Source organism: Anser cygnoides, chromosome 1 (assembly GCF_040182565.1).
Source record: "Anser cygnoides isolate HZ-2024a breed goose chromosome 1, Taihu_goose_T2T_genome, whole genome shotgun sequence".
Classification (NCBI taxonomy): domain Eukaryota; kingdom Metazoa; phylum Chordata; class Aves; order Anseriformes; family Anatidae; genus Anser; species Anser cygnoides.
In genome coordinates this window covers 98,833,154-98,975,310 of record NC_089873.1, presented here as the reverse complement: position 1 = coordinate 98,975,310, position 142,157 = coordinate 98,833,154, and the positions used below count along the sequence as shown (strand labels likewise).

Below are 142,157 nucleotides of genomic sequence, written 5' to 3'. Positions count from 1 at the left end.
TCAATACTCTGGTGTTTCAGCAAACTTGTGACACTTCCCTTCCCTGGATCTCCTTGCAAAGAGGCAGGATGTTATACTAGACCCAAGGGGATACTTAAATAATAGCAGGACAGAGCAGGCATCTCTCTGCTCTTCAGAGTGACTCCTGTTGTGTGTTTTATGATGTTTATGCAAGTTTAAGTCAGTTTTAAAAGTCTATGGCTCTTTGACCACCCACTTGCCTGCATTTTAATGTAACCTCCTTCCTGATGTCTACTCATATGTCCAAACACCAATAGCTTTTTAAGGTGGGAACAGTTTTTCTTCAATGGCTCATATAGCACATGTTTTTCCCATTAGCAAGCAACTGTGCTATTCTATGTGTTTATTCACCTCTACTTCCTGTTTTATAGCAGGAGATACACTGAGTGAAGGGAAGGAGGAAGGACAGAGGTCACCTCCTGTTCTCACAACTCCCTAAACCTCATATGGAGCCTAGCTCCTAGCTCATAAGAAGAATTTTTAAATGTTGGACCAGGTGATTCCAAATAAGACATTTCCCTTAAAGGCTTGTCAGTTTTTAGTGACGTTTTCATAGCCAGGGTAAGCTGGGTGTAGTACTCCCTTAGCTACATTACCTACATTTTCACACCTGCAAACTGTACTAGGTACCTGTCCACCTTCATAATACTGGCTCAGTGTAGCCCCATGTTCCTCCATCTCTTGCCACTTTAATGGCTGGCAATGAACAAGAGGTTAATTTTGGTCTCAAAGTAGGTAACAACACACAAAAAGCAAGTGGTTCCATCTTATAGTTCTAGTTTCTTCCCTAGTATTACTTCCCTGCAGTTAATGAAATGACTCCAGAAGTTTCTCCCATCTTCTGCACTGACAGAAAGCTCACCCCAGACTCCTGGATGAATATGACATGGAGGTGGCCTTCTGAAAGCTGGAAGGCAGCTAGTTCTGTGGTAAAAAAGAGTGAGCTCTTCCCACCAGGGAAAGGAGCTGCATAGGGAATTGGTATGACATCCTTGAGGGAAAAAAGATCCATTCCATTCGTTCACACCAGGCATTTCTAAAACAGACCTAGCACTGCAGTGTCTGCAGTAAGCTTCTGATCTTGAATTATGAGTACAGAAATCTGAGATTGCCTTGCCCAACTTCTGCTGTTCTGCAGTGACATTCCAGCCCATCACCTTTCCCCAGGAGAGGATGGTAGGTGGCTGTTCATCAGACAACGTCACTTCGACAAGTCAGTTTCCCTTTTCATTTGTGATATGTTGAAGTATGGCCAAGAACTTTTGATGATATTGCTACATCAATGTTGTCCATGACGGTAGTGCCCAAAAGGTAATTCAGCCACAGATATTGAAGCCTGACCTTAACAGCATGTTTCTTCTTTTTCTTCTGCATTTCTTCTGGCTATAAGAATGGTCAGGAGAAACTTTCCCTTGAATACAACCTGAAGGCATGTCAGACAGGGTATGATCAGTTTGCCCTGGTATATTCCCTTCCTAAGCACTCCCATAGTCCCCAGTCTTCAGACTGAGTTCTCTTCTAAGCTAAGCTCTTTATTAGAGTTTACCTAGAGGTTAATTTTTTCCATTTCAGACATGCAGTTCTCTGAATATTTGCTGCTGCCTACTTCAAGTTTCACACAATTGTGAAACTTCAAAATCAGTGACATTAAACTAGCTTAAAATTGGTGTTATGTAGCCGTGATTCATACCCAGTGAGTCACAATGAAATGTCTCATGCTATAAGTGGCAGGCCATTGAAGAGCTATCCTTCTTAAGCTCTCCACCTAAGAAGCAGAGCAGAGACAGGGTGAACTTTTCAAAAGACCTTTAATCAGCAATTACAAGACTTTTTTATTTTTTTTAATTGCTTAGAGGCACTACACTGGCAACTTTAGTATTGCCTGGGCACCTCAGTTCTTTTAAGTTCCATACAGAGATGGCAGAAAAAGAATCCGGCCTTTTGATCCATGACACCTATCTCAAGGTGAGTACAATCTCTTTCTGATTGGCCCCATGGCATCTAAGATTCACAACAGAAATGCTCTGTGCACCACAAGACCATGCTATTCGTAAGCCAAACTGGATGTCATGCTTCTGCATCGGTTCATGGATCAACAACAATCCTCATCCGTGAAAATACTGTGCTTGCTCACTGTCCGTCTTGAACTACAGAGTAAGCACCCTTGGGAACTACAAACTATTTCCAGCCTCCCCACCTTCCACTCTGTGACTTACCCTTATCCATTGGAAACACAAAGCAATGCACAGGTGTGGGCAAAAAAAAAAACCAACACAACACAAAACACCCTTTTTAAAAGAATGTACGTCAGTTCATTCTCCCTTGTGCAGAAGAGAAAACAAACAGCAGATGTTAGTCACGTTGCTTAGCACACTACTGGAGGGCATTCAAATATACAGTGACTAGCATGCCACAAGGACTTATATGGAATAGTTTCGGTTACACACAATGAACTGTTAATTCCTTCGAAGCACCCAAGGCAAGAAATTTAATGACAGTTTAATGCCATGGTGATAAATGTCCACTTATGAGGAAGAAACAAGGATCCAAAGGTTTGGGAAAGAATTTATGGAAAAGGGACAGTCACTCTGGAATTAATGCTGTAATAAATGTTTCCATTTTAAATCTAACTTTTCTCCTTGTCTTCAACACACAAAAGGAAAATTTTGGCCCTGAGATCGCTGAAGAACACTGCGTAGGGCCTTTCTTGCAAAACTCCCAGCACCTATAGGAGGAATACTTTCCAGCTCTTTTCAATTTGTCTGAAAGAGAAATTAAGGAACTTTCCTTGCATAACACTCTTGATGCTGACATGAAGTTGAGGGCACACACCTATGGCCTGATAATGTCACAACTCACAAGTTTTTCATAAGTAAAACAGAATAACAAAATACAAATGATAGAAACCTAGGAAATTCACAGCTATGGCTGTACCCAAAAGTACCTTAATTCTGTTCTACAATAAAATTCAAAGACATGCCAACCCCTCTGTCTCTCGGAAAATGTGCTGACAAGCGAGCACAAAGATCAGAAAGCCTCAGCCAGTATCTTCATGTGATGTTGATTATCTTCCACTCATTTCCTGTTTCACAGAGGTGTTTTAGCACTTCCCTTACAAATTCTTGATCAAAAATACATAAACCTGAAAAGCAATCCAATTCATCTAGTTGCTGAAAATAAGCAGGTCTTTCAAAAGCACTTCAGTGCTTCAGTGGGACCTAGACACCTAAGACCACATCATAACTCTTACAAAACCCATGAAGAGCTATCTAATCTTTAGCTATCTTTGGGATCATAGCACCTTGAAAATCTGTGTGCTCTGTGAATGACAGAGGTGCTTCCTGCCTTTAACCTGGAAACACAGGAGTTAACTCATCTTTTCTGAATCTTAGATAGAAAGGCATCTCTTCACAGATGCAGAATTTGTATGCCAAATACTTGCCTCTGTTATTCCCAAACTTTTTGGGCCCAGGGTCTGCTGTGGAGTATCACACAACCTAATCATCAGACTTTTAGCTGCAAATAAATAGATGGAAGATAAGTTTCTGTGGTGCTCTCTTCATAGCCAGAGACAGACATTTGGGAACTTGCTACTATCCATCATGAAATTAGAGCACTTGCCTAAAAAAGAGAAAAGTCTGTAGTGACAAAAATCTTTCTGGCACCTACTACACATACACATGAAATGATGCCAAAATAACAGTATGGTTTATTGCACATTTTCAATAATCTTCAGACAAGAGACAAGAAATACAAACGTCCTTTGGAGGGTGAAAACAGACACTTGGAAAGTATGAAAATGAGCATTGCAAGTGTTTTGAGAATTAAAAGCAGTTCAAATGACATGTTTGCAAAGTGTATCTTAACTCTGAATTTCCTGTGCTACCAGTGCATGTCTTTGATTTGTTTAGTTTTATTCACCTCTCACATTCCCGAGTGACAGTGCCTTCTGAAGCCACAGAGCGTGTAGGCAACTGTTGCTTTACTGTTCTTTTAATCAAAACACACACTGTACTTGCAATGACACAGGCAGGGCAACACCAAAAAGCAGAGTGATCTGAACCCAGCAGGGATAGTTAAGAGTGAGACAGCTGCTGACAGTGTGTGGAAGCAACAAAGAGATGGCTCCTTGTGTCAGAGGAGCTTTGGGGCAGCAGAGGAGCTTTGGGGCACCACTGGCTGAGCCTCTCCCAGTGTGAACTTCAAAGTGTTAGATGGACATTGGTGATACTGCATAGTTTGAGACAGTAAGCCACCAATGCAGCATGAAACATTGAGGACTGTGGGTTGTCCAGGGCTACTTTTTAATTCTACTTGCTTTTGCACTTGTATCGTCTGTGCTGTGAGGTTTCCCTGCACAGAAAAGTCGAATCTAGTGGTGGCCTACATGTGGGAGTCGTGGATTTGTATAGACCATACATAGACCAGGAGAGCAGCCTTTTCAAAATGTGCCATATGTGCATGCAGGTTCATGCACTCTTTCAGATTTGAGTTTGTGTGTCCATAAAGACACTAGATTGCAGGATTTATATTAAAGGGGAAGCGCAAGCACATGAAAAATCAAGAAACAGAGATACCAGCAGACATTTCCAAAGTTACTTCCACCGGTTGCGAAAGCAGGATGCTGCGAAGGCCATGTGCAACATCACAATAGCAAGGTCAGTAGGGGCCAAAAGGAGTGCACAGGACTTGTTCCAGAAACTCCTCTCTATCTTTGCTCTCATCCAATATTGCCTCCATTTCTGCCTGCCGGGCATTTATCATAGACTGCACCTGGGCAAAAGGAAATGGAAAAGAGTCATTTGGGAACCTATTTCCCTGCCAACAGTGCCCAGAATCAATCTTACCACCCCTCTGCAGGTTCTGCACATATCCCATACAGGATGAACCCAGCAGCAAATCACAAAAATGTTGCTTCCCCTTACTGACTAGATGGCAGGGAGGGAAAGAACCCTCTCCCTTTCTGCTCATTTTCCTCTGAGCTACTCCTTTTTCCAAAGAGCTCCCAATGCTTCTAACTCTAACTTCTAATGCACTCCCAGTATATTATTCTCTCAACAGACTGAATTTTCTGTTTTAAAATCATCCAGGATCAGCAGAGGCAGCTCACTTGAATATGGGTACCTGGCAGGAAAAGTGTTTGCTCCCAGTATGGAACAGAGGGAGCTACAGACAGGTCACAGGGACACAAATCAGCCCCAACTTTCTCCCCAGGCTTCCCTTACCTGTCAGATAATGGTTCTTTGGGGCACATCCACCCCATTCTCTCCCTCACATCATGCTCTTTCACACACCCACCCTCCTGTACCTCTCTTCCCTCTCCCTTAAGAGCACATGTGAGCACTTGCACCACGGGCATTCTGCTCCTGCCCTGTCCTCCCCCTCTTCCCATCTGAGCAGGCACAAAGTGAGAGAAAGAGTCATGAGTTCACCATGTTTCCAGCATGCTCAGCAAAGCTGGCTTTCCGTTGTGGATCTAACAGGCAGTCCCTGCTGAGCAACTACAAGACACCATACCTGCAGCAACATGAACTGCAAAGGGTCATCAGGCTTCTCATACACCAGTTTTTCTGTGATCTCCTAAGACACAGACAGACAGAAGGAAAGAAGTATTGATCCTTGGGAAGACATGTGGCTGCACTTTCTTCTCCAACACTAGCTGCATTTTAAAAAGCAACCATCTCTTTCAATCCCTGAGGATGATCAAGTGTCCCTTTCTACTGCTTTTAAGTTTACACTGAAGAAAGCTCAGGACCAGGAGGGATATAGAGGAAGGGACAATTTGATCCAAGCTAATTTTAAGCCCAGCTTCACAAGCAAGTCTTTGGACAGAGAAGGGAAAGAGAAATATCACCTGAAATATCTGCAGAATATTATGTTTCTCCATGTAGTTAACAGAGACTTCATAGGGGTCTTCATACACCATTGGCTGCTCTGATATTTCACGTGTTGGTTTGACTACAGGTGCTGATGGCCCAGCCTGAGATGTTTTACCCCCAGACTGTGAGGGTTCAGGCAAGAATGTCTCAACTGCTGGGAAGTCTTTCAGTGATGGTGGGAATTCAACTATAGGTCTCTGGTCCTCTGATGGTTCAGCAACTGATGGTATGCTGGATTTCTTCACTTCATTTTCTGAATGGTCACTGGCATCTTGCTAAAATATTTGACAAAGAACAATGAATGTTTTAAATATGTAGCCCTGCAGACCAGATACATCAAATTACTTCATCCTTCTGAAAATATGCTGCAGCCCCTCTTAGAGCGAATGTTAGGGCTCTGAAAGCAACAGTAGGCTTAAATTTCTGTGATGGGTCTCCCCCACCGCCCCTGTCCATGAGCCCAGGAACACCATTTAAGCTCAGACCCAAACCTTCAGACCTCATCTGTGAGAACGTTGGGGAAGTTCCTGTGCCTGGTCCTTGCATACTGACTGGTTTTCCTTGGGGGACTCCAGATGTATGTTTCCGGCGGTTTTGTCTGTGTCCCTGTCTCCTGCGTGGAAGTCCCTGGTTGTGTCCCAGAGCAGCTCATTACGTTCCCTGTCTGGCACAGCTGGTGAGCCCTGTTACCAGCACCCTGCCCATGTGCTGTGTACCCATGCCCTCTTGCCTAAGGGTGAGGCTTGGCACAGCGAGGTTCATCCTCCTTGGCACAGCGCTGCTCTTTCTCCCCAGTGGCAAACAGCCAAAACCTGCGAGGGCTTCACCCACCTCCCAGCAGCTGCCTGGGCACCGCACCCTGCCCGTGCCCCACATCCCCCTTCACAGCCCCGTGACCGAGCTCAGGCACCATGAAATCACACCGACAGCACGAACACCCCGATGGAAAGGGCTGCTCTGCCCCGCACCGGGGGGAGATGCCCCTCCAGAGGCATCTGTCCCCTCCAGAGGGGACAGACGGGGGTCGGGAGGATGGCAGGGGCCACGGGATGGTCGGGATGAGGATCTGGGGATGGGGGGTGTCCGGTCCCGGGGCCTTTCTGCTGCCACTGCCCGTGCTCACCGGCTGCCAGCCCTCCATGGCGGGGAGAGAATGGGAGAGAATGCGAAAGTCGCTGGGGAGGTTGCCAGGGAAGCGAGGCCGCTGGGTCCCACCCCCTGGTCTCTAGGCGATGCTGCACGGCCATCTTAGGCTCGGGCGGAAGAGCTGAGGGAGGTGGGGTGGCCCTGGTCCTGGTCCTGGTCCTGGTCCTGGTCCTGGTCCTGGTCCTGGTCCTGGACCTGATCCTGATCCTGGCCCTGGCTCTGGCCCTGGCCCTGGTCCTGACCTCATCCTGGCCCTGGCTCTGGCCCTGGCCCTGGTCCAGGTCCTGGTCCTGGTGCACTGTGGAAGCAGGCATCTCTTGGCTGAGAGAGGGGACATGGCGAAGGGTTGCATGTCACTCTGCCTGCCACGGAGCAGGTGGGCTTTTGGTTTTCACTGTGAGCTTTGTGTATTCACTACAAATTCAGTGCCATTAACTTTTCTATTTTGACAAAACAGGCCCTGACGGTGCCTCTCTACTTTACCAAGCTCTGGCAGAGGAAGCAGCAAAGCACATGATAGCTATTTTTTCTTGCTGGCCCTACTAGTAAGTATCACTTTAGTGAGAAGGTCTGGAAGGGAAGGGCAGACCATGGCAGAGACATGCTCTACAAAGAGGGTCAAATGTAGAAGGATATGGCAAATATCTTGTTATAAGAAGCAGGGATGCAAGAGGTAGGGTAGTAGAGCGGTGAATGAAATGTGTGTGTGCATTCAAGTGAGAGGTACTTTCTCCTCTTGGTTTTACAGAAATCCTGACAGTGTGCTGTGTGATGAACTACCTCAGAAAAAAAAGCAAATAAACAGATTGCCAGTTTCCCCCAAAGAGGAGATGAAAGGAAAAAAAAGATAAAAGCAGTGCTGGGTTACCACAGTAACCAGTTTCTGAAATACTCTGGTTCATGCTCCAGTGTGACAAGAGCTGGGATTGAAACATGAGTGGCTGAAACTGCCATGGGCATTGAGGCGGGGAGAGTGAAAGGGGAACACAGGACTTCAAAAACTGTGCTAAACTAACAGATGTCACTTAGATTCAGAGCAGCTCACTTTGTGTGTATTTTTCAGGTTAAGCTGTTGACCTTTTACAAGAAACACTTTCCCCACTGCTCCCATACTAGGTTCATAACACCATTGTCCATGTCTGCTGGCATGCTGACTGCTCAGATCCTCTTGCACTGGAACGCAGCTGCCTGCTCTCAGAGGATGCCAGGTCATTGCTCAACTCCTTTGAGCCTGTCTTGCCTTTCCCAGTTGCCCACGTGACTGCTATAGTACTGGACAACATTGGACTGCCAAGTTTTTGAGTATGGATTCTTTTTTTTTTTTTTTTTTTTTTTGTGTGTGTGTGTGTGTGTGTTGGCTTAGGAAGATCTTGAAAGGTGATGGATAAAATTGTTGATGGGTCTTAGGCAGTTGGTTGTCTTCACATGATGGGAGAAAGCACTGTATACTGCCTGGTGTTAGGGATTGTCAGTCTTTGATTTCTGGACCCTGATATTTTTCATCCAGGAAATGTGGGCCCATGGAGCAGGCTTAAGTATCTAGACAGGATATTCACAAGTTTGTCGTGTGCACCCCTGAGAAATAATCAGTTTGTTTGGTTGGTAGTTTTCTGCAGTGATGTGTGTGTGTTTGCAAACCTTGTATCTGTGAAGAATTTTTTCTAGACAAGGTCTTCTTGCCAACTGGTCCAAGAAAGAAAAGTCCAGAAACCCAGAAACAGTTGAGGCATGAGTTAGGTGATCTTCCCTGCCCTGCAGCTAGATATGTGCTGTAATGCTCACAGAACTAGTTTATTGAGGGTCTGAAAGGAAAGCTGTAAAATGTTATATCCCTGTCATACTTCAGGGGGGCAGTGTTTGCTGTAGTAACTGCAATTGCAGTTTGAGCTGAAGTAGGCACCTGCTTTCAGTTGTGTGCTGAGCATCACAGTCTTGTTTTCTCCACAGCATGACTCCCTGCAGAACTTCTCCCATGGGTTTCTCCTCTCCATCCTTTACTGGACAGGACTGAGCAGTTCTCAGCTGCCTGCTGTCTTCAAATAGAGTCCTGCTGTGGGCAAATCTCAAGCCCCATGTCTTCCTTTCATCTGTGCCTCATTGGTAAACAGCATATCTTTCCATTTCCAACCCCACTGTCTACTGCAGGGAACTGGCTGCTGGGGGTGGAAAGCTAGGATTTTGTACAGGAAAGTAAGATGAATGACTCCATTAAATAAACATCACTGCTCTGCTTATTATTTCAAAAGAAGAGATTACAAAAAAACAGAAGATTCATTTTAAATACATTAAAATTCTGAGTAAAATAAAGCCTTAAATACAATGCTCATGTAACATAAATCATACAGCTTTTTTCTAACCCGGCACATGGAAAGCAAAACCGTATTATTATATCATTATTTATATGGCACCATATGCTAAGTCTGGAACTTAAAGACTTTCAAATAAATAAGAAAACACCAGCTGCAGATCAGCAATACGCTCTTTTATTGGGAGTCACTGCGTAACTGTGGCTATCATTCCTGCTGTTAAGTTAAAACTTAAATAAATTGTCAGAGAAATAAGATAGCCATTAGAGATTCAGTGTCTGTCTCCTGGGGACACTTTTTCTAACAGCTGTAACAAAGATCTGCTGCTGGTTTTGTCCTATCTGTGTAGTAACTCATTGCATTTGTCCCTGCAGTATCACAGTTGTTCAGTAGAGATGGTTGAGCTGTTCACTATAAATAATGTTGGTTAACAATGCGGCCCCTTTTGGGTTAATAAATTACAGTCAAACCACTCCTGAGCCCCTTTGATTGGTTTCTTGCAAGTCTGCAGTGAAGAGTTGGAACAAATCACTTTTCACAGTCTCTTCACTTTGAATATTTCTTCTTATTTTATTGTGCTGTAAATAAATAAATATATAACCCAAAGCCTGAAAATGCATGTCCTAAACTCCTGCCTCTTTATCCAGTACTTGACAATCATAATGGGATGCACAGGACGAAACGCATCAGAAAATTACATGGCTTTGCTTAAAGACACAGAGAACCCTGGCCAGTGCCAGGCTGTGGGATCTATCCCCCTCCTGGGTGTGAGAGCTGTTTTCTGGCAGACAGAGGTTGCTGGACAGGGCAGTGAGCTCACCTGCTATGCTATCTATGAGGTTGTTGCAACCCAGCCAATACCCGAGGCCATGGCCTCATGGTTCCCCATCCGCTGTGGCTCGGAGGCTCTCCGACCTGTGGTTTTGCACAGTTGCAGCAGGGCATAGTTAAAACCCTCCTGAGGTCTGGAGAGCAAAGGGCAGCATTGTGGCATGGACCAATCATTAAGAAAAGCAGGCTGCAGAGAGGGATGGGGTGGTGGCTGGAGTCTGCTTATCCACACACTGACCTAAGACTTGTCCCGCATGTTTGTAATTGCTCAGCCCTCTGTCCAGGGGACTGTTGAGAAATTAAGTTATTTACAAGCTGGGAGGAGAGTGGTTATAAATGCAGCAGGGCATCGTGGAGAAAGCTAGCTCCCAAATGAGGTGGGGAGGGCTGGGATGTGAGGGGAGAGAGGCAGGCAGGGGGTGCTGACTTACACCAACAGTCCTTGATGTGGGCCCTGAGCTGACAGCGATGCTGCGAGAGAGATTGCACCGAAGTGTCTGTTTCCATGCAGTGCCTCTGTTCGTGTGTGCGGGGACCAAGCCAGAGCACGCTGGCGAATCCAGCTCTTGCTGGGGCTCTGCCTGCATTTCCCAGCAGAGAGCAGCAGAGCCTCGTAGCTGCTTGCAAGGCCTCCGAGTGCATCCTCCAAGATTTCGTGCACTGCTTGCCTCCCCAGAACACAGCAGTAAAGCACTGAGCTCGCAGGCACGTCAGACCTGTCCGGAGCATTGGTGTGAACAAACAGAAAACACATGCCAGGAATCCCAAAAATTTGGTGCTTTCCTGAAAATTTTGGTGTTCACAGAGAACAGAGGAACCTTTCGTGAGGGGATGCTCTGCAGGTTGTCTTTGTACCCAGAGTCAAAAGGGGATACCTCAAGTATGGCTTCAGAAAGGAGACAGGTACCTGTAGCAGGTTAAGCAAACCCCTTTCACAGCTGATGGACATGGAATAAGTAACACCCTGAGGTCTTCTTCAGCTCCATCTTTGGCAGGGCAGGAAAGAAATGTGTTTGTAGGTTCTGTGTTTTGGAATATTTCTTTGGAAACCTGTTTACCATACTTTAGGTTTAACCTTTTCTATTAAAAATAAACCTTCATCTGTATCCTTCTTGTTCCCTCCTCCCTTTATAAAGTTATCACGAATGTTATTGGCAGTAAAAATGAATGAAAAATGTGAGACACTGCTTCTTTGCCAAGGTGTCAAAACTAATTAATCAGTGTCTAATTTAGACATCATTCTTGAAAAAAAAAACACAAGAATTTGGCCCTCTGTTTGGAAACTCACCTCCTGTTCCCTAGGGGAATGAAAGAAGCCAACTTCAGTATTATACTGGAAGTTCCTCAGTGATATTAACTGGGGCAGCTTCTGTCATTCTGTGATTGCCCCATGTCTAACTTCTGAAGCCTAAAGCTGTCAAGGTTTTATACTTCCCCATGGGAAATAATCATAGACCTTCTGGGATGCCAAATGCTTGTAAGAGAGAAGGCTTTAGTTTTGTCTCAGCATCACCTGGCACCAGAGGGAGCGGATGCTCTCTTCTGACTCATGTTTATGCTGAACTTTTATCCCACACTCTCCACATTAGCTGTGAATTCCCTGCAGGAAGGGAGAGTCGAGGCTTGATGTTCACCTGAGGGAGTGGTGTTTGTGGAGGATGGTGAGAATAAGAACAGCAATAGGATAGAGGGAAGGCACAGGTTTGCCTACAAATGCTGCCATATTCCTATGCTGTGACCCTGTCTTTCACCATGGGGCAAAGAGCCACCATGGTATTGGACAGACATGGTATGGGACAGGCTTTTGGGAGACAAATATGTCACACAGTGACAGTAAGACCGTGGATATCCCTGTCTTGAAAAGCCTGTAATCCCCGGAGAGTTGTGAGTGGCTTTTTGTGCTCCTCATAGTATAGAGTGCCCCCTCCCTCCTCTGATCTGCCTGTTCCCCTCTCCCAGCTTCCCCCCTGATTTGGCCTCTATGCCAAACTAATTTAAAATGTGATGCAAACCACCGCAGTCCTGGGGCCACTGAGCTGGTCTCCACAGCCTCCCACCACTCACCCCAGGTGGGATCTGTCCTTCTTTATGGATGCAAATGATGCTTCATCTCTGAATCGTAGCTGTACATGGGAAAGGTGCAATTAGCTGCTGCAAGGAGCTGGGCCCATCTGACTTGCCTTGTTTAACAGAGGCTTTAATTAAAGACCCCCTGATGCTAGAAAGTCACATTAATTATTCATCTGAAAACATTTACATAGAGTCCCCCGTTTCCCTTCTTCAATAAATTATCAACTTCACGTCTCCATAATTCATCGAAATGACTAAAAATACATTGTCTCAGCCTCCATCACCTCCCTCCTCACTCTGGCTTTGTCTGTTCCAACTGTGATGGCTTCAGTGTCTTAATGCGAAGTTCTCCTGCAGCTCTCATGTAAAAAAAAAGGGGATGGAGGAAAAGGGGGAGAGTGAGAGGGAAAGATTTGTCTCCCCACAGGAGTCATGGAGATGGCAGTACTTTATTTCTCTTTTTCTTTCCCACGGAACTAGCATGATACTGAGGTTTGCAGAAGCTCATTGACTATTTCTAGTGAGGAAAAAATCAACTGAGGGAGGAGAAAAGACGTTTCCAGGCCTGGATATAGATAGTTTCTGTGCTCAGCTGCAGATACTTTATGTGAACCAGAGCTCAGCACTTAATCTGACTGGATCCCCTCCATACCCCACCTCTAGATCAGGCTAACAGTCCCTGTCTGCCTGGTAAAGGGATGGTGCTTTACTAATTTTAAGCTGTTCTAATATAGCTGTTGTAAGGAGGAAAAAAGGCAGACAAACTTAGGCAGAGGGAGAAGTTCTGCAGCAGATCACAACCAAGATGTCACTGCAGGCACAACTGAAGGAAAATTCACTGCAAATAGTTTTCTTCAACACATTTCACTTTGTGATAAAGTGAACTGTCACATGAGAGAGGGAAAAAACAGTCCTCTGAGGGCTTGTTTACATGGGGAGTTAAGACAAATTAGTGTGAGGTGTGAGTTAATGCACAGAAGTTGAAGTGCATTAAACCCCTGTGTGGGTGCTCTAATGCAGGAGGAAAACAGCATCCGTTCACTATGGTGACAATTAAACAAAGCAAAGCAAGGTCACTTTATCCTCTAATGTCCACACAAGGTTTAACATGCTTTAATTCACGTGCATTCATTTCACATCTTTGGTTAATTTACCTTAACTTTCACGAATGTCCTAACCCACAGGGCCTGGACAAGTGTGTGCTCCACCTGGCTCTAAATAACTCCTGTTATTTCCAGAAACAGGAGTGGTCTGGTGCCTACAGAAGTCAGACCTGATTTCTGGGAGCAGAGGGAGTTGGTGGCTAGGAAGGAGTGATCTTCCAAAATAATGGGTGGACAGGGGCAGTATAAGTACCAGCAAGTTTCTCAAGACATGATAAAAGAGATTATTAAATGATAAATCAGGAAAAGAAAACACTGACTCTAAGACTGACTTTAACACTGACTTTAAAGACGACTTCAGTATTTTGAATAGGAAATAAAGAGGTTTTTGTGTAGAGACCAGAGCATGTGTAGGGTCTGAGACTAAGGCTGAAAATGGGGTTGAACTGCTAACAGAGTAATATGCTTATCCTAAGCATTATTCCATTTATTTCTGCCTTTGTTTCCCCATCCCATGCTCTTGTTGCTGTTCTAGTTGGGCTGTCTTGACCCAGCAGTGAATGATGGTGACAATACCCTTTTGGGCCATGAGAATGTATCCAAATCTTGGCACATCTTGTGTGATGGACTGGTAATTGTTGGCTTATCTCAACTGTTAATGATGTGCTTTAACACAGCCTTTATTTTTGGCCAGGCTGGAAACTAGCTGAACTAGTTGATGTAAGAAGTGCCAGCTGAGATGAGCAGTGCTACATTCTGCTTTGACTGCCTCTATAAAAACACAATTTAGATGGATACATGACAACTTTAACTTCCCTACTTGTCATGGGATAGGGATGGGGGTCGCTGAGATGTACATTAGACTACAATGTGTAGGTAACCCAACACTGCCTGTCCTTGGCACTGGAGTTTTTGGCAGTGCCTCCAGAAACCAAGCCAAGGAGCAAAGTTATGTTCTTCGCTGACATCTCCAGACAGCACTTGAGTTACTGTTTGTGAATTTGTGCTGTGTCTCACTGACCTGCTCAGGGAGAATAAACTAGCCACATCAGCCACATTTTTTCTTCTCAGCTGCTCCAGGGATTAAGGACCAAAGGCAGGAAGGGTGAAGCAGAACTTTCCGATGATGGTAAAGCCCTAAGTAAAGCTCTTGGGGGATTTCTTAAGCCCTTAAGGTTCTTTATTGGGAAGGGAGAACTTGTATTCAAATAAAAATAGTAATACAGCTTCCAGTGTTTGCTGACCCTATATACTGCTTTCTTGGAACTGAGAGACTAGAAACTCTTCCTGCATCCAGTTCCTGGAAGACAATCCACTGAGGTCTTTTAAAATCTGAAGATGCTAGCTCTGATTCAAACTGTTCCTCACAAATAGATGGTGTCTGGAAGGGCATAGGAGTGCAGTACAGCCATACTCTGCTCTTCACCAAAGATACATTCCTGAAAGGTGAGATGATTAACAGTTTAAGGTAGAACAAAACAGTTCTTCCTGTAGAATTAAAGTCCATGTGTGCAGAGGCATAGGGAATACACAAAATTAAATGTACAGGAGCAGTATTGATGGCATAGAGGACAGAGGGAGAAATAGGATTGTCAGATGGAGGGGATGCTGGCTCTTCAGAGGCTGACTTTTGGAAATGTGTAACTGTTTGGAAGATGTCAGCTGCTTCCTTCATGAATGGCATGGAATAGTACACTCTAGTTCATTAGCCCCAGCCCAAATCTTGAATTTGGTGTAGGTTTTAGCTTGGTGTGCTCTTAGCTCTGGGAGTGACCTCTTCCAAGCAACCATTTCCTTGGAGAGTGGAGATACTATTTCATAGCATCTGTTGGAAAAGAACACCAATAGAGGTCATTCTGTTAGCAATTATACCTCTAGAGGATGCTAAAGAGCACTGAATTCAAAGCTTGCTAGCATTCAAATGGAGTCAGATACTTAGGATTAAATTTGCTAAGATAAAAATATCATCTATTGCTTATCAATTAAATTCTATTTCAGACTGTGTTATTAAGGGATCTGAATTAACATGCTTTTGGACGTAAGTCAAACACATCTTTGCAAGCACTAGGAAAAAGCTCCCATCCTTCTCTTCCATCTAAGCAAATTGGATTTAAATTGTCCGCAGTGAAGTTTTTTTAGCACTTTATAGAGTCTATGGAGGACCCTTAAAAATAGTCCAGGCTGTGCCTTCCATCTAGATGTACATAAATATCAGTTGTCGGATATACCAGTCACAGTTTAGTCTTTGCTATTTAATTTGTATTGGCCTTAACGGGCTTCAGAGTGATAATTTTTGCTGTGTCTCCGGCAGGATAGGACAATATATAATTGGCTTAAACAGAAGGAAGATCAGTTTAGATATTGAGAAGTCTTTACTAATAGTACAGTAATGATAGATAAGAATAAATGGCTTGGGGTCTTCTGCCTCTAGAGGAGTTTGGGTGAAAATGGCAAAATGATCTTGTCTTCTCCTGGAGGGAGAGCACAGACAGTTCTTTGATGTTTCTTTCAACTTTATTTTCCATGATTCTGTATATGCCCACAAAGTTTTCTTGCCAAAAGTGGCAATAGCAGCATGTTCATTGCCACTGTGTTGCCATTGAAAATGCTGCCTCATCAGTGCCCCAAAGGAAGAACAGGCTGACCTAACAGCATGACAACGAGAGCACCCTTTCTTTCCAAGCTGGCAGAAGCAATCCATTTTGGAAGGTGTTGTACATCTCCCATAACCCGTGCTCCAGCTTCCTTGGTTGAGCCAAATTGTCTTCCCAGCTTGTTAAACTGGAAAAGTGTTACCACTGTAATTAAAGACATTAAAGCAATCAAAATGAGCATACAAGCATAATTAAGGCACTAGTGGTTTATGTCCCCTGCAGGCATTCTGTCAGAATAAATGACTTTTTGGTTTAATTTAAGCCTCTTCCAAAACATCACTAAGACTAAGAAGGAAAGGAATTTTTATTCATATATTCACTAGTAAAACTACATAGTTTTCGGTCTCATAACCTAGCTTATACTGGTAAAATTCTCCCACATAGACAAAAGCTGGAGGGTATTGCTGCATAAGAAGGATGTAGCTTTAAAATAGTAAGTTGGATCTGGAGGACAACAAGAACCAAATGGGAGCAAGAGAGAGTTCCCTGGCACTGGATCAAGCCCTTCATAAAAGAGAAATCAGTTGTGTTGCGCCGGCATAGGACACAGTGTCCTGAAAGTCTCTTCCCTCCCTCTGAAAGGAAGGTATACAGAATAATTAACAAGGTTGGAAGAGCGTGGGTCAGAAGGAAGAAGAGGAGAGGGAGGTCAGGAACATCTAGTGAGTACTGGGGATTTGCAACTCCTCTGTGTCTTTGTAAGACTGGAGTAGGGTTGCAGTATGGAGGAGGTCAAGTCCACTTGTAGAGCTCACTGGGTTAAACCTCAGGGAAGTAGATGTTTCACCTCCAGATAGGTTGGTGAGTTTATAGGTACATGGCTTGCAGCTTTGCTCATCTCTGGCCCTTTTTCAATAAACATCCAAGGTCTTTTAACAGCCATACCACTATGAATCCTATGTCGTGGCACTGAGACCAGACAGTGGCTGGCTGCAGATTGAAACCACCGCTGTGCTGACAGTTGGTACTGGGATGTGTACAGCACTGCAGATGGGGTTACCCCCAACAGTACTACACCCCCATTCTCAGAGCTACTATGGTGACCTCAAGGCAGGCTCATAGGGGCTGCCCTGGGCTGTTCAGCTCTGACATATTGAGGTTGAGCTGTCTTTATCTGAGGTTCATTCTAACCTTCCCACTGGTGGGGGGTTCAGAGTGTCTGCTGAGTATTCTGAGTGGTCTGGGAAGAAGAATGAAATCTGACTTTCTCCACAGGGATTTGAGGCTATGATATGTTCTCAGATATGCCTTCCTCAGAGCTAGTTTTCTGTGTTCTGTTGTAATGAGGCTCTTCAGTTTATCCTGTGATGAAATACCATGCAAAAACTCAATCCGACTGGTATAGTCCAGAAACATAAAGAGCCAGCTAATGGTGGTACAGCTTTGTGGACACTACAGCAATGTGGACACTTCCTTTGAGGACCTGCCTGTATAGCAGGACTAACAAGACCTCCTATTAGCACTGTAGAGTCACTGACCCACTCACAGCTATTCCAGACTCAGCTGTTTGCACACAAGCCAGAAGAATGTTGGCTCCACAGCTGGCACCTCCCACTGCCGGGGTCCTGACCTACTCATTTACTGTGATCTCCAAACCAAACTCAACAGACAAGCTCCTTCATGTGAACAACATGACAAGCCACAGGTACCACTGGGTACTGCTGCAGATTTCTGGTTCTGGTACTGCCTTCACAGATGAGAAGTGCCACCAGAATCTGAATGTCGCGGTGCTGGACACCTGTGAAGATATGGGCAGTCTAAGCCATGGTGGTAAGTATCAGACATAGACTCTGAGTTTTCATTGTAGTTCTACATGATGGAACTGAATCATGGTGAGAGTCAATAGGAGTACCTTTTGCCCCCAAAACTGACTCAGCAAGGGACTTGGGGATGCGAGGGTAATTTTTTGGCTCAGATTCTAGCATGCACATGAAGGTGAGAACTATGGAGATCATTACTGGCTCTAACTCTGTCTCGGATCTGCAGTCTTAGATGCAACTGGATCAAGCAGCTCCCTTACCCCTAATCCTTGCACTTTTATTGAGAATGCTTCTTTCCTGGTTGCTTGGCTTAGACCTGCTGCAGTTCCTGGCCAGGGAAGGAAACACAGGAGGACCCTTAAGGTGGGGAATCTCCTGCAGCACCTCTGCAGAGTTGTGTAAATACCAGTCTGCCACCTTGCTGCTTCTGTTTTTCTTCCCTGTCCCCTTTGAGTGTTACTGCAGCTGATGTGCCATCTGTACAGAACAGACTGCTGGCTCTTTCCCTCACCCCATGCCCTCTTCAGGGGCAAGGAGCTGGCGACTGGCTGTGACAGATGTGTGAAAGGACAAGGTGAACGTCACAGGCAGCACCAAGAAAATCCAGCCAAAACCCCACTCCATATGGGGAAACACAGTTCCAGCTGTTTGTCCTCTGGAGGAAGTAATCTCTGAAGCTGCTGCTACCCTGGCCCTGACACTAGGCAAACTCAGTCCCATCAGAGATGGTGAATAGGGGGAAAGCAGCAGGTAGCAGCATCACTCTGGTACAAGGAAGCTCGTGATGATGTCGCTCCCCATGATTATGCTGTTAACAGCCAGGCAGGGTGGAGTGTAATGAGCAAAGGTAGATGAGAAAAGGAAAACAGATGAGACAAATGATGTTTAAATGTGATGGCTCATTAAACAAAAGCTCTCTTCTATGTTTCTTTCCTCAGTAGCAACAGAAGGGACAATGGTCATAAGTAAGAGGCAACCCACTGACAATAGGAAGCATTTATAGAAAGTAATGCACTTAATTTAGCAGCTCCAGCACCAATGAGCAAAGATATTTTGCATCAAGTAACTCAAATAAAGGGTTTTGCAATGTTTTTGCATGAGGCAGAGAGCTCTTTTCTACCCAAAACCAAGTTGCTTCTCGCTGTTGGGTATGAAGGACCACTCCTGTTTTTCCCACAGATTTGAACCCCTGCTGCCTCCAGCAGATGTTTGGGAATGCAGAATTAAGGGCAGCACGGGCTGTGGGTCTCAAACTAATGCATCTGTGATCCTGTCTGGAATGGCTTGCTCAGAGGGCTTTGATCCTGACCAGATCCTGGAATGTTTACTGACCGGTCAGCTTTAATAGACTTTGAGAAGTTATCCCAATCAATCCTCTTCCAAAAGACAGGGTCTGTTTCACCATTGTCCATCCTGCCAGCTGCACAACCTGTTCTCAAAGCATCCAAGTGATGGAGTCTCTGCACCTCTGAGCAACTCTTCCAGTGTTCCATTGATATCATCCAGCTTGTCAGTGTATTGTCCTATACAGCCAGAAAATGGAGGACAGATTGTTTCCTCCCTCTTTGTTGAAGCCTTTGTATTGATTTTGTAATAGACTGCCTTTCAGCTTTCCAAAAACATGCATGAAAAGATCTCCACAGTGTTCATCTGTCTTACATGGCAAATGGCTACTTTGCATTTGTATAAATCATGTCACCAGGTGTGATCTTCTATCTGAAAAAGAAGATGCAGTCTATCATATTGAAGTTTCTATTGTGTTATTTATGAGAATGCTAAAGGCAATAGACAGTCTTCAGACATGAAATACCTGATCCTCCAAGAACTTCCACCAGTAAGTTCTTGAGCTGAGAAGCTGACCCAGCAATCCGGCAAGAGAGGAGGACAGGGCCCTGGAATTATCTGCCAATTCGGAATATGCCAGGAATGAGAAGGACAGAGTACACAATGACTTCAGATATTAGGACATCTTGGATGGCAAGAGAGATATGTCTTGACTGCTTTTTTCTTGTTGACCACACTTTTCTGCCTAATCAGAGATTACATTGCCTACAACTAATTTACCCCTTTGGCCATTTGGAAAGCTGCTAGCTCTCTCCAAAATAAATAAATAAATAATCTTAGCAGCAGGTTCAGATATATCAGATTTAAACACCCTATTCTTTGTCCTTTTTTTTTTTAAGGTCAGCCGCAAGGAACTAATACATATTCTAGGATTCCCATTGAGATGGGGGTGCACTACAGCCGTGGTGTAGGCCCTTTTGTCTGTTGTGTTGTGCACATGACTGTGCTGACATTGTAAACTACAGTAAAACAAGTAACTCTGTTCTCGCTGCTGCAACAGAAGGTCCTCTGTCTCCAAAGCATCATTTGATCCAAGAGGGATTGAACTGACTTGAAAGCAGCTTTCATCAACACCCTCTCTGTTCCAAGTGAGGAGCTTGCACCACTGGAACTGCCTATTCACAAAGCTCATGGGAAGACAGCCAGCAAAATACAGCTTCCATATGGAAAACACTTATTGGTTAAGAAGTGGCAACTCTGCGGACAGGAAAAATACTGCTGAGACAATTAATCTGCAGTGGGGAGTTTAAACCTGTAGTTTTTGTTTCTGTACCACTGTGTCTGATGTTTAGTGGATGTCAAAATCTTGCAGTTGAGCAATACCTCATTTTATGCCTACAAATCAATGATCTGATTGATTGCCCTCAGACTGATTTTTGTTCAGAATTGCTGAAGCCCCATTGCCTGGATGACAAGAGTCAGAGAAATTAAAGTCTCACTGATTATAATGTTTTAAAGCAACCTGAGTTTGCAAAGCAGTAGCCTACATATTTGATACCAGGTCAGGCTGTGTTTTCAGTTAACACTTTGAAGGCAGACACCTAATGTTAATCATTGCAACACACAAGGAATGCAGGTCATAATGATAAGGCAAGGACAGCTGGACAGAGAATGACTGAAGTGTTTCACCTTGGCCTCTGGCTGTGGGAGAATTTCCAAAACTTCAGGAGTTAGCTCCAAAACCCAACACTCAATGGTGGGTTTTTGGAACGTTATGAGGTTGCCCTCAGCACAGATCCAGTCAATGCAGGTAGTGGAGTCTGGAGAGAGATGTAAGTTTTTGCTGAAATAGACACAACTGGTCAGCCTAGTGGCTCTCCAGATTCCACCACCTGCATTGACTGGTTTTCATTGATTGTAAAGAGGTATTTGGCCCCTAGTTCATGTTCAGGTGCCTACAGCATAAACACCTACATCCCTCACTGGTTGTGTCTGCATACAGCTTAACTCGCTCCTGAGCTGCAAACCTCACCTTGGTGTGCTCCTTGTCAGTCAGCAACAGATAGCAAGCTCCTGTAAAAAGTTACCCGAGCATAATCTCAGATTCTTGGGGCACCAGCTAAATACTTAAGAGCAGTCCTTCCACTTTGTTTCACACCAGGAGGATGGAGAAAGTTTCTGGAAACTGAGTCCTGTGCTGCAATGTCTTCTGAATGATGTGTTCACAAAAAACATTCAGTCCCAGAAGCTAAGTATATGCAAATAAGTCCTTCTCTTAAACCTTTCACCCACCTTGCCTATCTTAAAAATGGCTTGTCAAGTTTTATTCTGATGCATTTCTTACAGCTTTCTTAATTCTTTCCAGGTGGCCTCTCTCCAGTTTCACATCTACCGATGACCACATTTTCTTCATGCATCTCTTGAAAGCAGCAACCACTGTAACTGTTCCAAAACACCTCCCCCTGTATAGATCCAGGGGGCTTCTGATAACAAACAACATTGTGATGCTCATTCATGTTATGCTGACATTTAAACCCACCGAGGGTGACCAGAACAAATGGGACCTGACTGTCTTCATAAATTTCCTCGACTGCCTGGTGGGAAGCAGAACATGCTCTTGCCAACGACCTCTGAGACAGCAGTATAAAAATAGCCTAACGCATTTAAAAAGCAACAAGAGGGGAAGGATGCATTTTATGTCAATTCAGTCAAAAAGTCCTCAGAATTAGTTGCCTGAAGTGTTTGGGAAAGCTGACAGAGTATAATAGCACAGAGACTATTTTCTTGCTTCTCAGCAAACACAGCATTAATCGTCTGGGCTTAATATAGCCTTCCACATGCCAACTGGGTGCAAAATTATGGCTAGTATTAGAAAACCACTTACCATGTGGACAGGCTTAAAGTGCAATAAGCTGGGGGGTGTGGATGCAGATGGAGTATGCCTAAGGATGTACAGTGACCTTGAGAATTGTATGCCATGTCTCTGGAGATATACTGCCTCTTCTTCATGGACCCTAACAGAGATGGAGCTCTTCATGAGTGCTGGGGCATGGAATGGACTTGGATTTGTAGTCAGGCTTGAATTTTGGGATCCTGGTGTAACTGGAGATGTCTGAGCACAAGAGATTTACTGGAATTTGTTTTATACACCATAGTATCTGAATGCATAATACATAGACCAATATACATCAGGATTATGCCAGGAAAGGAAATCCACAGATCTAGGTGTTTGCAACAACATTATGTATAGAAAAAAAAAAACAGACCTGTAAGAACTCTCTGTTCTCTTCCATACCCAGCCTGGTTTGGTTGGTGAACCTTCTGCCAAATAACTATTCTTATTTTGATAGAAATGGAGCAGAAATACGACTGAATATCTCATCTGAGACACTGTCTTAGCACTTGAAGGATGCAGAGTATTACAAATAAGGTCAAACCCTTTAACACCCTGTATTGTAACATCTGTACAACACAGGTTAGAGACTGTTGTTCCAGTATTACTACCTAGTAAAGTGGGCTCAATCACTCAGTGCTTATGTAACGCTCTTTTTTTCTGTACATGATTTTCATTTCAGTCCTGTTTTTCTCTCAATATTGTGTTGAAAGTTATTAATAAACAGCTTTGACAAATGACTTACAGGTTTTGCGGTGAATTCTTTGTCATTCTTTCTGTAGTTGGCCTCCTTGATTATTCATCGAACTCTCTCTGTGATCTCTGACAAGAGGATTAATTGTAAGAGCACAATAATAAATATACCATTGGTGAAGTCTTTTGGACAAAAGTAAATCTTTGCTAAAATTAGAATTCATTCAGCCTAGCATTTCCATGGTTATCCAGATACTGACATGCAATGACATCATGCAGAGTGTATCAAGAAGAAGGCTGTGATTCACAATTCAGGATTTTTGATAATCAACCAGCACTAGTATTTAGGTAATTATGTCTGTGCAGGATGTTATGACATGTCTATCTTACATGTATTGCTGGTTACTGAGACAGCTCCTTTTTATTACTAAAATATACCTTTCTTGCCTTAAAACATTATGACAATTGTGTGAATTTCTCTAATTACTGAGCCACTTGCTGCCTTGGTGAAAGTGACAAGGCTCAGCGTGTATGAATTAATACAGAACTGGAAGAACAGAGGAGACAGCCTATGGCTCCTTGCCTGAATTCCAGAAGGATGAAAGGTTTGGCAGCAGGGCTGGAATTGAGAGAAGAAAATAGAAAGAAGTGGAAGTGAGAACATCCTGGTCATTTCTAACGGTTTTCTTGCATCACTGGCCAAATAGTGTGAGATCACCAAGTGCCCTTTCTCCTGTTTCAACCCATGTTTCTGCAGGTGTAGCTGCACTCAGTGTCACCAAGACTTGCTAAGCTGAAAGGATGATCCAATACTCAATTTCTAGATAGGAATTGGGGCCTGAGTCATTTTCTTTGAGCAGGAAGATGGCCAGATACTTGGCCAGTGCTCAGTTGTTGTGGCTATGAGGAGGTATGAGCATCCTTTACCTCTGCACATGCTCTTGTGCACACCCCTCTCCTGGTCCCAGCTGGGAAGAGGAAAGGTGATTTGATGAAAAGTAGCTTACATCTTGTGTTAGTTGTTGGTTACATAGGGGACCTTCTTCCCTTCCCATCCTGACTGTGGGGAGCACAGCTGTGCTCTTCAGCTCTAGGTCACTCTTTGGGCCATGGGTGCTTGATGTCAAGGTCAAGTGCAGAAGCCTTGCTGGTGTTCACCTGCACACCACCAGCTAAATGCTGCTCACTGTGCTCCTTCCACTGGAAGATGACTCGCTGTTCCCACTGCCTTCTCCTTTTTCCCCTCCTCATGCCAGGAAAGACTCCTTGCCTTTTAGGTGGGGGCAGATCAAGGCAGATGTATGTTCTCCTTTGAGATTAGCCCACTGTTTGGCTTAATTAATCCTGACATGTTGCTGTTGCTATTACGGAAGAAATGTCAAGAGAAATTAGACCAGCTGGTAGCATGAAAATGGGGGAAGCCAGGGCTGAGCAGCACCTCACTTTCCCGGAGAAGTTTGGTTTGCCCTTCCAGCAGAGGTGGCAGGGGACTGAAACGCTGTGACCTGTGTCAGCTGGCCTTGGCACAGTCCCCTCACACCAAAATCCGTTGAGAGGACATCAAAGAGCCATTCCCCAAACAAGCATGGCTGGGAGTCTGGCCAGCAGCAACTGGCATGGCTGGGCTTTTGTGAGAACCAGGACAGTCCTGTGATTCAGCTTGGCTTAGGGTCCCTCTTCCCTGAAGCATGAGGCTGCAAGGAGCTCTGGGGTTTAGCTCAGCTCCTCTGGGAGGAGAGGAGCACTGCTCATTTGTTCCTTTATCTTCTCTTATTCCATCTATCAGCACCTTTAACTGCTGTTTCTCACTGCTTCCCTCACCTTTATATCTATTGACTTGAATGATTTCATACACCAATCAATTTTGCTGGATTTATCAGCAGCTTTCACACTTTTTGTTTTTTTAAAGCAAACAACCTTCATATTTTGAAGTTCCATTAGACCATTGAATTTGAGCTTTTTCCCCTCTGCGATGATCTGATTTAAAAAAAATGATAAGCTTGCATGATAGTACACAGTGCAGCTGCACAACACGGATATATTGTAAATATATATTTCCCCCTATATGAACATCTCCTCCTCTGTGCATTCCTGTGGGACATGCAGCTTGTAAGTCTGCAGATGCCATAAGCCTGGAGTAGAATTGCACTGATGGAGAACTGATTCTGACACTTAAAGACTGCCCATAGTTCAGCAGTGTATTTTCTTCTGCGTGTTTTGGGGATGCAAGCAAGTAAAATTTCTCTTTTGCTTGATGCATTGTGAAAAAAAAAAAAAAAAAAAAAAGGGAAAAAATAGGCTTCTTTGTTCTACCACAGACAGGCACTTACTTGCCAAAGGGATGTTACTCATATTTAAATGTTAAGAACAAGACCTTGCCATGGCACGGCATCTCTGGCTTGCCAAGCTCAGAAAGAAGTTTGGCTTTTAGTAATGTAGAAGGAATATATTTCTCCTGTTTTGAACCCACAGACTGCACATGCTGTTGCAGGCTTTTGAAGTCTCTGTCCTGCTGACTGCTCTGGGCTCAGTGAAGGAGTGCTTCACTGGGACTCCTTGAGGGAGAGGACCATGAGCTGCAATGCATCCCAGAAGCAGAAGAGAGACCAGGAACTCTAGGAGGAGGAAAAAGAAAGATCAATTTGTGAGGACTGTGCCACTTCACAGGGGATGAGAGCCTGTTTGCAGCAGAATTGCTGGCTTTGGTAGCTGTGACTGCAGTAGCTGCTCTACACTGTCAGGCCTCTTTGCTTTGTACCAGTGAGCTCCAGGCCCTGGGGCTTCTTTGGGGTTGATCTAGGCACAGGGCTACCCATGGCAGGAGATTGTTGGAGGCAGCTGGACAGTCATGGTCTCCTGCCCACTATACATATGTGTGCGGAGGAAAACTGGGCTATTTTTGGCCAAGAGTGGTCAGGGCAAAGCATGGTTCTCTGCTGAGCTGTCTGAGACCTGGTGGCAAATCTCTTCTCTCACTTTGGCCGTGATCAGAACTTTACTGCACACATCCAATGTGTAAGAAGGCAAAGGGAATGGGATATGGAGGCTATCAGAACCATGACTTGGACATCCCATATCCATTCATTTCCCTCTTACACTCTTCCAGAGGTGCTGCTCTGTTGAATGTCATCAGACTGCAGAAATCACTTGCAGCTGTCTGTCCTCTGGGTGACGAGTTTATAGAAAGAGGTCTGAACTAGGTGAGCATCATTGCTCAATGGATCCTGGAGAGGGAGATGGGGAGTGGGGACCCAGGGCACCAAGTGTCTTGCAGGGTTTGTGGTATGGGAGGTGGGAAGTTTTATTCAGAACAGTTGTATCTTGAAAAGACCCCATGTTCCTTCTACTCATGAATCCCTGCCTTGGTGATTTACTGAGTTTACTGAAGTGGTAAGTTAAGTTGTACCAGAATTATAACTAAAAGCATCGAAGCCCTTGTCAGGATTAGGTGGCTTGAATCCATGTTCAGCATGAATGCATAGCATATTATCAGCTGTAGCCTTTCAGTCCAACTGGGTCACAAATCAGGTGTGTTTCACTGACCGAAACTGCCTCTGACTATATGGGGTCTATGACAAATGAGAGCTGCCAGTTCAAGACATTTTAGTGCAACTGCACACAGAGCCCTTTAGAGCTCTTGAGACAGGCTCCATCTTGTGTATATGATCAGTTTTCACCTGAACAGGTGGGATGCAGAAATCCCTGGAACTCAGGAGCCCTTGTGTGTTCTCAGAGCTATCTCAGGGCTTCTCAGCCATGTCAGCAGGACTGACTGCTTCAGGGACAAAGGACTGAGACTAGTCCAGGACCCTCTGCAATAACTGCAGTTTGTGGGCCACTAGAAACATTCTTCTTCTCATGCCCTGTATGTCTACAAGTCCATGTCCTACGTGTCCTACAAGTACTCTACCTGCTTGAGCACAGCAGCCAGCCTGGCTTAATGATTTAGCTTTGATGAAGCAGGTGGTGGGGTCCTTGTCCCATACTTTGCTAGACCCTGTGGTCTAGCCTATTTTGCCCAAGAGCTGGGTGCTGCACATGGTGGAAGCCCTTATCCCTCCCTTCACTGCTGTTGGGTTGGGCACAGCAGGCCATTGCCACAAAGATGGTGCTTGTTGCGTTGGCTTCCAAATAGCTTTTGATCTGGGACTGATGCCAGCTGCCTTCACCCCAAGCCTCCACAGTGAGCAGAGGTTGCCGTGTTGATGGGAAAAACAGCTGCTTCAACACGCTGCCACTGCTGCTTTGTTGGGATTTACCAGCCCTGTCAATCTGCCAGGGAAACTGTGAGCCTTTTATTCCTGGGCCCAAGGTGTGCAAAACAATCCAGCTTAGCTCGTATCAACCATTTTGATGCTTTCAACTATTTTTTCCCCCATGATTTGAATTTGGGAAGGCTCCTGTGAACTGCTCTCCCAGCAGTCCTGCATATCCCTATGCTCCTGCATGGGGAACAAGAGCAAGGTGAAGTATATCTCCTTTTCCACTGGCACGGCTGAGTCTGAAAGAAGGCACCTCTCCATTGCCTGAGGCTGCTCTTACACACAGCCCTGCCCTGGATTAGTTAAAACAGCACAATCTCCTTCTCTCCTTCCTCCCTGAGCACTCTCATGTCTATTATAAGTGGCTTAGATCTGCTTTTAATTCATAATTTCCTTGCAGACTTAACTTGGATCATCATAAGTGGTTTCCAGTCCTTATAGAGTGCTAGCAAAGGAGGGGGGGCCTCCACTAAATGCATGTAACACCAGGACAATTTTATGGGTGGGCAAGCTGACTGGGAGCAAGGTGACTGGGAGCAAGTGAATATTCACAGATCTTAAAGTCAAAATAAATACAGTGTGGATAGCCTAAAAGCTTCAAACAGTGAATGCAATAGTAGGAACTGCTGTGAACGTCCATGAGCAAAGAAAGACAAAGTTTGTCCAAAAAATGGTACATTGGATTATTCACTCAGCTGCAGTTTCTCCTCTGGTAGATTTAGTTAGCAATAGCAGGAATGGGGGAAGGCAAAGCAAAAAGAACATTAGACAAGGCAATAGAAACCAAGCAATATTTAATGTTTCACCAATTGTTGCTTAATTATCAAATGTCTTCACTCAGGGTGGGAGGACATGGTCTTTGTGAGGTGTGGAGCCCTCTGGCAGGGAGAGCAACATGCGGATATATTCCTGAGACTTTCTACATTGGCTCTGAAGGGAGCTCTGAGGATTATTTTTCACTGTTGTACTGCTGGACCTCCTTGAAGGAAGAAGAGATGCTGCCCATTCACCGTGGGACTGGAAGGGAGTAGGAGTGGAAGGACCTGGATGGCTCAGGAGGGAAGATTTACTGGTGGTTCTCCTTCCCCTATGTCCATTAGCTCTTACAATAGAGCTGTAGAACTTAGTTATCATTAGTGTCTCAACAAATTATGATAAGATTTGGGGACCAGCTCCTCAGGGCGCTTTAGTAAATGTGGACATTATTAGACATCTTCCAGAAAGCCAGCAGAGTCTTTGTACATTTGCTTCAATGTTATTAATTTACAAGGGTTTCTTCAATTAGGAGAGTCCGTTAACTTGTAAAACTTTACTTATTTACACTGTCTCTTGGAGAGGGATTTTCTCAAAGTGTGATGATGATAAGCTTAGGCATTACAAATCCTCTTGCTGCTTTTGTCAACAGGCAGGCTGAGAGCATTAATCAAAGAGATGCACATTTGCACACTTCCTGGCAGTGGTTTTGCTCCAGGTCATCACCGCTGGGCACAGACCTGTGAGACACCAGTTTCACCCCCAGGTTTGGAGGGTTCTGCCCATGGACATCAGCCTATCCCAGGGCTGGATATCCCATCTGAAAGGCTGAAGAAAATCAGGATGTTTCTCATAAACCTCTTCTTCGGCAGTAGACAAGACAATGCTCTCTTTGCCTCAAAAGCGAAGTGCTCTCCCTAAAGTATTTGCTTCAGCTCAAGGCAATTTTCTTGCATCGTACACATCTCTGCTGCATGAAGCTTCAGCAGGGCAAGAAACGGGGTTGGTACTCAGTGTGCTCCAACTCATTTTCCAGCCAAGTGAAAAATTACAGTTCATGTTAGTCCTCTAGTGAAGGTAAATGGAGCACAGGGTGAGGTGGACTGGGAGTTTTGTGACCTCAAGGTTATCTTGATAATCTTAAGGGGGGGTCCAAAATGCTCCTTGCTTGCTGAGGAGCCTCCAAGGGATTTCAGTCCAAGCCAGTTATTCAGTTCTGTGTTATTTGCATGGCAAATGTGGTAGGTAAATGCTGCTTATCTGCTGCTCCTGTGAGGTGCTGGTATACCTCAGCGGTATGAGGAACTTGGCACAATTTCTGCCCTGCCCCAGCTGGGGTGTTATTCATCCCCAAGTGTGTCAGTGCTGCAAGTGAGATTTAAGAAATAGGAGTTTCTCATTCCTGCTAGTTACTGAGTTTTTGCCCTGGGTATATGGTGAATCCTCATCTTCCCGATCTGTACACACTGTTGGTGTGTGAGGCTTTAGCCCACCCAGCAGACTGGGACAAGTCCTGTTTCTATGGTGGATTCACCAAGGCAGTACTAGAGACATTGAACACATCCACTAGGTGGTTTAGGCAAGAAAGACACTGCCTCAGGTGGTGAAAAATAAAGATATCATCTAGTTTACCCAAACAGGCAGATATTAGAGACAAAGGTTTTGACACAGGTTGTGTAGAAATGAATTATTGCTCCTGTGTCCAGTGTCTGCCTACTTGGACTTTTTTTTGTTTGTGTGTGTGTGTGTGTGCATGTGTGTGTGTATTATTCAGAGCTTTATTTTTTGTATTGACGGTTGCATTCTTTGAAAGCTGCAGGGAAAAAACCCACTGCCTTCTTACCTAGCAGCTGCCGATAATGAAATCATATGCAACAGGTTCTCCCTTCACTAGGAGAGCTCCATGGTTTTACAAATGTCTCGTTAGTGTGTGGGTAGCCTTTGCTGCCTCGAAGAGTTTTGCTTCTTGAAGCAAATTGATTTCCCCTCAAAGTCAACATAAAAGCAAAGTTTTCCAGCCCTTCACCATAGCTGACTCTTCCACAGGTGTCTGTGCAAGATCTAATATATGTGTTAATGTGCATGCAAGGATGTTGCTAGGAAACTTGTGAGAGCTAAATGAGGAAATGCTGTTAATAGAGGCAGGCAACAGAGCCTCGAAAGTCTTCCTTTGCAGCTTTACTGATGGTTGCTATTATACAAACGGGGCCAACTGTGAAATTGGGTTGGGTCATCTCTGGTGTCAATGGATCTTGCTTAAATGGCAGCAAAAAAGCCTTAGTTTTGTTCCTGGGGTAGGGTCCTACTGTAGCTCCAGCCCAGAGAAGCTACCCAGCATCATCTGCTTTGGGAAGGTGTGGGCAAGGACTTTCTCTTTGGATTAGTTTGTGGGGTTTCTACTCTGCCTCATTTCACTGATCATATTTGGTGCTCCCTGGTGGGTGGCTGCAGATTTTTCTGAGCCCAAGACTGGGGTAGCATTTTCCCAATCAGCCTGAAAATACTGTGCAGTGCCTGGAGCACAAAGGTAAGTGACTTTCTGCCAGTGCCTTTGCATGTCTTAGTGTTCAATTCAGCTCAAATGTCGCCTTAAATAAGAGATTTTTCTCCCTTCTTCTAGGTGTAAGAATGCTGTAGAGCCCAAGAAGTGCCAATTTAGCAGGGAGTGCTTATACCTTCTCTGTGGAAGAGGCCAAAAAACTTGTCTCAGGTTGACTGAGGATATATTTAATACATGATCTTCCGAAGTTAAGTCTTCTTACCTTCCCTCCTAAAGGTACATCATTTCTGTAACTAGTCTTGTTCTTCCTTCTGCAATTATTGTCCTCAGGAAGCAACCCTGTTTCTTCTCACAATGGGTTCTGGAGAGCTGAGCTTGCCCTCTTTTGGAGAAACATGGAACCATGTCTGTTATGCACTTCCCAATCACTGTAAAAACTAGGACTGATAATTCTTATTCCCAATTGGATCTGCGACATTCTTTTACTTCAGCTTCTCTTCTACCTTCCTAAATGTGTAACACTTCTCTTCATGTCTGCATTTGTTGCATTTATTTATTTTTTTAGAAACTGGCCTCCCTGAAAAAACGCTCAAGTCAACTGAACTCCAGGAAAAAAAAGGGTTTCCTTTGGGAATAACCACTTGTTCTCTTAGCCAAGAGTGACCTGCTGATGCTTGGTCTCAGATGGAGAGGGAAAGTCATTTGTGCACTCTGATGGGATGCAGGCAAGTTGTGCACCCTATAAGCTTTTTTGTAATGAGTTGGGGTGGAGTTGTTCCTCATGAGTCCTGAAGTGTAACTCACTTACGTGACTCATCCTAAAGTAGCCCTGATGGCTCTTTACCCCATCACGTGCCAACTAACTGTTTTTGCAGGAAGAAAAAAAAAAAAAAAAGGAATATTTTAGCAATCTTAAAAGGCCTATTGGAACAATTCTCCACTCCCTTGCTCCCTAGTGTTCAAATCCAGATTTTTTTTTTTTAAATCTTAAATAAGGCTTTGTGTGCCCAAAAGATTGTGTGATTTTTCCATCTCTTAGCTGATCTAATAAAAAATAATTCCTTTCCCTACAAAATTTCTCATCTACAGCCTAAAGCCTTCACAACTACAATACTACCACTGTGAACACAGTTGCCTCCATTTCAATGAATCCAACTGTGGAGAACTCAAAGGGAAATTAGCTGTGCAACCATTTAAAAATGACTCAAATGCATTTCTATGCACAAAAATGTCATAGCATTAAAATCTTGAGTCTTTTCAAGACGTGTCCCCTTTGTGTGGCTGGGAATTGCCCTTCTCTAATAGCATTAACCTCCCGTTTCTGTCCCTTCATGACCATCAGGCATTAAAGATGAGAGAGTTTTTGTTGTACAGGGGTTTAATGCCTAGAAAAGCATCACTAACCCAAGGCTGAATCTGAATCTTGTCTGTCCTGAGTGGGGATGGTTTGGGGAGAAATGCCTTTGAAACTGATGAGTTATTTGTAACACTAGAATACATCTCAGTGAAGATGGATTAATGGGTAGAGTACAGCTGAACTGGTGAAAGGTACATGATTAATTCAGTTTTGACAGGACTGTATAATTTATAGCCTGGATAACACCTCCAATTAGGCATATCACATTCTTTATTTCTGTGGCTGTAAAGTCGAGGAATACTACACCTGAATTTCAGGCCCAGCATGCTTGGTGCTGCACAATCAGAAATAAAGGTACAATGAGAGAGAGAGCACCTGAGAAATGCTGAGACTATTCTGGAAAGCAGTGCTGCTCACTAGTGAAAAAGTGGACTATTGAAGCTTTCGTGCTTAATGAATTCATGACATAATTTGCTTAATAAATTCATGACATTTCCATAAATGCCTCAGTTTCTGTCTTTGTAGCCATTCCCTCCCCTCGTGGAGACCAAGCTTGGTTCCAGGAAAAATGAGCAGAGGAAGGCTTTTTAAGAGGACAGGAGGAGAATTGCAAAGGTTCATGTCCGGTGATGCTGTAGGTGATGTGATTTGGGGTGCCAGTGTTACCAGATGTTGAAGTTTTGCTTTGAGCAATATGTGTGTTTTTGCCTTCTGGTGGGCTGGAACTGTAACACAGGACTATGGAAAAGGTAAATTTGCCTGTAAAACAGTTTGTCCCAGTCAGAAACAGGTCACTGTGCCTCATTACAGGCATGACCGATGAGATGAGGAAAACTAGCTAGGCTGGAGCTCCTGGGTCCTGTGAGGGCATTAGCTGCCCTTGCCATGTTTCCACATCTAGCAGCCTAATTAAAGCATGCAGGGAAAGCAGGCTTAAACTAAACTTCTGTCCCTTTGCACTTGGGAGCAGGAACATCTTCCCCCCCTCAAAAAATAAAATAAAAAAATATATATTGCTAAGCGAATTTTAGTCAAAGCTGTCACTGCAATGAAGACCTCAGTGTTGTACCTGTCTGTCTGTAGGACTTGCAAGGCTGCTGTGGGAGCTCCACCGTGCACCTCCATGTCACGCCTTGGGGCTACTGTTCGCTGCACAGCTTGTACTCCCCGTGTTAGCGATTTAGGAAGTATCACTGCATAAATCATCATGCAGGGAAATAACTCCGCGTCTCTGCCAAGTGTCTGTTTTCCTGTAGTCTTCCCCAGTATTTCGGGTTGGATTGGTAATGAGCAGAGAAGACTGTAGTGCTATATTTGTGTGGAAGTGAGATGCCAGCTCCTTAAGGATTCGTTTATTGGGCTGCAGGCCAAGGCATATTCTGGGCCTTGGTTGCATGTTACTTGCTGCCTTTATTTAATTCACTGTGGAAGGTTTGAAAGTTTGACTCCAAAGACATGAATGCATCATTGCACAGTCCTCTGGTTTTACTAGCAACATGTGAGCAGTGAGGAATGGGGGTAAGAAGGAAAGAACTAACAGTCAGTGTTGTTTGGGTGAGAGGATCAAGGTCTGTTCTGTGGCCCTGCTATCCTTCTGGTACAGCTAAGACATGAACTGTGCTCCTGTCTTTTCACAATATTAGTGTCCAATTTATGAAACACTTCTGAAAAATCTGGTTTGTACCTTTTTGCCTTTGCCTTCCTAGAGAAAGCCAGCTGCCTTGTTCTTGTTCAGGAGAAGGATTCATCCTTGGAGATAACACCACCTTGAAACCATTATAGAACATAGTATCCCTGGTAACTGGAGCTGATAACATTTCTATACTCAGAAGAAATTTGTGGTATGTTAAACTGGGAGTTGAATGGGTGGGGGAGGATACTTCATAAAAAGCTGCCCTGAGCCTCTAGAGGCAGGCTCAGGAGTCAATGTGAGATGTCCAAATGCAACCTTTTGTAGAAGCATAAACCCAGTGCCCAGGCAGTAATGTCTGCATCATCTTTCAGTGTATGTCCAGGAAAGTCACTTAGACCTTGCCTGCCCTACGTACATCTTAATTTTTTTAAACTGTGTTAGTTCATATACCACACTGAGACAACTTTAGTTGGTTAGCATGCCCTGTATCGGTATAAACTTGCTCTGATTATCTGTTGAATAAAACAGATCGAATTTAAGTACTGTTGCAATGATAGAAAGGCTTTGATTCACTACCACATGCAAACACGGAGAAGGTGAGGGGCCTGGGCTTCTTCAGCCTGGAGAAGAACGGGGTCGGGGACCAAAGAGCCATCCTTCCATGCATCCGTGGAGGTCATCAAGAAGGTGGAGGAAGCTCTTTACTGAAGGTAATTAATGTCTAGAACAGGTTTCCCAGAGAGGTTGTGAAGTCTGTGTCCTTGGGGGTTTTGAAAAACTGATTGGTCAAAGCCCTGAGCAATCTAGTCTGAGATGAATATTGACTCTGCTGAAATTGTTAATTTGCTAATTATTTTTGAAGTAAGAAAGATTTTTAAAAAGTAACTTTATTTTTTTCTCAGTTTAGTCACCTTATAGGCAATATTTTATTTTTTTTTTAATTCAAAGCTTTAAGAAAAAAAAAACCTTTCAAATCTCTTCTTTATTTGAGAAGCACTAGGACTAGAATCACTCCACAAAAAGATGTAATATGAGTAAAAACACTTTTGCTAAAAATTCAGTTGAAGCACTTGCATCTGGCCTATGTAAAAGCTCCAGTTTTAGACGTATTTGGACACAGCGAATGATACTGGTAGCAGTAACTAGGACTTCTCAGATTTATTTCATATTCATTTTCCAGTTTCACCCCAAGGGGCTACTGGTAATGAGGCCCCCCATAGGTTGGTCCAGTGCATGCCTTTGAAGAACACACAGATGAAGAAAAAAGTGAATTTATTATTAAGGGCTTAATTTAGCTAAATAGAGTTGAATCTGTGCTACCAAACTGACAACTCCAATCTGTTTCCATAAAATCTGGAGAATTCCTTAGTTCTCCAGTTGTATGTGAAGGACTGTGTTCCCCCAGAAGAACATGCTGTCTCTGACCAGGACCCAACTGCTGCTACCTCGTATCTTTTGGGAGCTCCCAGTTTTCAAAAGGATAGTTTTGTTAGAGGTCATGTATGCCTTGCTCCTGATACAGCACAGAGAAATCCAGGCATGGTGTGATAACACAGACCTTGAAAGAGGGGGCAGAGAATGCAAAGCAGAGGAGAACAAGAAAGGGGTGATAAGATAGAGAGTGCAGGATAACACTGGACATCCCAGGCCTATGAGCAACTCACCAGAGATGAGACAATGAAACACGGACCTCAGAGCATGGCAAAAGCAGTTTTAAGGTTATCAAAAATAAAACAGAACAAAATCCAACATGTGTAAAACTCTCCATGTGTAGTAAATATGGATGCAGTGTGGACTTGCAGACCAAGGAAGAAGGAGTAAGGTGTAAAACATTGCTAGAAAATGTGTAAAAACATCTCCATATGGACCTTAGATGGAGGGGAAAGAACGTACTAGCATCGTAATCTGCCCTGCAAAAAGAAAGGGAGGGTGTTTGCCAGGAATATTGTGTAAAGTAAGTTTAAATGTATTATCACTTAAACTTTTTCCAGGTAATATTATTCCTTCTTTCCTTTTTTTTTTTTTCCTGCAATAATGAGATCTGGGCAAATAATATTTCTTTGATTAGACTGTTAAGATTTCAATTACACTGACAATAAATTATTGGATTTATATATGTCCCATTTCCATATTGTCTGTAATGAGAATTTGAATGCAAAAACGGCAGTCGGCAGGTGAATGATAGCTATGAAAAAAATAGAAAAGGAACAATGACTTGGAAGGGGTAAGAACTTCCTCTGTCTCTGCTTTGTGCCCTCTAGCATGCAGCTTGTTCTTCTGCCCTCCCAATGTGCAGTATCCCACTAGACCCTTTTTGTAGTACCCCACAAGATCCTTTTGGGATGTTTTCTGGGGAAACCAGCAAGTGAGAGATACCACAGACAGCAGCCAACTGCAAGTCAGATGGCACGAGGAAAGTATATGGGATGTAGTTTCCCCCAAAGGTGGGGGCAAGCAAACTTCTAAATTACTGTCTCTATTAGTCTGGCCCGGAGCTCAGGGCTCTATTTCCTGCATCTGTCCTTTTCCATCTTTTTTTTTTAATGTGAGGGGAACACTGTTAAGATCCCAGAGACTATCCTTCTGCATGCAGTGGCTGCGCTCAGTCTCTGCTGTGCTGGAATGCCAGCCCCAAAACCGAGAAATGCTTTTGCCAGTGTGACCCATTCTGTCTCAGACCATTTTGCAAAGATAAGCAAAAAGTGAGGCGAGTGGTGTAGTGGGTTTTGTGCTGCTGAGCGAGGCACCTCGCTGAGACCGCTGCTCTCATTTCTCATACTGTACCCGTATTGTTGTTGAAAGCATTCATTTCCATTCACCTTTAGGAGTTTAATTTGCATAATCATTTTTCTTGCGAGGCTTCAGAATTGGCTGATCTGGACTCTCCACTTCAAAATATCTTAACCGTGCTTTTCAATATGCACACAATGTGGTGAGATAGAACAAAAAGATCTTGTTGTGTTACCATAGAGACATCCAGGGCCTAAGAAGGGTTTCTGCTCAAAATCGGACTGTTAAAGGGACAAGGGGCTGTTAAAATTTGATGGAGGGTTTAATCCTTGACCGGGCACTAGTATAAATCAGTGCAGTCAGGATGAAATGAACTGGCAGTCCCCGTGTAGTGCTTTACAGACAGCACTCTTCAGTCCAGACTGGTCCAAAGGGGCTGTCATCTCAGTAGCTTCAGCAAAAAAAAAGGAGATTGGGGGGGGGGGGGGGGGGGGGGGAAAGGGCCAGGAAATTCACTTGAAAATGTTAAATCACTTTACGCTTTTCCTTCATTTCTCCCCTTCTTTTGATTTAAGTGCTAATTAAGAGACTTTCCCTTGCACTTAGACAACCAAACTTTGCTTTTTAAGCATACATTTTTTAAACAGTGCTAAATGAGTGCAGCAGTGAGGGAAGGTGCCAGGCTGACATCTCTGCTCTGGAGACCCAAGTCCTGCGTTCACAGATGAAGGCATAATAGCAGGACTTTAGCTGCATTCCTGCACTGACCTGGAGAAAACGTGCTTCAGACTGAGAGGACGCTACACTCTGTGAGCCTGCTGAGGTTTTCAGTGTTGGTGCTGTAATTGCCAGCTATAATGATGGTTTTGTGCAATGGAGGGAGAAGAAAACATCTCGCTATGTACATAAAGGGAAGTAAAAATTGGTTGGGAGTAGATTCAGCAACAAAACCTCCTAGCAGTTAACACTCTCTTTGCTTGGGACTAAAGTGTCTGAGCCATCCATCTGAGCACGAAAAGGGTGCTTACAAACCTTGCTTTAAACCAACTCATTTAAAAGTCCTAGTGCAATACAGGGAGGCAATGCTTTGTCCCGTGGTAGCTAAACAAGGTGGACCCGACATTATAATTCCTAAACTGGCATTTGAAAGAGCATTGGTGAACAAGTTTTGTAAATTCGCCTTCCATCTTTGTGTGGCTGTGCTGGGAGATGAAAATCTGCCTCGTGTTAGAGATGGAGCTATTGCTCTCCTCACTGAAAGCAGCTGTTGTTACAGGACCTTAGGAGACTTTTCTCCGGGTTCTGCTGAGGGCTGAGATGACCCCTTCCCACTGTCCTTAAGTCAGCCCTGACACTTCCTTCTCTGGCCCTGATGGACCCACCTGTTAGCAGTCAGCAGTTATGCCATGAGCACAGTAAAGTCTCTAAGGAAAGACAGTTCTGCTCTCCATCTCCCTTTGCCGTGAAACAAACCCTTCCCGGCCCGGGCTAATGTGAATTATGCACACCCTGCCCCGCATAACAGGCTTGTTGTGCCAAAGCAGTGCATTCAACAGAGCTAAATTCTTCCGCATCTAAGACACTCTTTACTCCTCAGGCACTGTGCACTCTGACAAATACAACGTGGCCCATGGCTAACACTAAGCAACGGCAGGCAACGCTGTCAATAATAGCTTGGAAATTTGCATTCCTCTCAGCAGTGATTTACAGGGTGGCTTAGACTCCTTCCAGAACAGGTGAAAGGAAGATTAGCTGGCATGGGTTCAGGGCAGCTTCCCTGCACCGCAGCAAACGTTGCTACAAGGAGAGGCTTCGTTAGTCTGCAGTGGAGCACAAGCAACTAGAGATGTTAGCTAACAGGTTGTGCAGAAGTGCAAGTGTCTGTTTTATCCTTACATTGTTTTATTCTTATGTTACTTCTAAACAGAAGGTTTCATTTGTTCCCATGTGTTTCCCTGGATTTTGGAGGGGTTGCCTTTGGGATGTGTCGAAGGACTGAGGCAGACCCTCAATCAAGATCCTAAGCACTTGTCACAGGGAAGCAATGACAGACAGGGGTGAAGTGCGTGCTTCCCAGAATTTATCAGGGACTTTGGTATGATGTTAATAAGTAGCATCATGCTTTATACACGGAAAAGTTCTTCTACCAGGGGAACGCTGCTCAAATTGACCTTTAGACCAATTAATACATAACCCCTTGTTGCTGCAGGGACCACCTAATCTATAGATACAATGCACTGTGGATACCAAATATCTGAGCTATCTCATACCTTGGTATAACAGGAATGTTTTGCTCAACTGCAAAGTAGTGTAGGCAATATTGGACTCCCTGAGCCAAGCAACCCTATTGAATCAAGAGAGGTGGTGAGGGTGCTACAGAGATATCTGCATTGCTCTGCAGTCTTGTCAAAGTCAACATTTGCAGGACATGGAAGTCTGCCCCGTGCTCTCCAGACAGTCCTGTACATACCTGTGTTTTTACAATTTCTTTGCATAACTCTGGCTTTTCTAGATGACTTGTGAAAGTGAATTCTAATCCAGTATGTTATTAAACATACAGTTTATTAAAGGCCCCATTAGCAATCCCAGGATTAAGAAAAGTGGCTGTAAGTTCATTGGCACAGGCATTTCAGCCTCTTGTTTCCCAGGTCTCTTCCTTCAGTTTTAGTCCCCATACAAGAAAAAGCAAGGAAGGGGCTGAAAATAAGTTTTGTATGGTTACTAGCTGTCAATGAACATCAAGCAGTTAAGAACTGTAGGAAGCAGCAATATCTTTTATTAGACCAGTGGATGCAATAGGGAAAAAACAGGTGAGTTTTCAGGCATGCAAACCCTTCTTCAGGTCAATGTGCCCAAAAGCGTGTTGCTATTTTCCAGCTACATCAGCCGGTCTAGTAAAAGTTATTGCTTCTCTGCAGAAGTTATTGCGGCTCACATATCTTGAGACCATCACAGCTACAGCAGCACTTCTACTCTGCAAGATTCTCTGAGACCCACTTTGTATCGCAACAGCAGGAGTACGTCCACATGAGTCCTAACTTTAGTGTATTTCTTCTCAGTTTCGCCATCTATTTATTTTCCGTCACAGCTGTGTGTAATAAATTCTTTCAGTAGTTCTGGAAAAAAAAATGGAAGAGTGATTGATTTTCATTTTCTGAGCTTTATGGGGTGTGCTACTTAGAAGACTTGTCATTACCACCATTTGCTGGTGTTTAGTGGAAGATTTAATTCACCTACTGTAATGATTTGGGGAAGTCTGTCGATGTACCATTTAGAAAGTTATTATGTAAATGGCAGTATTATGAAATGCTTTTATGAGGATGCAGAATCCACCATTTGTTAACAGGGGTTGCAGAATGTGTCTGACAAGGTACAACGGGCAGTTGTTAACCACAGCAAAAACAGCACACTCAAATAAATTATTTAATTGAAGCCTTGGAGAACAATTTGTTTCAAATATGTCTGCATGGACCAGGTTTGGAGGAGAAGGGCGAGAGGGAAATGAAGGATTTCAATATGCTGAATGACAAGCTTTAGCTTTGTAGGTGTATGCTGAAATGCAGGGGGTCTCCAGGCAGGGAGGGAGGAGATGATGTTGCAGATGAGGCTTACTTTTGCTATGGGAGCAGCCAGGGAAAACTCAGAAGATGTAGAAAAGACAGAGAGACTGGAAAAGACTCTGGCTGGACTCGAATCACGTTGGGATTCTGCAGGATGGTCAGAAACCTAAGTGGTGAGGGGAAGCAGATGCACTTATTGGCCATGATACTAAGGAAGAGCACCAAGAAGTTTGAAAGTACGCCTAAACCACCAGGTTTCCATGGACACATCTTCTTGTACCATCTGGCAGTCAAGGAGCATGGTAATTTGTCTGTTGTTTTGGGGCTGGTTTTACTCAGATATAACCAAGGTCTTGCTAGGCGGCTGACACACAAGCAGAGGTCATCACTGAGACAGGGATGAAGATAATGTGACTGTACCACAGCTGCAAATGGGCAGCTCTGGCCAGAAAGTCTTTGTTGTTGATGCAACAGACTCATGGTGCTTGGACTGGGCTGCGCCTGACTGTAGGCAGAGGACAAATGATGGCAAGCCAGTATGTACCTCCTGCTCCTGCTAATTCCAGTGCACAGGCTTTTGAGAAACAAACTTTTGTACTTGGGACAGTCGTATTTCAATGTAACTAACTCTGAGGCCAGGGGAAACAAAACCTGCAGGGACAGAGCAGTCGACAGGATTATTTCTGGTTTTTCTTCTGGTTAGTGACATCAGTCTTGTATAAACTCAGGTGTTCACCTAAATAAATCTAGGTTCTTGTTTTATTTTTTTTATTGAAAAGGTATGGAGATAGTTAATTGAGTGTATCTCTGAAGGTCTGTCATATTTCTTTTCAGATAGGATTAAAACAGTTCAATCTGCAAACTCCATTTCCTCTGTCAAAATGAGATAACCAATTCCACAGACTCTGAAGTTATTAATGATCAACTGAGTAAATTTTATCCATCTCTTTATAGCTTGGAAGGACACTTCACTGAAGCTGATTTTGATCAATTTATAAGCAATGTCACCTTCAATAAATTCCTATCTGACAATAGATAACCCAATAACAAGCTGGGAGACAGCAAAGGTGATGTAAGACTTGGCACCTAACAGAGATCTTGAACCTAACTATATCCCCACTGGGTTTTTGTGGGGCCATGTCAGAGGAAAAGAAAAAGAGGAGAAAAAAAAAAAAAGAAAGAAAAAAAGCTTCCTGGAAAAGAACTTCTTTTCAAATTTGTTTCAGGACAATGTTTTTCCCTGAGACATGAGAATTGCATTACTTATCATAATTCTTTCAAAAGAAAAGGCAGGTGGGAGTGGTTTCATTTGTCTCTCTGTGTCCTTGCCCAGCCTAGCATGTAAAGCCTTGGCAAATATCTTGGCCACTCAGTGTAAGGATCCCATGTCTGTTCTCATGAGTGATGTGGAACAACTGAGCCTTGTAGTGGTCACTGGCCAGCATCTGATGCTTGGGATATTGCAAACTTGTTTCCTCTGTCCACAAAGTGCTGTTCCATCTGTGCTGAGGAACTGGTCTACACTCACTGATGGGAAAACAGACTGCTGGAGCAGCAAATATGTCCACTCATAGCTCTAGCATCCAACCAGCTGGGGTATGTTGCACTCACTAAATAAATGGTTGGCATAAGCCTAATATTTTGGAGCAACTCAAGGGCAACCCAAGTAGAAATTCAAAGTTCCAGGAACAATTTCGCATTGCCCACGTCCTTCTGTACAATCTGCAGGCTATTTCTGGAAGTAGCGGCAAGGTGGAGAGAGGCCCAGGGTGAGAGGACTGACTGGTGCATCTGAAGACTATTATTCCCTGGGGCTGCTCCATCCTTCTGCAGCAGATGATTCTCTCAATTGCAGCAAGAAGCAGCTAAAGTCACTTGCTGTGTCACTGTGTTTTGCAGGTATGACATAGTATCTGTTGCGGTGACCAGCCCCTGAAGGTGATGAAAATACTCCCTGCTCCTACCAGCTTGAATCAGAAGGGAGTCATTTGAGTCCATTCTGGGCAGAAAAGCTTCCTCTGACCACCAGGCTCTTGATTAACATTATGTTCACTGTGCTCTTTAGGAAGTACATTAATTCAGCCACTGTGCAGGGTGAACTGATCTTGGCTGTTTACCTGCCAGCTGATGCACAGCAGGGTACAAGGAGCAGTCCAAGGCGAGCTGGGGTGGCATTTGCCAAATGCAGTGTGTCCTTATACTCAAAAACACACTTATTTCCATTAGGTCAAGAAAGCTTCCAAGTCTTGGCAGATCAGGAAAGCAGTGCGGCACTCCTAGGGAGAGTATGCAGTTTTTCCTCTTTTTGCTTGATTTATCTTTGCATCTTTTTGTGCGTTGAAGTTATCTGAAGGATTAAGTGTAGTAGCAAGCCACTGTGCCCAACGCACTGTGAGCTCTTTTCTTTTGATTTTGTTGAAGGATTATGTTTGACAAGAAGCCTTAATGGGCTCTCGTTGCAGTTAGGAGCACAGACATACCCCTTGCCTTCCTCCAGGTGGTTGCTGTATGTACCCACGAGCATGGCAGTCTCCTGGTGCCACTGCTGATCAATAAGAACAACATGTTCCTAAATGCTCTTTCTAGGTTAAAAACAGGTCAGCAGAAAGAAAACTAGTCTGAGGGACTCTGAGGAACCTTTAGGACCAGTATTGACAGAGAGCAGGGGAAACACCTGGGCTACAACTCTCCCTTTCATGCTCTTCCTGAGTGCTGTGCCTCAGCTGCTTGACCTTTGCCAAGAGCTGGCTTTTACATTGCTGCCTTAGTGGAGCAAAACTCTTTCTCAGCCCTCCTGCCCATGGCAGGGCTGCAGCAGAGGGCATTTTGCAAGGATGCTGAGCCTATGAAACTGTCCACATGGTCAGGTTCGATGCCTGAGGACACACAGCAGGCACCTGGCAGAGCTGAAAAGAGGCAGTGGTTCGATCTCCTGAGTCACCACGCAGTGCCTTCTCAATGCATGGTACCAGCCCTCGTTGCATGAAATCCCAGCACACATGGGAGTCAGCAGGGGCTTTGCTGTCTGCTGAGGACAGACAGTCAGCTGTTGTTTTTTTTTGCTCCGGGAACCAAGAAATTCAGTAAACCTGGGCTGCTGGAGTGACATTTTTACCTAGTCCTCTGGTAAAAGTGTGCCAAAGCTTGATGCTGGGCAAGGCGGAACTTAACCCAGGCCAGTTACATGGCAACCAGTTTCCCACTCATTTATTTCCACATCCACTGACTTCTATTTTTCCTGTTGCTTGAAGTCATTTCTGCTCTGCTACCCCTGGATGCTTTTGCTTGTTGTATTCACTCCCGGGTGCAGCTCTCCCCTTCTCGGTCAGAGTGCAGCCACATTAAAAAAAAAAAAAAAAAAAAAGTCAATGAAGCTTTGGGGGCAAATGAGGAGACAGAAACCTGGGCAGTAGGGTAGGCTGGACATGGGATTGCTTGTGGGGCCTCTGGCTGGGAAGGAGGTAGGGAGAAGCTGCACGAGGTGGACTTTGCAGCCCTGCAGGATGTAAAGGCTGCAGGATTATTCTTTGATGGGGTAGTGAAATGAAACAGTCATATGCTGTGCTGAATTCTTGGAGGATTTTCCTAACCACACTGCTGATTTTCGGAAAGCAAAACTAACATGGTGAGACTTGGACAGGGGGCTGGGCATGCACAAGAAGCTCATCTGTGCAAGCTCTCTGCCTTGATCCTTTCCCCGGATGACTGCCATAAATTTGTAAAGGGCTTCTTTCCTCCTTTCCCACCCTCTACGTGCACACTTGATGTCTTGGATGCTGGGTTTTGATTGACTGATTTTCCATGTAGCCTCGAGGACTGCAATTACTTAAGCTCGTGACCCTGGATGACACAGCTTCTTGGTGGTTCTTGTGTTACACAGTGTTGCTTGGCTTCAACTCTAACAGCTGCCTCATTCCTTTCGGAAATACCTTGGTCCCATTTTTAGGGGTTCTTGACGCTTGTGCCCCCCATTCTGTTGAGCACTGGAGTTGGGGTGCCCCACACCTTTAAACAAGCCAGCAGCATTCATGCTGGGTGTTGTGGAAGTGCCTGGTCCCACAAAGACCATTCCAAATCATCAGCTGCGTGCAGCCACACTCTTCTTCCATGCAGGTCCTGGGGAGGAGAAGCCCCAGCAATCACAGAATCATTAAGGTTGGAAAAGACTTCCAAAATCATCTGGTCCAACCATCCCTCTACTACCAATGTCACCCACTAAACCATGTCCCTAAGCACCAGGTCCAGCCTTTCCTTGAACACCCCCAGGGATGGTGACCCCACCACCTCGCTGGGCAACCGGTCCCAATGCCTGACTGCCCTTTCTGAGAAGAAATGTCTCCTCATTTCCAACCTAAACCTCCCCTGGCGCAACTTGAGGCCATTCCCTCTAGTCCTATCACTAGTTATCTGTGAGAAGAGGCCGATCCCCAGCTCCCCACACCTTCCTTTCAGGTAGTTGCAGAGAGCAACGAGGTCTCCCCTGAGCCTCCTCTTCCCCAGACCAAACACCCCCGGTTCCCTCCCCCAGGGGAGGGGGGATTCCCAAAACCCGTGGGTGTCCGGATCGGAGCCGGGGGGCTGCGGGATGCTCTGCGGGCGGCTCGGCACGGCTCGGCGGTGAGAGCCGCAGCCCCGGGCGGGTGCGGGGGCGTCGCGGGGCCGCCAGGCTGCGCTCTCGGGCCGGCCTGGCGCTGTCCCCGGGGCCGGGGCACGGCGGAGCCTGGGCGGCGAGCGGGGCGGTCCCGGGACGGCGGCGGCGAGCGGGCGGCGAGCGGGCGGGCGGCGGCGGCGGCGGCGGCTGCACCTGCGGCGGGGGGCGGCGGGGCTGGACGCCCACCCTGCCCGGAGGAGGGAGCCCCCGGCCCGGCCCGGCTCGGCCCGGCCCGGCCCGGCATGACGCGGCGGCGGCCCGGCGGCGGGCGGTGGGTGCCGGCAGCCCTGGCCGCGCTCCTGGCGCTGCGAGGTGAGTGAGTGCTGCTGCCCGCGGCACCGGGCGGGGGAGAGAGGCTCGGCACCGGCGGGGCTGCGGGAGGCTGCCCGGGAGCCGGGGGTGCCGGGGAGCCGGGGGTACCCGGAGCCCACGGGGGGCAGTTCGGGCGGCGGTCCCGCCGGGGATGCTCGGGACTGCGGCGAGGAGCGCGCTGCAGGCAGGCAGGCAAGGAAGGAGCGCTGCTGCTCCGCTCGCCTCCCCTGCACCATTTTTTAATTTATTTATTTTGCTAGCACGGTTGGTCATTTCTATTTTACCTGGCCGGGACACTTGCCCCAAAGTGTCTGGGCTTCGCAGAGGTTCACTTGGCAGGGCCTGGCCCGTTGCAAGCTCACCTGGGTGGGAAACTCCAGGCTATCCTCCAGGCCCCGAGGCAGCAGGGAACTTTCTGTGGAGATGTCAGTGGGAAGCCCCAGGGCCCCCCCCCTCTGGGGAACCGAGCACCCCTCAGGGCTGGGGACCCCCCCGAGGACCCCCCTCCAGCATCCACTGAGTCCTCCTCCCAAGTGCTCAGCTGGCTTCTTCAGCTCATCCCCATCTCTGGGGATGTGGAAAGACCCAGACCTCTCCATCCGCTCCCTCCCCTACAAGCCCTTGCAAAGCAAGGTGCATAGCCCGGTCCTCTGTGGGGAGAGGGAGAACATCGCGTATGAAGGATGTCACTCGCATCACTTGGTGCATCCCTGGAGAGCACCCAGAGGTGCTGCAGTGAGGGCGATGGAAGAACCTGCAAAGTGTAAAGCCTCCAGGCTCATCTGTTGATCAGATGGCAATGCCTTCTTTCAAGTAATGCCAAACTTTAGGGCAGGCCTACTCACTTATGTTTTACAGAGGTCTACGAAGTAATTTGCTTAAGGTCTGCTCATTCGTGCAGAGGTCTGCTAAGTAATTTGGTGGAACAGGGCACAGCTCCGCCGAGCCAGCTGGGTGCTGCCGGCCACCTCTGCGGCTGGCGAAGCGGGCACCCTGCTGCAAGGGATCCCCAGGAGAGCAAGAGGACAGCCAGGCATGACAGGATCTCCTGCAAGAGCACCAGAGATGTCTCAGCAAGGTCTGCATGAAACTTTCTGGAAGTCTGGATCGGGATGGAGCCTGCGGCTTCAGTAGCCGTGCCTGGCTCTGAGCGCCCTGCACAGAGGCGCAGCAGGCCATTCCCCTCCGGACAGGACCCACCAAGAAGCAAGCCTGGTGCTGGACAAGGTGGACTTTTCACAAATGCCTCAGCCCCAAAAGCTGGCACCCTGAGTCCCATCCTCTGAAACCATTTAGGAGTTGCATGCGTTAACTGGAAACTTCGCCTGCTGACTTTGAAGAGGAAAAAGGAGTTTATTAGCTTTTAATTGAAGCAAATAATCTCAGCTGTTTCACACTTCATGCTGCTTGATTACTTTTTATACTTTTCTAGGTTTGGAAAGTGTGTTCAGTGAGTTTCATTTTCAGGTCCTCAGTGCCACAGTTCTTTATTTGCAGACGTTGTAAAAGTGTAACTGCCTAAAAAGTTACTGTTCCTACTGCAGTTATAGGCATGTAAGCGATGCAGTGTTACTGTTGATGGGCTATAGCTGCAAAAAAAAAAATCAAAGAGTAACCAGATCCGAGGTTAAAACTACAGGGGCATTTGATTTTCTCTTTAGAAAAAAAGATTGACTCAATATTTGGTTTTCTTTTTTTGGTGGAGGGCATGTGGGGACAATGACAATAGAGACAACTAAGCATAGAAACACACCTTTCCATAAAATAGTTACTTGCAATAGTGTAATGATTTTTTCTTGCACTTCCCTTTAAGGCTTAAAATGACCTGAATGAACCACCTGTGTCTCAACTTCGTTTTTAACTTTTGCCTTAACAAAAGTCTTTAGAAGATGGTGGTGGATGAAAATAACTGTGGCACGTAGCTATTTCTGTATCACCCAGCATGTTACAAATATGGTCGTATTTTTTGTGGTTCTTGATTTTGAAAAGAAAATCATGATAAGGTAAGCAACAGACATACACTGTGCAAGCTCAAATAAAATTGTCAGAGTTTTTTCTAAACAACATTTGTGGAAGGCCAATATGTGTATTTCTGGTCTGAGTTGCAAAGTCTGGTTAGGAGGAGTGATTTTCCTTTTCGAGGCTCTAGATTGGTTTTGAGGATAGAGAAAAAAGGTATGATGGGATCATGTACAAAGTGATACCTATATGACAGGTGAAAGGTTTAAAAGTTAAAGGGTCAGGAACCAGAAGAGTGTATAATCAGAAGAAATACTCAATGCCAAACAAATGAAAAGTGGCTGGGAAAGAAGGTCCCTGGAGGTCATTTTGTCATTCTCACGCTTTATGCCTACAATAAAATACAGTCAGGCTTTGTTGATCAAGTATTATAGCCCCATTTTCTTATACTGTTTTGTAATTTGTAAAATAACAATGATTATTTTGAACTGGAGCTAGATGACTGCTTTCATTGGGCTTATAATATCCATCTTTAATGCTGCTGGGGCAGGGGCAGTGTCTTTATTTTCCCTCTAAAGCATTATTAACATAATAACTTTTGTGCAAATAATACTTTCCAAGCTCCCTAGGGAAGTTTATGGAAAGATAGGAGGGAATTCTGTTTAGAGCTTTGAAACCAAACCTGTGATTGCAAATCAATCCCACTACATCACCAGAAATAGCAAGCTGCAAATTTTCAGATGTGTTAGAAATCACACATCGGGTACAGCTAAACTGCAGAACCAACTTTTTTTTTTTTTTTTTTTTTTAAACTTCCTGGTGTTTAGATCCTATGACACCATATCGCAACAGGTTAGATGTCGGTGTGCTACAGTCTATTGCAGCTGGATCTTGCACATCAGTGTGTGTGTGTGTGTGTTTGAGCCCGGCAGCAATGCATCCATACAACAGCTGGTCTGCAGCTTTTCACACAGACTGGTCTTTCTAGTCCTCTTCTGAAGTCGACCTCCTGCCACATCGAGTTTATCACAGCTGAAGCTGTGCATTGAAGTTCTGGCTGTGCAGCACCCTATTGCTAGCCCACATATTTTTCCCAGCCCAGCGCCAGGTCCTCAGCCCCAGCAAGAGAGGACCGTGGCCGTCCCTTGCTCTTCCATGCTTATGCAGTTTTGGAACAGATTGCCATTTGTGTCAAGCTGTGTGGTTTTGTGACGTGTAGATAAATCGTTTTGCTCGCAACCTGACCTTGGTCCCCAGTGGTAGGCATAGATGCATTAAATACCTCTTGTGTCTCTAATGTAGGCATTATTTTACCTTTATTTTGGAAACTGATTTTTTTTTGTTATTATTATTATTATTTATTTATTTATTTATTTATTTATTTTTAATCTCTCTTCCTTCGGTATTGCCTAAAATGCAATTTTATTCTGTAAGATTCCGTTCTCTGAGGGATCTCAAAGTGTCTCAAGAACAGCTATATTTAGCTTCTCACCAGTATTATGGTTATACAAAGTATGGTATAAACAACTCGTTAAGAAACTTAGAAATCGTTTTTTTCTGCCTCCATTGGGCGGGAGTTTGTATTCGTTTGAGTTTGTATTGTGATACCAGCAATAGGCAAGGAGAAAGCGAGGCTCAGAGAGGCTTCGTGACCCACTGAAGGTCAGTGGATGCTGGTGGACTTGAGAGTCTTGATTCAAACTGTAACCACAGGAGAATGCTTAATTTTATGCAGCAGGTTAAGCACTGCTGTAATGGCACTCTTCAGGGATGTTCACTATTAAACTGTGGTGAGTCATCTATATTTAGCAGGATGCTACTATCATTGTGCTTTTTAAGTAAAGTGCTTTTAACACAGTTTATTTCAAGGAGAAGTGCATGCTCTGAAAGTCTGTTCTTTGTAGTTTTCTCCTTGTGGAGCACTAATGTTGCCTTCCCTTTGTAAATGTTCAGGGAGAAATTTACCTCCTGGTTGTTTAACAGACAGCAGTGTAACAAAGACAGTTCCCTTGTTAATACTACCTTGTGTTTGCACAGTCATTTATGAACATTAGCTAATTGAGAGTCCCCAAACTTACTTGTTAGTGCAGTCAGCTTGATTTATGGCTTGGAAAAGCTGAAGCGTACAGAGATGAAATGATTTGCTTGCTGTCTTGCAGGACATCTGCCCCTCTCTCTTTTAGAGAAGTCACAATTACAGGGCTCCTAGTCATATACCACCCCACTTTCCTCTCACAAATGTTTCACGCCTTAAGCATTAGAAAGAGAGAACACTATTACTAATTATGCACAGTAAACTGCATTTTCCCCTGTATCTGTTGTCATCTCTTTGGTTTTGGAGGTCATGTGCATCCATTCTGGCTTCTGCCTTCATTTTATTTATTTATTTATTTTGGTTTTGTTGCTTGAGCTGGGCTAAGGACAAATGATCTGTTTCATCAGGGTTGAGAGGTTCAACTTCATTTTGAATGGAAATAGAAATTAAATGCTTTGATGTTTTTGAAAGGAATTTTCTGAGAGGATTTAGAGAATTTTTGGATCAACCAATGCTCTGTTTCTCCATGGAACTGTATTATTATAATACACAAAAATACACTAAGCAAAAGGTATTTTGATGTGAAAAGTCATTTTTTTTTCACCCCAAAGAGACTTGAGGTGGATATTTATATATTTCTGACAACTTTTCCCCAATTTTCTTTTGAAACACCGTTTTGATTTTACAAAGCATCACAAGTCTGATAAGGTTTGGTTTAGTGGAAGTAAATACAGTAAAAGCTAAAGTTGCTCCTTTTTTTTTTTCATTTCTGCAGGACATTTAAAAACAACAGTGATGAAATCCAACCTGTAGTAATTGATGGTATTTATGCACGGTCCCTGCCCATTATTTTTGCCATTTTGGCACATGTATGCAATAATTGCACGCATCTACGTGGCCTTGCCTGTGTCCTTCTCTTATCCATCACACTGTAGGACACTATTTGCACCAAAAAAAGCAGAATATGAATATGAAATTAGACAATTTTTTATTTAAGAAATCCAGCCCCCTTGCTGATCAGGACAGGACTAGCAGATCACGGTCAGCCTCCTATTACTCGTGCATGCGTGGAGTCACAGTTCTCCTCCTGGCTGCACAGCAGCGCTTGTGCTTTTGCATATCTTCATGAAGTTATGTTCACGTGTAATTTCTGTATTAGCAGGATTGGATCACTTATTTAGGGATAAAAGCTTATGCATTTTTTTTCTCACATCTTCATGAGTCAACCCAGCTACAGGAACGTGAGCCAGATTGTATTTCACAAGCATCAGCAGCAGAAAGCCAAAGTCTGAACGCCACTCTGTTACATCCAGGCTTCACTTTTGCTCAAGATGCAGAAGCCAGAAATGTAATTTCTGGGGGTGAGCATTTACAATCTGTGGTACATTTCTGCAAGCAGCTCTAAGCAGCTGTGGGTCAGGTTGCACCTCTGGTCTGTGGGGCCGTGGCCTACAATGGATGCTTCCAAGAGGGATGCAGGACCCCCCCCGGCGAGCAGCTGGTACCAGGTGTGAATAAAATGCCCATCCCCTCTCCTGTCCCCCCTCCACATGCAAAACACACAACCCCAAACCTGCCCCCCTTACCAGGAGTGGGGTTGGGCCGGAGTAAGCGAGCCCCATCTTGCAGCCCCTGTGGCTGGTGTGGAGGCTGGTGTGGGGTCCCGCTGGGCTCCCAGACCTCAGCCACCCGAGGGGCATGGGCTGTGGGTGGGCGATTCAGATCCAGCTCTTCCCCTGCCTGGCAGATATTAGCGGCCTTTGCCAGGAGTAAGTGGGCTGGTACACTCTCTCTGCATGCCCACTGGGGAGATTACTTCCTAATCCTCATTAATTAGAAGTTGGCTAATGGCTGGGAGCATTAAGGTGTAGTGCTGCTGAGTGTTTTTCAATTCCTTTTTTTTTTTTTTTTTTTTTTTTTCCTCTCTTCATTCTACCTGACATACCTGTGGATGTTCCCGGTATCCTTAGAAGTGCTCAGGCCTCTGTGACTTTTCTGAGCTCTTGACTTTATTGATAACAAGTGCTAATCATTCCTGGTAGTTAATTGTGGGTTGTGCTTGGAATAAGCAGGGAAAAAAAAAAAAAAAAAAAAAAAAGAGAGAGAGAGAGAAAAAAAGAAAGAAAAGGAAAGGAAAATTGTATTTATTTCCTCATGCCTGGTCACATTCCCTGCTCCTCAGTTGTATTGTGCATCCTTTCATCTTTCTTTCAAAAATAAAAATGAGTAGAAGCACCTGTTTCACTTCTTCATACCCTTTTGATAATTTTTTTTTAATCTAACTTCTCTCCAGATTAAACTGTCCCTGTTTTAACAGTGCTAGACCAGTAAGTGTTATTTACTGCTGAATGATGAAACCTTTCTGTCCCTTCTGCGTTTCCAGGTGTGCCATCCAGAAGTAACCGCAGCAATTCCAGTTGAGGTTGCACTGCCAGTGTTCACGGAGGCATTTTAATGCTTCCAGCATCCTTTTCTGCCTCAGCCCTTAGCCATCCTACCGGCTTGCTTGCTTTTTGACCACCCTTGTCTGTTGAACAGATGTTTTCTCTGAGCCGTTCACAGTGATACCAAGATATTTTGCTCAAGTGATTACAGTTGAATTAGAGCCCCATGGTAGACGAGCAGTTCAGATTATTCTCCCAAGTTTCTATTACTGTCTGTTGGATAATGCTGAATTTCATCTGGCGCTACGTTGCCCACTTGCCTAGCTTTGTCGGATCTCATGGAAGTCTCTCCCAATCTTCTTTCATCTCAGCCAGCCCAAATCACTTTGCCAGCTCGCCGGCTCTCTTCCACATATTAAGGAATAGATTAAACCCACCCTGTAGGAGACCTGGGGGTAATCCCTTGTAATCGGGGACAGGGCAGGCGGGAGCCTGGCTCTGGGCGTTGGAGCAGCAGCTCAGTGCTTAGCCCCCCACCACCAGCCTGGGGGGCATGGGTGAAGAGGGGACAGGGCTGGCGCTGAGCCTGCCTCCTGCCCAGAGCAGTTTAGCAGTCATGCTTTGAAGGAACCAAGAATTATTCACTTAGTCCTGTGCTTTTCTTTCTGAAATGTCAGTAGGTTGAAGGGGTGCAAGTGCCTGCGCGTGGAGATTGAGCTGCTTCGGCTCCTGCTGTGTACTTTTAGGGGCTTTAGCCTCTAAGTGCCCTGGGACTGTCTGTTTCCTGTCCTACTGCTCTTTAAGACATTGCAAAATTGTGGCTTGCTGTGACATTTAGCTAATTCCTACACGTGTTGCTGAAGTCACTTTTTAGTGGTGTATTTCTTTGACTTTGTTTTTTCTTTGCTTTCCCCCTGCACTGTGCAGTAGATATCTGCTTCCTGATCAGTAAATTCAGAATTGCTGCAGTGAGATTTGGTCTTTAGGTAACTTTTCTCCCCCTTCAGCCATGGCTGTGTAGATGGGATCTGTGCATTGCTCACCTTGCAATTTAATGTCTCTGTCCTTTCGCCCAGGCGGTGACATTACTCTGTGATGAATTCTGCAGCTGCAGGACCGCAGACTATGAGACATGCTGGACATTTTAGCCATTGGCTAGCACAGCTATTTTGGCCATTTCCTGCACTGTATAAAGCAGTCGTTGCATCATGTCCTAGGGAACTGTGGCATCCCACCTGAAGTGCTGGGCTGTTTCCATAGCTGAGTGAGTGCTTGAGCTTTGCTGTCTGACGGGGTTTGACATCTCCATTGGTTGTGGAGCTGCTAGGCTGCACGCCCGCTTAGCTTTCTGGCCGTGTGTTGAGAGCTGGGAGAGGTTGTGAGGACCTTGGCTACTTGGCAGAGGGACAGCATAGCCCCAGTCTGTCTGCAGAACCGCCACGTCCTTGGCTTGTCAAGGGCAGCTCTTCCTCCTGCCCTGGACAGCTGGCGTGCCCCGGGCCCCTATTAAGGGGCTCATCCGCAGTCAGCGCCTTCCCCTCTCGTGCTGCCAATGCCTCGGATGCAAAGCGTGGGCTCGTGCCTCTCAGCTGCATGGCTGTGCTTTGCTTCGTCTTTGGGGAGAGCTCCGTGCTAGCTTGCTAACTTTTGCGCCTTTTTTTTTTTTTTTTTATAGTCTCATCTCTTCCTTCCACTCTTATCCCTATTCCTACTGGCTTTCATTTTTTTATTTTTTCCCTGTAAGACTGCATTTCAGCTGCCACACCGCCGGCATCTGTCCTTTTACCCACAAAACAGGTACAACACGGGCAGGCTTCCCCTAGCCTCCCCGCTCCCCATCCCTCTTGCACCCCCCTCGCTCCAGCCCCGAGCCGGAGCCAGAGGCAGCAGAGGGGGCTGCTGAAACTGAAGGGGGCTGCTGATCCCACCGTCCCTGTCGCACATAGCCCTTCCGGAGTCAGCAGTTCGTGGGACTAATTGACAGGAGGTGCCGGCCGGCGAGGTGCTGAGTCAGAGCGAGGTGCGCTTGCCAAGTCACTGCAGCAGAAGGAGCTCGCTCGCCTGGCGTGGAGGGAAGCCAATGGACGGTGGGTTTCCTGGCTGCCTCTTGGGCCTCTTTCTTCCCTTCCCCGAGGCTGCGATTCGGCAGCAGTGATGCTGTGCATGTAAGGGAAAAGCTAGGCACTGGTGGGGGGAAGCTCTTCCTTTTTTTTTTTTTCTTTTTTTTTTTCCTTTCCTTTTTCAGTGTTCTCACTGTGAGCACTGGGAACTGGGAGATGCGGGCTCTGTTCCCTCCTGCCTGGGTCTCTGCTGCCATTTTTCCATATTCTGTGCAATGCTGTGTGTTGGTGGAAAGGGTAGAAAGCACGTGTTGGGGGTCAGGGAACAGTGAGTGCTCCTGTTGACAGATGTCTCATGGGCTAGGAAAAGGCACGTGTGGCACCCTCAGCCACACAAGGGCGGCAGTATGGCAAGCGAAAATTGCTGCAGAAATGGTTGGAGAGGAGTTTTGTGCCGTCCTTCCTGAGAGCTGCTTCTGCTGCAGTGTCCTCCTGTTTGTCTGGGGAGGTTCAAGGGAAGCATTTGACATGCAGAAAAATGAGAGCATGTCCTGTAAGCATCCAGAACCTGATGGACCTCCAGATCAGGCTCGTGAGAGCTTTGCCATTTATTCCTGGGTTTTTCAAGCATGGCAAGAATTAGAGTTTATACCAAGGCCGAATCTGCCCCTGAGATCCGGCTCCTGGCCTATTCCTCACTGCAGGCTGACTTGGGATGTCTTTGTCCACCCCCCTCTGCAGCACAGGGTACCATTCTCCTGCCTCAGACAAAAGTCAGTAATTGTTTGCACAGTGATCTAAATATATGCATGCCTGGTGAATGCCGCCTTTGTAGGAAGGGTATATTATTTTTGCTTTGAATAACTACTTTGTAGAAGGATATGAAGAGCACGAAGAAGGAGGCCCACATATTTTTCCGAATCTTTCATAGCTGCATTGCATTCCACCCACCTATATTTTTAATGCTCTTCTTTGTATAACCTTCCTCTCTGCTGACTTAGACACTGTCTAGATCACCAGACACTCGGTGGGATAACTGAGGCACAGAGGTGGAAAGCGCCACGTAAACGGTCATGCAGGTCTCCTGTGGGTCAGATCCTGCATCTCCTGATGCTGGCCCCGTGCCTTCTTCATAGGAGCACGATGCCTTCCTGCTGATTTAGTCATTGGCAGAAGGACATGCACGGGATGTCCAGAGAGGTGGCCCTGGGGACTCTGGGGAGAGGACAGTTTAGCACACAGGCTTGGCTTGAGAGGCTCAGGATGGTGTGCTGCAGGACTGGCCTGCCTTGGCTTCGTATTACTGGGTGGGCTTCGCCATGAGTGGTGGAGGTGTGCTAGCCAGGGCTGTGCTGCAGACCAAAGAGTGGAGCTGGCCCTCTGGCATTTTGAAGGTTAACTGCATCGCTCAAGGGAACTGCAGTCTCCATCTGGCCAAATCCAGCCCTTCCTTCTTATCCACTCTCTACACATGATGTAGTTTCACTATGGAAATGGAAAAAAAAAATAAAGCTATGCCTGTTACAGCTGGGATTTTCTGAAATACCTATGGGAATCGAGCACGCAATTCCCTCAGGTTCCTTTTAAAAAGCCTCGCTGACATGAATTTGAGTTGGAAATGAGCCAGAAAAGGAAGCATCCCCATGATTTCTCATGTCAGCAGTGCCATAGTTATCCTCCCATTGTTTGATGTAGTGAGTACTATGGCAAAGCTTATTGAGGTTGTAAGGTCTGCGAGTCAAGAGATGGAGTCCTCAAGAAGTCCTCAACGTGAGTGGAGGCTGTGCCCTGGCCTCCCCTGCCCCTATGCTGAAGGTCTTTCAAAGCACCTCTTAGGAAATACCACGTGCTGTGGTATACCATGTGCAGGACTTGATAAAAACACCCCTGACATCCACTGGGCCAGGGCCTGAGCCCACTATGAGTCAGTGCAGGATGACGAAGTGGTGCAGGACCAACCTTGCTGGCATGTCAAAGGAGAAATCGCATGTGGATGACGAGATGTGATGCTTAACTGCAGCACATTGCCAGCAGCAGCGGTCGCGTTGGCTTCGGAGGCAATCAGGAGGTTATTTTGACAACCGTAGGAACCCTTTTTCACTCTCTTCCTCCATAGCCGAATAACCACAGTTTGCATCAGTTTTCCACAAACATTGAAATTTAATGACAATCATCGCCTGTTTAATTAAAGGTAAACAAATATGGTATTAAAGAAAAAAACCAAAACAACTGCTGAGAGACCAAACAAGTAGCAGAGTATGACTGTCACTTAGAACAAGTCGTGACAAAAACAAGATGAAAAAAATGTCTTCATCCTTGGCTATCAGTGGGAAACCCTCCTGGGTTTCTTTTTTGTGGCTGAAAATAATTGCAGGATGTATTTTATGCCTCTTGCTGGAATGCCTGCTACGATGCCTCATGGTTCGTGTCTCCATCCTCCATGTCAAATGAAAGGGATCTCTTGCCTTCATCTGGCAGACAGGGAAGCTCAGGCAGCACCTGTGAAGCCCAGTGATCTGCTCTCCACTGTGAATTTATGTGAAGTGGGCCCAGACAGTGGAAATCTCATGAAATTATCCAACTGTGCAAGGTTTCCACTAGTTTGGGTCTCTCAGAGGGCAGCTTGGATCTTTCTCTTGTACTTGAGGAGATATTCAGCCTTGGAGCTCAAGATCAAACCACAGTCTAAAATCAGACCAGGTCTCCTTAGCCCAGCTTTTAAAGCAAAAATGTATTACGCTCAAAGTACATTACAGACAAAAGGCTGTCTTAATGCAATAATATAACTGGACAGTCAAAATGAAGCAGCACTGGGAAATGCATAAGTTAACGATGCCTTGTTATGTATCCTGTATCTTTTATGGCATGAATTTTATAGTCTACGTGGTAGTAAGATTAGAGGTAGGTGAATAATTTATAGCCAATAATTTATTTAATGAATTCCTCTTCCATTTCTGTTTGCAAATTGTTTGTGAACATCCTGTGGTTTCTCCCCATTTTACTTATTTGAAATTACTTACTGAATAGCTTCTACAAATAATATTTGATGTTCCGCATACTCATGAGCAGAGTTTCTCCTGTTTTCTTTCAGGGCAGAGCAGTATTTCAGCTCCAGGTATGGTTGCTTGGCACTGACCCAGAGCAAAATTTCGTGCCATAGTATTTCACTGTCTTGACATCTTGAAAATAATGGTTAGAATTCAGCTGTTTCTGAAAGAAATAAATATTTTTTATTGCTTTTTAGTGATCAGTCAGATTATTGATGTGGATAATCAGGTTCAAACTTTGCTTGTGCCAGCATGTGCTAAAATTGCTTGGGATGTATTACTTACTTGTACATTCATGTCACCAAATTAGAATAGTTGCAGAAATGAACAGAAAGATGTAGGGTCCACAGCCAGCAGAGTGCTGTGCATATGCTTGACTTCAAGTGTATACTTGAGTGGACACATAAGCGGTAGAATGGTAAATAATGAACTTCAGCATATGTTTAAGTGGTTTGCTGAATTAGGGTCCAAAAATATAGACCCAAGCAAAATTATCTTTCATGAGAGTCACCATATGAGAGACTTTTTTGTTGTGTTTCCTTTTTTTGTTGTGTTTCCTTGTCTGCAGTTATGTCTTTTGGAAGGTGGAGGGAGGTGAGAATATAAATATTGCACAGGCTTGCAGTATTCCTGATTTAATTGAATACAAGACAGTTCACCTGAAGTTTTCCACATACTTTTCTGTGCTTTTTGTTAAACACCAGAGGAAATAATATGAGGAATTGAGAAAAGCAGCTGTTATTTCTACTTAAATCTTTATTTCTTCATCATTTAAGATTTCTCACATTTCAGAATGTTTTCCATGTGCTTTTATTGGCTTATCATCTCTCTCAAAAAAATTAATTAGGAAATGTTATATAATACTTGACAAAGAAGTGACCCTCACAGAAAAGAGAACTTTCTCTACGTCTGCGAGGAATAGTTATGAGTTACATTAGCATCTTTAAGGGCTGTCATAAGAATATAAATCAGGAAAGCTCTACATTTTTCCATGCATCTTTTGGAGGCTATATATTGTGGAAAAGCAGCATCTGAAGGTATGTGACATACCTTTTAGCTCTGTAGCACAGGTGTTGTTTTGTTGGCCTGACTGAAAAAGCGTGCTTAAATAATTTTTGGGTTCACAGTCTGGTGAGACCTCATATCCTTCCTGTTTTTGTTTTCAGGCTGACCTGTGTGGGGTTTCTCACATCTAATAGAGGGTTGAGTAGGGCCCAGTCTTTCCCATGGCAGCAAATATCTCAACTTATGGAAATAAAATTAATGTCTTGAAGGCCTCTGTCAGAGTCAATGAGCATTGGCCACTAGGTTTAAATGTTACTGGGGAGACGTGGGTGCTGGGGCCTTGCTTCTCAAGGAAACAGCTCTTTGTGGGTCATGATGCCAGTGGGCATCCTGAGCAGAGTAGCTAGCAGAAGACCACAGATGGCTCAGGTCGATGTGGTCTGGGAAGCTGGGAAGACAAAAAGCCATCTCTGGATGATGGGTGATGTGTGGGAGGCAGCCGCATGGCTAGACAGTGACTTTGGGGCAAGGAAGGGCGACTGTTCCTGCTGACTTGCAAGAGCTAAAATGAGCTCTTTGGAGCATAGACTTAAAGGAGTATGATGTTGTTTCTTGTGCTTAGTCAGTAGGCTTAGTCAGAAATGCAACCAATCCATCCTCTGTACCAAAACCCAAACCTGACATACCACAAGGACAAACCTACAGAAAGTGGTCATCACTGTCTATTGGAGCCTTGTACGCAGGAAACTTACAAGATATATATGAAAGGAGGATTCTTTGGGGGGAAAAGTTTTTGGACCTGTGGACGAATTTATTGCCCCTTAGGTGATGGCTTAAGTCGTAGTCTGGCACCCATGGAAATCAATGGGACAGTGTCAGCTCTGGGTAGCTGGGAAGTGGAGGGAGCATTTGCAGGGCAGAAGTGAGGAGCACTAGCAGTGTGTGATGCAGGGAGGGCTGGGCAGTCTCTCGACTGGCATGTTTCCCCATCTGTATTCCTATTTATTAATCTGTGCTTCCTGTCTATCCTCCTATAAGGCCTGTTGTGTGGCCCCAGCTCAACAGCTAGGGAGGGCCCTGCAAGGAAAAGCAGGTGGTGAAATTCTGAATTTTGCACCAGCACTCTTCTCTCATTTTTGTAGGGCTTTTAGCACATTAATTGCATACAATTTATCCAGGCTTACTGCTCATCCCTGGCACCTTTAATAACCCAACTGATGCATATTGTAAAATTAAAAAGCAATCACCTGTACCAAATAAACAGCAAATGGTCCCAGTGGTGTGCCACAGGTCCTTACACACTATGTGGATGCCTTTAGCAGCAAAATGAGTAGCACTGTGCTAGGTGTACAGGGGCAGTGATGCTATATCCTATAAGGGCTGTGGGCACTCATGTCTATGACAGGAACAGCATCAAGAGTCTGCTGGAGGCCATTGCATCTACGTTATTTTGGGACCAGATCCTGATCAGATCAGGAAGGTGGGAGATCAAAGGCCATTCCACATTTAGCTTGGGCTCACTTTCAGAGTATCTTGGGATGAAAATGGCAAATGGGGCTGGCTGGAAAAGAAATGTGGCTGTGTCTCCATGTGGCTAGTGCCACTGAAGCAAGTTGGCATCCCAGAGAAATTCAGCTTTATATGAAATCTCTTAAAATAAAGATATGGTAGAGAGGAGGCTACCTTCCTAAAACTGACCTTTATAGAGGGCTAAGATATGTCTTGTCTTCTGCCTCTCTGTGTTGTCCTCTCTTCAGTGTTACGAACAGGTGTTTGTTAATAGTAACAATAAAATAATAACAATAATAATTATTATTATTAACTGTTTTACACTCCCTTGGGAAGGATCCTAGTTGCGGTGACAGGTTGCACAGTGACTCCTATGGGATGGTGTTCAGTTTAAATCCAACTGGCCATAGCCATACAGCGGGCAATCTGGGTGGCTGTTGCAGTCAGCCAGGACAAGTTGAAACAGGCAAAAGGAAAGAAAATAGACAAATTTCCGCATCCATAGCAGCTGGAGTGAACGTCAAACAGATGGGCTCTTCCACCCCGATTATCCTAACCTCCTAAATATAGAAATATGGGCTTTTTTTTTCTCCTCTTCTTCTTCTCCTCTATTTTTTTTTTTTATAAATTTAAATTACCCGAGGGGGTGGTGTTAGCACACGCTAGGGCAGTGCTAATGAGTGCAAATAGAAGTCATCTGCTGACAGAGTCAGATCACGGCTTCTGCTCACAACTCTTCTCCCTCCTTGCCTGCTCACGCTTTTCCCATGGGAAGTGCAGAGACCAACGGGGGCTGAAGCTGTCCTCCCGGTTGGGCTGGGGGGACATGTCTGAGTGCATGAGCAGGCTTATTTCAAATCCTGTTTGTGGCTATGCAGACACACAGAGTAAATAAGCACCAAGGAAAATGGGTAGGAATGGTGCATCCTTGCATCCTCCTGCAGATGGTTTGGGTAGATGAGACAGCAGTACTTCAAGGAGGAGTTCACACCTATTTTTCTGCCCGAAACTCAGTACAAGAGACACCTAGACATACTGGAAAGAGTCCAGTATTCAACCAAGATTATCAAAGGACTGGAGCACCTCTCCTAAGAGGAAAGACTGGGGGAGCTGGGACTGTTCAACATGGAGAAGAGGAGGCTTGAGAGGGATTTTATCAAATACCTGGAGGGAGTGCTTCATTACTGTGTGGGTGATGGAGTCCTGACACAGGTTGCCCAGAGAGGTTGTGGATCTCCTTCCCTGAAGATCTTCAAAAGCCACCTGGACATGGTCCTGGGCAGCCTGCTCTAGGTGACCCTGCAGGGGAGTTGGACCAGATGATGTCCAGGGGTGCTTTCCAACCTCAGCCACTCTGTAATTCTGTGATTTTGGTTACCATTGCACAAGCACGCTGACTGGTCTGGATGAGAGGGTGTAGGGTCTGATTTGTCCTGTCCCCTCTCTGCATTTTTATGCAGCTTTCAGGCAGACTGAGGAGATGACTAATAGCAGCTGGCTGGCCGTGCCTGGATGCCGTTTTCCTTCTTGTCCTGCAGTGGTTGACACCACTAATGCAGCAGGAAGGCAGCCTTCTGTATTATTTGGGGAATTCTTTTGCTGTACTGAGGGCTTGGGTAGGGCAACTCTACTAAGGGGGTTTCAAGTGGGGAAACACAGCACCTCACCTATACTGTGCTTTCCATTCATCTTCTGGGTTACCCTTCTTTTGTTTTTCTTGTCTTGGGGCTGAATTTCATAACTGTTCTCAAGGTTTTATTCCCTGACTGGCCACAGGAGCAGGAAGCAGGTAAGGGCAGGAGGAGGCACTGCCTGAAGAAGCAGCGTGGAGCGAGCATGAGGCCATGTTTCTCATCCCTGCCCTCTTGGTTACGCGGCCTTGCTCTCCTCACCTCTAGGAGGTAATGACAGTAGCTCACTCCTGAGGATGTTGTCAGGGAAAAACGTTATGCCAGTACTATGTTATTATTACTGCCACAACCATGGCATAAGATACACAATGAGGATAAAGATTTGCAGCAGAACGGGCCTGACCTGGGGCCCAACCAAGCAGAACTACAATCTTTTTCCCTTGTCATTATGTGCAAGGGTCTGTTGTACTCCACTGATGTATCTACACTGGCATCAGTGCAGATATACCAATAGACCATGAATAAGATTTCAGAGACTCTGCGAAGGGATTCTTTATCTTATGGGCTGCTCTCCATGTAAGGATAGCGCATGGTTTATTAAAGCTCCCAGGGCTCATTCTGCTTGTGTGCTCATGCCCTCCTGCAGAAACCCAAACAGTTGTAACCTTAATCCCTGATGCCAGTGACGTATGCACCGTTGGCTCCCACAGCATCTGCATCTTCCTGTGAGGTCTTCCACATGCAGGAAGGTTTGACTGCCATTGGAGGAGGCTGGCTGGGAAAGGTGTGGAGTTTCCACCGTGGAAGAAGGCCTCTAAAGGACAGGTTCAACCAACAGCTGGCACGGTGGCAAGGCTGTAGGAAATCCTGCCTTAGGGCAGAAGGATGAAGCTGGTGATATCCCGAGGACTTCTGTGGGGAGAAGTGTTACTCCTGGTCTCTTCAGGGTAGAGTACATTCTCTTGTCACCCTGAGGTCATGTAAATCAGTGTTGCCTGTTCCTTGAAGATGCTATAGATACTGAGCAGTACAGCAGAAGCAAGTGCATCTGGAGGCTCTCCCTGTAAACAGTGTGGGTTTGACATGGTGGGGGTTGTTCCAACCATAAGTCCTGATGGGGCCAAGCTCATGTTTGCAGGGCCTCTCTGTATGGTGTTGCCTGTAGACTGCTCCAGAGGAGGGCTTGATAGCCTGGTGCCACACCTAACCTGAGCTGCCTGCCACGCATGCCTTAGGGCTCTGGATAAGCTCTCCCAGATCCTGCAAACGAGGGATCCCAGCATAGAGACACCTAATTATCTCTGAAGGAGACAAGCTTTGGCAGGCTTTAGTCACTCAGATTCATGATAGGACGTACGGCACCTGGCTGGCACAGCGTGGGGTCACTCAAGCATCCCTGCACTGTGCACTTGAGTGCTCCTGATGAGCAGCTGAGGGGTGCAGGCGCACCAGGCTGGCTCTGCATGTTGCTGCTTGGCAGAGCTGCCTCGCTCCAGCTTGCAGCCACTCAATCTGTTTCTTGCAGCAGCTTAGTGAGCCTCCATTGTGCTGTATGGAGCCAGACCTGTAACCCTGTAACCCTGTAACCCAAGTAACCCTGATGGGAACCACCACCGAATTTCTGCACAAGCAGTGTGGTTAATCTGCCACCTGGATGGATCATCTCTGCAGACGATAACAGTATTTTGGGATTTAAAAATAATAATAATACTGCAATCAAGGAGGCTGGTTGTGCTGCTTCTTTTTAAGGATGGCTGGTAATTTGAGTTATAATTTCATCTTCTCAGTCTTATTCTTAGCAGGCAGGGTCAACAAAACCCCTGACCACAATTGCATGGGAGGAAGAAGGGCCAGATGGGACTGGATGGAGACTGGGACTCAGTGAGAGCAAATGCTGATGAGAGAGGTCACAGAAACAAAGCAAAAACACTGAGGTGGTCAGGGAGTTCTGGAGATTGTCTAGTCCAACCCCTGCTCAAGTGGGGACAGCAAGAGCAGGCTGCCCAGGACTTGAGGCTTGGAGGAGATGGGTAGGATGAGTCTGGGACTGGCTGGGGCAAGCAGACCAGCACCCCATCCCGGAGGAGCTGGAAAAATACAAAGATTTGCTTATGAAGGGTGTGGGGTGCTACAGCACTGAGCACCCTAAGAAAGCCAAAAGGGACTTGGCGATTCTGTCTTCTGGCTGGGACTTGAAGGTACGTCCCAAATCAAAGCTACAGTCACCCATTTAGTGTCAAGTCAGTGAAACACGTTTAAATATCTGCTCAGTGTCTGTCCATCCTGGAGTTTGAAAGAAGCAGCAATGAAAAAAAAAAAGAAAAAAAGTATGTGATTTTTATTTTTATTGCATCTTCAGCTCTATTTTAGCAGTACCAGTGGATATGGCATCTGGTACTGTTGCTTTTCTGGCACATCTGGGCTAAATACCTGAGCTGTGTTGAAGTCTGGGTGATTCAACAGAGTGCCTTTAAACCACCTCAGCGAAGGCAGGAACTAGCACAACAGGGGTTAAAAAGGAGATGAATTAACATAACAATAATGTAATTACTATTATTAGTTGTTATATTAGTAACAACAATGAATAGCAATGAATTTTTAAAATCCTGAAAGTTTAAACCTCTGCAAAGCAGGCTGCATCTTTCATCTGTTTTGTGCAGAAGTATTATATTCCTGAAATTTCTCCTGTCAGTTTTATGCCAAGCACTCACTGGTCTGGTGGTCATTCGTTGCCTGTTTGAGGCTTGCTGGTGCCCCGATTAGCAGGAGGAGTTTTGGTGCAGGGACCATCCAGCAAAATGTGTGTCACTTCCCAGGACTGCTGCCGTACAAGCATTTCATCATAGTCACTGGCAGTATGGGAAGAGTCTGTTCCCTCCTTCAGGATGAAAAATGGGAAGAAGGAGAGAGAGCACTCTAGTGTAAAGGAAATGGCTTCAAGTGATATTGAGAATATGGGGAGATAGGTGGGTGCAAAAGGGATAGGCGCTGAATTCCCTTCCCAGGAGCAGCATACGATGGGCAGCATGTGTTTATTACCCAAGTAAAGGAATCTCACCTGGGGTCTCCAGCAGAAAGTCTGGCCAAAAACAGACAGTGGGAGAGTTCACGAATGATGTGCTACCAGCACTTCTAGTCTCTTTCCCCAGTATCTGGGGAAGAGAAGCCACCGAAGGAGGCAGGGAGGCTGCTTTCCTTGGCAGTGACCAAGAGATACTCTTTGGGCATTAACACTCTTCTCTGCTTTTGTTTTTATTCAGAAGAGTGGAAGCTAAAGCCAAAATGGTCTCTTGCCCAGGTGTGATCTGTATTCCCTGGAAGCTCTCTGACCCATATTTTTGCAAGGCCAGACAGCAGGGCTCCTGACAGCTCAATTAGGCCAAATACCCCACACTTTTGTGGGAGGTTGACCAAAGCTCCCAGATGTGGTCCCAAAACAGGTGCTGAAGATGTTAGGTCCTGATTAAGATGATACCTAGAGCCCCTAGTGAGATCAAGGTACCTTTCCTTATGCTCTCAAAAAGTGTGGAAGGATTGGTGTGAATCACATGGAAATGACTCCTATTCCCTGAATTTATGTCCCTGACCTACAGTTGCTTAGCAGACTTTTGCACATAAGACCTTGTTCAGGCTGTTCTTGCCTGCCTTGTTGCTCATACATCCTTGTACAGGCAAGTTCAGCTGTGTGAGTGTGTGGGAGATGGCCGCTCACTTCATGGGCATTCCTGGGAGCAAGCAAGAAAATGTTCTGTTTAGCTTTCGCAGTCTGTTGCTCTCCGATTATGTCAAGACCTAGCACCCTGTGATCAAGGTTATCAGTCACAGCCAACTGCTGGTGCAAGCAGTCTCTCTCAGAGGGATTTTTTTTTTCCTTAAATCATTCACCAAGGCCTTGTGAGTAAAGAGTGAATCATTTTCAAATCAATTGTGAATGGAGAGTAAATATTTTTTTAACCATGCATTGTGAAGAGATCAAAAACAGTATAAAGGCTAAAATAGGCACCAGGCATTGTCTGGAGAGTCACCTTCTCCTACAGAAATCAATGGCAACGGGAGGGCATCCTCGCCTAGTTGCCCTCCAGTCTCGATGTGTTTTAGCTGTATGGGGGGTCACTGTTGAAAGTATGACGGGGACAAATGCTGTGAGGGACCCACAAACAGTGGCTCTTAATGCGTGGGGACGATATGCATCTGGAGAGCGGCTTCATGGCTCTGCAGAACACATTAATCTTTCCCGAAGTGGAGGTATAGCTTTTTAATTAAAGCGGTCTCCTTCTCACTTCGATGAGCCTTGGAAAGATGTATTTCTGTTGTGTCTGTGTGTGGCACTTTTTGCTTTATCTTAATGGTTTATGGAAAGACTTTCCTACATTCTGGGGAAGAAAGTTTCTTCCCATTGTCTATTAGGCAGTTAAGAAACAGAGGCAATAGGAGATGTTGGGTGCAATTACTTCCTAAAATGAAGAGTGAAGGTAGGCAGGGGACACATGCATGTAGTGGTTTCATTGCGCCTTTCATTCTTATTTTTTACGTTTCCCTTTTGAATATCTTTCGTGCGGATGGCACGAGGGACTCCTGACAAGACCAGATAAGGAGCACAGTGCAATGTAACATGTTTTTTTTTTTTTTTTTTTTCTTGGGGCCTGTGATCTTGTCCTGCAATATTTGAACTTTGGAGTAACTCCCAGCAAATTACTCTGAAACTGCCTCCCTGTTATCCCATTACCAACACCAAAGATGAATAAAAACCTTTTTTTTTGCTCCTTCCCAAGAAAGGAATGTGCAAACTAAAGGTCATTTTTAGGTTCTGTCTTTTCCCAGGTTCCTGCACAGAGAAAGTGCATGTGAAAGGGCTATCTAGTGTAGGCTCTTTTAAGAGGAATTTGAGTCTCTCGCCTGAGTCCTTGGAAATACGGAGCTGCATTTTACCTCTCTCGTGGGTTCCTGTCTCTATTGTGCCCTGTGCATGGTCTGGTGGTCACCTCAAGACATGGAGACTGGGGAAAGGTGGTTTCCCCATCCAACCAAGACTGCTCCGGGACAAAGACTAGGATGAGGAGAGAGATCTGAACCTCAGTAGTTGGGCTCCGTAGGACAGCTGCCATCTCCCGGGCTGTTGGGTGAGTACCTAGAATTAATTTAGACTGATGGCACCACAGGGTAGCACAAGCACGGCTGTGAAATTAAAGCCACAGGTCGGCTTGTAGAATTTCCTGTGATTGAAGTCATAATGTCTCCTCTTAATTAATTTAATTCAGGTTTAATTTATTGAGGGTTTGTCTTGATTTATTCCTTTGCTGTATTGCTTGCTCAGTTGGCTTGTGTGAAGGGCCACTGTGCTTACTTTCAGCCTGGAAAGGCGTGTTAGCATCAGTAATCTGTGCTAGTTCATTACATGAGATTTCCCCCATCCTCTCCCCTTGTTCCACCCCAACACAGGAAAAAAAAAAAAGTGAGAAAGAAGGGATGGATTCACAGGTTCTGCTGTTTTAAGAAGAGAGAGAGTTTTTTTAGGACTTGAAAACAATTAGTGTTGCACAGGGTTATCAACACATCTCTGCCCCAGGCCTGCTACATGCCATTGAGAACAGCTCTGAGAAGAAGGATCTGGGGGCGTTGATGAGAAGCTCAACATGAGCCAGCAATGTGCACTTGCAGCCCAGAAAGCCAACCGTATCCTGGGCTACATCAAAAACACAGTGGGCAGCTGGTTGAGGGAGCCGATTCTCCCCCTCTGCTCTGCCTTTGTGAGACCACACCTGGAGCACTGCCTTCAGCTCTGAGGCCCCCAGCACAAGAAGGACGTGGAGCTGTTGGAGCGAGTGCAGAGGAGGGCCATGAGGATGATCAAGGGGCTGGAACACTCCTCCTATGAAGACAGGCTAAGGGAGCTGGGGTTGTCCAGCCTGGAGAAGAGAAAGCTCTGGGAGACCTTTCAGCAGCCTTCCAATAGGGGCCTTCCCCCCTTCCAAAGGGGGCCTACAGGAAAGCTGAGGAGGGACTCTTTGTCAGGGGTGTAGGGATATGACAAGAGGGAATGGCTTTGCACTAAAAAAGGGTAAGTTTAGATTAGATATAAGGAAGAAGTTCTTTACTCAGGGGGTGGTGAGGCACTGGCACAGGCTACCCAGAGAAGCTGTGGATGCCCCATCCCTGGAGGTGTGCAAGGCCAGGCTGGATGGGGCTTTGGGCAACCCGGTCTGGTGGGAGGTGTCCCTGCCTGTGGCAGGGAGTGTAGAACTAGATGGTCTTTAAGGTCCCTTCCAACCCAAACCAGTCTGTGATTCTGTGGGCCTTACTTCCTGGGGCTGTTATTTCTCCATGTGCATTGTGGGTTCTGCTTGGCCATGTTTGAGTTTGAGATTTGCTTTTGGGATCTGCATTGAGTTCCACGCATATGTTAGATGCCCAGCACTACTGAATACACTTCTTACAGGGCTGGGTGGCCAGGTGATGTCCATAGTTACTAAATTTGCTTCTCACGGGGTAGGGTGGCCAAGAAGTTAGGCCTGGAGCCTCACCCTCCCTAGATTCCCTTTTTCCCCACAAAGGGTTTCTCCTGGCTGTCCCATTCTAGCATTGCATCCACTTGTGCAATGTGCTTGCTGGAGCATGTCCCTTCCTCCTCCTCCTCTTTCCCCTCTTCCCTATCCTTCTCCCCCTCCGAGGTCTCCCATCGTCCTTCTTTTTAGGGCCGAGCCTGCGCTCCTTCTTGCTGGGTGCAAGGCCCCATTTCCATTTCAATAGACTTCTGCGGAGGCTTCCCCACAGCCCCAGCCAGCAAACAAGGCGCCCACTGTTCGCAGATGGGAAGTTCAGCCAGCCCTGACGTCCTGGCTGCCCTCAATGGCGCTTTGTCAGCCTCTCTGCCAAAAAATGGGGCGCCGGGGGGCTCGCAGGGGGCTGAGGCCGCGTTTCTGGCGGGCAGGCTCCAGGCCCTGGGCAGCACGCCACTCATTTTAAGCAGCCCCAGCCTGTCTGCGCCTGGGGCTTTGTGCTGTAACCCAGGCTCCTGGAGCTCGCAGCTGGTTTCCGTGCGGCACGTCGGCCCCTTTCAGCATGGTCCCCTGCCTCTGATACTGCGTGGTCTTCAAGCCGCCAAGAGTGCGGGGATGCTGCCCTGGGTCTGAGGGAGGAGCTGCCCTTCTTTCCCTCTCCCCTTCATTGTTTCCCAGGTTTTCTCTCCCTCTCACTCCACATCACATTCCTCCTTCATCTTTGCCAGACTTTGTGCACCTCTTTTTCCTCTTCTTTTTTCTGCCGGGTGTCCTTTGCTAGTCCTTTTTCTCAGCTCCTTGCCCCTCACTGGGATTTGTCCTTTCCAAGGTAATACAAAAGGGAGGGATAAGTAGAACTGGAGTGGCAGCAAGGGGTGGGAGGTGAGATGGGGTCTTTTGCCAAGGGCTTGGATGATGCCTGGGTGCATGCACGGGGGCGGATGTGGATCGTGCTGAGGGCTCCTGCCTCCTGAACTCACACCGACGCCTCGGGTCAGTGGCAGAGCTGTGCCACATTCCTGACACTATTTTTTACTCTACGGGTAGAAGGAAAACAGTGTCACGTCAGTGACATTTAAATTCAGCAAAGCAGCCGCAGAAGGGGCAGCAGCAGAGCAGGCTTCCCTCTCTGCTGCTGCAGGAGGAGCCAGCTGGAGCACGGGGATGGTGACAAGGCCAGGCAGACCCATGCCAAGGCTGGCAGCAACCACAGCCTGCTGAAACCGGGCACAATGTGTTAAATCACTAGTTCACAGGGGATGAGGAGGAGAAACCTTCCTCTTCTGTTAATATAGGTAAACTCCTGATAAGGAAAGGTAATGCTTGCTTCTGGTCACTTCTTAAAGTTTAATTTAACTGTACCTCTTTTTCTCTCTCTCTCTCTCTCTCTTTTTTTTTTTTAAATTCAGTACTTTTTCATTTCACTGAGCTCTTGCAGTCCTGTTCTCCTCTATCTAATGGAGACATTAACTCAAGTAAACTATATCTCTCTGCAGCAGACAAGACCTCCTGGTGGAGAATGCATGGGGACCTGGATGCCTTGCCTTCACCCCTTTTGTTTCCACCACCAGCAACAGAGAAGGTCTCTGGTGGTGGAAGCAGAGGGGGTGAAGACTCTAGGTGGGAGGGTGGCCCCAAAGACAGTATGGGGCTTGAGCAGGTAGGTGGTGAAGGCCCGGAGCAGGTTGGTGACCATTCCTCTACTGCCTACAGAAGTACTGGAGATCCAGTGTTTCCTCTTCCCCAGGCTGTGGGGTTTGGTGTGCTCAGTGCCAACCAGGGTGGTTGGCACTAATGCTCATGCTGTGGAGTCAGCCCTGGGGGTAGGAGCAGCTGCTGTGGTTGCCTCTCCATACCAGTGCCCAAGGCTATGGCCTGTTGATGTCAAGAGGAGATGGTGGTTTGGTGCTGGCAGCCTCTGATTCTCCCCCATGAAGCTAATCTGACCATCAGACGGAGGAGGGAAGGAGTGGGGAAGAAACCCAGCCCAGCACGTTGTGTGGCACCCTTTCCTGATGTCACAGCTGCTCCATCTCCTGAGCACCTTGAGGGACATTCAGATCCTGGCCAGCTGGGGCTGCTGCCTGCCAGGTGAGTGCACCACAATGCACTAAAGATCAGTGCTTCGTTGTGCATTCCTCTTCCTGCAAATTTCTTTGCTGGGCTTTCCTCTTCCTGCAACAACAAAAAAAAAAATCAAATAAAAAAATAGTGGTTTTCCTTGGAGTTTTTATCCACGCTTTTGTGAGCAACCTGACAAGGAGTGCCTTACAGATGGGTAAAAGGGCAGAAGGGAGAGTCAGGAAGAGACCTATAGAGATACAGAAGCTCCTAGCTCCTAGCTGCTATCCTGGCATCCAGGTGATTTCATCAGCAATCAGACACAGAAATATTCCTGGCACCTGACTATAAACAATTTGTGGAGACTTTGAGCAAACTGTTGGAAGTACCTGGGGGAGGTACCAAGTCATCTGCCCCGCCTGGTGGCTTAGCTGCAGGATGTTTTCTCCTCTTGCTAGCAGACCTCTGGCTGCCCCTACCAGAGCTGGAAACCTGATTAGTCCCAATTTTCATACACCCATGACTAACTGAAAGGCCTTATTACTGGGATGGCATCTCCCAGTATGTTTCCAGCCTAGAGGAGGGGATTTCCAGTTGTTTATCTGGCAAAGTTTTGAGTATGTGCGTCTTTATGATGGAGTGGTATCACTGTGTTCTGAAAAGAAGAAGGTGCTGTGGAGTTGTGAAGAATGGTGGCTTTATTGTGGTCTTTTGGGAGGGGTTATTTGTCACACAAAAGAGTCAACATTAAAGTATGTAGAAAACCAGAGTCATACTTCCTTTATGAGAAGAGCCCTTCTTTGCCACAAGGAAGACAAAAGGAATAGAAAGCAAGCTGAATTAAAAATGTTCACAAAGCAGTGTTTTAGGAAAACACTCAAATGACACTTTGAGGAAGCTGAGTAGTCAGTGCTCTTCAAGGCCATAAAAGCTGGTGCACTACTATGCTGAACACTTCGCCGGAGCTATGATAGCTGTGGACATGACTAAGGAGCACTATGGATGCTCAGAGCCCTGCAGAATCTACCCATCTATTAACATTACCAACTGATGAAACACAGGGGCCCAGAGGAAAATGAGTTGCGGAATTCTTAGGCTCCTGGGATGATTTTCAGTATGAAAACTTTTGGCAAGTTTTACCACAACCAACAGATTTTCTGTAAAATAGTAGTGCATCTATGGAGTGCATAGCGTTGTTTTTAGACCCTGCACTCCCCCTTACAGAGTCTATGCCAGTGAGGCTTGTTCAAACTGGGCAGCTCCAGCTATACATAACTGGTAATACATGACTGAACCATGACAAAAGCAGAAGTTGTGGGAAATAAAAGTATGGATGCTTTTGGTTCTGTAACATTAATGTCTCAGATGAATAGGTTTTTAAATTGTGACATTTGGGAAATGTTATCTTGTCTTTATTGCACTTGGAGAAGATTACATTTTCAGTATGAATATTTCTTTGAGTTTTCTTCAGCAACCATTTTGCTAGATGTTGAGCATGCAAAATGCTGAGATAATGTTACTATGAAAACCTCCAGCATTTAATTTCCAGGTTAGGAGTGTTTAGCTGTGAGATTGTGATGATAGTTCCGGTTGTTGCATTTCAGTTTGATTAATCAATCTGCACATGGTTATCACCTGGATGACTCACAATTAAGCAAAAGGAAATACAGGAGTCACCTGAAAAAAAAAAAAAAACAAACAAACCACACCAACAACAGGAGCTCTAAATACTGAATAAAAACCCTCTAAACCAGCTATAAATATGGTCCTGGAAACAGTTCAGTGTTTTCTCTGACAGCTGCAGTTTGCATTTTCAAGACTTTGAGAAGGCACTACGCCTGCTGGAAAGGAAGCATCCCTACACTGGCATCTCCATGTAATTCAGCAGGACACATTCACTGAGACAGGAAACCCTTCCCAAGAAGAGCAGACTCTTCAGCTGCAGAATGATACTTGGGCAGGTGAACTCAAGTTATTTCTTTTTTTTGTCCATAAAGATTTTTATCTTTATGACACTAGCATCTAACTCATTTTTCCCCTGTTGTTAGGGGTTTTGTTAGGGTGTCAGCATGCCCCTTGTTTTAGATTTGGTTAAGTTTGTCTGAACAGCCTGGGAAAAAGAAGCGGGTTCTCACTGGCATGGCAAGTGTACTTATATATACGTCAGCGTCTGCATGGGCTGGCTCCTGGCTCGTGCTGCCTTCTGGCCCTTCCCAGTGCTCATCAGCAGGGTATGTTATTCTGGTAGAAGCCATTTCCCTCCTCGTGGCACCATCCTGTCTCTTGCAGAGAGAATGCTGTTGTAGCAGCCACTGCTGCAGCTCAGAGAGCCAGGGCTGCACAAATAATTAGCAGCAAGCTGCAAAGAGAATATCACAGTAGCAGAGAGAGCATGCTTACTGTGCCATGTGGTGGACGTCGTTCAAGCTTGGTGTGAGGGAGCAGGCACTGTGGGGTGTGGGACAGGGACTGAGCCATCCTGACTTTGCTCCCAAGACTTAGGCTTAGTAAATGAAAACCTGCAAAGGCTTAGTAAATGAAAGTCTTCCTTGAGCCTGGCCACAGGATGCACTATAAGAACAGTGCAGGAACTCCAGACATGAGTGCTCTGGCAGAGCATCTTTGTGGTGTGGGACATGGTTTGGGCAGCATGCATGTGCTGGTGCTCTTCTGTATGTGTGTTGTGTGCCTGCTGTCCTATTGGGTCAGGCCGTGTTTAATGGTGCATAGATGAATGTGGTATTGGAAAGGCTGCTTTGATGCTGTGAGTGGGCTTCACATTGTCCTCCAAGCCCACATTAAAAGACCACTGAGGTTTTTGTCATCTCTGCTTTTATAGTGGCTCATGGACAAAGCAACCAGGATGCTGCAGAGCAAGACATTGGCTGAGCTCAGTCTCAGGAAATGTTTTCATGTGTTTTTTTTTTTGCTGGGTTATCCTTCATGAACACTTAAACTTGGGTGATGAAGCAGGAAACAGATCCCAAAAAATGCTAGCCTCAAAAACAGTAGTGATTGGAAGAAAGAGCGTGCAGAAAGTTGCATTGTGCGGGGAAGGGGTTGCTTTATGCTGTGCCTGAAGGCTGAGCACGCAGCTGGTGAGTGAAATCACATACATGCACGGCCACATGGACTAACACAGAGCTCCACATTTCTCAGTAGCAGTGTAGTAGCATGGCCTCTGTATACGAAAGATCATATTGGTACTCAAGGGGCATCGCTCAGGGAGAGCTGTGCTTTCAGGGATTGCACAGGAGAAAATCATTGATATATATTCTTGGAAGACCAAAAAGGTTGCAGAAACAGAACTGACTGCGCCGTTTAGGTTTCTTTTTTACATTTTTATTTATTAAAATGCTCTAGATGTAGAAGAGCTCTGCTCATTATTTATAAGTGTTGCTACCGCCTTGAAATGGAATCTGCAGGCACTTTGATAAATGTGGTGAAAGCTTGTCTGGTGTCACTGCCACTTTTCTAAAGTGCCTCCTGCATCCTCTGCTGAATTGCTGTTTCATCAGTTTGGACAGCAGCATTCCTCCGTGAATTGCAGCAAAATTCTGGTTGCATCATCCCATGCTAATGGAAACAGAGCAGGGGGGAGTGAGCACCAAGCATGTCCTGTAAGTGCTAGGCAGAGAAGGGTCACAACAAAGGAGAAAGCTCCACACACTGCTCCATCCAGGTGAGTTTGGTGGGACGAAGGCTTCTGTTCAGTATTTCTGTGTGCACACTTTTCTTTTGCCCTGTGCTGACAGCTAGGAATGGCATTCCTGTTTGACTCTGCTATGCCAGAAATTAAATCGTTTCAGCAGCACCACCTCCCTCCCATCATCCCAATGCTCATGGTGGGGACAGGCAACTGATGGGCTGTGTGTGAGGCTGTCCTGAGAGCAAAGAGTGCTCAAAGGATGCAGCTTCCTGGGATCAGAGAGGACAAAAGGGCTGCCATTGAAAAATCTGGTGACCAAAGCACCAAGGGAGAAAGTTTGGTTTTAAAATAAAAATAAAAAAAAATTGAAAATAAAAGTCTTGTCTCCTCCTTTGGGCAGAGGCAGATGATCTGAGATGATCTTGCTGAGGGTGAGGTGCACTTGTGCTGCAGCAGGTGCCCATCAGGATGATGAGACAATGGAGAGCTTGTCCTGTGGCAGCAGGTTAGGGAGCTTGGACCACTTTGCCTGGGTAAAAATGTAGGGGGAGTATGAGAGTGCTCTTTAAATATGTCAGTGGGTAAGCAGTGTGATGGTGTAAGGGATTTTTGATGCTAGGGGAAGGTGCTGGCAGAAGAACAGGCTCAGCTGTAATCACTCCATCTGGGAATTAAAGCGAAATTTCAAGCCCTTAGGTCAAGGAAATTTGGGAACAGGCTTCTAAGCAGAGTAATGGGAGCAAAAAACCCATGCAGTCTTTGATAATTGTCTTGATCTGTCTGTGAAAGGGATTATATGATGCAGACAGACTCTGTGTCCTACCAGATCCTGTCCCATGCTGCCTCCTATGTTCCCAGTTCCACATTAGCGAAGCAGGCTTTGTGCATTTGAGATGTGCCCATATAAAGCATCACAGATGAAACTTCTAAGTGGTTTGCAACTTCAAGCTAATTTCTTGAGTTTCCTTTTCCTGTCTAATGGCTCCTTTCAGGGTGTCCTTTTCACGCGAATACGCCGCAGCAGCACTTCAAAAGGTGCCCAGGTTCCCCCCCCCCCACCCCCCCAAGCCATCTCACTTTTGTGCAGGCTGTTTCCAGCGACGAACAGCACTTCAGCACTTTTGGGGGCTGAAAGCTATTTACCAGCTAAGAGGGCAAGAGTACAGAGCTATTTTCAGCACTGTGACACACCTCAGCCGATCGGATTGTGCCCAGCAATCCTATTTGGTGAGGACGGGGTCATGTCACCTGAAATAGTTCCTGCTCTTTGCCTTCATCTCCAGCTCTGGTGCCTGCTCTGCGGCTGGGTTGTGGTGTCTGGGCTCTGACACCTGACTGTTTATAATCAGAAAGGACAGTTTAGCCCAAACCATGTGTTTTGGACAGGATTTGAGGCTCTCTGCTTTTTTCTTGGTGCTGTTACTACACAGTGCAGTTGCAGGATCCTTCTTTAGCCCAGCAGCACTGAAGTGGCATGCTCGGCTTCACCCCTATAGCTTTGCACCTTGTGGGCCAGTTCCAGCCCTGTTTGAAAGAAGTCAGGGGTTCCTTGAGTATTTGGAGGGAGGGGGGGGGGGGGGGGGGGGGGGCGGAACAGGCAGTGTAAAGTTTAAGATCTCTCTCTGAGCTTGTAAAAGACCACAAAGCAAGAATGTCGCTGTGCGTTTTTAGTTACCAGTCACAGCTCAGCTCACTAGCTGCAGGCTAATCCCCTGGGCATCCCTGGTGGCAATGAGAGATGCTCTGTTTTTCTTCCAGGGGTAAGATGAGATCCTGCCTCTGGCCACTGCCATGGGTCCCCCAGGCACTGCTAAGCCCCCGTCATGGGCTGATGCTGCTTCTGATCTGCGCCTGTGCTTAAGGCAGCTAGCCCATCATTTCAAGGCATAACATTTTGCACAGTAGGGGCAGGTTCTCTGGAGGAGCAGGAATTGCAGGAAGGCTGTCCGAGGATAAGGTGCTGTCTGGTATGAAAGACTTCTGCGTTTGCCTGGCTAAACCATAAGCTGGAGTCACTAAAACCATCCTCAGCTTGGGCACGGGACTTTTGCTGCCTGGGTGCTGGACTGGGCTGATGCTCTGTCTCGATATTGTGTGTGGTCAGCCTTTGTTTTGAAATGAAGCAAAACAGCTGGCAAGCATTGCCAGAAACCAGTGCTTGTGGGACTTTGCGTTACTTTAACCAGTGCTTGTCATCACGGGGCACTGCAGATGCTGAGTTAAGTCTGGTGACAAAGCAAGGGCCTAGGTCAAGCATGGTCATTGCCCATTGGCTTGGCCACCATGGTTTCCTCCTTGCTGACCCCTCTGGCCTGTGGAGCAGCAGCTGCTGCATGGGAACAAAGCACTTTTCCTGCTACACCTATATCCAACGTTGCAAAATTAGACCGGAGTTTCTCTTTTCCCCCTCCACCGCACTGTCCTTGTTCCTCTGTGCCGTGGTGGGGATGGTGAGAGCTCTCCCGGAGATGTACAGCAGTGGCACGTGATTTATTGTGGATTCTTTTTCCTGTCTTCTCGCTAAGTAAAACCTTCTTCTTGTTCCAGTGTTGGCAACAGTAGGAGTATTGGATTTGGATCCAGCAGGAAGATGAGTGGCCAGTGTAAATCCTAGGCAGGTTTTTGGAATAAGCAGTACCCTCAATTCATCTCACTGTGACATTTGCACTAGGTGTCTTGGAAACCAGAACCACAGTTAAATGAAAGCCAGCACCAACTGGAGATGAAAGGATTTCCCAGCCTGGGTGCTGGGGTCCCTGGAGGGATTTCCTCATGGGCTTTCTCGGTTTACCTGGACGTGACACATAACCTTACCCTTTCTTGCATGTGCTTTGATCTCATGTTTCAGACTGCCTGTTGGTCAGCTGCAGGGTCAGGAGGGCATTTCTCCCTCTGAGCGGCACAACAGCATCTGCTGTAATCTGGTTGTTTATTTCCTCTCCTCTGTACTTTGGAGCAAGCTCCATTCATGTTTCTGTGTATTTTTGCCTTGTGAATTGCTCCCTATGGTGAAGACTCACAGCAGAGCCTTGCAGGGCATCCGTGGCACTCTCCATCTGCTCTTCTCTGTCCCCGGGCACTCTGCAGTTACAGGTTTGGGTCTTCTGCTGTCAGTGGCAGAGGGCATCGAGGGGAGGGTAAAGTGACTTTCTGTGAGACTTCTCACTGCCAGCGATTGCATGGTGCTGGATTTGGTGACCCTGGTGGTCCCTTTTGGTCCTCCCTAGTGATGGGATGCAATTTGCCTGAGGACAGTTTGGATGCAGGTGGTCTATGGTGAGGATCAGACTGCCCTGAGGACTGCCGTGATGCTTCTCTGCCTGCTGCTCCTTGTGCAGCACAGCCCCGAGCGCTGCTCCCACTCTCCCACTTGAGTCTTTTTGCTCACCTCATTTAGTTCTGAATTACAGCATTTGGGGAATAAAAAATAAATAAATTTGTTGATAATCTGGGCTAAGAAGCAAGTCTCCAGGGTGACAGAGGCAGCTGAAAGGCAAGCATTGTATACCTTGTGCTCAGAACCAGCTGTGGGGCAGCAGCGAAGGGACACACCAAGTGTGGACACATGGGTGAGAGAGGGAATAAAAAAGATCTGGTTAAATAGATCCTTTCTATCTGTACTTCAAATATAATGTTCTTAAGTGTATCACCCACAAGAAAACAACAATCCCCTTATGAAATATGCAGGGAGGCTTGTGCTGGGGAAAGGTAGCAGCCCAGCTTTGTGTGGCTAGCACTGTCACAGACCTGGGTGGCAGAGGGTTTTGGTGGTTCTCTGGATGGGGTAGAATTGTACCCCCATCGGTGACCCTCCAAAGCAGGGGCTGGTTTGAGTTTTCAGCCAGGAGCTCCCCGTTGCTGCCGGTACAGTGCGCGGGTGTCGCGGCCGCCACGTGCCGCTGCCTGTGTCACTCTGACGTGCGTGGCAGCCATCTGAAAACAGGGGGAAAAAATGGCTTTTTGTTTCCCAGCTGAAATAGATCTGGCATGGTGCAGGCACCACCTCTGTGAATGACACCATTGTGTGCAGCCCCACGATAACCGGTGCCCTTGTGCTCATCCCCGTTGTGCTGCTGGTGGCTTCTCAGCCGGGTGCTATCCGGAGCCAGAGGTCGAGGTGGCAAATGACAGCAATGCTCTGCAAACAGCCGGGTAGCTGCACGAACCACTGCGTGTGTTGGGCCATCAGGGGAGGATGGTTGGTCTGTCAAGCTCCTGGTTCAAGCCTTCTGCTGGAGCTGCTGATGCCTTTTCCACACCACAGCAGGTCATGCAGGTTCTCATCTGCTCTAATTAGTGCTCCTGGCAGTGATGACAAGCAGCCCACAGGAGTGTGGATCTAGCTTAAGGAGGGGAAAAAAGCAAACAAACAAACACAAAAAACCCAACCTTCTAATCTGATCATTACACTCAGGCCAAGGGATCAGCAAAATGATCAAGAGAAACAACTTCTGGCTACTAGATTCTGTGTCCACAACCAGGCCACGTGCTGCGGGTAGCTATTAATGACTGCACCACAGTGAACATCAATCTTGTAACAAGCTTGGATAATACCCAGTGGTGAATTAACAAGGACTGCCGATATCTAAGTGCTTTTCAGCCTTGTGTTGCCAGGAATAAGTCTCAATTCTGGGGGGCCAGCGTCCCTCCTCAGTCTGAGTTTAATTCCCTCCCATCTGCTGTCTGCACTTCCCGCTGATCCTCACCCAAGTAGGGCACAGAGTGGGTTTTGGGGGGAGAAGGGACTCACTGGGCTCTCGGTAGGCTATGATTTCCCTCAGTGGAGGAACCAGAGGGTCCTGCCCCCCACCAGGGCCCCAGAAAGATGCTGATGGAGATGCCTGAGATGCTGGAGAGACCAAAAAGAAGTGCCTGAGATGCTGACTGCATCCCTCACCTCCACGTATTTGTGGCAGACTGGGGTGATCCTTCGTCCCAAAGGGGCTTGTCCCCAAAAAAAAGACATCCAGGGGGATTTTCTTCTTGCCTCTCTCCCACCACCCTTCTCCCCACCCTCTGCTTCTGTCTCTGTGCCCCCACGTGTGCAACCAGGCACAGCCCCCATGGAAACATCCCAGGAACCTTCGCACTGGTGTCTCTGCTGTGGAATAAAACAGCCAGAGCTGGTGCCGTCCAGAGCACGGGACAAAAGCGACCTAGTTCCCACCATTGCTGGGAATAATAGGAATAATTACCTCATTATTCCCACAGCCTCCACAGCTCCCAGAGAAAGAGTAACTGGTGTGCAACAATGCCTCTGTTGTACACAATGCCTGCAGCACGTTCCATTGAAGCAGAAGATGGAGGTACAAAGCACTCCCACTTTGGGTTTTGTCCACTGAGCTTTGTGTGTGTGTTTCTTCCTTTTTATTTTATTTTACTTATTTCTGGGGGGGAGGGTGGTGTTGTATGGGCTCTGTAGAGTTTTATTTTTTTATTTAATTCATTTATTTATTTAAATCAAGGACATAGATGCATGGTACATTTGCAAATGCTTGGGGCTATGCAAGAAGCCTGTGCCATCCCAGTCCTGGATGGGACTGACAAGGTCAGGGAGTGGGCAGAAAGGGGAACCTGTGCTCTGGTCATGCCAGTGCAAAATTAGGGGGGTACCACTTGTTCCTCCCCATATTGGATCTGAAGAAATTACACGTTCATCTGTAGATCTTAAATATGTTCCTGAGAGGGAACATCCTTGTTTGGCAGTGGATGAGACTATGGGGTAGGAAAGGGACGGGTTTTGCCAAGGTCTGCGCAGCCTGGAGAGAGCCAAGTGCCGTGACTCAGGTTTGTTCACTTTGCTTTATTTTAAAGATGTCCCAGAAAAAAGAAAAATGTACTGCCATTAGAAGCAGAGATGTTCCTTTTGTCACAATTCTGCTCATTTCACTGATCCATTGCAGGTTTGCAGAGGTTGCTGTGCTGCTCCTGATGATTGTGCCCTTATCCAGAGGTGTCTGAAATCCCCTGGAGTAGGTTTTGGCTTTGTATCTTACCTTTTTTTCTGTTTGCTCTTAACATGAGAAACATCAGGATGCTGTCTTGCAGGCTTTGCTGGAGGGCTTCTGGGAAGACTGGAAAGGTGTATCGTGAAGGTTCTTCGTCCTCATCTGAAAATTGCATTGGCTTGCTGAAAGAGGTTTTCTCACAAGCATTTGTCAGGCAACTTCTTTAAGTAAGTGTTAACATAAACCAGAGAGTAAGTTTTCAATGGTTCTCCCAGTGTCCTGGCTCAGGCTTCAGTTTTGTTCCTTGTGACGTTACTGTTTTATTAGCTCACTCGTGATGCCTTTGGCAAAAATCAAGAAGCGGAAACCTAATATTTCCAACATGTCTAAAAAAGAGCAGATTTAAAGAACCCGTACATCCATAAATTTTCACCTAAGCCCCAAACCATTGCAAACTCCTAAAAATGAAAACCTTAAGCAAAGCATCCCTCTCTCGCAGCCCTGCAGGGAGCAAGGCCAGCGTGGGGTGGCCCGTGGTCTTCTCCCTTCTCTGGGCACTGCTGGGTGAGGGCAGGGCGAGCAGAAACCCATGGCATCCCCGATGAGCAGGGGCTCGTGCAGAGGGTGGAGCTCTCTGAAATCCAAACCACCACCTCAGGAAGCACAGGCTGCAGCCAAGCAATAAGACTTCTCCGCCTTTGTGCCGCCATCTGTCTCCTCTAACTTGCTGTAATCCCTCGGATGCTGGATTAGATATTATCACTGGGCAGGGCTGGACGGAAGCCGAAGCAGGGCTCCTCCTTCTAGTGGCATGGGAGAGGAGAGCCTTGCTGAAACGTGGGTATCCTGCAGCGGTAGAGCTGGATTTCTGCTTTGTGTCTTGGCATCTTCTTCCTGTGCCTGGCTGGGGTGTAGAGGAAGGCACTTGGGGCAGGGTAGGACCAGCACAGGGAGCACAAACACTTGTTTCTCCTCTGGCCTCGTCTTGCCAAGCAAGATGCTCGATGCTGGTGTGCAGGTGGAAGAAGATCTGGGCCCTGCCATTGCTTGTTATCAGTCTGGCTCCCTGGAAGTGAAGAAGGAGTTGATCTTTTCTGTGCCTTTCTGCAAAATGAAATTTTTTTCAGGAGGGAGACAAATTGCTTCCTTCCCACACACCATCTGCTTCCAGCATCCACATTGTCGCTGCGACATGCCTACCACTGTTAGATGTTTCCTTGCTACTTAAGGCATCTTCCCCCTTTTTTCCAGAGCTCATAGCAATCTTTCTACAGGGGAGATACAACCGGGTGGTGAGGCTCGGTGTGGAGCTGCAACAGAACTGCCTGGCATGTGGTGCAGCCTCCTTGTCTTTGTGCTACCAATATATTTGGGGCTCTGAGGCTCAATAAGTCGTCTTTCCTGCTCTCACCCCACTGCCGGTAATGCCAGTTTGGGCAGAGTGAATGCTGCTAGCTTTTCCTTGGTGCTTCACATTGGCTCCTGGAAGAAGATTTAGGGACCTGTGGCTTAAGCATGTCAGGGTATGACACTTGCCTCCCCACAGAAGTGCTCGTGGGGTGAAATGTGCCATAGCACGGAGCTCCTGACAGCAGTACCAAGTGAGAGGCCTGTTATAGGTATTATTTTATAGGTATTAGTTGAAGAAGGGTTTTATTAACACTGAAATTCAAACCAGAGGAGGAGGCCCTTTGCCACCATGCAGCTCTGTTGGCTGTGGACCATTACCATGTATCTGGGTGAGCAGAGCTGAGCAAGTGGGCATGCGGGAGGGAGCAGGTCTCATCAGCGAGATGGGGTCTTGCAGTAACAGTCATTTTTCTGACAGAAGCTGCATTTTTGTTGCCACTCTCACGAGGCACAGCATGGTAAGGATGAATGCCTGAGGTGTGCTTCTGGTAGGTAAAAACCATGTGCAAGTCTTCTCAGGGAAGCAGTGGTTTTTTTTTTTTTTTGTGAAGCATCCCTCTTTGTGTGTCTGTGTTTTAGTGGTGATTAGTTGTCATTTGGTGTCATCCATCGCCACCTCCCAAAAGAATCTGCCCTACAGTAAGGGAACAGAGAGGAAAGAAGGAAAGAAGGGAAGGGCATTCATGGACTTGCAGGCAGGTGAGGTGTGCTATGTCTGCACGATGTGCTGCAGGCAGAAGTAAGTTCCCTTGACCGCCCTCCAAGCTGGTGGATGCAAGCCAGCACTTTGAAATCAGTGCAGCACTTGGTATGAGCTAGTGCACCTTGCATCTCAGCACACCAACCACAGCTATGCAGCTTTATCATGGTCAGGGCTTGCTTCTGCCTGCAGTGCACAAGGCAAACGTATCTGTGTTTTCACTGATAGCATCTTCTTACTCTAACCCCTGCTTTTCCCAGAGTGCAGTTTACCTACAGCACGTTTAAGGGAAGGCTGCTCAGGCTGTCCCCTAAATAAGTGTAATGGCTCTAATGTGCACCAGCTGGTCCCTTCTCCTTCAGATATCACTGTTTAATATATGGTTGCACATTGGCCTCAGCGTGGCGACTCGGCAGTTACGTTGTGGTTTAGTCCTGTGATGAGTTCACAGCGGGATCTTGAATGTCACAAGGCAGCGTTGCAACCTGACCATTAGTTCTGAAATGTACTCTTAGAAATAATAGTCAGTCGGGAGCTCCTGATGCCTGCTTCTTTGTAAGGCTGAATACTCCCCTGTGGACACCTTTGGTGTCCTAGTGGCTGGTCTGCAGGCTGCCACTGTTTGGGAAACCACTTGTTACAGCTGGAGGATTAAGTTGGGGTGGGGCAGCTTTGCCCTAGGAAATGATGCCTAAAATGTGTAGTTTGTACACCATGGATAGTTTGCACGCACACTTATCTTCATCCTATTCTCCTCTCGGGATTTTCTGCTTCTGCAGAGGAGAACAGATGAAGACTCTGCAATACCAGGGAGCTCTTTTTCCAGGGAGCTCTTAGGCAGGCGGAGCAGTTCCTGGCATCCCCATGCCTTTACTGAAGAAATGGAAGCACTGCTAAGACAGATGAAGTGTCACTGTCCTTTTTCCTGTGGGGTTTGAAAGCATTTTGTGGGCATTTATGCTTTACAAAATCCCCTTGCAAGGTGTAGAAAGCACTCTTTATGGATGGAGAAAGTGAGACAAAATGCTTTGCTTCTGTTTGATCCACCCATCACTGAAAGAATCTGGGGCAGGAGCTGGGACACCTATCCACAGCCCTGTGCATTGACCACAGGGACCATCCTCATCCCTCCCTGTCACCTTGGGAGGAGCAAGGCCCATACAGGGCTTTCAGGTCAGGAGACCTCTTTGCAAATGCTTTTCCTCTATTAATGCAATGCCATGTTGTGTCTGACCTCATAGCAGCCTTCCAGACATAAAGGGGGCCTATAGGAAAGATGGGGAGGAACTCTACATCAGGGAACGTAGTGATAGGACAAGGGGGAATGTTTTTAAACTAAAAGAGGGTAGGTTTAAGTTAGGTATAAGGAAGAAATTCTTCTTCACTATGTGGGTGGTGAGGCACTGGCACAGACTGCCCAGAGAAGCTGTGGATGCCCCATCCCTGGAGGTTTTCAAGGCCAGGCTGGATGGGTCTTTGGGCAACCTGGTCTAGTGGGAGATGTCCCTGCCCATGGCCAGGGGTCGGGCTTTAAGGTCCCTTCCAGCCCAAACCATTCTGTGATTTTATTTCTTACGGATATGGGATTGTTCTTTATTGTTTAGCCAGCCCATTCCAGGTATGCCAGCCTGCAAGACCCCATCTGTAAGTGCCTACCCCTCTCTGGTTTTAGTCAGTGTCAGTGAACTGATTGCTTGAATCAGAAACAAACTAAAAAGCAAACCACCTTGTGTGGCCTTTTGTTTATCTCCTGGTGGCTCTGTGCTTCCCTTTCTGGATTGCTTTGCCAGCAATGAGGGCAAAGAGAAGCCAACTGCAGGTGAAAGGAGCAGGCTGGGAATGCCCAGCGTCTGGGGGACCTGCCTGGTCCTGCACAGTGTGTATGGGAGCCGCTGCTCCATCCCCTCTTCCTCTCCCCTGCCGCGAGCTGGCCATCTGCTCACCTTAATGGGCTAGAGATTAGCCCTGGAGTTAAGTTATCAACATAATTAACCTAGATTTCTCCTCTATGGCCGAGGCAATTTTTACTTATCTACTGCTCAGGTGGTGTGGTGAAATTCAGACTGCTCTCTAGTAACAGCAGAAACTGAAGCAAGTGGAGGGGAAGGCTTTCAAAGTTTGAAATTAGCCTGAAGCCTCCAAGGCACAGAGATGAGAGATGATGAAGCTTGTGCAGGGTCACACGTTCTCAGCTATGAGAAAGGTATTGCAGTAGAGTCTAATATATTATTAATACTGCCTGCTCCTTACGTGGCGGGCTTTTCAGCTCTGCGTCTCAAACCAGGCAAGAATCATTAGCTCCGCTTTATGGAAATTTGTTCCTGGAACGTATTCAGAAAGCTAACAAACTGAAAATATATGATGTTCTTGCATTTCTGCCCAGCGGCCATAGTGAAGAAGACTATCACAGGTGATATTCTCCTGCAGGACACTTCCCAGCCTGTGCTCTGGGTACAAGCCATTCAGTAGCCAGCTATCATTTGATGCTGTGGTCATATATCTCCAGGTATGCTTTTAATTTGGGTTTACTATGCGAGAACTTATATGACTTTACATACATGTGCAGTGGATTAGTGTCTTTATATCCACATGTGGGTGGCTTTTATGCTGCTCTTTCCTTGAGAGTAAAAGATAGCTGTTTCCACTTCAGAGCATCCCCGGCTCTCCTGCCCTGGATGCAGGCTGTGTTTGTGGAAAGTGTTATCAGGTGCGTGCACAGAGGGTCCTTGTACTTAGGGCCAGTGACAGCAAGAATATGTCCTTAGTACCTGTCCACATCCCACAAAGCTCTCCCACCTGTGGCCACACCATCGAGCCACACAGGTTTGCTCTGGGCTCATCTTGCCACGGGGGAGATGGTTGGCGGAGGCTGTAAGAGTGGGATCCAGGGTCTGAGCCGTGTCTGTGGGCACTTCCCTGCCAGTGACACGCAGGGCTGGAGGATGGCTGGCATGCTTTCAGGCTTCAGAGCCGGCACTCAAGCAATCACTGTAATTACCGTCCCAAAAGCTTTTAATCCCCTGGTTAAATAAAACGAACAAATGATAGCGGGAGCGGGAATCTGCAGGCAGCTTGAGGACAACCGTGTCACGAGCAGTGAGATGTGCAAGCAGACCAACACACAAGTGAACAAACACACGCTTCCTGCCAGGGACACCTAATCTTGCTAATGATGAAATTAGCCTGCAGCTTTGGTCAGATCCCACCCAAACCTTGGTGCTCAGCTCCAGCCATCCCTCTCTCACAGAGACAGGTGAGTTAGAGGGAGTTCAAAGAACAACAACACCGATGAGGGTGCTGGAGGGGAGCCGAGGTGTGAACAAAGATTAAAGCAACTAAGCGTGTTTATCGTGGGTAATTGGCGATTAAAAGGGGAGGCCTAGCTGTCTTTCTGCAATTTGAAGGGTGTGAACTTCAGGGAGAGGAGCTGCTCAGAAGGGTAGCGGGAGGTATCTGACTAGGAGTGATGTGATAAAGCTCAGGGAAAGAAATTTAGATGGAATATCAAAAAAAGCTTCTAATGGACGTAATTTTTGGTCTGGCTTATGAGTGACGATGGTAAGAATATCACTGTTTGGGGCAGACAGGAAAATGTTCGAGGAGAGATCCCACAGAATTAAATTATTTTGCACAGCCAGGGCTGGACTGCCTGAGCCCACACACATCTTTTGTCCTCTTCTCATTTTTTATTTATTTTTTAATGAATAAACGAGCATTGTCAGTGGTTCTTGTGATGTTCAGTTGGAGATGAGTTGCGAGTGTTGCTCTTTCCAGTGATGTTTTACCCCAAACTATCACTGTTAAATCTGCCTGCTCTCAAACTGTAGGGGGGCATCAGTCATCACATCCCTTTGGTAAGGTGTGGGGAGGATTTAGTGGGCCTTCTTACTGGCGAAAATATACCCGCCCCGATATTAAGCCTGCCTGTACACTGCTGGGGACTGCTCCCTATCTGCAGTCAATCCCCTCTATATATTTACCCTCCCTTTGCTGCCTGCATATTTTGCCAGAGAGCTTGCAGAGTTTTTTTCTGGCAGAGCATATTGACTAGAATGGGTTCCCATTGCAAGAATCTCACCTCATTAATCTCCAAAACATAATGTGTTTACCAAGTCTACAGCTGCCTGTGGGAATAATGCACACAAATTCCTCACCTCGTACCTCATCTTTTCTCCCGCTTGTTTCTCCCTGACCCACACGACACCTCCCCGAATGCATTTCTGGTTTGTGCACCAGATGTCCCAAGGCTGTGTGCGAGGCATCAGCAGGACGAGTGCTGGGATGTGGTGCCCACGCGCTGCTGCTGCTGCTCCTACCTGGGGCGGCTGCTCCCCTTCTCCATCATCCTAACACGGAGTGACTCCACTCCGCTGCCCCTGCAGTAACCTGCCTGGCTGTAAATTGGAGACCTTTACCGTGGAAGGTCTGCCTCTAATGTTGTTTTTAGCTTGCCCAGTTTAATTCTCTGCTTGGGGAGTGCTTGCAGGTTTTATTTCCGAAGCAGGCTGCATTGTAATTAAGAGGCCCCAAAATGAACTCAGCCTAGCAATAGCACAACATATAATAAACTGAGCTCCTAACAAGACTGAGAGGAGAGCAGTCAAGCTGCACCAGCCTGAGATGCTTCAACATCCACACAGACATTTTAACTGACAGAATAATAGCAAGTTCCTTTGAACCGTTATGTTCTGCTTCTCTGCTAGGAGATGACAGCTGCTGGCACCTCAGAAATTACCAGCAAAGGGCTGCATCCTTGTCTTTCAAGGGAGGTAACAGCACCAACTGAGTGAGAGAAGTTTTTGTCCTGAAAATTGTTCTTGACACCACTAGGGAGGAAAATCCTGCGTCCAGGAGCTTCTCCTCGCTACAGGCAGGGCATGTTGGCTTACTGCAGCCCATGGGAGAATGCAGAAAATCAGGGACTGGAGCAGGATGCTGACTAAGACATCCAAGTTTTGAGATCTTGTGGCTTGAGGAAATTAAAGGATCTTTCTCTTGAGTAGAGCTGCATGGACTAATTCAGAGCTGATATGTATTGACCCGAAAGTGTGATGTTTGGTGACTTGCAGCATGGGTGGCTGGTGGCACGCTGTCTGGATGTGTCACGCTGGCCGTGGTGCGGTGGTGGGCAGGAGGATTGTGTTTCAGGGCAGGGCGGTGGTGTGAGCAGCTGTCAGTCTCCTGGCACCTCGGATGGACTTGACAGCTGCACAGAGAGTGCAGGAGAACTTATCTGAGAGGAAGTGGCAGTGAGGAAATGGAAACGTCTGGAAGCATATCAGGGAGCAAAGCCTCATCATAATATAACCCCAGGCCAGATCGGAATTACTTTAGTGCAATGATACATTTTTATTTTTTTTTACCCCTCTGGTTTCCTCTCAGGGAAGAGCTGCTATAGATCTTGATTGGTATAGCTGGGTACGTAAAATGTCATGTTGCACAGTTGAAAGAGATGCTAGCCAAGGGAAACAGTAGGTCTGCACAGAAGAGCCAGCTTGAATGTGCATTTTCAGGAAAACAAAGCTTTGGCTTTCGAGAATGGGCTTGTTTTAGAGTTCTCTTAAATTTTCAAGAGGAAAAACTTTTTCAGCTGGTCACCCACTAAGTTCAGGAAGAAGTTTCCCTTATCCCTATCTTCTCATATATATTTACATTTGATATTCTTATATTCTTTTTTATTATTATTTTTAGTTATTTAGTTTTATTATTTTCACCAGGATTGGATTTACTTTGGTGTAATAGGGCAAACTCCTTTAGTACAGCCTGGGCACCATGGAGACATGTAAGACCTTGTGGTAATAATCTCTTTCTTCCCCTTTTACCATACTGCCAGAAAAACAGCAGGTGGTTGTGATTTTCACCATCCTCTGGAAGAGAAGAGATGGCTCAAAATAGAAGACCTTTGAGGCACTTTGCTGACGGCTGCTGGCTCTGCACCCAGTGTTACAGGGCCCACCTGATTTGGGAGCAGGAAATTATTTTTTTCCTTAGATCATAGAATAACAGAATGGCTCAGGTTGGAAGAGACCTTAAAGACTATCTAATTCCAACTCCCCTGCCATGGGCAGGGACACCTCCCACCAGACCAGGTTGCCCAAAGCCCCATCCAGCCTGGCCTTGAGCACCTCCAGGGATGGGGCATCCACAGCTTCTCTGGGCAGCCTGTGCCAGGGCCTCACCACCGTCAGAGTAAAGAATTTCCTCCTAATATCTTATTTTATGATCAGATGAGATGTTTGGGAGGTTCTCTCTGTATGGCGTGGGGCTGATTTTGGTCTTTCACCTCAAGACACCTGTACTGTTAAAGGGGCTGGACCACAATATAATCTCTCCTGGCTCCTCCATGCAGTGTGTTGTTTATTCGTTTCTGGTCCTCTCTGCTAGCTACCCTGTGGTTACTGAGTAATGGTAGACACTGGTCAAGGGATCAGCATGGACATTTCATGGATGCAGTGAACAAAAACCTCCAGAGCTGTATGTGATGGGGTACCCTGACCCAGGTGCTCGTCCTGGCCACATACCCTTGACCACACAGTGCTGCGTCCTGCCCATCCTAGCGTGTGCACATCTGCCTCAGCCTCTTGGTCCTCGCTAACAGGACACCCTGACCCTCTGTTTGTGTTGTGACTAGGAATCGACTTTCATTTACAATGGGGCTGTGACCACCAAATGCATTTTTTTTTCCCCTGCATTGTGATCTAAATAAATCTCAGAGAGTGAAAGGCGGCTATGATCGTTTATCATTTGATGAGCTTCAGCTTTGTCTTTGGCATGTACTAATAGAGAAAACATTGTCATCCAAACCCAAGCAGCCTTCAGCTAGAGTTAGATTACAGCACTGCTGAAGACTGACAGATTTGGGAGAGAAAATAATAACAGGTGGGCAGATTATTAAAATACAATGCAGACAGTACCTGGAGGGTAAATATAATCAGCTTTGAGATGGCAATGAAATCTGAGGAGTGTTTTGAAAGCAGAGAAGGCTGGTATACATGCACCTTCACAGTGAGGACCCCTGGTTACACAGCTGGAGAGCTGATATCTTTATTTTAGCAACTTGTTTTCCATTGTGCAGGAGTGCTTCTCATACCTGACACCTCACAGGCAGCCTGGATGCATCTTATTTCACAGTGTTTCACAGTAGGCTTCCCTTGTCATCCCAGAAAACAGAAGTGTCTAGCTGCAAAAAGGAACTGCTTTGAGAGACATCATGGAGACCAACTGAAAACCAGCCATGGGTTGTGTGCTTGCCTGGGTCAAGCAATGGCAATGTTGCCCACCCCTGATCCCAGAGGAGCAATCCCATGGCTGAGTACGGGTGATGTTGGTATCTCTGTTCTGCACGTGCATGCTTTCTTCTCCACCTGGTGCACAGGCTCTGTGTCTCCCTGCCAGGTTCCTGCCCTATGCATCATGCAGGCTTTCTGCTCTGTCCGTCCTGCATGCTTTCAGCTCTTTGTTCTACCCTACGTTTACTTCAGAGGGCTGTCTGGGGAAGACATATTCACGCCAATAAAATTGATGAACTGCCAGGGAGAGCAAGATACAGTTTTAGTAACTGGCATAACAGTGGATTTGCTGACCTGGCACCAGGAGGGGAAAGAGAAAGGCTGGTGAATTAATTACGGTGCTGAAGCAGTGTTGAGGAGAGCCTGGCTTACCTTGGAAGAGGTTCAGTTACTTGGCTTGAGGCAGGTGTCCAACTGTTGTACACCTGAGGAGGTAATAAATGCGTGAGGTTTAGAGTCAGAACTGCTCGAGACGTGGGGCTGTTGGTGGTGTAAGCTGTTCTGAGACAGTTTTTTGAGAAGCCCTCTGTGGCTTCCCCCTACCTCTCCTGTCCTGGCATTTACAATTGCACCCCTGAACTGGCTCTAGGTAGCTGTACAGTTGCTACAGAGGCTGAAGGAAACAGTGGGAAGGTGTGGGCAAAGTCAGGATGTCAGCAAAGCGTCATTTCAGTCTGTTTTGGTTCCTGTTCCCAGATCAAATCCTGTTTCTAACAACATTCATCTTTCAGCACTGTTGCTTTCTCTCCTGCACCTCTTCCTGGGCACCAGCCTGGGGAAAACAAAGGGGAGGTGAGCGTCTCCCATGGAGCACTGAAGGAGGTGGCTCCAGCGCTTCCATTTTTTATTTATTTATTTATTTTTTTCTGAGAAATGCCAGAGAAATGTAGAGATAGAAAGAGCACCTCCAACCTGCTACCCCTAGGAGGCTGGGAGGCTCAGGGGCTTGGCAGTGTGTGCCAGCTGGTAGATAACAGCAACACGTTGAACAAAATTTCCAGAGATTCCATGTGTGCTATGGGTCCAGAAGGAAGATCAACCCTTGTGAAAGGCATATTCTATCTAAAAGTAAAAAATAATTATAATTATGATGGTGTGATACTGTTACCCCTCATGTTTATAAATCCTCATCAGCAAAAGACAAATATCTGAATACAATCTGAATACAAGTGGTCTCCCTAGGGACCATCTTGTCTGTGATGTATGGCTGATAACCTGGCCAGATGAAGGTTATTGCAAGAAATAAACTTGACCTTTTAAGCACACAACAGAGATTTGCAGCAATAGTGAACACCATGCTTTCTAAATGAATGTGTTTGCAGGCAATGAAAGCAGAGTGCATCGAATTAAAAATGTATGTCAAAGAAAATAGAATAAAAAGGGTAAACAAGTATCAAAAAAGATAAACATGTTTTCACAATAGAAATTATAGCCCGCCAGTGTGGGGGGAAGGGTCCTATATGAAACAAAAGCAGCCATTTTGAGTGCTGTGCGTAGCACTAAGTTACAAAGAAATACAAAAATAAAATACAATTATAGCTATACAGCTTGAGGACAAAGCTATTATGATGATGGTGCAGAGCCATCAGTAACTGTATGATGAGAAAATACAAAAATCTTCCTGCCATCTGGTCAAGTCCAGTACTTATGTGGTAATGGACCCTTACGTGCAGCATGCATTGAAAGGCTGAGTCCTTAGCAATATGTTGAAGCTGAATATACAGCAATAGGATGTATGATCAGGCATGCAATCAAATCCACACAGGTCTCTAAATTCTTCACTGGCTTTTTAAGAAGGCATCGATCTGCCTGGTAGAGAGTTAAATCATTTTTTTTGGACTTATGTGCACATGTGAAAGCCTCTTTGGCTTCAAATACCTCTGAACGGAATCTTCCCCAAGACTGCTGATTTAACTCCTTTGTAAAATGAATGCAAGATATTGAGCAAGTATTGGCTTGATATTACTCCACTCAGTCAGACCTGTGGAGGTGGGGGGATTAAGATAGGGAACATGTAATCACCTGTGCTGGAATTTAGCCATGACACTGGGTTTATCACTTTTAATCTCATAAAAAAAAAAAAAAAAAAGACCATAACATCTCTAATGTCTACCAGTGGTCTAGCCCTCAGCTTTGAAAGCCTGGGGATCTGACAGTATGGCTCACCTATGGACGGGGCTGAGCTTTTATCCTCGGACCTGGGGAAGCATTTTATTTTTTCTCATGAAGGTCTCCTTGCTTTGTTATAGGCTTTTGCCTGCCCAAGCTTGGGGAAAGTGGGAGCAGAGCCAGTGGGAAGCCTGGCTGCATCAGGGCTGTTAAAGAAGGTGGGCCACATGTTCCTTGTGGTTACAAAGACGATTGATTCTGACATCCCTTTTGGTGTCTCCCCGTTTGGGGAGGGCTGAAGGGAAACGAGACATCAGAGAAAAAGAGACTGAGTATGGGTTGGAGCAAAGAAGCTCCGTGAACTTGGAGGTGGGATCACCCTTGCTGCTGTCATTTAAGAGCTTTGGGGCAGAACAGAGAGGATTTCGGTCTCAGTGCCTCGGTAGCTCCTGGTGAGATGCCCATTTGTGGAGACGTGATTCCCTGGCATGGTCTGACCTCCCTGGGCCCTGCTGAAGGGCAGCTGCCCTTGGTCTGGCTGCTCCTGGTGGTGCTGTGGAAGGAGGGTGGCTTAAGTCACACATTCAATCCATGGGGACCTGCCCTCTGCTTCAGTGAGTGCCTGGACCTCCCTGAACTCAAAAAGGGCTGCTGCCTTCCACTGCTGTGCCACCAGCACCCTGGGGACACAGGAGGAAGACGAGCTAACAGTTTTAGTTGACACGGCTGCCTTACTACCTGTGCAGATCTATAGGCAGAGTTGCCTGAGGAAAGATGAAAAATTAATGGGGACATTTTCACCCTGGCTGGCTTACATGCCATTTTAATCCTGCTGCCAACATGATGGGCATTTCTGCCTGAGAAGAAGTGCTTGAGTGAAATCCAAATCGTGTGTCAAGGAGCAAAACCAGCTACTGATGGGGCCTGGGGCAATAAATCAGTTTGTAAGCACTGCGCTTTGAGGAAGGTCTACACACGGATCTCATTTCTGTGGTGGGTCACACCAAGGCCTAAGCACCTCTGAAGTGAGAACTGTTTTCAGCAGATGGATGTCTCTGTTGCAAATGGGGAGAAATGGAGTGGTAGTGAGGAAGAGGCATAGTGTGGTTGGGAAATCTGCTTTATTCCAGATGGCTAGCACTTGGTCTGCACGCAGAGCTGGACCTGAGTATGGGAAGGTATTATTTGTTAAAGTGTGCAAATCTTTTGTTGGTCTCTTTGGCTGAAACTTAGCACCTCACTGTTTAAATAGTAGGTAGCATACGCTGTGACAGCTAATGTCAAGGGAAGTATCATGAAAGCAAGGGCTGCCAGGTTTTAAGGACAGAAATGCTGAACAATCTGGTGAGCTCTAAACCTGGGATGAACTACAGAATTCATTACTGCTGGGGAGATGACAGTGGGATGTACAGGTGCAAGAGAGCTGAACAGAGAACTGGCAAATAAAATTAAAGGTTCGTCCAGGGCACGTGGTTCAGGCTGCACCACCAGCTCCCAGGGATCTCCAGCTGGGAGCTCTGGGGTGAGCAACCTGTGAGAGAGCTCCAAGGGTCCGGATTAGGGGGGACAGGCTGCTCCCTGCGTCGCTCTCCAGCAGTCACTGCTTTATCACAGCTCGCTCTTTGTAAGCCGGGCAAAAGGACTCATCCTCTTTCCAGAGAGATCAAGCCTGAAATGTAAAAATAGTCCGATTTGAACCGGAGCTTAAACCTAAAGTGATTACATGACTTCTATTAAAGCAAAAACAAACAAACAGACCAACCAGCCCTATTTCCCTCCCGTGATTACATAACTCAGAAATCAGATGAATGGGCAGCCTTCACAGCAATCACCTGAGGACGGCACCTGTACAGCTCGCGCCGAGCAGGATTTCACTGCAGAAAGCCTCAGTGAAATCTTGCATAAATCAGTACCTGCTGTGGAGATTTCCCACAGTACAGGGAGCGAAGCATATTCATCCCAAATGATGTTTTCCCAAGACAACAGCAGCTGAGGGATGGCTGCACGTTGGGGGTCGGTCTCTGGGTGATTTCTCAGGCGGCTTTGTCCTCATTCCAGGTCATCAGTTAGCATCTTAGCTGGAGGTTGCTGCCGAGTCTTCTACACATTTTTTGTAACTGCTGAGGATGAAGAATGTGATGTTTCAGCTTCCTGATACATAGCTTGAGGGCTTTGAATTTTTCCTGGCCTGAAATCCTGCACTTCTGCACACCTTTTTACAGGACATGGCCTGTTGAAGAGCCCTGTTGTCTCACGCTTAGCTGCTGCAGCTTCCTGGCAGCTCCTCTGCTTCAAAGACACCTTGTAAAGTCATTACAGGGAGAGGGGAGCTCAGGACGGAGCTGAATTAAAGTGGGTTTTACGTAAAAGCAGCTAATACAGATACCACAGCCCTGAGCGTGTGATTCACGTTGCATTTAATTTGCTAAAAACTTACATACAAGTGACAGGACTGCTGGCCCATGTCAGCATGTCAGTGTCTGGATCCCACCAGTGTCTGGGCTTCATGAAAAGTGAAGCTTCAAAGTGGTCTGGGGAGAGGGAGAGATGATGCTTATGAAGAGTAACTGGTGAAATAGAGGCATAATCCTGCTTCCAGTAAAGCTGTCTGTGAAAAGGGGAATCTTTTAGACTGTCTTTTGCACGGAGAAGGGAGTCTTTTCCAAATCAAGGCAGTCCTAAGCTCTGTTCAGGCAGTAAAATTTTTTGTTTTCCAGGTATTTAATGAATCCTGCAAGTATCTGTAAGTATCGGTTTCTCTAGACAGCTTGATTGCTCTAGCAATCTATATTGATTGCATTTATTGCCACATTAGCAAAGACTTTTTATTTAATTATTTATTTTTCCTGAATAGCCCTACCTAAAGATATACTTTATTCTACAGAACCATGCATGTCTCTTTCTACGTGTCTCATGTGTCACTGCTCTGGTGACACCTTGGTTGTGCTGCTCCAGCTTTCTGCAAGCTATTTTTTTTTCTTCGCTACATTTGTGCACTTTTTTCTTCTCCTGTTACCCTGTATTTCTTGATGACTCTATTACACATATGAAAGAGCTTTTCATTATATTAGACCTTCACTGGCCACTGAATTGTGGAGCAACTCCATTGCTCTGCTTAGCCTGGTAAATTGCAAACGTTATATCTGGAGTTACCTCCTTACAACTTTAAAGCTTTTTATTTGTTTGTTTGTTTTGGGTTCCATTTTTTGTTGTTGTGTTGTTTTTGTCTGCTTGCTTGCTTTTCATGATCTCATCAGGTTTCTGCATCAATGGTCCATCCCACAGTAATGCAGAGCAGCTGGATCAAGAAAGCTGCAAACGCAAGTAAGCGCTGCCTCTCACAGAGGAGATGAAACCCTGGATGCTGATCAGGGCTGTGGTGTGAGGGCATACCTAGGGAAGCACCAAAGCCAAGATCTGACCTTGAGCTCCCCCAAGGCTCCTGGACTGAGGGCTGCAGCCCACCAGACTGCTCCTTCCACCAGTCTCATCACCCCTGTAGCCCCACTGCCTTGCCTTCTGTGCTACCATCCTGCCCGTGCTGCATGCCTTGCTCATCACGGCGATGCGCCGTGCTGTCAGAGATGTATGGAGGAAGCTCTGCAATTTGTTCTCCTGTGGTCTGCACTAGAAAAGCCTCGTCTGCTCAGGCAGAGGGTGGGTTTCTTTTTTTTTTTTTTTCAGTACATAATTGACCTCATAAAAGACTAAGTGCCTCGGTTCAGCAGTGCAGAAAAATGGAGTCTGTTTTCTGTCTAGTTGCTTCTTTTTTGTTTTGTCTGAGACCTATCCCTCCCCTGTGTTCCCCCCCAGCTTCCCAACTCCTCCCACTCCAAACCTTGCACAACCAGGAGTTGCTGCCCTTTTTTCCTGTGTTTCTTCTACATCTTCCCTCCCTGCTCACCCACTGCTTGGTCGTGGGACTGTGCCCAGTGTCTGAGGCAGGATGCTTGGGGACAGTGGCTCCTTTTCCAGCTGCGTCTGTCTGAGAAACCTTTCCATCTACCAGGCTTGGCCATGTTCATCCAGTGCAACACCAACACTGCTGAAGAGCTCCTGGAGATCTTGACCTGATTGCACGTTTGTGTACTTTCTCGCTGTATCTTTTGGAACCTTTTGGGAAGGGCAGAGTGAAGTTGGCTGCATTGGACAGCGAGCCTTCTCAGCCCTTCCTTCTGCTTGGGGCAGGGGATGGGGCCGTGTATTTTTATCTCCCCTTGGGTGCTGAATTCCATGCCTTTATTTGGCTTGCTGTCTTAGCCCCTCTGCGAGGGTCCTCTGGCCGTACCTGGCTATATCCAGCCCTTAGGCATGCCTGCAGAGATTCTTGTGGGGCTGGTGGCCGCCCCCTCCTTTTCCACCTGTTAGGAAGATTTGGGGATGGGGTGGGGAGAAGGACTCGGGCAGCAGTTGTGCCTGGTGGCTAGAGTTAATCCCTGGAGTCTTGAGCCTCTCCTGTTTTACTGACCCCCAGCCCCTGCCCCGTTGGGGTAGGGTTACCGAAGACGCAGGGGGTGGGAGCAGCAGGGGGAGCATGTCTATTCTGAGGAGCCGTGTTTGGTTACTGCTCTGAGCCCACGGCATGCCAGAGACACTCAGAAATTGCTGACAGGGAGCTGCGTGGTACCGGGGGGGTAGGAGCTGCAAGATGGGAGCAGGGAAGGATGGTGAAGGGACCTGCGGGGCTACATGAGTCTTAATTTTACAGAGATAATACGTGGCCATTCAAGACTGGAAGTAGTGGCATTGAAAGAGCACAGAGAGGTTCATCTATTAACCTTAAATTACTCCTCCTTCTGAATTCCCCACTGCTGTGCCTCCTTGGCGGCAAGGAAGTGGTTACAGATCTGTTTTTTTGCATGGATAGCCATGGAGAAGTGGCTTGTCTGAGGATATGGGAAGTATGGGATGACCAAAGCCTCAGTCACAGATGGCTTGGCTTATCTGCTAGACTGTAATGCACGTTACAGAGGTTACTTGTAGACATTTGGTTGTTCTGAATATCTCTACAGATAATGACCAGGCATCATTCATATGCAAAGTGCTGTTTAGCACACTTTATGAGCCCCTGGTGTACAGAAGCTCATTTTGGAAACAGAGACAAGAGACTTCATGACCTCACGGACAGGGCAAGAAGCAGGGATGGGAAGAGCACATGCTGTCAGCTTGGGTTTGCCCTGATTTCTCTGTGCTTGTTGGGTGAATGAAAGCACTGCTACACCTATTTGTGTAGCTAACTTCAGTGTGAGTTGTGCAGGTATGCCTGAAAAGAGCTCGTGTATGATGATGGCATCCCCCTCTTTTATAGATCTTAAAGAAAATGGTACTTTCACTCACTGACAGACAAAGAAAAGATCATTTGGAAACTTGGCTGCCTGTGTGTTTCTGTCCTACACTGCCAGCATACCTGCAGTGCTACTGTCTTCCTCTGACATCCCCAGGATTGACTACCACAGCATCCGCAGAGTCCCAACAATGTCCAGGTGCCCCATGCCCTGCAAAACCTTCTGTGTCCCCCAGCCTGTACCACCCAGCCTATGTCTCATGTGACCTTTGGAAACAGCATTCGTTTTCGCCTCTGCTTCTTATTTGCTTTGACCAGGTGAGAAGGTGTCTGGCAAGATGTTGGGATCTGTGTGAGATGATTGACTGGCAGGAGAAACAGGGCAGCTCTCCGGTGAGCTGCTACTGCAGCTTGTCACAACACAGATTTACTCATCCCCTCAATGTCACAAAACTTACAGAAACCTAAACCTTGGAGGTATCTACTCTCTGTTAAATTTTCTGACCAGCACATTCAGGAGCTGTGTGGGTGACAAGCTACTGATGCACACCCACACAAACTCAGAATGTGCTCACAATGAGTGATCTAAGTGTTGTATATATAGACAGTAATCATCTCTGTTTGGCATAAAAGCAAGTCCACCTCTCTAATTTTAATTATCAATCAAGTTTTGTCATTTTGCCTTCTGCATTATCTGTGAAAAGACAATGTTGTGGATATTTAGTGGGTAATTGTATTGGGTTCAGAGTCCTGGGTCCAGGCACTGCTGTGGTCCTCTGGCTTGGAGAAGATCCTAGGCACCACATCTGTAGACAGCTAGAGAGTCCTGATGGCCCAGCCCAAGCCTTTTTCCCAGACATATACCCTGTGTGTGGATACTCTGCAGTCCATGGCACAATATCTGTGCCTGCTTGTCTTTGTTCCCGGCTTGGCACAGCATGTGAAATTCCTGTTTGCGAGGGATGTAGGGGAAACAGGAAAACATAGCACCATTTCATGAATAAAAGGGTATTTACAAAACAACGGGGTTTGTTATAGCTGTATGCAGACTTTATGCCAGACAGTGATGCCAGCATTCCTGAGACTCAGCAAGCAGAAAGACTATTCACAATCGTAGTCAGCTAATGAATTTATTCACTGATGATAAGTCTTATGGACAAGCATTTGGGTAAAATAGTATTTTGGATATAAAATCAGTAGTCCTTTTAAAGAATTTCAGAGTTATTAGGGAAGGCAAGTAAAGTAATTTCATACTTTTTACTATGTGATGCTTGATAAAGCAGAGAGGAGTCATATCCTCTCAGTTGGAGCATTTTTGCATATATTGCTACAATAACCAGAGCTGGTGTCTGCTGTCATCTAGCTATTGCTGATTGTGCTGCTTTAACCAATAGGTTCAGCTCTTGCTGTATCTTCCCTGCAGTCTATCCAAGTTGCAGATTGTTTTCCTTCGGATTTGCACATATGACTAAACCTCTGTACCCTCACTGTGAGCTCTTTTCCTGCAGGATGCTCATCTGGTGTCCCCTGTTCTCTCAATTTTCTGTCCTTAGTTTTAAAACTTTCTTGCTGCAGCCCCTGATTCATGCTTTTACCTTTCATTCTGTTCACCCTGCACACACACACAATTTCTCCATCCAAACATAGTTTATCACAGCTTCAATCACCTGCTCTGGCCATAGATATCTTCCTTTACAGTTTCTTCTGTTAATGGTGGGTTTTCTTTTCAGTTTTGTTAGACCTGCTTCCTTGCCTTCTGTTATTTTTTATTTTTTTCCAGGTCTGTGCTACATCTTCTTACACCAACTTGTTGTGCCCCATTTCAGAGTGTTTAAGACCTCCACTGAACTGTCTTTTACTCTTAACATTACCAAAGACAATGGCTCCCTGGGGTCTTTGAGTGCTACTGTAGTGCAAATACATATGCAAAATTCATCATTTTGCTGGGGCACATTCCTGATGTCCTAACCTAGCAATTTCCTTGCTCTTAGTGCGTGGGTTTTTAAAATGATGTGATAGAGAAATATATTATAGTCACTTAGCAACCAGAACTGGCTTTTGAAAGCAAAAATCTTGTTTTTGTTTTGTAAGTTTGGTTTCTGGAACCTTAAAATTAACATATGCATGCTCAGGAAATCAATGAAGTGTTTGCAGGGCTGCAGAATGAAGTTGCCCTGTTGGTTTTTGTGTACTTTCTTGTACACGTGTGCATGGTTACTCGCTCGCTCACCCTAGTTAGAGATGGGACAGTGTATTTTCTGCTTCTTTTCTTTTGCACCTGATTTTCAGGAGTGTTGCTGAACTCTGTGTAAGGTCAGGGGCAACTTCGATGCTCAAAAATCTGAAAAATCAGTTCCTCTGCTGCAGACGCAGGCTGCCTCCAATGCATCCCCAGCTGTGAGAAGTTCCAGCTGCCCTTTAGTCACCAGCCAGCGCTTCCAGCCCTGTTCCTGGCAAATTCTGCATTGCAGCTCCGAGTGATCAATGCAAAACTCTTTGGCATATGAAAACCGAAAGCGTGGGGACAGCATAAAATAAATTGAATTGCAAAAGAAAAGAGCACGGGCAATTCTCCTGGTTGCATCACTCAGCTTTGCATTTATTTAATTAAAACCGGGAATTTTCTAATTAAAACGCAGCCCCTGCAGAATTTCCCGGCTGCCGTCCTGCGAGGGAAAGGGGGGGTCAGGGCTCACCGCAGCGGCCCCAGGGGGAGCTTGGGCAGGGGATGCCCCGGGGGGGCGCAGGCTGCTGGCTTGCAAGGCAGCGCACTGCCCTCTAATGCTGCACGCTGGTACTGGAGGCTGCCGGCCCTGAAGCCCCCTGGGCGCCAGGTAGAGGCTTTGGGGGGCTTTTTGGTGGGTCAGGACACTGACGGGAGGGGGGATGTCCCGACCCCAGGCCCCATAGTTTCACCTCTCCATCCTTTTGGTGTACTCGTGCACTGCTGGGGAGAGCCTTACGCAGGGGCAGCCAGATGGCTTCTGTACCCAGGTTGTGTTTTTCTTTCTGGAGGTAAACCCCTCCTGAAATTTGCCATGTTTCAGGCCAGAAATGTTGCCCCAGGTCCTTCTTTTCAGCTGCAACCTCTCTTAGGGGAGGCCGTGGCGTGAGCCGCAGCGGAGGCAGCACTGCCCTTTGTCAGCACTGCCCTTTTTCCTTCCCCCGTGCATCAGAGAGGCATGCTCAAGTTGCGTGCTGCAGTTATGTCAGAAATGTCCAGAATTACCACGGCTTGCAGATCTGGAGGGGAGGGAGAGAACTCCCTTGCTCGAGCCTGTGTCTGAAGAGGGGAGCGAGATCTGCTTGTTCTGCAGCCTGCAGGTGAATTAACCTCCGCTTCCTTCACCGCGGTCTCGTGGGGAGGAGCACAAGGGCTCTGGTGGTCCCGGCAGCAGGCTCCCCTTTTTGGTCATATCTCCCCAGAGGGAAATCACCGCATCAGAAATTGCCGCTCTCCCTGATGCTAACCCCCAGCACAGCCCTGGTGGCAGCAGGCAGCCGTGGAGGTGGGTGGCTGCTGCATCCCTCCCTAGGGCGACCTCTCTCCACGGCTCACGAAGGAGACTGGTGTGGGGCAGAAAGCTGGTGCCCGATAATGGAGTTCAGTGTTTTCCTGACCTGAGGGCAATTGGGTAGAAAGCTTGGCTGGAAATGGCTTATCATAAGACTGTCACCAGTTGGTTTAAGTCAATACCAATTACAAGGTTATTAATTAAAAAAAATGTGACTGGTGTGAATAATGATTGTAACCCTTCATTTTCCAGGCAGTCGCATTGCATGAGTTCAGCACGGACTACAGCTGTCTGTGTGCCCTGACTGGTAGAGGCTGTTCCCCCTTCAGCATTTCTTCTAAGTGTCATGATAACATCTTCTTAAGTGTTCGGGCTAATTTTTCTTCAGACTTGGCATTCTCCTGCCTTCAGGAATATTCTCTGACTTGACATTCCCTGTTCATTCATCTCCTGCTGTCTGAGAAAACATTAAAAGCCTCTTGAGCGCAGCCCATCATGAAAGGGTGAATGTTCAATCAGGCATAGAAACCCGCCTGATGTCATCTCTCATTCCCAAGAAAGTTTTCTGATGCTCCGTTAAACGTTCCCATGCTTTCATCTGTGGGAAAGAGATGCTGGAGCAGTCACCATGCTTTGCTGGCACCGAGATAAGAGCTCGGCACTGACATTATCACGAGTTGCCTCCTGGGTCAGCCCCCTAGCCATCCAGTTGCCATGTCCTGGAGGAGGGTGCTCAGGGCTGGCCCATCTATAGGAGGATGGGAACATTCATTCAAGCAATTTTTGTTAGCGTGATGCCTCAAATGGATTTCCAGGGTGATCTGGTGGATCCCTCTCCATTCCCACTGAGAGGCACAGTCTCGGGCAGGACAGGGAGCTAAAGGGAGGTGGTGAACGGACTACCTGCATGGATACATGCTGAGGTTTACCTTGTGAAGCATGGCTTTCATCTGGCGGTGTCATTTTTCTATACTGCACCTCAGGCACAAGAGCAAAGGGGTGCCTGCCTTTGGTTTGTGGCTCGTCAACCAAACGTAGCCAGACAGCTCCAAAATGGGTGTACCCCAGCATCCCACCCCCCCACACTCCCTCAGCCTGTCTCCTTACATCTCTGAGACAAACTGTGCAACCTTAGCCTGCCGTTCAGCCCAGAAAAAGTGTGATCCCTGCCTTGCTGCCACACAACTCGATGCATTTGGGGGCATGAATCCTCCCCGGAGATGCACGTAACCCTGGCTCCATCACCACTGGGCAGGACAGATGTGGATCCACGTGCATCAGTGACGCAGGCAAACTGGATTTGGCCAGCTGCCTGCTGGGGCTTTGAATGCTCATTTTGGGGGAGGGAGGGAGGGAAGAAGGAAAAACCTGCCTCCTCCCTGCTCCTGGTGCGGAGGGGAATGTGAGCAGAGGAGGAGCCGGGACAGGGCTGCTGCTTTGCCAGGAGGTCTCTCCCTGGTAGGTGGCAGAGACATAACAGCACGGGGCCAGTGCCTGGGAGCCCTCCTGGAGCTGTTTGTCCTTTTGCTGCATCAGTCAGATTTGTGTGTGGGAGCGTGTGTGTGTGTGTGTGTGTCGCTTTGTTTTTCCACCCTGTTTTTTAGTAATAATCCCCTCCAAGGTTACAGAGATATCATTTGTCAGGCAAGCCGACAGAGCTCTTTCTTACTATGGGATTACATAAGAGAACACAGGCTTTATTACCATTTTAGGACGTATTAGCATTGTGGATTATTTCCATAGAGACTGAGCACAGAGGCAGCCTTCACTCCGGGCTCACTCGTCCTTCTTCCCCCCTATCTCTTCCTTTTTTTTTTTTTTAAAAAAATAATAATCATTAGCAAACAAACAAGCAGGAGGCATCCCATGAAGCCTAGTCCATGATCAATGGTGTACGTGGCAGGCTGGCACGAGTGCCAAGAGCACATCACAAGCCTGCAGATATCTTGCAGGCTTGCAGATATCTTGCAGAGCAGCAAGAAAGCAGATGAGATTTCTTTATTCCTGCCCATCCGTGTGCCTTTTGAGAGGGTAGGGAGAGCCGCTGCTCCCACCTGGGTCATTCGTTGTCTGTGGGGCTGCATGGCAGGCCAGGTCAAGGCTTCGTCTCTCAGTTTAACAGCCTATGAAATGGGTGGGTTAATCATACCGTGGTGTCCTGCTGGCTGGGGTTGCTCATGAGTGTGTGATTTACTTGCAGCATCTTTTCTGTGAAAGGGATGGTCCTGAAATGGCTTTCTTGTGCTGGCTGTGCGTCTTGCAGCTGGTAGAGCAGGGAGGGATTGCGGAGCCTTGCTGTAAATAAGGGAAATTGCACATTCCTCACTTGGAAAAGCATCTCGCCAGACAGATAAGTCCCGCATTTCTGGTGTGCACTGTAACTGGGCTGCGGTGTAATCTCCATGGTTGGACTAGCAGGGGATGTTTTAGTTTTTTCCCCTTTCCATCAAAACTTGCAGAAAGCAGAGGTGCTTTTCCTCACCAGGTATAGGGAATGTGAAATCTGTGAACTTGTTTCCTTCTCTTCACTGTGCCAGTGCTACAGCACAATACATTGGCATTTCTCATGGCTTGGCAGCGCAGCAAGACATGGCTCGGGAAATTTCTGAGCTGATCCCAGTTCTCCCATCAGTGAGTGGTCTCTGAGCAGTGCTGCCAACATGGAGGGAGGCAACCCAGGTCCGAAAGGGGGTCTTTTGTTTCACCTCTTGCCTGTTTTTTCAGGGCTCGTAAGTCATCTCATCAGTGTTTCTTCTGCTGCTGCTGCTGCTATGTTACCTACAACACGGAAGTCGTACTAGATCCTAACGAACTCCCTGCTTAGGGACCACTTGCAATGTTTGATCCACTGTCATATGTCACGGCTATCCCTGAGGGCCACTCTTACAAGAGAGCAATCAGACAGCTAACCACATCCAAGAAACAACCTTCTGCTCTGCTCCTCGGGCCCTTCTGTTTGGGCTGTGCCCTGATGGGAGCAGCATATGCACACCTCTTCCCTACCATCAAAACCTGCAGCAGCAGCCTGGGAGGCTCCAGGTAGCAGAGGCACTCCAGTGGCAATAACCTGCCTCTGTAGAAGAGACCCTTCTTACAGGAAGAGCAAGAGCTGACCAAAAAGTCACAAAGGATCAGTCATTCATGAGCAACTTGTTATAGAAAGGCAGGAAACTCATGGCAGCTGGAGGTGGGGTGTAAAGGGTCTATGCAGTTTTGTAATGACTGCAGGATGGAGTTCAGCTGGGTGTCTGGGCACCAGAGAAGCCATATAGCAGACAGCTATAGGGAATCAGGCTTCAGATGTTCTGTTGCTTAGGAAATGTTTCATTTCTCTTTGAAAGAAGAAGTTTAGCCAGAATATTGAGAAAGTAGCTGTCCTGTTGTGACCCTGGCAATTGCATCGTTTCTGTGATTTACCAGCATGATGCATGATCATTAATGGCATCTTCGCCTGGGATGATGAACTGAAAACCTTGAGATTTATCTGTAGGCTGGCTGCATCCCAGTTATGACTTCTTTGCTGCCATTTGAAAAAATCAAACATATTAATTGCCAGTGAAGAAAATATACTCTCTGCTGCTCTAGGCAAGTGAGTCCAAGAGAGAAAAAAGAATGGTGAAGCTCTAATCTTTGTCACCTGCCTGGACATATCATCCTTGCGTTCTTTCCCATGCCAGCCTCCTATTTCACTGTCTGGGACTAGGAGTGGATTCAGCTGCCCCTAGGCTCCTTACCTCTTCAGTTCAAGGAGTTTAGAAAGCAAGAGGGTCCACCCTGAAACTTGTGACTCAACAGGGGGCTCTCCTTGATGTGTCTGGCTTACTTGTATCTTGTCCTCTATGTGGTAAATAATCAACTGTACCTTGCCATCTCGAATCTTGTAAAGTTGCTGTCTTATTTATGATTAAACTTTGTTCAATCTCTACATTGTATAAATTAAAATATTGCTGCCTCTCTCTTATGAGTGAAGTGTATAATTTCATCCTTGACACAAGTGCCCTATGATCTCTGCTGCCTACAGGGGAATGTGATGTTTTGAAGACTGACTCTAGTCTTTAGAGAAGTCCGTTTGGAGAAGTCCTCAGTAATCAGAGATGTTTTATCCTAGCTGAAGTGGTCTACTACAGCATACCCCAGTGACACAAACTTTATGGGGAAACAGAGTAAAGAAAAGCTGTTCAGAAAGAAATATAAATCCATATGTAAATGAACCGCTGAGACCCACCTAAAATGTCGGTAATACACACCTTTACTGCCCATCCTGTTTACTGCTGCTTATTTGCCTTGGGAAGCTGAAGGTGGGGTTAGCACTGACGGAGTTCATGTGTATCAGGACATGAAGCCATTGTTCCCAGTGGCTGGAAACCTTACCCAGGGATCTGATTTTCCCTCAGCTAGAATAGACACAGAAAGTAAGAGCTTTCTTAGGTTAAATTGCCACATTTATAAAGACTTGTTCTAGCATGGTTAAATTGCCACATTTTGAAAAGACTTTTTCTAGCACATTTATTATCAGCTTGCTGAGATCCCTAGGGAGTCCTCAGACATGGGCTCCCTGCTCCACAGGGTTTAGGGCACACGCATTTCTTCCTGGGAGCTACACCAGCGTCCCTCCTCTACAATACCTTGGTGAGTTTCCTGAAGGTTTGGGATAATTGTGGGTGGACGTCTGCATGTGTTTGTGCCCTGGACTGATGACTGGAAATGTGCAGGCCTATGCAAGCAGTGGGACTAGCTGAATTCCTCATGCAAACACACACATGTGCCTTCTTCCAGAGGCCTTGGGGAAGGGCACACATCTGAACACTGGGCCGTCTGTGGCATGGTTGCAGTCTATTAATCACAGCCACTGTGCAAGCAGGGTAGCAGAGAAATATGTTGGAGAAGAAGGACCTTCTTTTTGCCACGTCAGTTCCAGCAGTGCCTTCACCTCAGACCTGCTGACTTATATGGCACAAATCCATTTTCCTTGATGCTTACCTGGATTGCATCTGCAGAAGTACAAGGAGATGAGCAGGCACCATTTCTGTGTCTTGTGGCCCTCAAGCCCCCTACCCCAGAGCTAGTTTCTGACTGCAGACTCTTTAGCATCTGCAGCTGCTGAAGATGTCCATGTCCAGCCTTACTACCTTGTGTCTTGCCTAAGGCCTCTGTGAGCTTTGATGCAGCGGGAGCCCTGCAGAAATGATGGAAGGTAACTGCCTGAGGGTACACCGTTAACCTCTATCAGAGCCTGCCATGTTCAGGAGCCCTGTGCACGTAAGCTGCTGCCTTTGGAGCCAAAGGTGTAATTTAATTCTTGTTTCTCTGTGTTCCTGCTTTAGAAATTCCTCACTGAAGTAAGTGTGCATGAGGGCTTAGGATGCGGATGCATCAGAGCTGCTGCACAGATGGCTGTTTCCCAAATGGAAATGGCACCGTAATGCTGATGTGTCCTAGCTGCAAGCAGCCTTGTGCAGCACAGGGACAAAATTCTTTTTTATGAGCTACAGGGCTAATGAAGTTCTAAAAAAGGCTATGGTAATAGCCAGTTTTCTCTTTCTCTGCATTCATAGAACTTGTTGAGAAGCACCCAGTCATGCAACAGTCCTGCAAGTATTGTGTTGGTGTGACCCCCGTGTGGCTCATGATAAACCCTGAACCCTGGGTGAAGCCTTATTTCAAACAAATTTCCTTATCTACCCACCCTCTGTGACCCTGTCTTCATCCACTGTGGGAATCCTCTCAGGGACTCTGACAACCTCCAGTTGTGGAGCACTTTTGCACATTTGCTCCAAAGAACTGAGGTTGTGATACCAAACCCCTCGTGTATAATTTGTACTGTGACCCTGGTGTCCTTAAAAAAGGGTCTTTGTTAGACACCTGTCCTTATTTAGCGTAGGATATGATTAGGGTTTTTTTGTATACTCATACTTCTAGGATCTGCTTTACTGTCATAAGTATTTGTGCTTCAGTCTGTAAAATGAAGAAAATTATTCACCTGTGGTCAAATTATATGGTTTTTGGCGGTCTGAATTTCCCTCTGCATGGGCTTGCCTCTGTGTTGAGATCCTGTGAGCTGTGTCTGAGTTTGCTGCCTTGAGTAGGCAGTGTGATTGCTCTTCCAAGTGACTTCCAGGGTCAGAAGTGTTGCTTGTAGCACAGAAAGGAGGATCCAGAAACTGAGCCTTCTGTCTCAGAAAAACACCCTCACTGCAGAGCTCTCCTCTCTTGCCAGCTACACGGACACCAAGGCGTCCATTTGCCGAACATAGTTTGTCTTGCAGCAAGGAGAAAAATACCCTTTGACTTATACATTGATCACATTTAATGGGGAACAGCACAGGAGGAGTCATTATTAATAATTATTTGCATAACAATAGCCTTTCTTCCACAGATCTCACAAAGCTGGGCAAACACAAATTAATTCAACCTTAAACTACCCACATGGGAGGACACAAAGTATCATTATCCACATGAACAGTTTCTCTGCATGATTTTACTAATTATAGTATAGCACTTAGGTGTTGTTACATGTGCTATATAAGGTGGTAAATAACATTTTAAAGGGAGGAACAAAGGCATTTTCTTACCCCATCAGATTCTCTTTCCAGCACTCACTTTATCCTGACTCCAGCAAAGGAGAGAATTATTCAGATGAAAGTTAAGGATGAAATGGGCTGCCAACGGGCAGCATGGCCAAAGCTATCAATAGGTGAAATGCATTGCCCAAATCCCACAAAAACAGGCCTGTTGAAGAGATGGATCTAGATAAGAATTTAGATTGTGCACTCTCCATCAGTTCAGAGCAGCTTTTGCCTTTTCTGTTGCATGCAGGAATCCCATTTCTGATCCTACCACAGCAACATAATGCAGCCTTCTTGAAAAATGGGACGTCGATCACTGTGGACAAGCATGAGTCTGCTAGGGGAGCCCACAATCTAGCTGTCTATCAGTTCTGTCTAGGAGGGTGCGTGCCTCAGCTCACCTCAGAGGACCCCACATCCAGTCACTGAGGTTTGGCGAGAGACCTCCAGCAAGGCCTTTGCCATCCTTTATTTCCCTGCTAAGCCCACAGGAAAAAAAAAAAAAAAAGCTGGCTCTAGGTCTTTCTGAGGACAGCCCAGCAACTGGGCAAGGCGGTGTCTGAAATAAATATAGTTTTGGAGGAGAGTTCATTTCCCCTGAATTAATGCAGCCTGACACAGAGCGCAGGAGCATGTGCCATCTGGTCAGATCTGCCTTGATTTTGTGAACAAGGGGGAGGGTAACCGATACTTTTATGAACTGCAGTTGCTGCACAGGCGAAAACAGTAATCCCTTGGGTACCGAAAATGCGAGATGCTAATCTGAAATTAAAATGGGTAAACGCATGCAGGCCCAGTAAGGTCGAGAAGGTCAAAACCTTCTTCTCTAAGGAAATGAACCTTTTTATCTTGAGAAGCTCTGGGCACAGCCATGTAGTTCATCAGTTTAATAGGAGGCAGTGGGGTAGCGTGCTGCTCTTTTATTTCTGAGCCAAGCTTGTTCCCTCTATGTGTGGAGTGTAATGTAATTCCCTTCCTTCATCCCACAACTTATGTGTGTCCTCTGCAGAGAATTCACTCCTACACTACATGTCCATACCCCTTCCCCACCTTGGGCCCTGTTTTGCCATTGTCTTTTGATATAAATTGTGCTGGAGGCAGTCCCTCTCCCTCCTCAGCTAGTGATCGGGCAGCTAATTCCACTCTCTCGTGGAGTCCTGCCGAGCATGTAATGAAATGGCCAAATTCCGGCAGTTCTCCCCAGGAGGGAGTCGGAAACCATTCAGCGGCATGTCACAATGTGAGCTGTGATAGTGGGGAACCTGGAGGAGTTCCTCATCTATCTCCTCGTGCTGCTCATGAGAGCAGGGCTCGTGCCTTGGCAAGTGCTGGATCAGGACTCTACACAAGCTGCTAGAGAGGTCAAGACAGCCCAGGCATACCCCATGGTGCTGGCTTATAGAGTTACAATTGGCTGTGACTTTGGGACAGGACAGGCTCTTAATTTAGTGGCTAATGGCTGAGTAACCCAGAGGCATGTGTAAGGCAGGAGCAGAAAGAGTTTGCTGTGTTTTCCTTACAAAATTGCTCCTTGACTGAGTGCCTTGCTGATTTTCAGCCACCATCCCATTGTGCAAAATAATGATGAGGACGCTGAAACCTCTGTGCAGATCAGCCAAGGCACTTCCCTAAAGGAGGACATTGTCTGCTGTCATTAGGTCTTCTCTGGCTGTTGTGGGTTCATCCCCTTGATGGGCAGTGATCATGCACACAAGGCCAGCATACACTGCTTGGTGTAGGGGTGGACGGTGATTTACAGGGTTATGAAGACTGCAGGAAGGACCAAAATCGGGACTGCATTTTTTTATGCAGTCAGTTCAAGGTGAGTATTGCAGCTCTTCTGGCCAGGGAGGCTCTCAGGAGAGGATGTTTCCCAGTAGTGGATTTTGTTTTCCTTTTTCCCCATTGATGCAAAGTAGGAGCAGTACCTTGATGTGTTCCTGCCTTGGATGCAGTAAAACTTGCCTTGCTTTTTAGGTAGAGGCACATGACGATGCTTGGGGGAAAGATGCTATAAGGAAGAGCGAGGGTTTTTCTGGGCTTTGCAGCCCAGATAAAAGATTCAGGTTTGGATTTAATTGATGGGTTTAATTCATGACAGGGAGATTCTGGCTCAGAAATTTCCATCAGTTTTATGAGTGCTGAGCAGTGATCACCTGTGCAAGGGGCATATTTCTGTAAAGATCCTGCTTGTATTTCCCTTCATTCATGCCCTCTCTCCCCCACCCTCCATCCTTTTCTCTTGAAAAGGAAATATCCTCCAAACCAGGGAACTTTAAATGTCTTTTACCTTTTTTTCTTTTACTCCCAAGCTCATTTTTGTCTCTGGACCAGCATGCCCGATAAAATCATGCAAAGGTCTTTTATTTATGTTTGGCTAGGAGCTGACCAGATGCCCCAGCCTGTGAAATAATCACCATCTGTTGATTGTAATTGCAAGGCAAAAGCCAAAAGCCTGGAAGGTTTTTTTTCAGTGATGTATTCAAAGAACTGCAGCCTGACTTTTCTGAAAAAAACTAAAACTTCTACTCTGGGTCAGACCTTTTTTATTTTCTTCTTTTTTTTTTTTTTTTTTACTACCTTCCCACATGCTGAATGCCTATGAATAGTTCTGCTACTCATTCCATCCTTATCAGGAGCAATTTGGTTTTGCACTTTCTTTTTCCTCCATGGCCCTCTGAGAAGGTGGCCCCATGGCTGTGCCCCGGTGCGTTGCATCCTTCCTTTGCAGCCCAGCACTTCGGTGGGGAGCACAAGTGTCTGAGGTCCTACTCTGCACTGAGTCTCTCCTCTCCCTCTTTTTGTCTCCCTGCCATCGTGCCATTCTCACATCAGTCAAAGTTGTCTCGGGGGGAGAAGGACAATGGCGAATACTGCAGGTGCAGCGAGAATCAATAATTCATTTAATCATAAATTAATAAATGATGATACTGCTTGGGGAGAAGGGGAGGAAGAGAAAGAACATTAATAAAGTGGTTTCCAGATCAATTCCACAACTCTGAGCGACCGAAGAAAGGCACCAGAGGGCCTGAACCTGATAATTGTCAAGGTCTGTAGGATTCCCTCACTGCTGTCATTGCCGCTTCTTGGGTTTAATTCAGCGACCTGGCTGTTATCTGCCCCTGTCTCCTGTGGTACTTGGGGGCTGCAGAACTTCGGTATTTGCACGGCAGTGAGCAAAATGCCTCTGGGTGGGGCAAGCGAGCTGTATAGGCGTTTCTATACTTGCTGGATAAAAGCATTGCGGTGCTTGAAGTGCTGCTGCTAGGCGCTGAGAGGAAGGCAGGTCTTCAGTCCTAGCCCACCAAGAGCCGAGCTTGTTTCTCTGGGCCTGTGGGGTGCAGCTGAGCATTGCAGCCACTGGGTGACCCAGGAGCAATTAACGCTGCGCTGCATCTGGCCCTGCCCGAATTACGTGGTGAGCAATGCACATATGCGTCCCATCTGCTGGGGTCTACACCGTACGAAGGCAGGGCAAGCCAGGATTTAGCCATCAGAAAATGAGGAATGAATATAATAAGGATATTAAGTGTGTTAACCTCCAGCAGACACCTCTTGGACAGGTTATGCCTATTTATTTCAGTAAGTGGACAAAGATGGAGAAAGCCCGTAACACAGCGGTACTTCATCCTGACTAATGAGCAGCCAAATTTGTCAAATGAGTTACCACCAAGCTGTGGTGCTTTCCAGTACCTATCTCTGTCCTTCCCCCTGCCTGCAGTAACACAGGCATTTTGCAGCAGCTTAAATGAAGGTCCTCAGGGGTTTGATTTTTCTCCAAAAATATATAGGACCCTGAGGATGTCCTTCCATGGATTTAATGTTCTGTGGGATCACCTGAAGCTCATTTTCATCATCGTCTAGGAGAAGAGGTCAGGTCTGTTTATGCAGCATGGTAGTGATTAGAGGAATTTAGAAGCTGTGCCCCTCTCCCAGCCATCCATGTGGTCAGCAGGCATCTGGGAACATGACCTCCCTAGGGACACAAGGTCTTTATTATGGATTTGTATGTCACTGTATTAATAACTGTAATGACTACTGGTTTTAGAGCCTTAGCATCTCTTTTACATAACTATGTACGTTGCCAACAGGCATGAGGTGAGCCAAAGCTGCTGGAATACCCAGCAAGGCTCTTTGCCTCAGCAGGGGCTTGAATTCTGCCCAGTGCTCATATACTGGGACAAACATCTGCTTTTCCTAAAAAGAAGGAGTGAGCCAGTGCAACCAAGAGTGTCACTGAGGCTTGGGACCTGAAATCTCAGGCAGCTCAGACACTGAGAGAGAGGGAAAAGGTCTCCAAAATGTTCTCGCTGGGTGCACTCCCAGCACCTGTGCTCCTTCTTTCCCTTGGACTGCTTCTTCTTTTACATCAGTGCAAATTAGAACAAGGTCAACTTATTTCCTGATGTAAGGTCTATCCTTTTTTTATTTTTTTCCAGTTTAATGTCGTAACTTCTCATTATTACCTCCTCCCACTCTGCAGTGTTCATATGGATCAAGTATATTTTATACTTTACTTCCTTGGGATTGTTTCTTAATCAGCTATACACATTTAACCCCTCTTGGTCTTTTCCTCCTAAATTCTTCCAGATCTAATTATTAATCCTCTCCTCTTCTCTTCTCTTCTCTTATCTCAGGTAAGGAAAACCTGATGGGATGAACAAAATTGAAACCTTGGGCTGGTTGCTATGAAATGGTGCTAGCTAAAGCTGCTTCCTCCCTCCCTTTGTTGTCACAGGATGATTTTCTCTTCACTACCCAAAACTACAAAAGCCTGTTTTGCGAATAAAACACATCAAGATTTTTTATTTGCTATTTTCTCTAATCTTAGAGTACAAAATAGCTTTTGGGCTTTCTCCCTCCTGCTGAATATGCATCTTTTGGACCATTGCTCTCTAGGATCATTACCTGCATTTTTCTGTTTTGGTTGGGTCTAGATTAAATCCTCCTCTTTCTCACTCATGCTACTCCCTGCTTTAACTTTCGGACTATTGCCCACACATGCTTAATTTTATGGAGCTTGTTTGGCAAGGGCCTGTTTCTTTTTCTTTTGTTACATTTGCAATTTCTCTGTAGGGCATCAGCTACAAATGTAATGGACAGTTAGTGTTGGCTTCCTGTGACACTGGTTTAATAAGACCAGTCCAAATAAGTGCATTTTCTTTTGGTACCTCTGGCCATTTTTTTGATCTGTGGGTTGTTGGTTCTGGTCGAACTGATGCGGTGAGGTAATGTCAAATTCTTTAAATCCTTAAGGTGCTGCTTTTACTGCCTGCCCTCTGGGTGCTAGTTGTGCATATGTATTAAAAAGCAAAAGATTTTCACTTCTGTATTGCAAGTGGTTTTATTCTTTAGATTCTTAATGACTCCCTATTTGTTTCATTATTTCACTAGGGATAGATATCGACTTAAAATTAAACATTGCCAACTCTATTCCTTATTGAAAATCTTTATTATGTTTGCTTTTTGGTTGGTTTTGTGGAACCTCCCCAGCTCAATGTAAATTGTCAGATAATTTGTCACTGGCATAATACGTTTGTCGATGGTTTGCCATAACAAATTAGGCTCCTGATCTTGCATACATTTATGCATGTGCTTATATATATAGATTGCTTAACATTCAACCCTGTAATAGTTCTGCTGAAGTGAAAAAGACTTCTCAAAAATGCATGTGTCTCTTCTGGATTAAGTTTGACGACGTTGCTATCTTTATTTGGTTTGTAGACATGTCATTCTTCAAGTTCTTTTTGTTTCTGCTCCCCTTCTCCTTCCTCCTCCCCCCCTTTTCTAGATAAAACTTCCTTTCTTTATTCTTCTGGCTAAGGACAGATTTAAAAAAAGCTGCTCAGCCATTGCTTAACCGTTAATTTCATCCTCATCCTCATTTATTAATGAACCTACCTTCTTTCTGGTGCTTCTTTTCCTCCTGATGAATTCGTAAATCCCTTCTTACTCCCTTCAGTGCCTTGGGCAACGTAAATTCATTTACTTTTTTCCCCGTACCCTTATCTTTTCCCTACAGCCTTAATTGACTCTGTATATTCTTGTTTAGTCACAATCTCCCTTTCCATTTGCAGCACAGAACTTTTCTTATGATTTTCTTAATGAAAAGGCATCAGTAGGAAAACACCATGCTGTACAGTACAAAAAGATCTAAAGTGTTTCATTTAAAAGTTGCGTGTGGTGGAGCCTTCTCAGGGAGAGTTTGTAGTAGGAATAGTCACTGTGTGGCAAAGCCATCATTTTAGTTCTAGTGGGTCTCTGACTTAATTTTTAAAGCTCTCACTGTGACTTGAGCAGGGCGAGATGGGCAGCTGAGCAAATGGCAAATCCTGTTCTTTCTGAGCAGTTTCATCCGCTGTGCTGTGTTGGATGTTCATTATGAGACCTCCTTTCCTTCCCTGGTAGGAGACGAAGAAAATCTTCCCATTTTCTGGGTAGTTCATCTCAGCCAAAGGAGGTGTGTGGGGGGGTGTCTGTGAGTGTTTCAGCCACTTCTTGCTCAGATGAAGGCAGGGTGCCAGGAGGAAATTTGGACCGACAAAATGAGGAGCTGTAATGGGGGAGAGGGGATGGGAGGTCTTCCCAGCCTTCCAAGCTCTCCTCAAAGATGGGTTGGCAATGATGCCATGCTTAAAGGCTTCAGCAGTGTGGCAGACAGGCAGGAGTGTCCTGTGACCACAGTGGCTGCTGTTAGTAGGGATGGCGCACACACCCCCGGGGAGCAAAGCTGGAGATGAACCAACAGAGGGAGTTGCTTCACAAGGTCCAGGGACATAAACTTGGAGGCTAAATTTGGAGGCTCATTAGAGAAGACCTATTCAGCCAAGGCTGATCTCATGACCTAGAAAGATTCTTAAGTCTTGTGACCTACAAAGATGTAAACTAGAAAGTGGCTCTCCCACTGACCTGCCCCATGATCTTGGGAAAGTCTATTTTCTGCTCAGTTTCCCCATCTATAAAACAGGGACAGTGATGTAGGGTTGTGGGAGTTTGGCCAGCTAGTGACTGGGAAATGCTCTAACACCCTGGGTTGAAACAGCAATGTTTCTTTCTTGTATGGAGTCAGTGTGAAGGTGTTGGTGGGGCAGAGCAGGAGGTCAGTTGTGTTCAGTGGTTCACACCACCTCTTCTGGGGATGCTCTCACCCACCTCTCTTCTCCCTCCTCCCTGTGTGGGTGCCATGGAGAGTAGCTATGGGTAAGCAAAGCGTAACAGGGTTACAAGTTCCCATATGCCTTTTGGACTAGAATAGCACCATTGCCTCTTCATCATCCCACATCACCCCCATCCTTCCACACTTCCTGAAGATGGACAAGTCAGGAGTCATGCTAAGCCCTGAGGAGGCGGAAGAAAGCACAAACTGTGCTTAAAAATAAAGAACTTCCATGGATCTCCATCGATCCACAGCTCTCCCCTTTCTTCTCTTGTGCCCCGTGCTGCCTGGTAGGGGTACTGCCAGAGCTCTGGTCAGCATGCTGGATGTTTGCTCAGAGGAAATGTCTCTTTGTTTACATGGGGGAGAGAGGAGCTTAGGAAGAAACCTGGCACAGAGCAGTTGGGATTCGGTTAATCTGCTTAGAAATACATTAATCGGAGGATCAGATGCTGTCAACAATACTCTTTCCCCCTCACTCTCTTCCCTCTTTCAGTACCTTACTCATCACTGCTCCCATTGGGTCCCGTTCCTCACCCTCCTCCATGTGTTCCTCTTCTCCCCTGCTGTGGAAGTCAGGCAGTAATGAAGCACAAGGAGATTAAAGAAAAATTAACAAATAAAATATAAATCCTAGATCTAAATGAAAATTAAAAATGGATCGTCAGCTGTTTATTTGCATCCCTAAATATAGCCTTGTGCCTAAGCCAAACCGAACGTAGCCAGGATTTCCCTGGAAAGCACTGGGAAAAATGTGCAGCTCCCGAAGCATGAGCAAGTAGTGGAAACAGGCAGGAAGTCCTGCTTCCCCTCGGGACTTTATCCATCTCCCCCCATAACCACAAGAGGATGCAGAACAAGCTGTGGTACCAGGCTGAGAGGTGGCATTGTCACGGCATTATCACCGCAACTGGAGAAAGAACTACTCCAAGCCACTAGCCCTCACTGCCTTCAGTATGAACTGGGATACTTGGTTTCTGGATAACATTTCTTACCTAAAAATGGGCAACTGTAATTATTGTCAGAAGTCTCAATTTAGTGGGTGTGCTGATTAGAACTGGAGACAGGTTCAGTCTCTATTTTTTTTTTGTGTGTGTGTGCAGTTGGGATAATAATATGCACAAAGACATTACCTGTATGGGGGGAGAGCTCTGAGAGAAGGGGTCACTAATAATGCTGTTAATGGCATATTCCTCAACACCTTGCTATTTTACTGCCTGGCCTTTGGTGAATTTAAAAGGAGCCTGAAAAGTGCATGGAGCTGAGGTTGAGGCCAGGTTTGCTGCTCTCTGTGCTATGTTGTTGTAGAATAGCTGTTGTCAGAGGAGTATTTGTTCTACATGTGCTGTCTTCTTCTAACATTTTTTCTTTATTAATTTTTCAAGAAAAGCACAAGAACAAAAAGCATTGCAGTGTACAAGATATCAGTACCGACTGGGGGATAAAGAAAGAGGTGAATTGCTTCTGCTTTATACTCTCAACATTTGATTTGCACACGCGATGTTTTATATTCCTGGGTTTTGTCCTCAGATATGCAGCATTCTCTTTCATTTTCTGTTACGAAGGTATAATCAGAGGCAATGCAGGATGTGCAATGTGGCTTACTTAATTTCAAGGGAAACCTTTAACTTCAGGAACATCTGACCTTTGAGCCACTGTTTTAAAAGCATTACGGCTGCATTCATTTTGGAGATTTTGCAATCCCATATTAATCCAAATTCCGTTGAAGTCAATACCCAGACACCCATTGTCTTAAGCTGGGATTGGTTCAGGTCATTACTCTTCATCTTGTGCTGGAAAAAGGATAGGGATAAAGAGGAGGGTGCAGCAGGATGTCAGAGCTCAGTTTCTTTTTGTGCTTTCATGGGTGAAGTAAAGGCTGGCTAGGAGAAAAACTGGGGTCGGTAAAAGTTTTTAATGCAAAAATAATTGGGGGGTGGTGTGGGAAGGGGGTTAGTAGGTGGCATGAGGGAAATACAGTGCTGCTGCCTGGAGGTGCAGCAGTACTTGCCCCAAATGAGAATTGAAAAGCAATTTCGCCAGAGGTTCCTCCATACATCTTCTCTTCCACGTGAAGATGTGTCCTTGTGCTAGTTCCCCTCTGCTCCCTCTTGCTGGACCACCATGCTTTAGGAAGACTGAGAACCAGCCTCTGTTCCCCTTGATCTGCTATGAAGATCCAGAGGAAACAGTGCCATTTCCCTGTTCATGCTTTATGCATCTTCTATATGAACCTGCATGCAAAATGTATAGCACAAGCAGGTGCACTCAGCTATTTGAGGATGTGTAGATCCCGTTCATGTACAGGCTTCTTTTCCTAACAAATCTGGAGTTCTGATCCTGTGATCCATACCGTAAGGTAAGCCTTGATGCAATAGCTTCACAAGACCTGGGGTTGGACATTGGCCCTGCAACCAACAAGTGGACACAAGACATCTCAGAAGGCTGTGTCCAGATGTCATGCCAGCGAGGCAGAAATGCTGAGCTAGCAAGCTCACAAATTCCTGCATCTTGGCTCCCTCCCAGAAAACAGGAGGTAGAGAGCCAATAAACTTCGCAGAGATGTGTGTCTTTGACAGCAGTTCTGTGTACGTCAGCTGCTCTATTGCTCCTGGCCAGGAGCAGGGGCTCTGCTACCTGCTGGATGAGCTTGTAGCATTGAATCTCTGCATTTTGGGGATTTGTTTGCCTGGGCAAAGGAGGGTGTGATGGCATTGCTGCTTCCACTCTGTTCAGCATGAGTAAGAGGCAGAGGGAGGACATGGTAGCACAGGTCTCGCTGTGAGCTGCTATCAGGAAAGCATGCAATGTCCTTTCCAGCGTGGTGTCCCTGCTGGTTATAGCCACACTGGCTGGATTAATCCTAGTATAGACACATGTACTCATGCTGGGGCTGGGTTTTCCTTTTGCTGAGGACAAACAAACACTTGTGAGTTTGGGGCTATCCTATGTTTCCAGTGTGTTGTGCAGAGCTGCTCTGAGTTTTTCTTTCAGCTGTATGTGTTGATGAAAAATGGCTTTTTTTTAGTCCAAAAATCTTTTTCACATTTCACAAGTGCCCATTACATTCTTTTCTTCACTTCCTTCTTCCTATGGAAAATGGCCAGGGTATGAGAAAGAAGTGGTACAGGTGATTTTTAATTTCTTCTGACATTGGTTTCAATTTTTTCTATAAGAAAGAGGATGGGGGAAAATGCAGAGAAGGTAAGGAAAGGAAACCATTTCTGTTGCTTTTTCATCTATGTTCAGTGCTGGAAAAACTGTTATCTGATTTTCTGCTCATTTTCCTCTCTGTCCCTGTATTTCTTGTGTTCCTCTCTTGTAGTTTGCCTCCTCCCAGGCTGCTGCTTTCCCGAGAACATAAATAGCCACAAGTGCTGATATTTGCATGGAAGGTAGGAAAGGAACCTTGCAGGAAAAGGCAGTGCCTCAGGTAGACGCGCTCCCCTGAGCAGTGTCTTTCAGAGCTTTGCTGCTGTTGTAGCTAGAAAGTTAGTCTGAGATCCTGCAGTGAATTTTGTTGCTAACAAAGATGATTGGTGGGGTAAAGACAAATGTTTTTAACATGCAAATTAAAAACATACTGTAGTTATATTTTGGAATTTTGGTTTCTATATTCTTCTGCTTCTTTTCCTTTGATATATGTCTATCTCATTCCCTACCTTCCTTCTGCCACAATGATGGCTTTCTCCTATCACAAGGGGATGTGTTTTATGGGCTCCCTCTTAACCCTGCCTGATTGTTATAAGGCTCCTTCTCCTTTGGTACCTTTGTGTCTGGTACAAATGAGTATGGTAGGTCCCTATGGAGGGTGCTGTGCTTTTTGGGATGCTTCCCAGCCAGCCAGCAGCACCTCTGTCCCCATCTCCCTTGTCCTTTAACCCAAACAGTTCTTGCTCAGATGCTGATATCATCAGTCTTCTCCTGCCATGGTGATGTGTGGAGTGTTCAAATACTCCAGAAGCTTTAATTAATGAACGTGTTTTCCCTGTGAAGCCAGTGGATGGGAGGAGGGAGGAGAGGGGCACGGCTGGCGCTGGAGCATACGCTGCGCATCCTGCCTTTCACAGCCGGCCATTCCTCAAAGCCTCGCCACCCCCCGCAGAAGCGGAGGGGGCCTGGGATGCCTTGGAGGGGCAAAGAGACGCAATCGGTTTTGACAGGATTTGCACCACAAATTAAGTGCTGAGTGCTAGCATTTGACACTCTAGCTCCGTGGAGCTTTTGGGTAGCCCCTCGCAGAGAAACCTGACAGAAACCCAAGCATCCAGAAAGCAGGGGGGGAAAACCACCCTGCCACCTTCTGTTTTTCACTTCTCGGAGGATGCAAAACACTGAATGGGTGCTGCACGGCCTTGTCAGCTCCAGTGAGCACCCCGACTCCATTGCCTAGGGGAGGAAGGTGTTCTCATGGCAGAGAGCCTGCACACTGCCACCTTCCTCCCCACACTGCCACAGTGCAGGGTTGAAGGTATGTCCTGCAAAATGAGCGCAGGACCCTGGGAATGAAGACGTATATGATGCCCTTCAACCTGGGGATGTGATTTTTCCCCCGCTCTGCCCCTTCCTGCACTTCTCACAGCCCTGGTTAGCTGCACTGCCATGGTGCTGGGCACAACCATGCCCCAGAAAAAAACCTCTTCTTGGGTCTTGCTGGCAGTATCAGCACCAGAGAGGAGATTTTTGAGGGTCAGTGCGAGGGCTGAAGGAAAGAGGATAGGTGAGTGGGTGCCCAAGGCTCTTCTCTCTCTGCTAGGGAAGTTCTGAACTGCTAGGTTTTGTTTTAGGTTCACTGGGGGTATGGAAACAACAACACCCTTCCTCTTGATCAAAAAGTATGTACCAAGCCCATTTAATTACTTCCAGCCAGTGATGTTCATGCCAACAGACTAATGGAAGCTTGTTTTCATTTGTTAGACTTCCGTTACCTGGAGGCGGCTGTAATTTCTTCATCTGTCCTTTGTGCTTATGCATTATTGCTGCATGTGCTGTCTGAAGTGATGCTGTCTTCCAGCCTAGCAGAAGTGCCTCCTGCCCTGCTGCATCTTCTGCTTCCTAGAGTTTGGAAGAGACTTTAACATTTTGTGACGTGAGTGCAGAGATACATATTAGTAGGTCCTACAATAATGAGAGCTGGGCAAGCAGTTGTAAAAAGCTGTTCCTTTGCTGAAGGTAACCTCTGGATGGGCAGCACCTTGTGCCAGCCTCAGTAGAGTAAAACCTCCTGTAACACCGCCTTGTTGTTAGAGCTGAATTCCTTCCCTGTGGTCTGTGTTTATTGTGAACATAAATGACACGCCTGTGGCAGTCTCAAAATACATCTTCTGAGCTTCTCTTGTAGGATTTAGCACCACTGGGTGCCCAAGCAGCACAGAAGCACTGGTGAGGTGAGGGAGCTCTGCAGTCAGATGTGCCATGTGGGAAAGCAATGACACGAGCAGATCTCTCCACAGGTCCAAACTGTAGAGCCCAACACTCAAACCCACATCTAGAGCCTTCATTGGTAGACCAGGCTTTGGTACAGTGGATGTTTGCGTTCTGACTTTATCTTAGCTGCTTTTTATGGAGTCCTCCACCAGCTGAAGTAATCTCCGTGCTTCCACGAGTCTTTTGCAGCAGCCTTTCCCTCATGCAGTCGTGTCTTCGAACAGGGGATGCTGGTGTGAGCGCTCACAGAAGGCAAGGAAACCAGGTCGGGCAAACACTGTCGAAGCAAATTCAGGCTTATTATTCAAACAGATGTTCATGAATATATTTTGCCATATTTGCAGAGTCTTAATTGTAATCTGTCTTGATGGGCACATGAGTTTAAAAGTAGAAGACTGAATTTATGGAGGGAGGGATGAGCTGGAACATGACCTACAGAGCTGGGCTCTGGAGAGTGAGGGTTCACTTCCACCTCTGCACAAGCATGAGCAAGTCACCTGGGTGACTCCTTGTCACCTGGCCTTATTGCTCTTGCCTTCCCTGGGAAAACACATCCATGTTGCAAGCAATGCTGCTGCATTGCATGTTCATTCATAATTGCTGCTTTCTTTACCTTCCACTCTTGGCAAATATAGTGGGGATTTGCTGCTTGTTTTCCCTCCCCAGTTAAAGGCTTTCCTCCACCCCTCTTGTGTTTGCTCCCCAACATCTTCCATAGGAAGCTGTAAAAACTTTTCCTGATGGGGTCCCTCCTGTGAAGTGTTGGTGTCACCAAGCAATAAAATGACTTTCTGCCTGGTGAACAAGAAGTGAATCTGGGCAAGAAGCCCAAGCATAATTCTTCTGCAGAGATTATTATTATTGCCATTAGCAAATATGGTAGGAAAAGTTGTGATAAACAAGGGAGAGATAGGTGTGATTTGTACATATTTAATCTCTTCTCTGTGTTGTTTTTTCTTTTTCCTCACTGTTGGCAAGCTAGGTAAAAAGATTGCGTCACTTCTGCATAGAGTCTCATGACATTGGGGTTGTCCATTGCATGATGTGACATAGCTCATCCAGTCTCATACGGTACCTTTTCACATCACAAAAATATTTCTTAAAAAGATAATTCTACCCCTTGAAGTAAATGACATGATACCACATAGTCTAGAGATAGAAACCTACTTCTCAGCCTCCTGCAGCATTTTAAGTCTGCAGCTCAGAGCAAGGGACTGCAAAACAAACAATCAGAAAAACAACTTTTAAAGCCCCAGGACCTCTATACAAGTAGCCTAAGCCCTTAGTGCCCTCTCCCTAGCCATAAGGCAAACAAGAAGGGAGCACAAAAAAGTAATTGAGTTCTTTGCCTAGTGCTATGTGTTTCTAGGTGAGAACCTCCGTAGCAAGAGGCACACCACAGTTTGGGAATGATTCTTCCTTCCCTGATGCAAAATAGTTTAGTGAGTCCTTTGGAAAAGGCAGAGAAGAACCAGCGAGCTGTGGCGGCCCGAGCTGTCTTGCACAGATGCTTCTTTCCTTGGAGATGATGCTGGCTGTGCACCCCACATTGCTGGTTTCAAACTGGGGGTGTTTGCAAGCACCAGCAAACTCGGCATCAGGGTTGACCTGCAGGATTTGATGCTGGTCCTTCCCAGGTATTGCCAAGGCACTTGGAGGAAGGTTGAGGGAGCAACATTTTTGATGCCTGTGGATATGATCTGGTTTCAAAAAGCACTATTGGGCATGTGGAGTCAAGCTGTGCCCTAGCATCACTGCTAACCTCTGTGAAACAGATGAGCGCTGTTTTTGAATTGTCCCACACATGTCCATCAGCACAGGATTTGCTTCCCAGGACCACAGGGTGAGTGGCGTACCTCGAAACAGGACCTGGAAGTGCCCAGCATGAGCCTTTCCCAGCTCTTGGGAAACACAGAAAGGCTTCTCTTAGCTGAAAAGATAAGCAGGGACAGCAGTGAGTACCTGCTCCTGGCTGCCAGAGAAAGGAAAGCGTTCGGAGAGACTTCGTTATATGGAGTACCACTGATCTGAGCTTTTAATAATGCAATGGACTTGTAAGTGTTCCAAATGATGAGATTTGTGAATGAATTTTTAATCCGGGGTTTAACATTAAAGATTAACATGTGTGTTTTGAATTTCAAAAAGGGAATTTACCCCCAAAAGGCTAAGACTTGCTTCAGTGGCTTCTTATGATTTTTATTTTATTTTGCTCCCCCACCCTCCCCCTTGGGGTGCATTAAAACAAAAAGAAACAAAGAAAAGGGAAAACCCAGCATCCAGGCTGTGCTTGGGGAATCTTCAACTCATTCTTAAAACAGTGTCCAATTGGGCTTTTCATATTAATGTTGCTTTGTGCGCTCTTAGACACAGCAGGAGTGACAACATCTGTGTGAAAAACTGAGCCAGCTGTGCAAAAAAAAAAAATCTTAGTTCAGAGCAGTTGTGTACTTTGCTGCTTGGGCACAAGCAGCTCCTTGCATCTGTTATGGAGGGGAAATGTACAAAGTGTTTTCCTGAGACTCTAACTCCAAAAGACAAGGGAAGCCTGTAGCAGCTTTATGTTTGCAGAAGTTAGCAGCTCCTGTAAAAGAGAATTTAGGACATCGGGGTAAGGGGAAGAAGAGAGGACAAGCATTAAATCAGACAACACTGTGGGGTTTGGTCAGCCAGGGTTGACTCTCAAGACCTGGCATCAAAAAAAAAAAAAGGTGGTAAGGAGGTAGGCATGTGGTTATGTACGTTAGCAGCAGCAGCTGCATTCACCAAAAACCCTCTTTCCTGAGTTTCAATCATGTTATGACAGTGTTCTGCATTTTTCGAAAACCTCTGTAAGAGGTTTGAGGCATTTTGTGAGCATCTGGCACTCCTTTGAGGATGGTGCTGAGTGTGAGCCCAGCCTGGACTGCTTTGCAGCAAAGCCCCTTGCAGAAAGTGTTTGCTCATACCATCCTGTAGGACTCCAGCAGAGCTGAACATAGTGAACCTTCTTGGCTATTTTTTCCCTCCATGATAAGAAATGTGGGTGTTAATTTGAAATCAATACTAATACTTGGCACGATGCTGGAGAGCATGAATAATAGGCAGAGCAAGACCCATGAATCAGGTGACAAAGTCCTATTCGTGTCTCTCCATTGACCTGCAGCGTGGTGTTGAGGTGAGTTATAACCTCTCTCCATCTTGGTTGTCCTCGTTGCAAAATGGAGGCTCTCTGAACTGCCCCAGTGCCTTACCTGCTAGCGTACATTTGAGTGACCACTGAAACTTTCTGCGCTGGAGAAGAAAGACAGCAGATTTGTTTTAATAAGGCCATGCACGTTTTTATCTATTGGTCCTGTTTCCAATATCCACTGGCACCTGGCACTTAAGCAACACTGGCACCAGACTTCACATAGAACATCCACAGCTCCTGGTGTTCCTGTGTGAAGACAGAGCCATAGCTGTTTGTAGCTAAAGCTGGTTTAAAAAAAAAGAAAAAAGTCATGTATTCCAGGGATATCCTAGTGTGTCCTCTCTCTTTTGTCTCACTTCAGAGTGAGAGCATAGGCTTTTTAGTGGATGGAACAGAAATCAGGGGGAATTTGCATTGGTGAAAGATACACTTCACATGGAAATCCATATTTACTGCATGTGTGTGCATAACACTGTACTGTGTTTTATTCACTGTACAGTGAATAAAATAATATGAAGTGAGAATTGATATAATATCTAAATACATGGAAAAAGTTTAAGTGGATTGGAATAGTGTTTTTACCTTATTGAATTGAAGCACGCCAATATTGCCGTAATTAAATGGGAAAGTCGAAGCAATTCATTTTGTCTTCACTCACTGAAAATGTCATCGAAGTTGATATTCTTACAACCTATTTTGATTTTAATGAAAACTCTTTTCCCAGTGGAAAATTGTCCTTTTACAACCTCTTTCAGACAGCTCATCTCATAATCTGAAACATTCAATTACTGACCTGACATTTGCCAGATCAGAAGACAAATTTGTTTTTTATTTTCTTTTCAATTTAAATGAAAAATACCTTTTTTTTTTCATTTTTCTATTTGTTTGTTTTTAATAATTTTATTTCCAAAGTAGTTTGGGATTAATGAAGTTTAAGATATGGAAGTTTTACGTCTTTGACCATTCTCATGGAAGCTAGTTTCAGTCTGACTGCTTTCGGAGACTGAAAATTTTGCTTTCCTGCCTTTATCAGGCTCGTTTTTAGAATCAGGTATGAGACACAGAAGTTGTACTGTGGTTGTATGTGTTCTCACTTAAAGGCTCTCTCTCCTACCAATGGGCTACAGGAGTTCTGTTATCAAAATGGATGCAAATGTGATTAGACCCTTAAGCCCTGATTTGACAAGATACTTACACATGTGCTTGATTTTTAAACATGAAGTGTATTTCCAGTGACTTAACTGCCTTTAGTGGAATTGCTAGGACATACCAAACCAGCCTGGGTGTCAGTGTCTGGCTGAGCAGCCCCAGCTCCATGTTGTTACTGTGCTGGCCATGCGAACATCAGGATAAGTGAAGAAGGACTCACAACTAAGTCATGGAGCAGGAAAAATTTTAGGGGAGCTCATAGGCACAGTGAACACCAAAGAATGTCTTCTGGGTGTCCTGTCACTTGCAAAACTTGTGTACTCCACAGGCTGAGAGTATTTCCTACATGAGACACAGAACTCATAGAAAGCAGATAGCCAATTTCTTGGCATTGCTTTAGCCAAAGGTTGTGGGTTGCTGGACCAGATACTTTACCTGATATTCATCCCATTCATAACTCTCCCGTGGGCCAGCATTAAGACGGGTACCTTGCGAAGCACTAGGGAAGGTTCCCTGCATTTGGCTCTGAGATGTGGGGCCATTTCTTGGGGAGTTGCTTCCTACCCCCATACCTCACCACTCATGGTCTTCTGCACTTGCTTAACCCCAATATCAGCTCCCACGCTCCCAACACAGTCCTGCGTCCCTCTTTCTCAACATCTCCCTTCTGGGGCTGTCCTTGTGCCTCTCCAGCTGATCCACCTCAACTTTTGCTCTCCTCCTTGGGCTGCAGGAAAGCTCTCTCACTTAGAAGCCCCATCTCCTTGGAGCCCTCATTGCTGACCCAAGACCTGCCATGGTCTCAGTGGCTTTGCATCATATGAATACTTCTGCATGCATGGGTAGGCTCCTGTTTTTGGTGGATCACATCAACATTTGGGTGGGTGGATGCAGTGTGTTCCTGTTATCTTGCTGCTTTATCATTTCTGGAAGATGCAGCAGCACCAACAAGGTCTGGGTTTCATACCCAAGTTTCCTGGAGGACCCCAAGAAGATGTCAGCAGTGTCTGTAGGGAGGGAGCCATGTATCAGCATGTCTCTGCACCTTCACCCTGCCTGTGGCTAATACAGAAAATGCTGTCCCTTTTCTCTCTGTTCTTCCTCCTTTTGGGGGAGGATGCACCCAGCTCTTGGTGCTTTGGGTAAAAGCAGTTGAACTGTAGCTTGGGAGTATCTGTACTGGAGTTAGACCTAATGGTGGTTGTGTCAGGGCAGGTGAAAAAGTCACTCTGGAGTTTGCAGTCTATATTTCAATGGCATTTTGCCTGTTACCGGGGCAGGAGGCGGAGGGGAGAAGATAGAAAAACTCTCGATGCATTCTGGAAGGCATTTATGAGCAGTGTTAAAAGTCACTGATGAGCCAATTCTCCATCCCCCTTCCCCACCCCTTTTCCTATGCAGCTGCACCCTGCGCTCCTGCCTTTCCCCACCGCACACAAGTCACGTTTTCCAGCCTGCCCACCCATCCATCCTGCCTTCCCCTGGGCCAGCTCCCCTTACTGGGCCTTAATCTTTTTCATTATGGGCTCTGTCCTTACCACTCGGCATACCATTGAGCATATTTAAACCTCAAGTTGTTTTCCCTTATTAAGCAGCTCATCATTGTGCTGCCTTTCTTTTTTTTTTTCTTTTTTTTTCTTTTTTAACTGGGAGAAGGGGAAGAAATTTATTCTTTTGACCATAAATCATTTACGAAGCTGCTGGGCCGTTAATGTATATTTTATGGCTCGGCAAACAGAAAATAGGAGTGAGTGTCTTAGCGGCGCTTCTCCGACCTGTTTTAATTTCAGCTTCCTAGCCTTGACTCTCTGTTCCCCTGTCTAAGAAGCAGATACATTTCTCTTGCAGAGGCACCAGTGGATATCTTCTCCCGAAGGAGGCCACTTTGCTGTGTCAGCAATGTCACGTGCTGTTGCCAGCACTTGGCACCGATCCGCAGCGCGACACATCTCTGCTGACTGGGCTGCGCTGGGAGAATATTAGCAGGAAAAAGGGATGGGGGGGGGGGGGACACTCAAGGCTATTTTTGCTTTTAGATCCAGGGAAGAGCTGTAATTAGACTCGCACTCTGGGGTAAGCAAGTTTCATACAGTTCTCATCTTATCCCATGCAGCCTCGCTCACCCTGCGCTTTGCATGCTGTGGGCTCAGCTGGCCGCAGGTGTTGTGTCGATATCCACGGGGATGCTTAGGGGGCGATTTCAGCACAGTGACTGGCCATGGCAGTGCTTCCCAAATGTTAAGGGCCGGCTTCTGTGAGGTTTTGCAATCTGCTTCAAGATGAAGCCAGTTTATGTCTTCAGTGCTCTCTGTCATCTCACTGCCTTTTCTCCATTTTAGGAAGCATAGATGCAAGCCTTTACTGTAAAAGGTACGATTTTCTTTCCCAGGTGCTGTGACAAGCAGTGAGATAGTGAAGATGAGGGTTGTGGAAGGCTTATGCTGGCATCTGAGATAGTTGAATGGGAAGGTCTGCAGCTCACAGCTGCTGTTGCAGGCTCTCTGCAAACTCAACCAGGGCTTCCCACCTCAGATGTGCTTGCACAGACTTTTGACAAGATTTTTTTTTTTTTCTTTCCCCAAGTCACTTCAGCTAAAGACTGCAGCTAGACAGTTCATTGAGTAACTGGCCATGGCCATTTAAAATGGACATTTAAAATGTTCCTATCCCTAGAAATCCTTTACCATTGGATGCCTCCACTGTAGCAGTCAGCAGAACAGGAGAGTGCATCTGCAAAGCAGCTTTTTCCTCTCACAGCAAAGCAAGCTGTCCCTTCCTTATACCTTCCTCAGCAGATTATGCTAATTAATGCCTGGCTATGAGATGGAGGCACAGCTTCCTTTCTGCTTTCACTGCTTTTTGGGCAATAACCTTGTTCTGAGTGGCAAGGCAAACAGCAGGAGATGATAACATCTTAAGTTAATGCAACAGGATTCCCCAGAGCTGATCCATCACAGGTCTAGGAATGAAGGAGGAGAGACTGTATTTGCTAGTCTCAGGTTTGTAGGAGAATCATGGATGTCTTCCGTGCTGGGTACAGCCAGGAATGGGCAAAGTTGGCACCAAATGTCCCATAGACAGGTCTGAATTAGGCTTCCCAGTCCCTCCCCTCTCATCAGGGGAGCAATGAATGATCACTTGAGTGAGTTCCTCCTCCTCTCTGGGTCCCCTCTGGTCTTGTTCATCTGCTAAAGCAAAAAATTCCCTGACCTCAGTAGTGCAGCTGCTCCTTGAGTCTTCTGCAAACGCTGTGAATTCAAGGACTGCCAGCTCAGATCGCAGCAGTCTGTTTTCGGCCAATGCCGCATGCATTGGAGGGAGGTGTTAAACCTTCCATAATGTACCTAATTGTGCAACACTATACCGCGGAGAGGGGATTAACACATGCCCCAGAGCACAGCAATTGATTAGTTTTATCCTAGCTAATGTCACTGTAGATGTTATTTTTGTTCCTATCAATGTCTCCTCCTATTTTTATAATCTTGCTATGATATAATGCAGGGGGTTTTGGTGGTGGTGGTTTGATTTGTTTGTTTGTTTGTTTGTTTTTCATGGCTAACTTGCATGCATACTGCATCCTTAGCAGCTGAAATGCAGGACAACCATCCCAGTTAGCAGAAGGTGCAGAGAAGGTGCCTCTCCCAGCAGCTCCAGACAGGCTGGATGGAGGTGCAGAAGGGTAGGCAGTGTGAGGAGCACAGCAGGAGCCCAGAATTGGAAAGGACCACTTGGGTCATTTGGCTCTTGACCCGGCTATCACCAGGGCACCTCTAAAACAAATTTGTTCTTGTTTTCACTTTATACATTAGCAAGCTGCTCTGGCACTATGCTCTTCTCAGAATTTGAAAGACACTTTTGCATTTCAAGTCTGTGACTAATTAAGCACAAGGACTAAGGACTGTTGGAAGAGCATCACTGAGGTTACACAGAGAGCTAAGCATAATGCAGTCCCTGCTACATGGAGAGCACAAAGGCTTTCGATTTCCCTAGCAAGTTTGAATGCTCAGCAGTTCAGCAAATCCATTCATGGAGGTCTAAACCTGGGCAAATGAGGATCTCATGCTAAAAGAGGCTCTCTGAAGACACCTGGAGCAGAGTGACTTGCTCACCAGGACCCGGGGAGTCTGTGACAGAAATAGGGAAGGAGTCAAATTCCTCAGTGATTTTCAGCTGCATGTATTAAGAGAGACCTTTCTCTCCCCCTTAAAAGCTAGTCCACCTCCTCTGACAAGGACATGGGAGCGAAATGACACCATTCTTGAAGTATGCATAGCTGAAAGCTTTCCTGCCCTTTTTTTGTCCAACTTTCATCTTCCCTATGGCTGCAGGTTGGTGAGGTCAGAGACAGGGAGATGTGCTCCATGTTATCTCAGACAGCTGTTTGAAATCCCCCTTCCAGCTGGCCTTCAGAGAAAGACCTGTTTTCAAAAGGGAGATGGCAATGGTGGTAGAGATTGCTATTTGCAAGGCCAACAGCTGAGACCAGAGCAGAGTGGGTCAGCAGCAAGTCTCACTGCTATCTTTTTGTCTAGTACAGATGAGATTATAAATGATAAGAGAGCAGGGTCAGCGTATCAGCACAGATTTACAGGTAGCCAATGTCTGCAATCAGCTGGCAGAGTGCTCAGCGAGAAACACTGCAGGGCTCCAGTTCAAGACCCTGACACTGTGATTTCTCCCTGGATTAGTGTCTGCTAGCCCACATATCCTGCCAGCTGAGCAGCAAGCCCAAGATTACTCTTACTGGTGTAAAATGTGTCTGTTTACTTGGAAGGCTTTGTGTTGGAGAGAATGTTAGATATCGCCAGTTATGTCTGATGATTTCTCCAGGGATAAAGGTGCTTAGAGTTTTACTTGGCTTTTGACCTCTATTTAGCAGAGGGAGTAACACTGTATAGACCTAAGAGTAAATGTTAGTGTCTGTGTAGATTTAACACCTGTATTACAGAGGTTTTGCTCCAAAACCATGTTCGATGTGACAGTTTTCCTTTTTTTTAGCCCCAATAAATTCTTAGACCAGTGGCTGAGATATTCCAAGTCTGATGCAGCTGTTTCAGAGAACAATACAACCAAACTCTGTATGATTACAACTTCGCCTTTTAGCTCTGAGCTATGTATTTGTTCATCACCATGATGGGGATAGTAAAGAACATGGGGAAAGAGCTGGACAGGGAGAAGAAAGGACAAGGTTGGTAGTGTGGATTGCATGGCTATGTTGCAATGATGAAAGGACAGGACCCAGAAGCACCACTGGTGAGAGACCTGGTTGTTACAAGAAAGCAGGGGCTGCAGAGTGCTGGACTTGACTGCTAAACTATGCTGTGCAGTACAGTGTCTGGGTCTTTAAAGAATAGATTGGATAAGCTGCCATTGGGAGTGGCTTAGGGGGTGTTGATCATGTCTTGAGGAGGAGCTGTACTATGATGTCCTTAATCTGGTCTATTGCAAGCTGTCTATAGACAACAGGCTGGGTAAATACTGCTTTTGGTTAGATGGACTCTGAGCTAGCAAGTGTATCTCATCTGGAATGACAGGGGTATGCTCAGACCCTAGTGAGAATGGGCACAACCAGTGTTCAGACAGCTTGTTGAGCAGCCTGTATGGATGCTGTGAATGTTCTGGGCTCACCGTAAGCATCCATCTTCTTCCCTTTGTATTATCCCTGATGCTCTAGGCTGGTACTGGGGTGTCCTTTTCCAGCCCTGGTCAGTCTTGTGGAGCTGAAACAACATTTTCAGCTTGGGAAGGACCACCATTTCCTTTCCAGAGATCACTTCCAGGCAATGTAATTGCTCCCTCAGAAGATAGAAGGGATTGTCAGCAGGAGAAATGTCTCTTTAGTTTCTTTGCTGCCCTTCAATGTCATTAGTGCTTGAAACTGTGAGTCAGGCCCCTTCAGGGGCTTTGGAATGGTTGCTGCACAAGAAGGTCCTATGACAGAAGTACTCCCTGCATCTGTTACCAACCTCTCCAGCAGTGCGTCACACCTTCCTGGGCTGGGGTTTTGCTGCGTTGCTCTGTGAGTTGAGTCAGCAATGTACCTCAGCTCGTCTGGTGTGGGAGACGTTTCTTCAGCACAGAGGGCAGCTTTGGTCCCAAACGCAGAGATGTGAGGCAGGCCAAAGGCAGGGTGACTTGTGTTTTCCTTTCATCTCAGGAAAAAGACTGCTCTGCAGTTTCTCCCTCTGTTGCCTGCAGTCGCCAGACTGAACACTGTGTTCCTACCCTGCTCTTGAAACTTTTGAGTGACCTCATCTTTGCCTCTCTAACAAGGGACCCAAAATGTCATACTGCCAAAGGCATCTTCCCCAGCACATGGCAACAGGATCACTAATTGCACTGGGACAGGGGGAGCCTTTCCCTGCATTTTGGATGCAAGCTGATACAGCTTGAAGCTTTATTCTCATTCTCTCCCCAGCCACACACATTTCTGCGTGTTTTCCCTGGAGATTTGGAGATGATGAACGCATGAAGCTGAGGGGTTTTCTTTCATCCCTTTCACACCTCCCTCACTTCTTTCTCCCCTGGCCATTTGCTTCCTTGGCTTGCCAGCACTGTGGAGTGAATCTGTACCCTGGCCTCTGTGTTTGCAAAGTCATGCTAGCCCAGCCTCCCATGCCGCTGACTCTCAGGAGGTTGCTGCTAGCAGGTGCCAAATGCTGCTGACTTGCCGACAGTTCTTGAGGGTACTTGCAAAACAAACAGAGTCCTCCAGAAGAAGGCAAGGCAGGGCAAGAGCTTGATTTCATGGTATGAATGACCTTCCAAAAAATCCTTTTTTCTTTTTCTTTTCCTTTTCTTTTTTTTTTTTCTTCCTGGGGCCCTGGGAGGTCAACAGTCTTAAAATAAACACAATAGGGAAAGACTCCCTCTCTGCATTCTACTCCAGCCGTGATACTCCAACCCATCCAGCAGTACCCAGATACCTTGCTGAGCATAGCTGCCTCTGAAAAACATGCTGAGGAATATCATGCAGTAAAGGGAAAGGTGCCCTTAGGACAGCTTCAACAGCATAACAATGGTGCTTTTGGTAGGGACAGCCTCTGCAGCCTCTGAGTCCCCTGTGGTCTGTGACCACCTGCCATCATGGTGCATCAGCTGTTCATGTTACAGACTGGCCTCTTGATGTGAAGTGGTGATGATGGAAGTCCTCGTTTTGCTCACTGGGCTGTCAGCTGAGTTGATTTGCTGGTCCTGCTGGTGATCTCTGGCAGAGAGGTGTGGCAATGAATGGGAGCTGGGAACATTTTCATTCCTCTTAGTATGAGTCAAAGTGCTGAGACGTGCCCATGTCTTTGATCTTTGCTGTGTCTGGTATATTCTGAAGCCTGTCAGGCTGCAAACCTTCTAGGGGAGGTAGCAAATGTGGTGGCATCTGTCTCCTCCTTGTACCCAGCAGGGAGGAAAATGCTGGTTGTGTGTCTGGGCCCTACAGGCTTGTGTCGTGCTGTATGAAATACCTACATGAGCTACGTGCTGGGGAGGTAGCAAAGTGTGCTGCTTGGAAAAGCAATAGTGCCCCATCAAAAATGAAATTGAAGTGATCTGTTGCCAGAATAATTACTTGGTCATGGGAAAATGGAGACACTCTAAAAGAGGCTCTGCAGCCAAAACATTGTTCTGCTGGCTGGTTCCCTGATAGATAGGGGACACAAAAATGGAGCATCTGTTCTAATTAGTGATGGGAGCTCGGAGCATCGGGATCAAAGGAGAAAGCTGTGTGCAGAATCAAGCTAAGATCAAAGTGTCCTACGTACAGGAAGGGCCCACTCCTCCTTCTGCTGACAGTGGTGTATGTACCCTGCTCTACCTCCAGGCATGCTGCTTACAGGGGTGCTTAATTACAGAATAAGGAAGAGATTGCACATACAAGAGAGGGTGTAATGGCCATCATAATTCAGCTCTAGTAGAAAAAAGATTTGGCAGTGATTGATTCTTGCTGCCTCTTACAAGTTATTAAACTTCTCTGAATGCTTAGAAAAGATCAGGATTATGTACCTTGTCAAAAGGAGACCTTTTACAACATTTTTTTTGCTTGATTTTTCTCACCTCTTATGTGTAATTTGACTTACTAGGCTGGGCTGTATGTTTGTGCATATATCTATATTTGCATTTATATCTACCCAAGGGAATTTAAGCTTTCATTCCTTAGGCTGCATTGAAAAACCCTTATCCCAATACTTATGCTAAATTCGAAATCTTTTCCTCCCTCTCTCCCCTGGCTCCTTCCATTTACATTAATGCAAAGACATTTTTTTGCAACTCCTAAATATGAAATGTTTAAATAAGTAATGTTTTGTTCATTTTTCCTCCTAGATGCCTTCCTGGGCACAGTGGCTGATGTGTGTGTGTCTTTGTGTGCAGCCACCTGTGTTCTGGACCATGAGTATTGGTGTGGAAGGATGCAGTAGACAGACAAGTGCATGTGTAACCACGTTACATTTTCTAGTAGTCTGAGAAGATAGACATTGAAGCCCCTGAAGAGGATTTGATCTTTTCTCTTTCAGCTGTCTCCTTGGGAGAGAAGCTGCACTCTGTAATAATGCCTCCCCCTGGCCCTGGTGCTGTGTTAGCACACCTCCCTGTTTATGCTGGTGGAAGAGGACTTTGCCTGCATTTGGCCTCCCTCTTCCCCTGTTGCCTTGGTTAAGCTTAGTTGTCAGAAGCGGTTGTATGTGTTTTCCCCAGCTGTAGCCCTGCAGGTGCCACTTAGCTTAACAAAGTGAGTCCTTGTCTTTAAGTGCTGCCTGCCTCGTGTGCATCCTGGGCCAGAGAGCAGCTGACAGGCGCTGGGCTGCATGAGGCAAAGGCAAGCCTAAGGAGCTGCCTTGCCCAGTGCTTCAACAAGGCAGAGACAGAACAGCGTGGTGTCAGGAGGTTGCTTGTCTTGCAAGCCCAGGTTCACAGCAGTTCCCTTGGCAAGAGAAACAGACAGAAACCTCATCTATTCCTTAGTGTCCCCCCTCACAGAAACAACTCTGTGTCATTCAGTTTAATCTGAATGCGGTGGTGCTTTGAAAGGGGGGAGTAGGGAGGAAGATTATGGGTTCTGAAGGCTGCTACAGGGTGACAGTGGATCACTGGAAGAGAAAAGGGGATAATACATGCTTTCTTTCTGTTTTGAAATGGTTCATAAGCAAATTGGGATATTCTCAAATGTATTGAGAATTATTTTTACAGTGAGGAAATTATGCATGCTCTATTTCATTATTTTTATTATTCTGCAGGATGTTTACAATCAACTAATAGCAAATATTTGGCATGGTGAGAGGGTGGTTAGGTATGAAAATCACATCATCTTGGTGATTGAATGATTGATTAAACTAAGCCAAATTTGCAAAAACAAACATTTCCAGAAAAATTGCTGTTAGTGAATACTCACACTGAAGTACTACTTTTCCTGAATTACAAGAACTTGATCATGTAGGTGTTTCTTGTAGAAGGTACTGGAGGAATGGGGCTGAAGAACATACTTTGCTATTCCAGATCAGATGAGAAGCTGGGGGCAGGTTTTCCTGTCATGTGGAGCATCTCATAAAAACTACACTGAAGATGGCAGAAGAGTTTTCAGCTCCACGTTAGAGGGTGTAATCCAATAAACGTCCAAATTACTGTGTCTCCCTGCACACTGTTTAGCACATGGATGGTGATAGGACTTGATGAGTAGTCATGCCAAGGTAGGCTTGAAGAGAAGAAGATCTGTTGTCGAAGTCATGTTCAGTAAGAGATACCTCGTTTCTGGTCTTTGGGCTACTGCAACTGCCTGGCTTGCCATAAGGAGCTCAGGAGTCCAAACTGTTGACCACAGAAGCAACTGGAAGGCAGATGCCTTGTAATAAAGGTCATGCTTATTACTGGCCCTTCAAATTATTTACTTCCGCTTGCTGCTGACAGCCTTTCATAGGAGATTGATGGATTAAGCTTTCACCAGCTGTTCTGTGTCCAAGCACCTAATTCTTTCAGATTTTAGAACCAGAGCCAAACTGTTTCAGTAGGAATTTCCAAAATGTTCTATGTTTTTAAACATATTCCAAGCCTGTGAGGAAAGTCAGACTTTTGTTTTGTTTTCTGCCAAGTAAGAAACTCATGAATTTCACTCAGAGAGATTTAAGTTGTCATTTTGTCTGGTTCTATTTTGAAGCATTTCTCCCAGAACTACCTGAAGCTTTAGGGGTAGCAGTTGGGGAGGAAGGAAGGGAGTCAGGAAGTCTGGAGGAGGTTGCTGAGGATCTGCAAGGTCCTTGTGTATTGCAGCTCCAGAGCACTCAGTCCAAATCCAGAAACTCATAACAGGCTGTTCAGGTGCTGCTAACTTTGGATCTATAGGGTTTGAAGTTCAGTGCTTCCAGGCTCTGAGTGCCCCATTTCTCCATTAGGCAGGCTGAGAAGGATCCCAACACACGCATGTGTGAGTGAACACTTAGCTTTTTCTCAGACACTAGCCTGTTCGATTTCTTCAGAGTTCAGCTGGAACCATATTCTTTTTCAAGGAGCATTTCACCTTCAGCAAAGTTGAAATGAAAACTTTGCCAGCAGCTCTTCCTGAAGTCAGCAAGAGAATAGGGTAGTCCTCAGACTACATCCCGGTGTTAGCAATATTCTGATATTGCCTTGGGGCTTGAAAACTTCTTAGTATCTCCTCCAGCAGCCTCCTACATGCACTGAACAGGAAGATAGTGAGCTGGCATGTAGAGAGATGTCTAGAGTCAACGTTTTGATTTTGTGCTAGAAAGTGGTTTAAAGAATTTTAGTGCTACTCAAAACAGTGCTGGTGACTCCTTGGTTAGTTTTATTTGACAAGATTTTGGCAGTAGGAAAGGAGATATTTCCCTGTGTGACTTGCAGTCTAAACACTGCAGCCTTGAGCTGCTGCACTGGGAAGCTGGGACTTGTCAGACTTTGTGCCCTACCCAGCTTGTGTGGAATGCAAAGAAGTGAATGGTGGAAATGCTGGGAAATAAAAAAGATTGGATCAAATCCTCCTTTTTCTGAGTAGCCATTTTTCACCAGCTAGGAAGAAACACCTGGCCTGGAAAATATTTAGATTTCTAACCCTTTAAATTAAAAATAGTGCTAAAGTTTTTCTGTTCATACTGGACTTCACAAGGAGGAGAAGTTGGGGGAGATCTGTGTTTCTACTTTAAATAATGCGTTCTCTCTTCTTACCCCTTGGTGAAGCCTTTTAGACTGCAGTTTCCTCTTCTGTTTCAGTGATGTCAGGTATCATTAAGATTGATGGAATTGAAAACATATTTCATTATCTCTTAAACACAACTTGGCTGCTTTTACAACTCTTTCCCTGTTGCCAAAACAAAGCCTGATGTTTTCAGAGGCTCTGAAATGAGAGTGCTCTCACTTGAAAGGATGGCCTATCTGCATTTGCTTCTGGAAGAGGTCTGCATGAGAGCAGCCTCATACGTTGAGGGACAAATATAATTCTTTAGATTGAAGTAATTGGTAAGGGACTGCTGTGTAACAACAGGATGCTGCTGTCATGACCTGTCTGTGCATGGTGCCACCTGAGATGTTCAAACTGGGAGTCCTGCTCCTGAAATGCTTAAACTGGGTGTTCTTTTTCTTTCTAGGTATGGTGTGTCCTCTGGAGGTGTCAGTCAGTTCAGGGAGTATCCAGGTTGCCCGAGGCCAGACAGCAGTATTGCCCTGCACCTTCACCACTAATGCTGCTCTCACTAACCTTAATGTCATCTGGATGGTCACTCCTCTTTCTAATGTCAACCAGCCTGAACAGGTAAGTCCTTTCTCACTGGAGCATGTATTTCTTTGGAGCTTTCCTTTCTGTACCCTTTTGACAGTAGGAAATAGACTAGTAAATAGACTACATCTGGATGTAGTCTATTTACAATGCTGAGTCTCTGGTTGCCCCAGAACATTCTCTCCATTGCTGAACATGATCTGCAGATCTTAGATGAATTTGATTTATTCAAAGCCTTGTAAATTGATTGTGTGCATTGTGCCCTTGGCTGGATGTGCAATCAGGGCAGATGTATGTGTTACAGTATGGCTGCCTTGTACTCCTGGTGGTTTGTGTGTTCAAAAGAGCACAGGCAAGATAATCCAGGTTTTGGTGCACTAGCTTTGGGATCTGAAGGATCTGGAATCAGCTGCAGGCTTAAACCTGTGAAATCTCTGTAACATGATCTCATAGACCCATCTTCCCTCCTACTTTTTCATTGCCTGTTGCTTTTGCAAGGCCATTCTTACAAACATTAGCAAAGGAGACCCTATTATGTTGGGTACAACAATCATAACCTGTGAGCTGCTGGCCTGGGTTTGTCCACATACTAAGAGGAGAAGAAACCCATTGCTCTGAAATGCACTCATCTTGGGTCACACTGTCCCTGTCACATTTGCTGTTCAGTTGTCTGATTCAGTGTCCTGCACTGAAGAGAACTTGCTCCTCAGGGACTTAGTTTGAGTATAGACTGCTATAAAAGCTGTTGGATTGGTAGAGGCTGCACAGACTCAAGGGTTGCATTGCTTATTATTCAGTTCATCCTAGTGATCGTCAGTGAGCAGTTTCAAATCATGGCAGGACATTACTGGCTGACACCCAAAATGATACTGTCCACCAGGCGGATGCCTTCCAGCAAAGTACTTACTGACCTGCAGAGTCTCTGCCTCTCTACATCAATCCTGTCTGGAAGGGTAATGACTGTTATATGAAACAGGGTGGTATTACCCATCCAGCTATGCCAGAAGACTTGGGTATTTATCTGGTCCATTTGCTTTTGTAAACATTTTTGTTGACATAAAACAGGCTACTGACTGTGTTCTTCCTTTAGAGAAAATGCTTCTCCTAGGATCAGTCTTTCTGGGTCTACTGTTGTATATTGATGTTTGCTTATTCAGAGATCCTTTAGGAAATGGTCCTTTCAGCTTTCAGAGCCCATGTTTTACTTGCCTGTTCTCCCTCCTTGTTCAGCCTCTGCAGAGTGTTATTTGATTCTTCCTTTCTTTTCTAGGTTATTCTTTACCAAGGGGGTCAGATCTTTGGTGGTGCACCCCAGTTCTATGGGCGAGTGGGGTTTGCTGTGACAATGCCAACCACCAGTGCCTCCATCTTCATCAACAACACCCAGCTATCAGACACTGGCACATACCAGTGTTTGGTCAACAATCTTCCTGACCGAGGCAGCAGGAATATTGGAGTCATTGGACTGACCGTCTTGGGTGTGTGTATTGGGATCATGGGGGAAAGGGAAGGAATTGGGGCACGGGAATCCTCTGTGTTTGATGGTTCTCATAGCATAAAAATATGGTGGTGTGTGCATTGGAGCCCATGGACATACTGTGGTGAGGGATGGGTTGGGTTCTAAGGACTGTGGGAGTTTGTAGGACACATACCCTCATATGCAGATGTGTATAACAGAGTTTTAAAATATGGTAGAGAAAAAGCTTTTGTGGCAGGCTTGTGATGTGGAGTTGCAAAGAAGCATGAATAAAGCATGCGTGCATCTTTGAGAGCCAAGGGGACTGTAAGAGTTTTGTGCATAGTGACAAGAGAAGAGAATGGACTTTTAGATCTTTGCTTCCTTTTCAAGAAAGTTTTAATTATTTCTGGATGCTCCCTGTGATATTAAATACTACAGAGCGTGTGCCATTATAAGGCTATGAAAACAAAATCCAACCACAGCATATTCTTTATGCTGCCCTGTTAGTTGTTGCTACCCTTGCTGTCTCAAGCCTAGAAATGTTCATCCTTTTTTTTTTTTTCCTCTAGGTAGGGCTCTACAAGTAGTGGGTCCTGGGAAGGCAGTTGTCTGGTACCTTGATGGACTGGCTAGTCAGGAATCTTTGTGAATTTTCACCCCTCAAACCTTAAAGGATTCCTGTCTGCTACCTCCTTTCTGGGCTTTGTCTGATTCTTGTCCCCTATCAGCTCACGCCAATATCCTTGCTTTTCCCTGCAGTGCGTGTCCAGAAAGAGCCTGTACTCCACTGTTTGGTCATGTTTCCTGATCTTCTGTCACTTTCCCCTCTTCTCTTGTAGTTCCTCCTTCTGCCCCGCTTTGCAGAATCCAGGGGTCCCTGGATGTGGGCAGCGATATCACACTGACCTGCAGCTCGGAAGAAGGCATCCCCCGGCCAACATACCTCTGGGAGAAACTGGACAATGTTCCCAAGTTGCCCCCAACTGCCACACAAGGTGCTCATTCTGATTATGCTCTTATTTCCAAGGTGGCAGCCTGGGCTTTCCTTTGTCTGAGCTGCCCGAGATGACACAGCTCTTTGAGTGACTGCCATTACTTGCATGGTCACTTGTTTGGAACGAAGATTCCTGGAGTGCTTGGAGTGTTTTGGACTAGGTATCCATCAGTGGCCATTTAAAGTTTCATCTTATTTTGGTACATAATTAATGTTCCCCTTTAAGGAACAAGGGTCTAGTCAAACAGGAGACAGAGAATAAGGTTGCCGGATGTTTGCACATGGCTGGAGATTTCATCTGCCAATTCACCTAAATTTTAAACCAAATGCAAGGCTCATAGATTGAAAATTGGGAGAAGAGAGGCAGAATTATCCCCTGAAAACCCTGCCATCTTGTCTCATTGAGATCACTGTGCTCTGATATATTAGGCTGGAGCTGCCTTTTAGGTGTGTGCAAAAGCAAGGCCCTGATCAGACTGGGTATTGCCCGGCCACAAGTCCCATCCGTGAGGTTTCTTAGACTGTGTCCTGACCAAATAGAGGTAGCAGTACTTACTTTTGCCCTTTGTCTTGCTGTATTTTAAGAATACACAAGAATTTTAGTTTCAGGTAATTCCAGAATGAGAAAAAATGCAATGGCAGGGGTTAGGAAGCCCACAGATGGGAAAGCAGGGTTGCTGTGAGGCAGGACTGAATTTAGCAGGTAAATCTGGGTATAGGTAATTGCACATCTCTTCTTTCCTCCCTTCTCTCACACAATGATATGAGTCCCAAGCTTTCATTTGCAGAAATTCATCTGTAAGAAGAAAAAGAAACATCTAGTGTAAGCTCCTTAAGACCTAATCTTGTGCGTGTGTGCACAATGCTTCCATCTCAAGGTTATTTCCTAATTTATTTATCTCTTAAGAGTCTCACACATCAATTCTCTATTTGCTGGATTTGCCTTTTCATGGTTTTCCTCAAGCCCGGGGCGGGGGGATTTAAATCCTTCTTTTCTCTCTAACTAGACCAAGTCCAGGGCACTGTCACTCTCCGAAATATCAGCACTGTGTCCTCAGGTCTTTACCAATGTGTGGCTTCAAATGCCATTGGAACCAGCACTTGCCTTCTGGACCTACAAGTCATTGCACGTAAGTATTTTGCCAAAGGAGGCTTGGTCACCTGCTTCTGTCTTGTGACAGTAACACGTGTAAGCATGTTTGCTGTGAGCCACCATGTGCCTCTCTATCAGAAGATCGTTTTACTCTGGAATGGGGACATTGCCTTTCCCCCTTCCAAGCCACATAGCTTCAAATGTTCACAGATGGCCACAGCCCAGCCCTGATTTCTTCTCCATTCTCTGTTCAATTCTCCCCACAGCTCACCCCTGGAGCATCGGCCTAATTGCTGGAGCAGTGGCCACAGGTGCTGTCGTGCTTGTTGTCTGCATTGTGTTGGTGGCCATAGCACTGTTTTACTGGAAAAATAAACACAAAGAAGAAGAAGAAGAAGAAATTCCCAATGAGATAAGGTAGGGGTCAGGGAAAACTGGTGCCAGGGAATCTCTGATCACCCAGCAAAAGCAGCAGCTTTCAGGAAGGCAAGCAGAGATCCTGCTTTTACTCATCCTAGGTGTGTTTTGCTGGGCCAGGGGAAGGTCTCCGTATCTGCCCAGAAAATGTAGGGAGCAAATGAAGAATGGTAACTACAGGTTTTGCTTTCCAAATTACCATTATTGGAAACTTCACCTTGACACTGTTAGCGCCATAGGAGAGTGACTGTGTATGTGGTGGGGATCCTAACCCACAGTATCAGATAGTGATAGCTGAAGAGCTCTGTAGGTACAGCTGTGATGTTCTCTGGTGTTATAGCCAGTGTTTCCCTCTGGCTGCATCCCAAAGCTCCCCTGAGGATCAACTTTTTTGATTGTACAAGTACAGTCATACTGACTGGCTGTGTAGCACCAGTGGTTCTGATAACCACTGGTTTTGCCCCCTACACACATAAGTGTGGGTTACTTCCCTTAGTGGTGGGTGCACAGAGTTGTGTCCTGTAAAGAGGGATGAGCGAACAGGCCAAGGAGTGATGCCAGTTCACGCTGGTGCTGTCTTTCAGCACTTGAATTGGTGGCGTTGTCCCCAGTGGAGGTGGATGGAAGGGGTGGGGGTGCATAGGGGAAACAGAGCATCATCCTAGCTGTACCCTCATGTCCTCTTCTCCCCAGGGAGGACGACCTGCCACCCAAATGCTCCTCCGCTGCCAAGACATTCCACGCTGACGCATCCTCATCGGAGAATGACACCCTCACCTCCTCCAACACCTACAACAGCCGCTACTGGAATGACCCCAAGGCCAACCATGCCACAGACTCCTTCACCCGCTTCAGCAACAGCAACGACACCCGCCAGCCCCCCTTCTCCCGCTCAGGGAGCACGAGTGCTCGCCCTGTCTACGCCAACGGCGGCCACCCCTCCCCGGCTGCCCCTAAGACGCTGGTGGTGACGGCCAGCACAGCACCGTCCCCACAGGAGGTGGCCAGGAGCAATGGCTCTGTCAGCAGGAAGCCTCGGCTTCCGCAGACCCGCTCCTACGCTGTCAGCCAGGCCACACTGGAGCGGATCGGGGCCGTTCCTGTCATGGTGCCTGCCCAGAGCCGGGCTGGCTCCCTTGTGTAGGGGCACGCCGGCAGCCATGAGCTGAGCAAGGGCCTTGTGTACCAGAGAGGCAGAGACTTGGCCGAGAGACCCTACTCCTTCCTGAAAGGCAGCGAGGCAGCTGGGGTGGGCCTCCCGAAGCCACTGCCAGCTGGTGGGACAGCCCCGGCCGTGCTGCGATGCCCCCCAGCTCTCGGGACTCCACCATGGACGCCACAGACGTGCCAAGGCCGCGGGGGCAGCAGGGGACCCTCCCTGGCTGCTGGGCCCCAGCCAGGACCCCCTCCCAGCCCAGCCTTGGGAGGGGGGCTTTTGCTTTTGTTTCCACTTTGTTTCGTTGGGGGGCATTTCTGTTCATTTGGGTCTTTCAGGGAGGTTTGGGGAGATTATATATATATTTTTTTTTTCTGTTGTTGTTGCTGTTTTATTTCTAAGAGGACAACAGCCTGTGTGGGGCAGGGAGGGGTGCCCAGTCAGGATATGCCTTGTCGTGGAGGCTATGACTCCCTCCCTGCTTTGGCAGCCCTGCTGCTGGACGAGGAAGGTTGTGGGACGGGGATGGACATGAGGATGCACTGGCTGAGGTGGAGGCACAGCCGCCAGCCAGGCCAAGGGGAAGGCTGGGCAAGGGCGCAGGTCAGAGAGCATTTCTCTTTATTTATTTATTTTTTTTTGCCATTTTCCCCTCAACTCTGACACACACACAAACACATGCGCGCACGTGTCGTCCTTAGGCTGAGTGTTTCTTGGTCACCACCAGAGCCCTCTTCATGGATGTGGAGAGTGTTGCCATCTGGGTGTCTGCTCCTGAGAAGCTCTGTGAAGAGAGAGGGTGCATTGCTGCTGCTGCTGCAAATCTAGTGGCTTTTTTAATATTTTTATTGTTATTTTTTGGGGTATGGCAGAGCAGCAGACAGGCCCTGAGAGGAGTCTGCTGAACCTGGGCAGCTCAGATGGAGGGCAAGGGGCTTCAGACCCCACAGCTGTGGTGTTTGCATGGTGGGTTTTCTTTATCAGGCTGCGCACGGCTGTCCCGCATGTCAGGGCACATGTTGTGTTTGAGGCCCTCACACAGGAGCATGACGGTTTTCATTCCCTCTCATACACACACACACAAACTTCCCAGATGCTGAGGATGGCAGGATTTGTTTCTAAATCCCTTTCCTTAGATAGAGTGAAAGCAGGGGCTCAATGGAGGGAGTAACCCTGTGGAAGTCCACATGCTGTCTCTCTGCCTCACTTCCCACACTGGTACTTGTGGCACCTGCTGGTGGCTCTCCCATCTCCTCACAGTCAAGGAGGTGGCACCTGCTGGGGCTGGCACCTGTCCTTTTACTTTTTCTATTGCAACTAAATAGCCTTAATCAAAGCCAAGGGTTGAAACCGCTCAAGGGACCTAGTGCTATTGGAGGACTGGACCAAGGGCTTGGACTCCTCCTGTGAGAGAGCCCTGGCTCAGAGGACCATGCCTGGGTGGGTGTACTTGCCCTCCTACATAACACCAAGCCTTGCACATGTAAAGGCAGCGGTCACCTCCAAAAGTACCAGAGACCTCCCAGATCTGCTCTTGGAAAAGCAATGTGGGTGATCACAGGCGACTTTCTGTAGCTCACACTGGGAAAGGGTCTGTTTAAGCCAAGAGACTTCCTCGTCCCCCTTTCCCTGTCCTGGCACAGCTTCACTCTCCCTAGCAGTGCATATACCTTGGGCAGGACCTTCTGCCTGTACTGTTCAAATGCAAGCACAGCTTCTGTGGAAGGAGGGGAAGAGGTGAGGTCTGGGTTCCCACACAGACGCAGTTCCTTTGGGGAGGTTGGGGGTTCTTAGGCAGCACTTGGTTTGAAGCTTGGCTGAGATTTTGTGCCTTCTTTGCTTAAAATAAAAATAAAAAAGGAAAAAAAAAAAAAAGAAAATATACAGCCTCCCTTCCTTCCCCCCTCCTGCACAACTCTGTCCAGAATGGGTGCAGTGGTGCAGACAGGTGGTTGTTGTGTGCGTGTACACACAGTTCACCAGAGCAGCCCTCTTTCCTGCCTGTCTGCTCTCTTTGCTGCTGGGTGGTAGGATTGACATGGGGAAGAAGAGTGGCTTTTGAAACCCCAGTGTGGGAGGAAAAAAAAAAAAACAAAACACAACGCAATCAAAGAAAAACCCAGACACACTCTTTCTGCTTTTGAAACAACCCGTGTGGCATTTACAGGAACACTGCCCTCAGCAGGCCTCCTCCTCTAGTGGGAAAGCTCTTCTGGTTCCTACTCTCCATAAGACTGTTTGCTCCTCTTTCTTTGTTCTTTCTAATTGTCTAAAATTCAATAAAACTTTATTCATATAAAAAAGGACTTTTTAATGCCTGCTGCTGCATTTTTTTTCCTATTAATTCTGTAACTACAATGAATTTGGCTGTTAATACTCAGCCTTGATATGGCTGTCAGTAAGCAGCGACCATGCAACCAAGACCTGAATCTTATTAGGCCAGCAGTTTTGGTAGTGCACCCGGATACTATAGCCTTGTTTTGCTCATTCATAATACTCTGACACATTGCCCTTGAAGGTACAGTTTCCCAAGCTTGCAAGATCTCTGCTTCTCTAGGCAAAGGTGAGTTTTATTTTTTTGTCATTTGGGGGTGGGTGGGAATCCTTTGTGCTGCTTTGAGTGATTTGGGGAAATATTTTGTTTAAAAATGCCTGAATTTCCTCATATGTTTGTTTTCTGGTCTGAAACATGTCATGTTCAACCCCGATCGAAAATCTAAAGCAGTCACTGGGAAAGCCATCAGTGACTTTCTTGGGCGTCTGAATATATTTGATGGGGGAAACTGTCAGGAAGTTAACTAAAGTTCTGAGCACCATAGACAGAGCATAGGAAATTTCAGTGCCTGAGCATTCACACTTCCAGGGCACTGGGAAGCATGCACCTCTCCCTATCAACAGTGGCTAGCAGAAGGTTTTTATTAGTTAGACCTGCCTGATGTTTGTCCAAAGTTTTTGCATTTTTTTCTCTATGTTTCAATTTACCTGCTTCTTCTCTACCCACCCCACCCCACCCCCAACCTCCAGGTATTTTGAGAATGATTATTAAAAACAAAAAACTACAGATCCAGCAGCGATGCTAATTCAGCACTGCTGCACACATACTGTGTTCTCATTCCAAGGTATTTTTCGACTAGTTAAAATATGCCTGTGAATGTGTTTTCAGCTATAGGCTTTATGGTAGATGAGATGACTGCATTTCCGTTTTGGGAAAGTTGCTATAGGAATCTTGATGTTTGCATTTTTCATCTTTTGATTGTGCAGCCTTGATGTGACATTAGTAGTATCTTTTCATTTTATTCCCATGATAGTCCTGTCAGTATTCTGCTATACTATCCATTCCTTGCCACTGGCTTGCCCTTTACATCATT

At 46.2% G+C, this 142,157-nt stretch overlaps 2 protein-coding genes and 2 long non-coding RNA genes across 12 annotated transcripts; 3 read left to right on the top strand and 1 right to left on the bottom strand.

Moving 5' to 3' along the window:
- Positions 1-4,133: 4,133 nt before the first annotated feature.
- On the bottom strand, positions 4,134-7,152 carry TEX55 (testis expressed 55). Of its 3 annotated transcripts, none has more exons than XM_048058187.2 (4): positions 7,024-7,152; positions 5,876-6,175; positions 5,539-5,601; positions 4,134-4,794 (listed from the first exon to the last, which is right to left on the bottom strand). In XM_048058187.2, exons 1-4 carry the CDS (start codon positions 7,039-7,041, stop codon positions 4,681-4,683), a joined length of 495 nt encoding a protein of 164 aa, XP_047914144.2. In that variant the 5' UTR covers positions 7,042-7,152; the 3' UTR covers positions 4,134-4,680. The 3 variants fall into 3 exon arrangements, with proteins under 3 accessions (XP_047914144.2, XP_047914143.2, XP_047914142.2); XM_048058186.2 differs by lacking the exon at positions 7,024-7,152 and adding an exon at positions 6,732-6,885; XM_048058185.2 differs by lacking the exon at positions 7,024-7,152 and adding an exon at positions 6,400-6,661.
- Positions 7,153-7,287: 135 nt separating this feature from the next.
- LOC106037614 (uncharacterized) lies at positions 7,288-11,147 on the top strand. 3 transcript variants are annotated; one of them, XR_010834241.1, is made up of 4 exons: positions 7,288-7,422; positions 7,504-7,591; positions 8,163-8,254; positions 8,994-11,147. It is a non-coding gene; the product is annotated as an uncharacterized lncRNA (long non-coding RNA). The 3 variants fall into 3 exon arrangements; XR_001208127.3 differs by having other exon boundaries at positions 8,163-8,348; XR_007161142.2 differs by lacking the exon at positions 8,163-8,254.
- Positions 11,148-29,486: 18,339 nt separating this feature from the next.
- LOC106037255 (uncharacterized) lies at positions 29,487-31,109 on the top strand. The gene is made up of 4 exons (XR_001207899.3): positions 29,487-30,009; positions 30,107-30,182; positions 30,276-30,431; positions 30,721-31,109. It is a non-coding gene; the product is annotated as an uncharacterized lncRNA (long non-coding RNA).
- A 13,102-nt stretch (positions 31,110-44,211) lies between these two features.
- On the top strand, positions 44,212-141,095 carry IGSF11 (immunoglobulin superfamily member 11). Of its 5 annotated transcripts, none has more exons than XM_048057951.2 (7): positions 44,214-44,398; positions 133,543-133,706; positions 134,941-135,148; positions 135,969-136,124; positions 137,131-137,253; positions 137,483-137,633; positions 138,327-141,095. In XM_048057951.2, the coding sequence occupies exons 1-7, from the start codon at positions 44,329-44,331 to the stop codon at positions 138,775-138,777; spliced, it is 1,323 nt and encodes a 440-aa protein (XP_047913908.2). In that variant the 5' UTR covers positions 44,214-44,328; the 3' UTR covers positions 138,778-141,095. The 5 variants fall into 5 exon arrangements, with proteins under 5 accessions (XP_066859950.1, XP_047913908.2, XP_066859941.1 ...); XM_067003840.1 differs by lacking the exon at positions 44,214-44,398 and adding an exon at positions 108,814-108,928; XM_067003844.1 differs by lacking the exon at positions 44,214-44,398 and adding an exon at positions 108,917-108,933.
- Positions 141,096-142,157: the final 1,062 nt, after the last annotated feature.

Coding starts and splice junctions, on each gene's coding strand:
- TEX55 (XM_048058185.2), bottom strand. CDS start 6,552: ATGAGCTGCTCTGGGACACAACCAGGGACTTCCACGCAGGAGACAGGG. Junction 6,176..6,399: donor CCAACGTTCTCACAGATGAG/GTCTGAAGGTTT, acceptor CAAATATTTTAG/CAAGATGCCAGTGACCATTC. Junction 5,602..5,875: donor ATATTCTGCAGATATTTCAG/GTGATATTTCTC, acceptor TCTGTGTCTTAG/GAGATCACAGAAAAACTGGT.
- IGSF11 (XM_048057951.2), top strand. CDS start 44,329: ATGACGCGGCGGCGGCCCGGCGGCGGGCGGTGGGTGCCGGCAGCCCTG. Junction 44,399..133,542: donor CGCGCTCCTGGCGCTGCGAG/GTGAGTGAGTGC, acceptor TTTTCTTTCTAG/GTATGGTGTGTCCTCTGGAG. Junction 133,707..134,940: donor ATGTCAACCAGCCTGAACAG/GTAAGTCCTTTC, acceptor TTTCTTTTCTAG/GTTATTCTTTACCAAGGGGG.